The following is a 144,179-nucleotide window of genomic DNA, read 5'->3' as shown; positions in this document are numbered from 1 at the left end:
AAGCTATAAATTGGAGAAATATGTGCCAGAGCTCAATCATCCTGGCGAGAAGTGGCTTTTGGCAAATTGAAACTTATTTGCTATATGGCTTCTGAAAAAAGGCTAATACAAATAATCTCAAGAAAACATTAAACATAAGGACAGGTTTCCTTGAAATTTTGCCTCAGATCACAAACAAGACTCAGAAGGCCTTTTTGGATACCAAAGCTGTGTTATGCTGCTGAGGTCAGCAGTGACAATGACTTCATGATTGAGTTCAGCAAGTGCATTGCATGTGGAGGCACAAAGAAGGAGCTGCAGGAACATGCTGAGGAATAATAGTGGATGAAAAGTGCGGCATGAAGAAGAAGATAAAAACACAGAAGAGATGTTGTAGGATGACAAACCAGGAAGATTAATTTATTACTTACAGAAAGAAGAATACTGAATTGCAGAATATGAACCCCAACTAACAGAGAGAAGTGGTTACGGGTTAAAATGAAAGGACACAATGACTTACACAGAAATATTTAGCAGTATCTGTGAAACCAAGGATTACATTTTGAAATGCTGTGTATAAAAGGGCAGGATCTGAATGTAACTCAGGGTTAACAAAGGTATCTTTACAATTAGGTATGTGAATATAGGCAGGTAACAAACAAGTGAGAAGCGAAGAACAAAAAGCAAGTAATAAGGTAACATTGTGGAGGACAGCAGATGGAAGGAGAATGCAACAACTACTTCAAGTTTTATTTTATTCAAATTCTCCTGCCTTAGAAAATGCATGAGTAAATCACAAAATGTTCTGCTAGAGTTAAAAATCAGAGAACAACACAAGACAACCTTTTTTTAGGTACCAGTTTTTTTTGGAAAATGGATCCTATAAGTGTCATCAAAACAAGACCAGAGGACAAGTATAAAAATAGTAACATGACAGAAATAATGTGACCTAACATGACACCATTCTATTCACTATTGTTATAAACTTTGTTGAAGAATAGAGAGCCTGGGAGAGAACTGAGGATTGCTGAGAAACCACACCAGATTCAGTCACAGCATATAAGCGGCCAACAATAAGGGAACAAGGCAGAAAATACGTAGCAAACAATAATGCAAATGGAAATGAACCACTTTGTCAGTGGTTAGTTGGCAGTGAAAACTGAATTAAGAGGGAGCCTGACATAGAAATTACTTAAGGAACATTCAAGAATTCAATCACGGGAAAAGAAGCAAATGTACCATTCAAATTTATCAGAAGAAATGTACAAATGTGAACAACGAGATTCACTTTAATCTGACAGGCACTAGCATAAAGGAGCTGCAAGACTGTAAAAACTGAGATGCAGACATTATCCTTGTTTGTGGAAACGTAGCTCCCAAAATAAATTCTCTGTAAGAAGTTCAAGACAACTAAGTGGCCTCTGCCGTTATCAATTGTTACATTAATTTGCGTACACATTGTACAACAACAATCCTAAGCTAACTCTTAAGTTTGCTACAATATTATTTTTATCTGGCACCACTTTCTGCAAGGTCAAGAAGTCAGAGAAAACTAAATGCAGGGAAACATTATTGCCATATGTTATCTAATAGCTCTGTTTGGTGTGGTTGTTTCAACAGCAACAGGAATTTGTGCCAGGTAAAATCCTTAAAGATTAAAAATTAGAAAAGTTGTCAGTACCTTATCTTTTTCATATCACCCACCCAGAAATTCAGCTTCTTCATGGCCTTTTCAAAACGTGCCATTCCCTTTCAAATACAGATTTGGATACATAAGCTAAGCTTGTGCAGAACGCCATGTTAGGAAGACAGTATTCTCACAGCAATGATTTTGTTGCACCAAATCAGTTTTTTTTTAAAAAGCAAAGTGATGTATTCTACGTAGTGCCAAACCCTCCCATTTGAGCTGAAGTTTAATCGCTGATCAAAGATCATTAATCTCTGGGAGAAGAACACCTGTATAAAGGGCAGCAGGGTCTACGTTCAACACCCAAATCATTAGTGACCTTTAGAAAGGGAATAAAATTGTTCATTTCGAAGGTACCTACAGCAACCATCTAGTCCAACTGCCTGACCACTTCAGGCCTTCAGATTTAATGACCAAATAATTATTTGTATTCTTTTTATTGGGGTGAATTCACCTGAGTTAACTATGGAGCTCTAAGCAAGAAGTGAGGACTGACACCAGTTATTTTGAGTTAGTAAAATCTAACTTATTTCCAACTGGGCTGAACTGCAGAATTGGAGAAAATATGATCATTTATCATAAAACAGCCCAATTTTCTGAATTCCAGTTCCATTATATTATGTTTTAAGGCCCATTAGTGTATTACCGCATTATATTTTTTTTAATCATTATTGTGACTGTAAGGAAGAAATATTAGTATCAAAACTGATATATTTGTCTGTCTTCCCAAGGATTCCCTTTTCTGTTAATTAAACATTTGTGGTGAGAACAGACTCTGTTACGGTGATAATGCTTTGTAGTTCTGCTTGTACACATTTCCTGCTCCCTCTCTGATAAAGTAGTTGTTTTGTTACTTTTTTTTTCTTTTGAATTTCTCCCATGTATTACCTATGCCATCCCCGTTCCTGAAAATTCTGCATACAGAAGGTCACGCGGCTAAAGCCGCTATACAAGGAAGATAAGCTAGTTAGTCCTAAAACAGTTTTCTGGATGCTCTGGTGGCTTCTCCTAATTCTATATACTCGTTTCTGCTCTTCCAGAACATTTTTAAATTCATCAACAGGGGAAAAATAATATTAACATTAACAACAATCTGTTTAGAGTTCACCTGCAGTGAGCACATGGTCACTAAGCTATATGTGCGCGTACTCTGCTTCTACTCTGCTGATCTTATACATACACCACATGTTAAGAATGCAAGTATGCCAATTTGCTTTTTCTCTGGTAAACCACCAGAAATTTTGTTTAAGCTGCCTTGGAAGGATAGAAGACTGAACCAACCTAATCTGGATGTGACCCTGATTTTCTTTCTGGACTTTAGTTTAAATAGCTGAATAGTAAACAAAAGCTTAGATATTTTAGGTAGATTTAGGTGCATGACTCACTAATATTCATAGAATTCAGTCAACTAAATCCACAAATGGAAGCTGAAAAATATTAGTATTAAACAAAGCTGAATGTTATATATGCAGAAGAATATAACCCAATCACATTTCTTCCCCCCCTGCCCCTCACTTCTCATAAGGCTACAGTGTTTCAGCCTCAGAGCTGCAATTCAGATCTGGGGACCAATAACTAGTAGGGTCTGTTATTTCAAATACTTTGTTCTAATATTCTCCAACAATTATAGTATGCAAATATTTTTCTTAACTACACTTGCTTTATACAGCTATCAGAAAGGTTTGCCATGTTTGACTTCATTAAGTGATACAGGATGTCTGCAGGCATTTAACAAAGTCAGTTAATGCAATAACTAGCATATGCTAATAACAGCAAAGCAGACTCAACCTAACACCACAGCAGAAAAGAATTAAATAGTTCAAGGCAACATATATCAAAGCATAAAGCATTTTGTCTGCCTGCCAGAGATTCCTCTCACTCTCTTGAACCCCAAAATGAAACATATATATTCTCAATAGCCTTTAGACTTCTGTACTACTTATTTACTAGTTTGTTTTGCTAAATATCTTCTGTCAACATAGACAGCAACCTGGGATTTTGAGAAAGGTCCATCATATTGAGTAGGTTTATGTTTAATTTCCTCTCTTGCTTATAACCTTTATCAGGCAAACTGATTATTTCCATGGCATTCAGCATCGTGCAAGGGATGCCAGCTTTTCATCTCTGATATCTCTTGCTGTGCCAATGACACCTGCATTTATTTTACATCTCCTTTCACAGGAATTCAAAGGATAATACAGTCAGCCTAATTTATGCCTCAGTTCTCAAGACACAGGGTAAGAATATAACAAACATAACTTAGACTCAAGTGAAAACAAAGCAGGATAGATGTACCTCCTACATTTCATCAATCCTTATGCAATGCAGGTTTTTAAGTAGAAACCTTCTTGCTGAAAAAGAGAATGTATCTTTTTGTAATCATGAGTATTGTGCACAAAAAGATGTCTGTAACCCTTTTAAGGCACCTGGTACCATCCTTGCCATGTTTTCATAATCAACGTTACAAAGACACCAGAACTCTGCAACAGATTACTGCAAAATTATCCACAAAATCATACCACATCTAATCAACAGTAACTGAGAAAGAGTCCCTGTAGATTCTCATCATCTGTGCCTTTGAACGCTTCTATTGTGCTTCAGACCATCCAACAATGGATTCCTTTTCAGTATGATTTTGCTTACTTTCATCTTGTTTTGAACTGTGGCATCGGCCCCTGAGGTTATACACCCCCTTACGGACAGCACTGTACTATCCAGAAAAGATGTCTAAAAAAATCTTCAGCAGAAGCTTTAAGTGTACACAGCATAAGCACAGTTGTTGGAAAAGGATGTAGAACAAGCCATGGAAGCTGAATACATTTTATTATTTTTTTTAACCTGAGAAAAAATTAACTGTGGGCTAGAATTAGTAGCAAATTCTGATCTGTCTTGAACTAATGCCAAATCAGAAAGTCTTGATTTTACCAGGCATATTTTTCCTTACACCAAATAATGAGTCTCATCTTTCATTACATACAAAGGATTATTCCTTTGTAAAGCCTAAAGATATTAAAGAACTCCTAAAGAAATTTCTAAAAATGTAAGGCAAACGATAAAGCCAAAGCTGACACATTATATTAAAAGATAAAGTTTTAAAGTTTTTATTTGTCAGCAAATCACTCATTATTCTTTTGAGACTGGCTAAACAGGTTAAATATAAAAAAATGTATTTAACAAGTCCAAGCCCTTTTCTTTGTTAAACGCAAAATATGACACAGTAGGAGTTTAAAACAAACTTGTTTTTTATTCAGACTCCAAGCAAGTTTTGTTCTTTCTTATCCCGTTTGTGCTAGTGAATTTCTGCTTCTACTGAGAAATAATTCACCAATAAAAATGGCAAACATCAGAAGTGCAAAGCAATAACAACATAATAGGGAAAGGCCTTAATACCCTCACCTGTGTCTAGAAGGCAAGATGGTTTACAAGCTTCTGATCAGGGATTTTGAACAAAGAGCTGAGAAACAGATGGTAAGTAACTGAAGAGCTACCCCACTGCTCTCTTCCCTGCTGTAGAAACAAGCTTGTGCACAGTAAGACAACAAACTTGTTCAGGGGAAAAATCCCCCCCAAAAGCAAACAGAAAAACAAATAAAGGGGAAAAGCACAACGTATTTTGTCACCGCATTGAATTTATACTCCTGCGATGCCTGTCTGCTTCTGAACCACAGTTCTTACAGCAGATCCTGTATTAATTTCTCTTCTGACCATAAGCAAAGGTACTACAAACTTGCTCATGCAAGACTTAGACTGATCTGAAAAACACCACTCACAGGCAGACAAGTGTCCCCGCTTTCTGGATGTGCATCTGTTCAAACTTAAATTGCCAATAAGTGCCAAGTCCAGAATTTTCCATGCTCTTTACAGTTTTGGCGTTTGAGTTTCAGTCCTGGTATATGAATATTTTGTTTTATAAACAAAACCTTTTCAAGAATTACTTAATACTTTCTCTCACAGCTGACCAACATATGGTTTTCCAGGAAAATAATTTACCAATAAAAGTGAATGCAATAGTCATATACACAAACATTGAAGCAGTCTTATCTTCCCCAACTCCATCTGCCAAAAAAGCAGAAGTCTTAACCTTTTTGAAAAGTGAAAGGATGAAGTGAACCGTACTGATTCCAGATAACAAACACATTACTTCAGAATGTGCCTTTTCTTCCTTGCTTGCCTTTGCAGCCCCACTAAGCTGATCAATTTACATCAGTTCTGCAGAGAACACCGAATATAGGACTAGGGTTTCCATACGAGAAGCATTTTTCCTCGTGTATCAATACATCTTTTAACAGCAGAAGTCAGTGCTATGACAATTTGACAGTATCTCATTCCCTAGGAAGCTTTTATATTTATCTCCAACAAGGTATATGCACCCAAATTTGATAAAAACTGCACCTAACAAAACCTGGAAAATGACCTTAAGTTTTACCTACAGATCAGTACCTTTAAATTTCATGTATTGCATAGTCCAGCAAATTATTCTACTTGTTGAGGCAGAATCCATTGCTATACCACTGACCAAGAGTGTACCTTCACACTAAATTTAATCCAATCTAATTGCAGGCTACCTTCTAATGGGCAGCTGTAATCCCCCCTGCACGTCAGAGAGATCAGTGGCCTGACTTAATGAACGTGTGCCCACATGAGCTCACGACCAGGCAGGCGGGTGGCTAAGGGAAATAACTAGTTAAGTGATTAGGCTGTTGGTGGCATGGCCCTTTCTGGCAGGAACCAGAACAGAAGACAACAGATTTTTAACAGATTTTTGCCTTTTCATAGTTAAAGGCAAGGTAGATTGTTTTTTGGGTTGGTTTTTTTTTTTTCTGTGGTGCATGCATCTAATGTTTGAATTACCTAAAGCCCAAAGACATCTCACATCTCAATATTGTGATGCACAGAGACACATTTATAAAGTTGTCTTTGGAAATAACCAGTAAGGTTATATATTGCATGACTTTGAGGAATACTCAGTGGTGGTGTGGAGAACATTGTTTTTGGTTTTGTTTTAATCTGAACTGAGAAAATATTTATCTAGACTTTTCTGATCTACAAAATAAGCTTGTGTCCACTGCTGAATGCCATTTCACAGAAAGAAAATGGTTTTACTTGATACTGAACAGTACTTCTAGCTTTTCCTATAGTAAAGTCAGCTTCCTAAACTACTAGGATTTCTCTGTCATAAGATAATACTGTGCAATCAGTTACATCTACACTGCATAAACTAGTGCTTTCCTCTGTCACTGAAATATATGTTAACCTGCTAGCCAGGTCCTCCAGCCAGAGAGCTGGAAAGGAATGCTGGATCCTCACAGAGAGGATGAGAAAACGTGAGCAGCTAAGCGGAAAACCTGAAATACACATACCTCGTGCATTTATTTTCTCACTTCTGTTAAGGAACAGCCATGTCATGTAGGGGAAGAAACTGAGACACTGTGAGAGCCTGGCAAGGCAACTGAAGTATGTCTGGGGTAAGCACTCACACCGATGTAATAGCAGCTTGAAACCTTAGAGAAAAGAGACACTATAAAATCTCCTTTGGGCAGTAGGGCTGCGTGTAGTGCTGTTTGCTGCATACTGCTGCTAAAGTGCAGAAATCACTTCAGAACAGGAATGGCTGCTGAAATGACAGGAGTTCACACCACAGTCAGCCTCAGCTTACACGAGGTCTCACTGCTTGGCAAAAGAAGTGATACAGCCTCAGAGCTTGGAGGTGCAAATTTTAAATGAAATGTTACTGGAGAAAGCAGCAAGCATACAGTCGCTTCGCAGTCTCTCAAAATGAAGTCAGAGAAGAAGACTTGACATTATCTTTGTATTTAGGAAAGCATAGTTTGTTTTCCTGTATTATCCCATTCATCTTCTATTCTTTTTTCCTTTAAATAAACCATTGTCAGTAACTGTCATTCTTTGACCACTTAGTTTAAATTAGTTTTCCCACCTTCCAGGGCAGCAGACAAAGTCCAGTGTTTATTAGTAACCTCTAGAAATTGCACTCGCTCTTTGCTGAAGGGTTCCCACATAAATCTGTACTTTATGTAGAAAGGAAGGGCAGAGAAATCTTTTTGAGGCAGTTTAATTATTCTAACAAAATCGGTTTGCATGAATAACACTATTTCGCCTCAATTTAATTAAATATTTGGTATGACAAATCCCCATGGAAAAGGTTTGCCATACAAATGCTTATTATGCTGCACTTTAAACATTTAAATTCTCTCTATGCAAAAGTGGATTTCCCCCCCCCCCCCCCCCCCCTCGGAATATCAAAACTGAACATATATTACAACACACATTACTGTAAGTCGGACATTTACTGAAATGTGATGAAAGCCACACATGATAGAATAACATTTCTAGCAGGAGTTCTCTGGATGAAAGCATCAAATCTTTGTCTGCTCGCTCCAACTCAGGGAGTCCACACAGTTTACAGAGATTCAGCAATTCAACTAGCCTTCGGTTTGAAGAGAAATATTCAACATGGATTGTAAAACTAGCCTAAGCAGCCAGTTGTGGCTGAGTAGTCATCCAGGTCCTACATTGCACAGCACTCAATATCCAGGAAATATTTCAGACAAACTGAAGCCACATCCTCTAGTTCAAGCAAAAAAATCAGTTCATGGTAAAATCCACTATTTCCTATTCTTTTCCTGCAAGGGACAGACAAGTGGTTTAAGTTTAGAAGACAGGCGGATCCCAGAATGATCTAGGAGCAACCTCTTGGTTCTGTTTAAATGACATGGAATGACATGGACTGCTGTAGCCGGGCACCCACACAGTGAGCCCAGTTTAAGAAAAACACTAGAATACAAAGGCAGGCGGGGGGGCATCTCTCCAAAGCTAAAAAGCCTACTTGCTCAGGAAACTCAGAAAACAATGAAAACATTTTTTTCATTGCTTATTATTCTTTCAAAATAAAGCAGAAGCTTCAACTTCCAAAGAAACACCTACGGTTGAAGTGTTTTGTCTGCTTTGCTGCATACAGTTAAATCCAGACAGAGAGACACTGCATTCCTCAGATGTAGTTCCACTAAAATTAAATGTGGTTTCACTACAACTAACTCCAGGACTTCCCCAAGATCCTCATGCTTGATCCTGGAGGCTAGCACACCTGTTTCCTGATGGAGAAATATAATTAAAGGCACATTTTATAGATAAACAAATAAATATTACACAGGCATGAACCCTAGGTGCTTTCCCCAATCTTTAAAATCTCTCTCTTGCCTTGGACATGTTACAGGCAGATTTTCAGTGCACGCATCCCATTATCAAAAAACAGTGCATATTCTTGAACAATCATAAACTAGAAGTCTATTTTAGAGTGCGCAGTTTCTTAAAAAAGTGCTAATTCATTTTCAAAAAATAATCCAAATACTTCAGTATTTACCTTTGGAGCACGAAAACTGGGGGAAGGTTTACACAAAATGACGCATTTATGAAGACCCAAAGCAATGCTTTCGGAAACACTGATACACTTATCCAGCCAGCACAGATTCATGGGGCTGCTCCTCAGTTGACATCACAGCACTGCGTGAATTCGTACTAACTCTGGCTCTGTCCATGAACGACTGACCCTGAATTATTACATTTACTGTATTATTCAATTTTGAACTTATTTCCAGAAGAGGTAAATACATAATTCACAGCCCATTTAAAAACAATACAAAGCAATAAGACAATTTTTGATAGTAATCAACTTTCACTACACTACTTTTGCCTTATCTTACATGTAGCTTTTACTGCTTCTACTTCCTAGACACCTTCTAAGTTTTATATAAAATTCTCCAAGCTATATGCTTTTTAATAAAAAAGATTCTTTGTGTAGTCTTATAAAACTTGAATTATTGCAAGTTTCAATAACCACTTTGCTCAACAGAGATACAGGGAATAGATTCCTGTGCCATTTCATGGTATCAGAAGTTGAATTTTAGCAGAATTTCCATATTCATTTAGAGACTGATGGTGAAGATAAGGCTTCACCAGATCACAAATTCAATTAACTAGTAATGATTAATTCTCAGGGTAAGGGAGCCAAAAGCTTAGTTTGTAATACTCTGATATACATTAGAAATAATTATTGCAACACTTTATTATACCTCAGTCTAAGAAATGCTACATTGTTCTTAATATTGCTGTTCTGTTCATTTTAATTAAATAGTATGCACCTGCTGATAAATATAGAAAATGCCTATTCATTACGCAAAACAAGTAATCTAAATCATGCCTAATATAGCTCTAGACTGTAACGCTGTTTCTTAAACCATGAAGGGGCACTGACCGATACTTTTATTGTACTTTTAATTTGAAACACGCATTTGAAATTGACCAACATTAGTACCAGTTATGAAATTATGTGAAACGTTATCTAAAAATTGTAAGCTAAATTTCCATACCAACATAAAGAGTTCCATAACTGCATGAATCTGAGGGCAAAAGGTTTGTATCCATATAGCCACTCTTACCTTCTGAAATACAAATTATTAAATTTAATCCCAGGATCTAATTATATTTGAATCACCTGAACGGAGGATTGTAGATATACACACTGTTGCCTGGTAAACAGACAGCATGCACTAAGGGTCTGAGAATTTGTTCTGACAAAGTAATTCCTCTCATTCCCTGCACACACCACACCCCCCCCCCCCCCAATGTTTTAAATATGGACTTTTGCAAGGTGCTAGAGCAGGGATCCTCAAATTTTTTAACCAGGGGGCTGAAACGCAGATGCAGTGGCAGGCAGTCATCTGCGGCTGCTTGGTTTCCCCCCCAACCCCCAGCAGGGGGACGGGAACGGTCTGTAAATACCAGGGGCCAGATTGAGGACCCCGGGGGGGCCGTATCCAGCCCACGGGCCATAGTTTGAGGACCCCTGTGCTAGAGACTGTGGTATCCTGCCACCTCATAGTCCTCCATTCAGGATTTTCTTCCTACTAAGAGAGGATCACAATAAGGGAGACTTGTCTTCGACCTGCAAAATTAAGATGATAACACTTCTCTCACTATTTACTTGTCTACAGTATATAGCTAGATGAGAGAACTCTAGCAGCCAGGCTCTTTCCTGCCATAACTTCCCAGAGTGCCAGCCAAGCCAGTAAGACCGTTAGACCCACACAATGCTGCTTCCAGCCCTGCCTCTTGCACCCTTTGCTAACACACTTCATGATAGTCTTTGCAATATACCTTGCTCTTCGCTATACTATTTTGTGCCAGTGTAACTCCTACCAGCTACTCATCTTGCCACAAAGCTGCAATAGCTACATCATCATGCCTCTTAATTGATCTTAGAGGGCAAGATTTTGCGTGTGTCTCTGTAAAGCCCAGGAGAAGGAAGGCACAGCCTGATCCCTTTTTACACCTCATGTTGATCTCACTGTTGTTACATGGTGCCATACGTGTAGAAATAAAAGTAAATGAACATTTTTCTTTCCTCCTTATTTGCTTGAGATACAGCCACTGTCTTTTCATAGGTAAACCATCAAGAGAAATATATTGTTGCCATAACAACCATTTTAAATAATACTGAGGTAAAAATGTCCTTCACAAATTTTTTCAAGCGACAAGCTAATTTAAAAAAGTTCACAAAGAGCACATGAAAAATGAAATAAGATATCCTGGAATATAAACGTAAAACTACAGAAGTGTTACTATAGTAACCTATGTTGTAAAGTACTATTCATGCAGTATGTTCCTGAATAGATAAATCATCCTCATTAACAGCAAGGTACATCTTCGCAGTAAGTTGGTAGAGTAAATAACGTTACAGACTCTCTAGAGGTACTTATGTCATTACATCTGTTTGTGTCTGGAAGAACATTTTAAATGAACAAAATATAGCAGGGTCCTGAATATACCCAAAGACCAGCAGCTGTGTTTATCAACACAAAGATTTGTATTAACTTGGTGATTAAGTAATAAAACCTCTAGAAACTCAGGAACATGGCTCTCGATACCTGTAACAGATTGAGCTGAATCTAGGTGAGCATCATACATTTTATGAAATGTCTTTTGTTCCCCCAAAATTATTTAATGCAATAATTAATTCCTTAATTTCAATTGCTAACTTCAATTATTTATCAGTCCAATATTTACATTTTATCTTTCATTCTTTGACCAAATTTTGTTTCAGGACTTCCTTGCATGGAATGGCAACAGCAGAACCAACTGTTTTTGCTGTCTTTATTTTCCCTAGACAAGAACAATTAATTTTCAAATCAAAATATCACTGATATTCAAAATCTCTGCTTTAGAAAAATCACAAAGGACTTCTTACAACAGGCGATTCGGTATGATACAGGTTTCTGTATTATCCTCATACACTAAATATTAAACCAGTGTGTGCTCCGGGTATTCTTGTAAGGCAACAACTGCTTGACAGCAGGCTCACATTCCTTTTACACAGATCCACAAGCAGCTTTCAAGAATGCCCCTCAGCCATTCATCCTCAAACGTTAGCAATAGCTCCTGCATCCACAATATTTCTGTAACGTCACATAAAATAAAAACCTGAGTGTATTAAAAGGTTCCTTGGTCTAACTAATATTATTAATTTTAGACAAGTTAAACCAGGAAAACATGTTCACTTTAAATCTGACTTCATTTTGCATGCTAAGATATCAACATAAATTAAATAATATTCCTATGATTTGAAGAATGTACAAAAACCTGTTCTAAATTCTGTTTCAAACAGATTTCAAGTTAACATTAGTAACCACAGACAGAGGCAGTGTAAGTGAGACAATGAATTGAATCTACCTATGGAAACTGAAGGCAATACTGTAGCAATTTATGACATACCATCTGATTCCCACATCACTCCCTGCACATCTCTCTGGGACCATGCACCATGGCTTAAACAGGTTCATCACACACTTACTAAACCACAGTTTGAGTCCATGCCTTCAGGCTATAGCAAATTCAAATTACTACAACTAAGATTATCTTATTACTTTCTATGGTCAGATGTATTAATGGTTTAGCATGAGGGCAAGTTTTTTTCTATGAAAATAAAACAGTTTATGATATTATTTAATCCACAAAAAGCATGGATATGGGGTTGTTGTATCATGTTTCCCCATTTCACAAAAATAAGACCAGTACAAAATACAAGGAAATAAATTTGAGAGCTGACCATATGTAACATATATACTACTAATGGAAAAATAAGCAATTCTAGATTAGCCCAGAGCAACAGCACAATTCCAGAATTGGAACACTGAAGTGACTGAACACTGAAATGATAATCCAAGTAGACAATAGGAAGTAAAAGCAGTAACAGAAATACAGAAATTAATGTATTCAAATAATACAGAGAAATTTATTACACAGCTGACAGTATTAAGTCTCAGTATCTGTTACTGTTGAAGTTCTCTGATATCTCTAAAGAATATTATTGACTTGCCTTCAAAAAATTTGTTATTGCCTAAAATATCAATGCTAATAAGAAAATGCATCTAAGCATTATCCCTTTGATAAGCCAATATTGTCATCTAATTAAATACTACTGTCATTGTGGACAGTCTATGTATTTATTATACAGTTAGCTGGATTTCTATGTATTGAATGCATATGCGAGGTTATATAGGCATCTTGAGGCAGAATAACGAACACTTGCATTTATTTCAACAGCTGCTATGTTTTGGATATTTTACTTCAACACGGCTCAAGTATATCCTTGGACCCAAAGGACTGAGTGAGAAATTAAAACTTAGTGTTTATTAATGATAAATAGTACAAAAAAGCTGGTTCTTACAAACCCTGTCTATGTTCTGCTTTAAAGGACAGTCAACAAATTATTCCTTTAATAAAAATGTCAGTGTGTACATGGAACAGATAGGAAAATCAGAACAATTAGATCTTCTTGATGTCTGCCTCTGCTGGTGCTGCAGCGATAACTGTGCAAGCGTTTGTGGAACTGCTTGTGGCACCACTGATGTTCCTGATACACAAACAGGAAATAAACAGATGATGTCCCACCGATCACTGTCCGGCAACATGAAACCACAAGATGGCAACTTTGATAAGTTTAACAATAAAAAAAAAATAAAAAGGAAAAAGCTTCAAAGCCACCACAGGGAAGAAAGAAATTAGGACAAAAGAGGAGGGGGAAAAATCTTTTTTTGCCAACTAAATACACCAAATTTGCCTTATATTCAAATGATACACAACCTCCTCTACAAAACATAAATAAAACTCTCAAAAGGATATATCACATAGATAAACCAACTGCTTTTAATACACAAAGACACAACCAAAATAAATAGTGAGGAGACACGTTAAAAACAAAGGAGTAGAATGGATAAAAATTGTACTACTCTAATATATTAACTGTGTGCTAAAGTCATAAAATATCCTTCCTACAACAGTATTTTCTTTCTTTATAAAATTATTCATACCACCTTCAAAAACTGATAGATTTTTAAAAATCAATTTTATTTCCATAGAAATCGAAAAGAAGCCTAGGGCACTATAATACAGGGCCTATGAAATGTACATAATCCACCCACTCTTTTCTGATTTACCTTAACTTTATTTGTCCATGAAGCTTTTGAGAAGATACCTCTGTATTTTTCAGATTCAAGAAACAATTTGATTAAACTTCAGAAGAGAAAAGCTATCCTATTAGGGCTTTCAATTTATGTTTTATCCACCACAGGTGTATGCTAAGTAACTTCGTTTTGTAAATACACTGCTGAGATTTAGCATGCAACAATTCATAAACATGAGCAGCTAGGTGAGAAAAAGATTTATCCCAAGGTCAGCAGGCAAGGTCTTAGGGTCAGCAGACAAAAGGAAGAGGTAAGGAGAAGATGAAATGTGAAACAGCGTAAATTAAAAAGCAAAGCAAAAGTCACATCACACATCCAAGAGTGTTTCTGTACCAGCTCAATCTTCTCAAACACTCAAAAGAAGCCTTTAATTGAAAATGACTGGAACAATGATGAAAGTTTAAAAGCTCATTAGAAATCTTGGTTTATACTTTCCAGAGTGCCAGAACAGGACTACAGTCTTCTGGACCACAGCGTGGTATCTCAGTGAAGCGAGTCAGTGCAAGGTTCCCCTGGATTTCCTCACGCGGCTCTGCGCAGCAGGTGGGCTCACCATGCACATCTCCCGCTGCGACTCCTGCGCTTCTGGGCTCCCAGGTCACTCTGGTCCCACAGCTTCCACAGAAAGTCGTGGATAAACACATAGCCTAATAATGTCTAATATTCAGTCAGTGACATGGGATTCTTCAACCCATTCAGCTCTACTTAAGAATACATTACACAACCCAATATCATAATTCTTTACCCTGAAACCATCTGTCCATTGGCGTTTTATACTGTCTGCATATCTCATACTGCTTACAGCTTAGATCTGATTGCAACTGGGATGCAATCTGTAAGTGTAAATTTCTGAGTTACCAATAAAAATGATAGTTCATAGAGATGGAATACGTTTGTGTCCCGAGAAGGGTGCCTGAACAGGGTCCTCAATGTTAAAGGATTTCCTTTGACACACTAAGGACAGGAAGGTCAAATAAAATTAAACTTGACTATCAGAATTACACCATTTTCAAACCTGTTACAGGTTTCCTTGTTTCTTTTTTGATGATTTTATAAAAATAATTAAAAATTAGTTTATTGGATTGTACTGCTACTTTCATTAAATACCCTTAAAACTTTTGAAACTTTTCCATTGAAGACAGAAGAAGCAGGTATAAACTAATGAAGAGAAGTGCAACACCTGCTAAGGTCACCCCCCTTAAAGATCACCCTGTTTTCACAAACTGTGGTTTGCTGCTTTTACAACTCAGTGCCTAGAATTACTGCAAGAAAGGAAGCAGGAAGAGAATTTTTCCACTGAATGGCAAACAGTTTCTCCTGTGTACACAATATTCATATAGCAACAGATGAAAGAAAAACTTACTCTCATTACTAGAAACTACTCAGGAGACTCATGGAAAGAAATGGTACCTGAAGTCATTCCAGTTTATTCTTTTCAACTGATCAGGATTTAAAAGTTGATAATCCTTTGGGAGTGGTGAGTGCAGATTTTGTACCGAGGCTATTTCCATTGACTGTGAAGAGATTCGTACCACATGCAGAACTGTATTTGACTTAATTTTATTACAATTTGAAGTGTGTTTCAGTCATACGTAAAGGCCCAAACTCACTGGATAGTGTACTGTACTGACTACCATGCAAGCATAAAGTGAAAAAGCTTTCCTGCCTTAGGTTGCTTTCCTAATAGGCCAGGCTGTACAAATTTGTAAATATAAATGACGACCAAACAAGCAAAGCAGCTCGCCCAAGGTCACAAAGGCCTTTTTAAAATTGTTCCCACAGGACACCAGTATAATGTTACCCTTCTGCATGTGAAAATATTTGCTATCTTAGTACTTTTTACGTGAAAAATATTAATTGGAAAACAACGCTTCTAGTTCTGTACTGGCCTCAGATGAATCCCAGTATTCTTTGATAACAACGATAATAGCTACCCAAGGAGTGGAGGAAAATGGCACGCAGTCCAGGGCCCTTTTCTCTTTCCATGTGTAAACCTCAATTAGCAGCTGCTGCCTGGTTCTTTTTACTGGCATCTTTAATGCTTTAAAGTATTATTGCTTGGTGCTGTAATATTATTTCTGCTTAAGTTCCTACTGTGAGCAGGAAATAGTTTCTATGTCTACACTTTTCTGCTGCCTACATCTAATAAATGTTTACAGAGTCTTGCTACAGGAAAAGCTAACAAGAAATTCAGTCAATGAAGTTGCCTGGAGTTATGATAGAAAGATTTCTCTGACAGTGGTTTTATTTTGAAAATAACTGTATTTGATGAAGGAACACTAATATATCTACTGGACTGGGTTCAAATTCAGTCTTTCACTGAACTCTTTCCCATGATTTCTTTGTGGTTAGTTCATGCCTGTTTTGTGGACCCACATTACATGACAGTAATCTGTAGAAACCTATAGAAACATATAGATTTGCTGCATGTTTAGTTACTAAGATTTCAGAAGATTTAGGTTCCGCAACAGGACGCTGTAAGTAAAACTGTCAAAGTAGCAACAACCGTTTTCCCTACACTAATAAGAAAAATGTGCTATTTGAAAGTCTATTATTTCCACCAGCTGAAAGGTCATTGCACTCATCCAACAGATTTCAAATCAAATTTACCACTGATAATTCCTTTATAACACTCCCATATGCTGTAACATTCCAAGGTAAATGTAAAATGTGATAAATTACTCTTTAACAATCATCCTTGGAAATATTCTAGAAGAATTATCTTTTCAAGAAAAAGCATGCAGTGAGTGAACAGTCTATTTGTCATTGTAAACATTTTGTGGATGGTTACAACTTAATATTAAAATAAAGTAATTCCATGTGGACCACAGGTATTTCCTTGACACCTACGTGATTGCATCTTCAATAACCAAAAGTCAGTACACACTGGTTTTAAGGTAATGATGTTATAAATAAGACTGTGCAGGATAAGAGTGAATTCCTATGAAATCTTACTATCTGTTTTGGAACCATAGAAGAAGCTACATTCTTCCTTGCAATTTTCAGATGACCTTCAGAATATCAATTACATAATTGCAATTAATTAAGACTTATTCTTGTAATTTAATCTCAATAGCAGAAGGTGCGTATTGATGAATTGAAGTACTGAGATAAAACATGACAGTTAACTTCAATGACTATTAATGGCTGGTTGAAAACATTTCCACTTAAACATTTTTCTAAATATCTTAACAGAAAATGCTACTTTCAACAGCATGTTTTTTTTCTGATAAATGAGTTGCTTTGTGAAAGAAATGCACCATTTCATTAAAAAATAATAATTTCCCTAAAATATAATTACAAAACCGCTGTTATAATACTACATGTGATTCCTCTCTAAGCAGAAGCTCCAGTGAAACATGATTTACATCCCGTGGTTTATCCCAGCAGTTAGAGATTCCTGTGCTGCTCTGCACAAAAAAAAAAAAAAAAAAAAAAAAAAGAAGATATACATTGTACATGTGTGCTTCCAACAAAGGAGCCCTAGAAGCCACACAGCTATGGGGGCAATGCTGTGTCTGAATTATAACCATTTCCATTAGGCACAGTGACATTTTCTAATCTTATTACTGAATTTTGACTAAAATCACTTTATGTCTTTGCAGAAAATAAGTGTAAATGGAGGGGTAGAGAGGAACAGCATACTTGAACCAGCTAAAGCATATAAGCAGGTCTACGTTAAAGGTGATGTGTAGGGATTAGAGAGCTAGAGATGTGCATAATTTGAGCTGTGATTACAAGAAAATACACAAATTATAGGAAAGACTTTGATAAACTTTCTAAAACAAGGACTGTGTTTTGTAGCTTACACAGTACCAGTTACTCTCATCAGTGAAATCATACAATAATCAGTGATGTAGAATGCATTTCAAAGTGGCGGTAGGAATACAGATGGAAAAAGATCCTTTCTCAGCTGACATCACACGTTGACTAAATTTCAGCCTAAGGAGAGATAATTATCAGTCATTCTTTAACTGTAAGAAGTTCTTCAGATGTTGCTGTCTCTACCTATGAGACAACTGTTGCATGGCAAATGCTTCAAAAGCTAAATTCCTTTAATTGGCCAGATCTCAATAACACCAATATTTATACAGTGTTTACTAGAGCCTTTCATAAAAAACATGTCTAAGTAGTTTTCTTCAAAATTTCATATTGGAATTCCTAAGTATCTTATGTCAAAAATATGCAATGAGTTTGTCTAACTTTGCTGCAGTTTGTTCAAGACCAGGCTTAAAATCCTTTTATTTGCATTCACTGTAGAATAATCTGCATTTAACAGATCGATAAATCAAAAAATCTTATGGAGTATTACAGTACCATAAAAAAATAATCCATGTAAACAAATCTTTCATAAAAAGAAACACCTAATTTTACCACAGAACACAATATTCATAGCTGCTGCTTCTCGCCTATTACCTACCCAAATGAAACCTTCCAGTATTATCTAATGGTGCAAAATTATTCAGAAACAAAACAGATTTTTGACAGCATTCTCCAAACATTTATTTAAAACAGACAAGGGAAAGCATTTAAAGCTTTCAGCAGGAAAACTATAACAGAATGAACTTCATTTTATACCCTGATACTTAGAGAACATATCAATACAATTCCTCCTTTAATGAAATAAAATGCCAAAGTGTTTGTCAGAAGATACTGTTTCTGTTCTGTGAGCTGCATATAAGTAAGCAGGATCAGTATGAAAACATTTAGCCCTAAAAACCTCTTTTTCCACACCAGGTAAATTTACTTTACTCCACAATGGACTTGATCTCTGTCCCCGTTCCCACCAAACAGCCTCCAATGTTTGTCCTGCCCCTGTTGCAAGAACAGGAGCAAATCTTTTGACTTCTCAATCCTTTTTATTGGAAAAAGGAACTAATCTTCTTTCTAGTTAGGAGCTCAAGCATAATAATTGTTTCCCCTGTTTTTTCCAGAAAATACAAATTGTAAACCACAGAACCTAAAATCTACTTATACTTTGCATAAGAATTTTGCCTGCAACCCAAAACGGGCTGCAAAATCAAAGAGGATTTTGCAGGCTCAGAAGTGAAACAAAAAAAATTTTTATTGAACATTTTGTGCATCTGTGTATCTGTAGCCTTATTTATTCTTCTTTTGCATTAGTCTTGCAAATGCTTTCTAATGGGCTATAAGATGAAATTTGTTAATGCATAGAGATGAGTTTAGTTAGAGATTAGAACAGTGGCAGATACCTAAAACACCCAAATGGAGTACAAAATGCACATACTTAAAAAGTATTTAATGAAGGAATGTGTCGAAACGAGGACTAACTGAATGTGACAAAAGGGTGAAAGAAAAGGCTGTATCTACACCGCAACAGCTACCCGGAATGGTGGGTATTTCAATTCACTGCTCTGCCTGCTCAGTCCCTCCTCCCCTAATTACCATCACTGGGCATTTTCTCTGTATGCTAACGTACCAATTAATACTTCGTCTATCATTCTTTCTCCAGTAACATTCAAATACAGTGTAATGCTCTATCGTGCTTCCTAATGCATCAGTACATGTGGTTGTTACTCCAAATACTGGGAAAAGAAGTCATATGTTGTTTGGCTGTGTAGGCAGTCCTCTGCGTACCTGCACCACCAAGATCTTCTTTCTATAGCCTACTCATTTGTTGAAGTTAGTTATATTATAAAAACGAACAGCATAGCTTACGGTAGTATATTCTTAAAGTAACAGCAAGCCAAGCTAAATAAAATCTATCTCTTAACACATCCATATATATGGATTTTCTTTGCTTTGTCTTTTTAAACTAGTAAAACATGTTGGTGTTATTAAGAAAATGAATACTATGCCACTAATAACGCCCATTTTCATATTCTTAACTTTTAAACCTAATACAACATACTTTATCTACTGACCATTGCATTTTTGAAAGAAGAGATCTGCTCAAGTAGAATATTAAAAAAAATCCACTGCTAGCTTTCTAGCATTTGCCACCATTTCAGTTAATTTCTCCAAGACGTCTTTTAGTATTCACAAATGTCAAATGACCTTTCTAACCATTTCTTTCTGTGCAGTTGTCTTTTAACAACAGATAACTTAAAAATGGCAGAACAGATGCTTCTCTTTCCTTTTCTACAATATGATAAGCAAATATTTTCCAATTATAGAATGCTGGGCTGGATATTTCACTGCTTTAAAAAAAAAGTAGCAGTAAAAACATAATAAATAAAGAGCTCATTCTAGTATAAAACTTCCTTGAACAATTTATACTTGTTTGAAGAATAGCTACTTGACTATCACTATTAACAGCTGTTTTGAACTAATGATTTGCAGAATGCAGACAGGTTATTTAGCAACTGGGAAAAATGTAAAGTTGAAAAGGCAACATTACCAGAATCTAGTACAGCAACCACATGCATAGTTTGCTGCATCTAACAATAAGAGTAACCGTACTCTATGAAACCCTTATTAAAATCAGCAAAGACTCAATGCAAACCAACAGCTCAGTTTAGGCATGAACAAATAATGTAAGAGCTAAACGTATAATTTACGACAAAAATACCTTCACTGCAAGTAATTACCTTCTTTATGACACTGATTATTGCTTCTGATAAACATCTCTTATGCCACTTGCTTTCAGTACATATGCCAGAATAAACAGCGTTAGGCAGATAGTTTAGCTACTTTTATTACTGAAATCTCACTCTTGACCATGTATTTATTTTCTTTTAAATATATTACAGACACAAATGAAGAAAAGCAATGGTCTACCCTGGGTAAAAGTGTGTCTCAGCCATACTCACTGAGGCTTCTACAGAAAATAGGTGTAATTTTACTGAGGTAAATGGAGCTGAACCAATTTTCAGCTTCACTGAAGTTTATGGAGCTGAAGAAAGAATGTATCCCTTGTTTTGTAAAAGGATAGAAAAATTTAGTATAAAGGCTTAACGCTAAACTTAACTACACCAGCATCTCAGAGATGTAGTAGAATCATTTATTTCCTGAGTTTTCTGTGAAGTGCTGGCAGTGTAAGACTAAGTACAGAGTTATTTTTACTTAGAAATGCTGCTGCTTGATTGTTCCCTTTAGTTGATTTGTTTTAGAAGAGCTAGACTACAGATTTAAACTAGTCACAAGAATTCTTTCATATTTCTAGAAAAGCTATTAGTACTACAAGTTGAAAAAAGCATCCTTGTGGAACATGAACAGGTTCCTAAGTAACTGATTGACTTTCAAAGAAAATTAATTACCTTGTTGCCTTGCTTTCTTGCAATAGTTATCAGCTCAATACTTGTTTTCGTGACTACTGTAAACCATACTTCTCTTAGTCATAGGCAAAGCGTATGTTTAGTGACAGAGAAAGGCAAAGCATGTGTGTTACACAGTTAATTCAAATTATTCACCAAACAAATAATGAAACTTGCAGGTATTGTCAGAGATCTCATTTCTTTGCTGGAGTAGTAGACCAGTTAAAATCTTGCTCATACTGGAATGATTATGAAAATAAAACTCATGTGAAATATAAAAATGGAATTGGCTTCTTTTACTCTGAATAATACTTTATATCTATTCAGAAGTCTTTGATCAAACTAAGCCCTCCCGTAGTTTATTCTTGGTTTCTTTTTTTTCCACTCTCGTTGTCTTTTTCTGTCCCACTTACTGCAATCAGAATTCTAAATTCCGAGAAAAAAAATTAAAAAAAATTCAAAATAATCCAGTCATCAACAGAAAACGGGACCGGGTATGTCACATGCACCTCGAACTTTCACTGTTAGACACTGCATCTTCATCCAGACACAAAATACTCACTTCCAGGAGCTATTTAAGTCAGAACTGAATCTGAACGTGCATGCCTAGAGTAGACTTAACTACACTTTTGGATGTACTGTCTATGAAAAATTCAAAATTTGGATATGAACTTTCACAAGATCTGCAGGTGGTTTTGACCACTGTCAGTATACCTGGATTAAATCTTCTACTGTTTATCAGATTTTTTAAAAAATAGAGTAGTATTTATTCATACATGAGCCAGTCTGGATTTCTTTACCTTCCTGTTACTTCCTCCACAAGCAGAAAATATTAAGAAGTCTTTAAGAATAAGTCCTTTTGGTCTGCTTTCTAAATACTTACATATATAAGCAGTCCCACTGAACACAGTGATGGCACAGTTCCCTAAAGATGCAAGTGTGCAAGCTGAACACTTTTTTTTTTTTTTTTTTTCTGCCGAGTGTTGCATTTTCTGAGGTCCTCTTCAGGTGGGAAGAGGAAGCTTCAGGCCCTCAACCTTTCTCAGCTCCTTTTAAAACTAGAGGCATTAAGGGAGAGATTATGAACGTTTCCAACAGCTCCCTAGAGGGAACATGCTAAAGATTAGTGGTATCTTCTTTTGCACTCAGTTATAGAATTTAGCTAGGAGAGATTTTGAAGGAGCTGTTTAAGCTTTTAATACCAAAGTTTTAGGGGGCAATTCTGGGAAGTAAAGATACAGCTGCAAGTCTGTGCTACTCCTACTTAATTTTAATTTAGAAATAGATAGTTAATAGAATAGTAAATTCCTTAACAAAGGAATGAAATAGTGTTTTTTGATAGAATTCTCTTCACTTAAAATTCTTACACACATAACAAGAGCCCCTGTCTGAATAATACAGTTTCAGGATAATATATTTAACTAAATTTAGAAAAGGACAGACAATTTCCCTTCCCTTATAAACACAAAATTTAAAGGTCAACCTAGTAGTTATTCAAACTGTTTCAACTGAGGCATATTATACTGATTACAAACTGTAATAATTTTTTTACAAATTTGTAATTCTAATTAGCATTGGCTTTTTGTCAAGTACAGTAATTAGGGAAGTTGTCAATGTCAATCCTATTATTCTTCTTGATAATGAAATTATTTAAACATCAACCAAACATGAATGTTCTATTTTTACTTGGAGAAGAGTACATTAACGGGGAGAGTGTAATTACTGCTAAAACCCCCATAGTGGTTAATAAATGGATCTCATCAACCAAAATTGTCTACCTAAACACCTGAATACAGATGTTCATGATTAACAGTTTAGAGAGATACATATGGCCATCATAAGGTAATCTACAAGTTTGTAATTAGTCCTTAAAGTACAGATGAGCTAGAAATGGCATAGAAATCCTTGAAGCAAATCCTCCAAGAATTCTAAGGCTACTGATGACTTTCAGTGAGACCACATATTGCGTCAAAATGCCTGGCAAAGGACCATAGCTGAAGGACAAACTATACAAGATTTAGGATTATGCTGTATGCCTTGTTACTTTAAGGCTAACTGAAAACAGAAGACAGACATCACCATATTCCACATGAGGTATTCTGAGATGGCGTCAGCTTTGCTCTTTCAGGGTGAGGAATACAGTTATTTCCAATTCTGCTGGAAGAGCAAGGACCTTCCCAGGTGCAGAAGGCAAACAGCATGAAACCTGATGCTTTTCTTTCCTCCTCTGGCATCTGGTGATTTGCTGAATACCATATCTGCCACTGAAATACCATGTAAAGCAGTTTAATGGAGTCTATCACATCTGTGTTATAAATGGAGACGGTACGTATGTGCAAGCATACCATTTTCAGTTGTGTATGATTTTTAATGGAAAAGAGAAAACACGAACCACCACATGAAAATTCTGGCTTTTTCTGCTTGGGAATTTAGCTAACCTGAAGCTCTGTTATGGAAACGCAGATCGAAAAAATGTCATACATATCTGGGGCTTGGATCCTTTGCTAAATACCATTTTCAAGTATATTTGGCTCTGGATAAATGAGATACAGAGGTCTAATTTAGTCTTGATGTGTGTACTGAATATACTACTTCAGTTACCATCCCACATTATTTTCAGCATATTCAAAACCTTACAAACAATCTTTGCTCTTTTAATATGTTCTAAAGTACATTTAAGGATCTTAACATACAAATCAAATCTCTTCAGAGTAAAATAAAAGCACAATAAAGCAGGTCTAACATCAGCAAAAATAAACACATATTTAAAGGTGGAAAATTAACTATTTCGCTTGCAAAATTCAGCTAGTGTCCAGCATTCCAAAACAAAAAAACCCTGCAGCCTGAATTCATTCAACCCATGCACATCACAGTTACAACTTCCCACTTTTGTTTGCAAAATATACAAAAAGGAACGAGACAAACTTTTGAATAACAAGAAATGATGACTTACTCTTCTCAGTCTGCTACTATAACCATATATACTCATGAATTAACTCATCATCATTTAGAAATATAAACATTCAGTAGATGGGCTGTATTTACTAATTCTTAGAATAGATAAAAGAGAAAGACAGGTTTGTGAACCACTCAAAAATCCATGAACAGTAGTTTTAATTTAGCTTTTTTAGTCACACACTTCTCATACAAAATGACTTCAACAAAGAATGAAAATGCCAAAAATTTAAACAATTTAAACTAATAAAAAAACCTTATGTCCACTTGGTTTGGATGTTAAAATACCATACTGTACCTGTAGGAATGACTATTAATAAACACATTAAGATACTTGCCCTTAGATAGCATGTTCTAATGACAGGCACAAAGTGAGAAATCTGTTGTTGGGTGAATATACACTTTCATATTTTTCTGGTGGTTTTTCTGCATAACAACATAAAAGCATTCTATGCAGGGCATTCTTTTTCAGATTTCTACAAATATTCAGAGGCAATTAGCATAAATATATACAATTTAGGCATCCCATCTTATCAATACACTATCAGAAATCTCTCAACATCCTGATAAACGCAATTTATTCTTTCTCCTGTTCTCTTAGACTGATATGCACTAGCAGGAAGCTTTAGAAACTTAGTAAAGACAGACAGGCCATGATACAAAAGGCTCAGTATGTTCTAGAATGAAAGACTCCAACTTTTAGTATATTTGATGAGTAGGAGAATGACTTGGTATGTCTCTGAATGGAGGAAGTGTTATAACAGAAAACCTCCAACCTATTTTTTGACGAACACTTATTCCCACAATCCCCAGCCACATGTTGGGTAACAGGTCGGAACTCTTCCCACCACTAGAGTGAAGGATTCCTTTGCATACACCACTGAGCAACACCAATAAATTACCACATCTACCAAAGCGTCCCTGTCACACCTAGGTGTTAAAACAGTGATCCAAAGGTCACTGCCACCTACAGGATATCCCAATAAACTCAGTATGAGATTCCAAGTTAGAAAAGCAGCAATGCCTCTTCCATTTTTATGTACACTGTATTCTGAGAAACATAACAATGACCATTTCATCTAGATACATTTCTGATGACAGTGTAATCCCGGGGATGACAATTCTGTGTTCAGGAAAGATCACCTTTAGTACTGTAGTGAAGATAAAGTAAAATTAGGGGAAAAGCTGACCACCTGAAGCACGGCCACAACTCTTCCTAGCTCTCCTACGTAACGAAGAAAGGAAACATCAAACTTATGCCCTTGTACACTCTTAGGACACTAAGTATTTTGCCAGTAACTGCTCACTGGGGAAAGCTGCCACTGGAGGAAACAGGCTTTAGTTTATCTTTCAGCTAAATAGATAACATCAAAAGGTGCACTTCTGCTAAACTCCAGAATGTTGCGTGAAGAGAGACAGCATACAGTTTTGTTTCAAAGTTGCAAGTATTTTAAGCTCAGGATGTTCAACTACTTCCAAACACGGACAAAATATGTAGAAATGAAAACTAAAAGTTCGGTTTTCCAAACTAAATGAAGAAACTAGTTAATAAACAAAGAATCACCGCCTGTCCACATACAGTGTATAGATTTTAGTTGCCTGGACTAAAATGGCAATGCAACAAAAAGATGCCATTCTTTTGTGTATTACTGAAGCTGATGGAATTAATATCTGAAAATCTTCCTTTGAAATCATGTTAATAAAGGATTACTGTAGCATCAGTTTTGCATGATATTTTATTTATGAGCTTATAAGCTACAGTAATAATATTCTTCATCAGATAAGGCATATCTGTTGTTTAAAGGAAAGTATGACCGTAAAAACATATGTCAATTGTTAAATCGGCAACCCATCCCTGAAACCAAACCCATCATCAGTGTGTCAACTAGTCAATAGTCTAATGATGTTAGGAATAAAATGTTTCTAGCACTAATATTAATATCTCCATTTCACTAGCTCATTTAGAGGAAAAAAGCCTTATTATTTTTTCATTGCTTGAGTAAGCTCCTCACATCTGAGAATTTATTACTTTAATTAAAAAAAAAAAAGGGTTCTGTGTTATTTAAGGACTATGGGAAAACAGTTTCCTTACAAAGGTGCCAAGATCCTTTCATATTTCTGGGTGTATCAAAAACAATTTAAGAATTCTTGATTGTGGACATTTGAAAAAACACACAGATTATCAGACTCATTTTCCAGTTTCTTGCAATTCAACTGCTGTCACTGGCCTGATTTCAGAAAGTCCCCCATACAAGGAGTCCGATTTAACAGGTTATCTCGAAAGTAAAAGGTGGTAATGGTTCAACAGACTAAGAGTGCTTATAGTGCCTCCTTTTTAGATACCAATTAGGCATGCTGTCACCATACTTTCAGGCAAAAAAACAGCAGCAAAAGCAGTATTTTTGGTAAGGTGTATCCAATATAGTGAAAAAGGAGTAGGAATAAACCCTGAACTTACTAAAAAAAAAAATAATCAAATTGCTACCCACACTAAATGTACTATTAAAGACAAAAGAGGGGGGAAACAGCAAGAGAACTATAGCTGTCAAGCAATAAACAAATCGGCTCCAAACACAGCCACCACTATTTCAGAGGTCTAGACACGATCGTATCGGTGGTTATATTACACAGTCCCATTAATCCATGAATTAGTTTTGGATTGATAAGACCGGCAGGTAGAGTTTCAAGAGCAGTGACAGATAGGATCCACCAAAATTTTAGTTAAAAGCCACTGAAAATAAGACCAATGTAAGTGAAACATCAATATTTTAAGAGGAGAAAATAGAAATAAACCTGAAACCTCAAAAACTACATGAAAAATGCAGCAAGCTTTACCTTACTGCTAGCTGGAAACAGAATTTATAAGTAAGAAGCACAGCCAGTTCCATGCAATTAAGCTGTTGATGATACTGCCATACATCAAAGCAGTAATTTTTTTTCCCCTCCTTTCACCATGAGGAAAGACATGAAAATCTTTTAACTTTGTGCCCATAAGTTCCATCTGTTTTCCAGGCCATATCATATACTATTCAAAACGTCTAATGGTCTCAGCTTAAAAGAGAATAAATACCACCCTGGAAATACTGACAGTGACATACTCTAGAAGTAATTAAACATCAACATAGTTTACCAAATCTTCCATTGAACTTCCTCCATTGCTGGGTTCCTTAGAGAATTAACTCCATCTAACAGTTATATCACAGTATTTCACAGACTGGCATCTTCCCATGCAGAGAACATTATTTCAAGTTGTTTTACTACCAAAAATTAGCAAGAGTTTTTTCATTCATTTGCATGTGTCTGGGACTTTTTGTGTGACTGATGTCACACTGGAGAGTTTTATTTTTGAAGAGACATTACTGTCTATAATACTGCCCAAAATATCATTATCAGCGATTTATGTTCATTCTTGAACATGACAGTGAACACACATACTCTGGCATAACCAAAGACAAGCTTGGGGTGAAAAAAGAACAGATTAAAACAATTCAGTAACTCAATTTTTTACTAACTTTCTTGCCACTTGAAGACAAAGTATTGTCACAACAGGTCCAAAGAGTTGAACAACTAGTCTTTTTGTAAAATAATATGCAACCACACTTCTTTCTCAAACAAAAGCTAAATTTAAGAACAGATTTTGAAGCTTAACATTCTGTAACATCAGTTCAGCTAAGCGTTCATGAACTGCTCAAACAATTATAATGAAGTTCAACAGTTTAAATGGTCTCTCTGTAGTAAACTATATTACATTCAAACTTTTAACATAAAAATAGATAAAAGCTGATATACAGCTGATTAACTTTTCCTAAGTTACCGAAATCCATTAAGATTTCAAAAAACCAAGATGTATGTGCCCCAGCTTAATTATCTAAGGGAGTGAGTCATTTGGAAAAACATTTCCCTGATAAGTAAGCGACTGGCAGAATTTTAAAAGTGCCACTGCATATCCAACGTATACCACTACTGATAATACTAGTATGTGTGATAGCTGGCATATTCTAGAGATATATTAATACAAGACAAGGATTATTTTCTGTCTTTATATCATAATTTATTAACATGTGTATATCCATGGAGTGTATGTGTGTATATCAAAACTACTACCACGTGGTGATTTTAGTATAAGGTCTACTATCAACACCTTATCAATTTAAAAACGAAGAAAAACACCGAACAACATGATTAATATTAGAGTACTTGCTCAAGTACTCGAAAGCATGCTTGTAGTCAGTTTTTTCCATCTTGAACACTCCCAAAGAATCAATAATAGGTAAGATAGCCTTATTTTAATAAGCTGTAAGATCCCAAAAATTCTTATCTATTTTCAAATTTTGAAAAAAATACATACATTCTAGAAATAACATGAATACATTTAGAACATGTACAGAATTTCATATATTCATACTGACTTTTGAGAATTGTGATTTCAATCACATTTTCTTATGTGTAGTGGTTTTGGCTGGGATAGAGTTGTTTTTCTTCATAGCAGCTCCCATGATGCTGTATTTTGGATTTGTGACCGAAACAGCACTGGTACCACAGGGATGTTTTGGCTGTCACTGAGCAGTGCTGACACACAATCAAGGCCTTTTTTGCTTCTCACACCACACACCAGTGAGCAGGCTGGGGGTGTCCAAGGAGCTTGAAACGAACATGGCTGGGACAGAGGACCCCAGCTGACCAGAGGGATATCCCATACCATATGGCATCACGGGATGCAATAAAAACTGGAGGAAGAAGAAGGGGGGGGGGGGGGGGGGCATCTGGAGTTAAGGTATTTGTCTTCCCCAGTAACCATTACACACGAGAAAGCTCTGTTTTCCTGGAAATAGCTAAACATCTGCCTGTTGACAGGAAGTACTGAATGGATTATTTATTTCGCTTTGCTTGTATGCACAGCTTTTATTTTACCCATTAAACTGTTTTTATCTCAGCCTGTGAGTTTTCTCAGTCTTAGCTTTCCAATTCTCCTCCTCACCCCACTGAGGGGGAACGAGGAAGCAGCTGCAAGGGGCTTGGCCACTTACCAGAGTTAACCCACAGCAGTATGTTAAAGAGCATCTTTCAGAATGGCTGAAAACATTTGTGTTATTAAGTAGGAGGTAAATAAAGGAACCATCAATATAACTTATTTTTCACAAAGAAAAGGAAGGTCTTCCTATAAAAAAAGCCATCTCTTTGGTTTTCACGGCAATATTGTTGCCAACAAAATTAATCTTTATGAAAGCCTGCTGGATGTCATGGTTTTGCTGACATAATTTAGAAACTGTTTAACAACATTCTCTATTGCTTGTGAGTTAATAACCTAGGAGTTGTTTTCATTAATGACAGAATAAATTTTCATAAGATATTTGGACTTCTCACTTTTGATTTATACAAATGTTCAGATCTTGCTTTTGTATAAGACCTTTCTGTTCTATACTTTCACAAAAATTTGGCATGCTGATAACTTTGATATATTTTACAGAGGTAAAAAAATCCAAACCAATTCAGTTTCCTTCTGTTAGGTTTGTACTAAACGGAGCATTACCTACTACTACTTATTCCTTATGAAAAGCACCAGAAATAAAATCTTTGGTGATTACTATTTATCCAGATTCGTATTACAAGACAGTCTTAGATGCTATTAATTGGTTTACAAGAAAAATTGGTAAAAAATAATTCAAAAGAAAAGAAAGTTGTAAAATGAAGAAGAAAAATGGCTTTTTGGGAGAAACAAGAACACCAGTGACTAGACACTCAGAATTTTAACTCAGGAATAAGTAATACTATATACACGCCTTGGCTTTATAAACAGGTTGCAAACTAAATTGTAAATGTGTCCTCTGCTGTTACCATAAACTATTTTCACCTTCAATTTCAGCTTACTGGGATAATCAGTGCCAAAAAGCAGTATTTAGACTTTCCCAGTTCTGGCAGCTAAAATACTAGCTTAGCATCCCATGGCTCTCTCTGTGTTGCCACAGTGAAAAAACAACTCCTCCAAGACAAGTTTAGCCTCACGTCCTCTGGAGGGTGGTACTCCTCTGTCCCTTCACTGCCTATCTGAAGTAGCCTGTGAGACTAGAATCCTGATCCAGGTACCAGTTAGATGTTTTAAATATAGACAACATGAGCTGCTTTCTTGCACTCCCCAAAAGCGCTCACATTACCTCCTATGAGAGAACATGGACAAGAAATGAGGACTTCATCTTTACTACCTTCTTTAAATTACCACTCCCAAGAATAAGATAAAAAGGCACAGCAAGTGCCTAGTGAAAGGAAACAGCTGGAAATCGTTTTCGGTTAGCATAGTTCAGAGAGCGGCTTGTGCTTGGAATTACTATTTTCTTTCTATAGGTAAATCCTTTGTGTGCTTTGTACATATGCTTCAAAGACCATCAAGGTTTCCTACTTTCTTTACAACTAATAAACATTTAACCATTTAAGAACCCTAATTTTCCCAAACACTATAAAAGAATCTCTTTGCGATACAGATATGACTATATTCAACTTGTTTACAACCTTCTCCTCTGTTACACAACTTCTCTTTCACTTGCTTTACTCTATGCTTTGGTACATTGCAATCACTATAAAAAACTTGTCGCAAATCAGTAACTCTGAAAAGTAGTCAATGATTCAAAAAATTTCGCAGGAACTGCCCTACTTCACAAGACTCGGCACATTTTTATTTCAAGAACTTGTAATGGAACCCTTGCAAAAATCTATCTTGCTAAGCAAATGCACAGCCTTCTTTACTCCAAGTTACACTTCAAATGATGCATCTTGCACAGTAGTTGTCCCTCATTCATCCATCACATGATTTTACCCTTGTAACTAGAATATTTCCAATAGCTGCCTATATTTTAAACTTTGTTTGAATGACCTTTCTCAGATATTTTACATCTACCAGTCCTACAGAACTGTGAGCCTACTAGCTGCTTAAGTGCGGCATGCTGGTAAAGCACAGTAATCCTGTGCTGCGCACTGCAATTTTCAGTTAGTGCCTGTGGGAGACGTTACATAAAATACAACTACACTTGTGTTTGTCTATACACTAGACAACATTATTTCAAATCAGCGGAGAGATTTGTGGAAGAAAAGAACCTTCCTTCATCTTTTGTGAACCCTCAGCAGTTTTTATTATTTACTCTAAAAGCTGATGATCTCTTATGGCTTCTGAACTTTCACCAGCTTATGTTATAGAGGAAAAACTGTGAATGCCAAGCTGGTGGGTAAACAATTCTAGCTCATTCAGAATACATGTGTCCCTGCTGAACAAACAGATGTAGATCCAGGAAAGTATTTTAGCTTGATCTGCAAGTCTATGTGGCCTTCACAAGGGATTTCAGAGTAACAGAATATTCTTTTACAAACAGATCAAAGCCTTATATCTCCAAGTGAATTTGAGGGTATTTCCCATTTGTTACCCTTTTAAAAGGTTAGCAAGTTTTAGCTGAAAATGACCCGAGTCCTCAGGCAGCGATTAAAGTAATGGTTAGTAGATGGAGAAGTATTATGTTACAGCTACCATAGATCAGAGACAGTCACCATGGCCACAAGAAAGACTTTTGCCTAAGGCAAAGGCCCATGCCTTCAACACAGAATTAATTTTGGAGTGATGGTCCTTGAAGGAATGGATAACTGAAATAGAAAGTTACCTATGGCTGGGGGGCACTTCAGCATTTCATACTTTTATTTTGTGTTGAGAAGCTGTAATCACAGTCAAAGAATGAATAACAAGGGAAGAATTATCTTCTGTTGTTGAAATCCAGTTTGGGTAGGCAAAACTTTTTATAGGTGTCAACATCATGCAGTATCAGACTTAATAGAACTTTTAAAATCAAAGTTTTGATCCAAAATTCCAACACTCTGAAAGTGAAAAAGCACTTTAAAGTAATTGTTCTTGCAAATGACACCAGGGAATTTTAAAAAAATGTGTTCTCTCTGTGTTCCCTTCAAACACACAGTATTAATCCAGCATTTAGGAAGCCATAAAAAGAACTGAAATGCATCAAATAAAAGTATTCTGCAGGGTGTTTTTACCGTCAGCATTTAACATTCATCATCTGAAGTCTGAAACTTGATTGTGGTTGTTGGATTTGGGGGTTTGTTTTGGGTTTTATGTTTTGGTTTTTTTCTTTGTTTTGTTTTAAATACTGCTGCTACTTTAGAGCCCCAGTAATGGATATGAGTCTCAAACAGCTTTAAGAAATACAGAAAGTTTTGTGTGAATGGTAAGGCTTTTTTGTTTTTATTCACCTTCCATACTGACAGGTATAGCCAGTGTCTCTGAAATGACTACAGTTAAAGCTACCGTTTTGCTCAGCGGAGTGGATAGGCTCCCTAATTTTCTTCAAAATTACAGTGATCAGCTGTTAAATAAGGAAAATCATTATAAAAGTGACTAGAGTTTTGATAAGTAATCTAGGTATCACATAGAAAAATTAAAACCATTACATCATTCTGACCTCTTTTAAGGAGAAAAGGAAGTCTGACTGTGTTCTTGGTGTCTAGATGCTGCACAAACGTATCCACAGCCTTTGCTATTCTATTCGCCTATGATCTCTATCTGTTGCTAAATATCTCTTCCCTCTGAAGTGTTTCTAGTGCTATTTAGAGATAAGATAAACAGCAAATTAAATGTAGTCTAACCTTTAGCGTGAAAAAAAATCTTGCACTATTATGACAAAGCCATTGCTCCAAAAGTAAGCTTTTCTCAACAAGCGATACACAGCTCAACTATACTACACACTAACCTCTGATCTTTGTTGTACTAAGAAATGACCAAATTCCCATAGCCTTCACATCAGAGCAACTATCTCTTTACAGTTGAGGAATACAGTAATTTTAAATCTTCAGGTATGCAGACTTTTATCAATGATGTCATTAAAAATTAAAGAAAGTTATATGCAATGTGCATTCTAATTTGTTCTGCTCACACATTGAATTTCCAGCTGCGAAATTTCTTTTATTATGATGTAAAATTGTCAAATACTCAGAATATGAAATATTAGAAACTAACCCCATGTAATGAATTATAGCTGCATAAGCACTTCTAAAAAACATGGTTGCTTAATTGCCTTTGCAAACATGATCATCATTACTTAATTATTGTTGTGCAAAGATATTGCAGCAGATCACAAATAAAATAATGGTTGCTGGTTTAAGCAGAGAAGTTTGTGTGGGTTTTTTTTTTTTTTTTCATCACTGCTATCAGGATAAAGATGAGAAAATCTGTTAAGGTGTCAGGGATTCAAACTTCCAGCTAACCCAGATGTCACTCATCTTTCCTGAACTGCACTGAGACAAAAACCAATATACAAGCTAACACAACCTTTAGAAAGAAAAGAAGTCTGCATTCCACTAATATGAGTTTGGGCTTTGATTTTCCAAAAGATAAACAGTCATATAAGTTTAAACCACATGAGTACTGAAATAATTCATATGTTTACATTTAACCAATTTGTAACATGGGAAAGCAAGAGTATAGTGCAATTTTAGTGAGTGGAATGACCCAATATGCTAACAACTTTTTAAATTATCAAGTAACTGTGGAAGAAAAATATTCAATTCCTATCTAGTTTTCTAAACTTCTTTTGCCAGATACATTAAGTACAAAAAAGTAGATTTACTAAAAAAGCCCATTAAACAGTATTTTCCCCCTAAGAATGCCCATCCTTATGAGCAAGAGGCTGTCTTCCAATATAATACTATATCTAATGATAATAGCAAAAGAAATTGATTATCAGTATTAAAAGTCAGACCTGACAACCCTGCCAGTTTTTAGACTGCTAGCTTAGTTATCAAATAGATGTCTTTTTTAGAACTGTGACATAAAATGTCTTCCTTTAAAAGAAATTCCTGCTGATTAATTTCTGCATGCAAATGCATTTATGTGATAAATATGGCTGCTCAGTAATCTTTAGTGCTAGTTTTATTAAGGACATTAATTTATGAGAAGCTAGAAACAAAGTTTTAATAAGTACTGTTTGAGTCCTCACTTCCATTAAGCTAAGGCTGTCATAATTGCATTTATTGTATGTTTACATCACTTTTATTAACACCACATGCAATAAACAGTTTACTGATACTTTGTGCCTTGCTTTATAAAAAAACCCAACCATTAGATTTGTGCCTAGAAACACGTTCACTATATTAACAAAAACTGTTCTAATGCAATTGGAAGTTATAGCTCAAGTGTTTAGGTGCAAATAAAGGCACCTCACAATAAAAGTGAAGGAAGGATCCACAGCACAAAGAGAATCAAACTAAAGTTTTTCAAATGCGGACCGTAATTATTCAAGCACAAAATTCAAGATTTTGAATATCCAGTTTCAAAAACTATCATCATCAACACTATTACAGCTACCAAAGTGCCTGTTGAAAAGCATAAGAAAAAACATACAGCTTCAGAGCTTCCGTAACATTAAAGGACGCAAACAGTATTTTACTGTTTCTAAACTTTCTACTCTACCACCTTCTCGACCAATCCTCTTTTGGTACTAGACCCACATAAAGGCAGCTTTAGCTTGTCTAGGAAAGATCACCAATACTAAAAAAACAGGGGATTTTGGTACTATTATGATGCAATATTCTTTTAATTTTCAATTAATAACTTAATCTGATGGGTATAAAACAAATTGGAAATTATTTTCATTTAAACTATTTGCTTCATCATCATAGTGATGAATTTCCCCATTTTTACTCAAAATTTGGATCAAGCTCTGATCAAGGACACAGCAGAAGTTGACCTTGATTCTGATAGTGCCTGTGATTCTGCTTTATGTGGCTGCAATTTATTTTAACTTGAAAAATAAACTGGAACATTTCACTTTTCTGTCTTCATATAACATAAAGGTTTGTTAAAATGTAGAATTATGTGAGATACTAAGTCTTGCATACAAGTATCAAACCCAAGAAATGTTACTGTCTACACTTGAAACTTCAGGTTTTCTATTTGATGGATATAAACTTCAAAATTTTAAGTACCATCACTCACTATTTTATTCAAGACAACTGAATTGCAATTTTTTTCCTTCATGCAAAATCAGTTCACATGGAATATTTCAATATTTCAAATCACTTTATTCTTATTAATGAACAAGAACATTCCATAAATGTAATTACCATGGGGAATGCATTTAATAAATTGTGTAAATTAGCTTGGTAATATTAATAAAACTTCAGATAAGTTTGAGAAGACATCTCCTGAATACATTAAAAAATGTCATTTTCTAAAAAAATGTCTTGTTTTCTTGGTATATATATGTATGTGTATGCACATATATGTATATTATCAATGGTGAAGGAGTGGGGTTCTACAGCCAATTCTGATAGAATGCAAGCTACATTAGCCAAGCTCTCTATGTACAGCCTCACACAGAAGTACTCAAGAGAAGAATTTCCTTGCTCTTTCCCTCTGGGAGAAATGCACTCAGGCCAGGCATACAGGATAGGAGGAAAAACAGAACAGGTGAAGGCAACGGAAGAACAAGTCCACTCCCAAGTTCTGGCATCAGTGCCTGGAAGCGTGAAAACCACAGTTTTGAAGATGACCACTGTGCCTAGATTGTGTCTGAAAGTGGATTGCATTGGATTTGGTCAATAAAACTTAAAGGTAAGGCTTTTGTGAAATCATGCCTAGTATGTCAAGCATTGCCTGATCTGAAACTTTGATACTATTTTCTTTATAGGGGTCCTTTACACTTCTATTTCTACTTAAATGAAATCCACCCAGACTTGAAAAGAAGGCAAATCAGTTTTTGCTAGGTGACAAGTATTGCAACAAGTTTCAAAATCAAAGAGAAAACTTTTATCACTTACCTTTCTCTCTCTGAAAGTTACAAATATGCTGAGTAGCAGCACATGAAAGAAAAAAAAATAAAATATGATAATATATTGTATTTCTTTCATGATATGGCAGAAGTATGCAGCTTGGATAAATCAAACCTCAACATAATTAAAAATCAAATTTAACATTATAATGATGATGAATAGAAAACAATGAAGAGTTCATAAATAGGAAGTATTAAACACAGTAATTAGTACATCAGAGACTGCAAGGCAGCTGTGTATCTTAAAACTATACATCTGCACCCCTCTTCAGTGAGAAAACACTCAAATTAACACAAACTTATACATGTTCAAAACCAGCTTCTGTTTCTTTAATTGTTCATGAAATACTTGAACTTAAAAGTCTGAGCAAATTAGAAATAATCTTCCATTACCAAGTCAACCACTTTTGTCTGGGTTGGTGGCCTGCTCTCAGAAGCTAGTTTTAATGTACCTGTTTAGACTACTACTTTATACAAGCCCTCATATATCTTTAATTGCCTTCAACCTTGTTGATGTCAGATAAAGTCTTCCCAAAGTCACACAGCAGTTCTGGTTTATTTGGCTTATTCTTATGAAGCTTTTCCAAACCAGTTCAGTGATGAGGTTCGGGTTAAGGTTTTATTAGTCACAAAACACTTCAGGGTAAAGGGCAGCATGCTCAAAAATAATAATCAAGAGCTTTGGTAAATACTCTCAGGTTACTTAATTATTGTTATATGCATATCATTATTTTAGACTTTAAAGTGCAGAAAAGAATGAATATCAAGTTTGTTAATTCAAGTAATTAACCTGCATCTATTCTGTCACTTGCAGAATATCAAGAGCGGAAGTAAGACCTTGTAGAATATTAAAGCACTTAAATATATATTAGAAGCCAAGACCAGCAGATTTTTTCATAAAGACAAGATGTGAGTCAGAAATAATAACAAAACACGTAACCTGAACAAATACAGAAGACCACAGAAAGAAGCTGAACCAGAAAAAAAATAAAAATCTGAAGTATATGTTTCATCAAGTAAAACAAAAATCAGCTGAAGTTCGGGAACTTCTTTTCCTTCTACAATTGTTATAAAACCACACACACACGTGTCTCACAATGCACACATAAGCATAATGCACGTGCACACACACACACACACACTCAGAGTGCCTATGGAATTGCTTCTGGAAAGCCAGTAGCTCAGCATTTAGGGGTGTAGCTTGACCCAGGCTGAAGTCTAAAGCTTTCTGAGTTCAAGTAAGCTCTGCCAGACTGTGCAACAGCAGCATTTTCTTACTACAATCAAGAACATTAAAAACCAAGCACTCAAAAGTCACCTTACAGAAATACATGGTACAAGGAATGGAAGGATTCAATACCGAATATATTAGAACATAAGGAGGGATCCCAAATTAGCCTGGATCAGGTCTGTTTAAAATTGAGTATTTAAATTAAGTCTTTAATATGATCATATCTCCAGGTTATATATTTAATGCTCTTTTTCTGGGATGCTACTTGCAACTATTTCAAGACTAGCACACACAAAGAGCCGAACATCTTGCTGAACAACAAAGTGATAAAGCACAAACTGTAAGTTTCCAAACTTTTCTTGCTGATTTAAAACTTTCTGACCGTCCCTTTGGAGGCAGGAATAATATCTGGGTAAATTGATTTAAGTCTTCTAAAAGCCTTCTGCAGTAAAACTTTGAGGTGAATTCAAATACATGCGTATTTTGGAACTACTGGGGTTTTCACAGATATACCAGCTTTATCCAAAAAGCAGGAGAAATAATGAAAACCCTGACAAATAAAATACATGACTAAATTGGATTAACATTATGTAGTACAGTAAGAAGTTATGTTAGTGAAAAGAGCAAGTATTTCCTTGATAATGCACTAATGCCTTATTTCAAGGGCACTTGCACTCAGATTACCATTTTAAAAGCTGTCAAGCATATTTAGGTATAAAATTGTTACCAAAAAGGAACTGTATAACTATGTTCACTATTAACACTAACAAAATCAACCTTTCTTAAGAATATTAGAGAAGGTGCTTATTCTACTGATGGCTAACATGCTGACAAGTATCAAGAGAAAATAAGTGCTTGTTCAATAAAAATCCTCCCCCCCCACTTCAATGTCTGCAAAATGTAAATGTGGTTTGGAGAGCAGAAGGAGCCTGCCTGCCTTTCTGCCACCAAAATAACAGCACAATTTAATTACTGAAAATAAGTCCCTTATCATAATTAAAACCATTCAAATAGTCCACTCTGGAAATACAAACTGCATTCTGACTGTAAAAGCAGTTGTCCAGGTGCCAAACACTGGCCATATCTGCAACACCACATTGTTCATTTATGAAATCTGAGCATTATCCAGTTTTGTTGTTTTTTTTTTTTTTTTTGTTGGGGTTATTTTGTGGGGTTTTGTGTTTGTGGATGGATTTTTTCTCTCTCTTTTTTTTTTTTTAAAGCTATAGCTGTTACCACTGAGACATGAAAGTGCAGTCTACTTAAAAATTCCATTGCTTTACCTACCAGACTGACAGACAACGGAGCACATGCAAACCTGAATCACAGAAGTAAATATGAAGGTAAAACAGCATCACAAAGGGAACACCTGATAGCTTGGGCCACCACAGCAAGACTTAATCTGTCTTTAAATGTTTTCGTTAGAACACGTTCCCTTTTTGTTTAACTCAGCAGCTTGCTTGGGCAGATGTGCTTGTTCAAACCCAAGAAGACAAAGTTCTGTTTTCTAACCTAACCCTGCATGGAGCAGCTGGGCAGCCATAAGGCACATGAGCCTCAACTGGTGCCAATTAATTGCTGTGTATGTTCAAGATAACACAACACATTTAGCTATTGGTTCATCAGTAATTAATTTCCTCTTGAAGTTTCAGCTACCAACAAAAAGAAAACCTTCACAACCCTAAAAGGCCTCATTACTGTAAGTCAAAATATTTTGGTTTTGTAAGAATTAAATATATGAAGGATATGACATATTATTAAACAATATTCCCTTCAACATAAACACTGAACTCCTTTACTGAGTACTAACATGAAAGTTATTAATTTTCTTTTTTGTCTGGGATAGTAAAAAGCAGGAGCGTGAGAGCTGGCATTCATAACAGTTGCCTGCCAGCTCCTAAGGTTCTCTGGTCTGAACTGCCACAGGAAGACACTTCACTGGCCACAGAGAAGAGTTACAGTCCTAAACTCCCGGTCTTCAAACTCACCTTTGTTAGTTGCAATTTGAGTTAAGATGGACAAGTATTGCAGTACACCCACATCGATTAGTTGTCAACGGCTCACCTCTCACAGTGTCTGTTGTGGGTCACGGGTTCTCCCACTTGTCTCAGCTACGTTGGGCACAAGTTGTTGTAGTCAGAGTCCAGCTCAGCCTCACACAGGGCACCAATTGTTGCAGCACAAACAAACCAGTCGGCTGCAAAAAAGGCTTTTACCACCGATCAGATTCTACTGCCCATACTGTTTCTCCTTCCTCCAGAAGCCAAACCACACTACTGCTCCCCAGTCCAACCACCCATCCCACACTCCTCAGTGCTATTTAACTACTTAGCAGGAACGAGCTACAGCTGGACATCATCCATGTCAATCAACCCACAGCCTTCGAAGCAAGGCCACAGCTGCATGTTATCAATGGTAATCAACCCACTGCCTTCATTCCTCTACATTTGTTAGGTACCTAAAACTGATCATAAAAGGCCCAGAATGTTAAATACTCAGTGTCATCATATTAACATTAATGTGTAAGTCTTCAACTAGAACATGCATACGATTAGAGTTCCCAGTCTTGGAAAAATGAAAAGGATCATCCCTGCTGAATCTGAGGTCATCTTATCTTGAAGGATCTGAGGTAATGTAAACGCCCTATGAGAAACACATGGCAGGACAGGAAATTAAACTGACTTTCACATAGGTTACACCCTAGGCATTGGACCAACTTCACTGTGGAAAAAAGTAATTATGAATGAAAATTAACAGCATTAGAAGTCTCCTTGTAATTAGCACTGAGGGGAAAAAAAAAGCAAAGAAGCCACCCCTGTCACCCCCCAGAAGGCTCTCCTAATTTATGAAGATCACTTGAAAATAATACTGAGGATTCTGGGTGTTTGTCCCTCACAGAGTGCTCACAGAATCATGCACGCCATCTACCTACTTCTGTTCTTTAAAGATAATATAATTAAAACATGTATTGACTGCCTGTCTGCCATGGTTGATTCATTTCTAATTAACGCTACTGCAACAGTGAAGCACCAAAAAAAAAAAAAAAAAAAAAGTTTGGGCATTCAGACTTTAGTAAAGTCATACCTTTTAAGAAATCAAGAGTGGTCTTTAAAAGGCTAAAGGCTGAGCAGGAATAAGTTACATAGTGGAGAAGTTACTGCATTTCTGTTTAAAAAAAGCAACAGGCTGGTTCAAAAGAGAGCAAGGCCAGGACCTTAGCATGGATGGTAAGTTTTCCTCCTACAGCTACTTCCTACATTTAAAGGAGTTATTCCTCTGAAAGATTATATTACTATAATAACCCCTATTAATCTGCTGCTTATGGACATTCACACAATTACCCAAGCTACACATAGAACGTTTGTTGTGTTTGAAATGGTGCTGTTTCTATTAAAAACACAAAAGGAAATCCTCAACATGAATTTTGTCAGTTGAAATCACTTTCTCCTGCAGTTTTCAGGCAGAATGTCTTGTTTAGGTGATCCTGAGAATCAGAACCATGTTGAAAGCCTTGGCAGAATACTGTTTTCCATATAATTTTCTTTTTAAGTCTTAGAAAATGTCCAATATTGAAGTGATCACATGAAAAGCTGTCATTTGAGTTTACCAGAATTATAAATTGCCATTCTGCTTGCCATTGCAATGTGGTAAGCATAAATCCACACTTGTTTAGACAAAAGCTAAGGATAGCAGATAAGTTAAGGATGAGTTAGTCTTTAGTAATTCGGTCTGGTGTAAATAAGCACAAAAAGAATTGGTTACTTCAAGTTAAGTGAAAACTATCTCAACATATTCAATGCTGATACCTTTGACTACACCTACTACAAAACCAACAGCCTTTTGCAAGATGTTATGCCATTTACTTATGCTAGTATTACAGTCTCTTCCTCGGAATAGCAATAAACACTGTACAAAAACCTTCACCAGGGGAAGTTCCGTCACCACGCTGCTCTGCCATGCCTGTATCCTCTCCAGGGAAGCAAGACAAGCTGCTTGCAGCCCCGCAGACAGCATATGTGCAGATGGCTGCTCCCTGACCTTGCTTCCCACTGCCTGGAGAGCTCAGCTGGCAATACTTAATTTCGCACAAGCATTTAAATCAGTATCTCCACAAATACAACGAAGCAACTCTCAGAAGTCCCTGCTCACTGCAGTTCCCTCCTAGCATAGTGACAGCGATACTCAAACAAATTTCAGTGTCAGTCCTCCATGAACAGTGCTAGTCAAGCTTTACAGTTCTTTAACAAGCTGCTTGCATTTTCAGGACTTATTATTGTGTTAACAAGCAGTATACATTCTCAAACACAACACTTTATTCAGAATCCTGAGTATTAGAAAAGTCTATACAGTGCTTAAATAACTTATGTACTACTATGACAGAGTTAGGATCTAGACACAGACTTTGAAATATACCTGCAGATGAAGGCTGTGGTAAAAGTTTCATAAATACCCAGACACATTTTTTATTTATTGGAGGGGGAGCTGGAAATTTTCTAATGTATTTTAATAGGTCTCATGCTTATTTCTAAATGCCTAAAAATACTGTATGAAACAGAATCATAGACCTAGTTCTACCATACTCAGTAAAAAGCACTTGGATAAAGCACACTATCAATTTTGGTGTGCTCTGAAGGCTTAAGCTCAGTGTTATAGTGCCTGGAAGAAAAAAAATAAAAAGGTGGGTGGGAAGGGGGCAGGGAAGAGTAATCTCTAAAAACACAAGTATTTCAATTCTGCCTGACAGAACAGAAACATTAGTATATGCATTTTCCTCCTAAAGCACTACTTTTATTTGTTCTCTCTGCAATTGAAACATATTCACTTGAAAGGTAATGTCCAGGAGACAGTTAAAAGTAAAGAAAAAAAAGAAGAAAGGCACAATTAAGATGGCAGGTTATAAATCAGAACCTCTTTTTTTGTGAAAATTCATGTGACAAATTCTGGAAGTTCAGAAGGAAATTAAGTCAGAATTAAGTTCTCGTTACCAAAAACATTACTCCAAAATTTGTCTCAAAACAGACAATTCCAAATGGTCCATTTAAGAAGAGAGAGAAAAATACCAGAACATTAATTAGTTTTGACACATTCTGCTGAGAATTATAAAGTTTGGAATCCCCTAAAATCCAGTTCAAAAGGTCCCTAGATTCTCACCAGAAAAGTCAATGCAACTAGCCCAATTTGCAAAACATGAATAAAATTACTTTTCTTTGATGGTAGAAGAAAACATTGTTTTAGAAAATTCACAAGTACTTTTAGACCAAATCAAGGTGTCTGTTGGAATATTAATGCTCCCTTCAATCTTTGTGACCATTACCATCTTCTAACATAAAAAAAACCCTGAAATTATGTCAGAACTTTTCAATTTTGCTAATAATGCAAGCAGAAGCCTAGTAAGACCAGAAAATATGCCAAATACAAATTTAAAATTCTCATCTTCAGATCAAAGTAGATATTTCTTGGAGAGAAATCTTTTTCCATAATTGAACCCTCTCTTCAGAACAATGACATTGTTCTCAGGACAAGAATATGAGACGCTTCAGGACTGTGCAGCAAATTCACTTGCTGACATTGCCTGTATTGCCCTTTCATATATGTTATCATACTTAGAAAAAAAAAAAAAAAAAAAGAAAAAAGACTGACTATACACCCTGGAACTAAAAACATTACACTTTTGAAAAGAAAACTGAGTATTATACAATACACAAGTTGGAATTAACAACAGATATGTGTTGTATAACCTGTATATACACTTTATCGGGTAGCTTCCTCTTCAAGAATCTATTCCAAAAAGTCTTAATAGTACTATTTGACAATTAGGATGTCATCTCCATAGAGAAGTTGAGAACTGATCACTTGTGAGGATATTTCAAGTTGGTTGCATTGTTTTTTACATGAATAATCTGCTGCTGGAAAGCAAATATCTAAATTACCTTATGTTATGTTCCAGATATGTATTCATTAAAGCACACAGTAGAAGATCAGTATAAGCTTTCTGTCTTCCTTCACTTTCTGCTGCATATACACTCATCGGAAGGTAGTGCAGTTCCTGGTCCCTCCTAAATGACTCTTCCCACAATCTTCTGTAGACTTCAAAGCCCCCTTCCCTTCATATTTGTAGCCTTCCTGAAGACTGCAGCCTAACAGGCAATATATTTTAATGGGCCTTCAGAGATACCATGGCATTGCTAAAATAACACAGCTCAACAGGCAGGGCTAATCTCTGTGAGCTGCACAATATGGCTTCACAGTGGATGAAGATTTTTCTTCAATGAAAGAACTGTAAAGTTAACAGAGACAAGAAAAATGTCATTAGGAGATGGATTTCTTTATACAGGTACTTGATTTCACAGCAGTTGGTCGCAGAGGTGCTGAGTAAAACTACATTTGAAATAATATAATCCCTAAAGATCCATACTGAACTGCTAGGCAGAATGTCTTGAAAGAATGGAAATCGCAGCCCTGTTAAATTTGTTTCTCATACACAGAGAGAGCATTCTTGGAGCTTAAATCTTTATTATCTTGACAGGATGCGTGACAAAGGGAGGCATTCGTTAAACCAGTGACATATTGTAAGACTGCAGCTCAAATTTATGCTTTGGTCTAACCACCAGTTAGGTGGTTAGGACTGGAGCTACGCTCTCCTCATTTTGTTATCTAAGACTTTCATACTGGTTCTTGCAACTTATTATTGGACTCTGTCTTTCCAGTATCTCAGTCTAAGTACAATACAATCTTGTTCATTGGAGTAATGACAACACTTCCAAGAAATGGCTCCCAAGGCCACTGTGAGATAGAGGAGACAAGATACAGGCATTGCTAGGAAAATGAGATATTGTTTCAGTAAAACTGAAGTTACTTCAAAACAAGTTTCTTGGCAGAATCCTAAGTCAACACCATTTTATGGAACTAATTTGATTCCATTTCAGAAGTGGGGGTTTCTGCTGTCATATAACCTCCTTGGAGTTCAGGGGGCTGAATATTGGTACGATTTCAGAACAGATATGCTGGAAAGATATTGCAATACAGACCCAGAGAAGCTGTAGAGTCTCTTAAAAGCTGTTACACAGACTTTGGACTATAAAATAGCACAAGCTCAGCCAGTGCAGAAAAAACAATGCTCTGCTTTTATCTAATAGGATAGCATCTTTTGAGAAAGCATAAGACTGGATCACAGAAGCTTCTGTTTCCACTTCTATCTCTGGCTCTCCATAAAGTTTGAAAAGTTAATTTAACCTCTGTGGTATCCTTTCAGGGGGGAAAAAAAAAAAAAAAAAAAAGTAAAGCATTTTAGCATGAGCAGACTGAAAACATTACTATTAAATCTAGATATTCTTAATTTTGAAAAGAAGAGATCTGTAGACGATGTTTGAAGAGGTTCTGGAGACAGGGGAGCCTTTCAATTGTGCTGCTGTATCTATTTATTTTTTTCCAACATACACACCTGTAAAAAATATTGATGCATCTTGAACTAGCTATTTCCTGTCTCAGTTTCATACTGGTTGAAAATTCTCTGCAGAAATATAAACAAAAATAATCTGAGCTCATGAATCAGTTTTCTTTCTGTTAGATTCCTATTTATCTCTTTAAAAGGAATCTAGATTATCCTGAACACTTCAGAAAAAGTCTCAGGCTGATGAAAACCGTAACTGCAGTCAATGAAAAAGTAAGAGTTCATAGCCACTGAGATAAGATTTTATGATACTATTGGTATTTTCTGGACAATCTATTTAAAGGCTAGGGCAGGAGGCCAACTGTTTCTTATTTTGGGATTTATCCCTCTATCTGTAACTCATTAATGTAATAAATTATCCTATAAATATACAATACAGAAAAAAAAGTGAAAAGAAGAGGGTACCTCAAATTGCAAATCATATGAGCACTGGGGGGAGTGGGGGTGGAGGGGGGCAGAGGGAAGACACTCTTGTATTTGTAATATGGCACTATTCCATAAGGACTCAGTGCTTCAATCCTAGCGATTCTGCAGAGAAGCTCATTTAACTTGAATGTTAAGGGACTGTATTTTTGACGAAATCTCAAGTTTTTGAAGACTGCACAATATTTGGCAAAAAAAATAAAAAAGGAGATTACGTGGAGAAATCTGCGTAAATCTGCATAGGTCACCAGAAAGTTAAAATAGGAACAGTTAAAAGTGAACTCACAGTCCTCCTCTACCAACTGTGAAATAAATATTTCTGGTAAAATGTTATCAGAAAAAGTGTCAAAGAATTATGGCTCACTTTTAGTTAAAGGTTTTTACAGGCTTGTCAAAAAACCTCTGATTTCCTACATTAGTGTTTGCTTACTTTACAAAATAAAAGCAATATTCAAGGCCTCATGGCTTTCAGATGTTTTTATAACAAAGAAATCATGAAGTTTAGAAACCTGTATTCAGGTAACCAAAACTATCAATATTTGTAAACAAATGGAACCTGAGCATTCTGTATGAAGCCCATAGAAGTCAACTCAAGTCTACTCCTGCGTGCCTGGTGAGATAATTCCAGTGCTTAGCCTTTTGTATTATAATACGGTTATTTTTAAAATAGTTTTTCAACTGGTTGTACCACTATGGATTGGAACTACCATAACTGAGAATTGTTATGTATATATATGTCCTAAACAACAATTTAGCACCTTGCAGAGGGATTCAGGGCTCTTCTAATGCCTAACAGCAGCACACAAAGCAGAAGCAAGAAGTTTTCAGTCGTTCTGACCCATTATCTGAGCATCACTTCATAACTGCGTTAGTCTGTAAAAAATGGAAATGATCCTTTAATTAAATGGAAATAAAGATGAGATCCTATAGGAAACTTTAGCTTCCTCTATAAGTTAGTCAATCCTAGCTGGTCTTTCAGAAACTACACCGCTAACCAACACTATTTAGAGCGTTAAATAAGTCTATGCTAACAGAAACCTCTCTGCAAATGCACTCTGACTGCCCTGACAGGGTTTCACAGAGGGGTAGGTGGGGTAAGAACAGCTTTGCCAACTTTAACCACTTCAGTGATTTCCTTTCCTGGCAGCTTTCCACCCATGTATTTTATCCACCAGGGAAATCTGCTCAGAAGCATCAACAAACTGGCATTCCTGATAACCGCACTCAGTCTGAAAAACTTATTTTTATTTTTTTTTTTTATGAGAGTGATTACAATCAATAATGAGTCTGCCTTGGAAGTGCACTTACGTAGCAGTGGTAGAATCTCCACTGCCACCCACACTGCCTTGCAGGATCCTAACTTAAAAAAATAACATACTCTTCGCAAGGTGTGCATGACATTTCTAAATGACATACACTGAGAATTTTCTTTTTTCAGATTAACATTTGTTAGTTCCTCCTCACTCACCCCTTCCTCCATAGAGTGAGAAATCATCAAGGAGACATATGACGAACCACACAAGAAGCAACTGCCAAAATGTTTCAGTGTGGATCTAACTGACAGTTGAGAAAGTGGAAAATCCTTTATACATTTGTCATGTAGAAAAACTAGTGCATGCAGATTAGAGTGCCTCAGTTTCTTTGCAGAGGAAGCTCTCTTCAACCGCCTTTTCTTTTTCCAAATTAGATGCTGCTTTTTTCACTAGCACAAACCCCTCAATTCAAGCAAGATTTTAAAAGGATTTACTTTAACAGCTAAATATAAGCATACTACGCTCACCTGGTATTTCAAAATTATGCACATTTTTATGGAAGTATGAATACTTCCTTTTCACTCTGAACCATATGACTGCTTCTACTTTGTAGCACAGGGAGCATGAACCACAGGTGTACAAATGCAATCTGACCAAAATCTGATCTGGTTTAACAATCTGTTTCTGAACTGTCAATTACATTGCACAATGCTGTTAAATTAGCAATACCAACAAGTGATCTGTTAAGGGATAAACCCACAATTTCCCTTTCAAATCTCATTCTGTTTGTTCATTCTGACCAAATGCTGCCCAGCCTGAAGCAGTGATGAGGCTGGCCATGAAGAGACAGGCACAGAGACAGCATCTACCTTATAAGAGCAAGTAGGACAAGTAAAAAAATGCAAAAAGTCTATAGATGAAGATGATTGAAATGTTTTTTTCTGCATCACAACATAAGCTAATATCAAAACAGAGAAAGAAAAATACCCTTTGCAGTACATGCATGCAAAGTTGCTTCCCGCAGGAGATTTTTGTTTTGCTGGTTTGCCCCTTATATACAACCATCTACAAAAAGGAAGACAATTTCAAGGAGCAGCAGGGGCAGGCTGTTTTGTGAGGGAAAGTGAGGTAGGGGCCCAAAGTCACAGCAATGCAGGCAGGGCTGTGCCCTCAGCGGCACAGGTGCAGTCCCGCAGGGCCCAAGCAAGGCATACAGGGCAGGTCCAGTGGTGGTTACCAGGTCCCGCCAACTGTCCAGACTGTCAGGCACATCTGCAGAGGTGGGGCAGGTCTGGGTCAGAACTAGCAACAGAATCAGGGAGGTACAAGACTGGGCACAGACATACCTGCAGCATAGCTCAGGCAGAGACCAAGAGCAAGAACCAGAGCTTAAAAGCAACCTCTGGCAACAAAGGGGACAGGTCTCTGCTGAGGATCCTCAAGGCTGCAGACCTGTGCCCTATCAAAGGTGGCCTCAATCCCTAGAAGCATAATTCTCAAGCAAGTCTTTTCACTGTTTTGTTTCTTCTCTTTCTCTTTTGCCATCAAATCACACCTTCTCTCATGCAAGGACCCCTTAACTACCTGTCTGCAGGACTCAATTACAACAGTCAGGTGCTGTGATACCATTCCTCTCCCTGCTGCACATCTGGAGCCAGGAAGGGTTCACATTCAAGAGCATAACTGAAATAAAAAAAATGCAATTCCACCATATGTTCAGAAAAGTCCTTATGAATTTAATTACTCCAAAATTAACTTCATGCATCTGAAAGATTTTAATCTCCAGAGAACAAAGATCATGACCAGTTTTAAATAAGGTTTCCTAATTATCAAGGTACAAAGACAAGGTCAGGTCTGTTGTGTACACAGCTTTTCTTCTGAAGGACAGCACAATAAATAAAAAGAAACACAAATAAAAATATTCTTCTTCTGCCCTGAAAATGAACCAAAAGAAATTCCATCTACAAGATAAATTTTCTGGAAAACAGCTGGAAAGAAACTCAGAAAATTGAAATAAAACTCATCTGTAACTACAATACTACTAAAAAAATGTTCTAACATCACTTAAATTTAAATGTAGCAAAATTCCCAAGATTCAGTTCACACAAAGAGCAAATGAAAAGTGTTCTCAACAGAATCACTAAAGCGTTTGAGGAAAGGATGTCGCAAAGAATGAACACTGCCTATCTCTGAGTGTTCAACTTTTAGTATTTTTCCATCTATTCTGAAAGCCAACAATCACTCAGGAGAATGACATATTGACAAAATATACAAACCCATACACCTAGATATTTGACTGTGTGACGGAAGAGAAAAACGATTAAGAAAATTCTCAAGAGGACAAGATCACAGATGTAAAGAAGTAATCCTGATAGCTTCAGGTGAAGTAGTTTTAGCACTTAAAATATCCTTTTAGGACTAGAAGCACAGATTTTAAAGCTAATTAGACACAGATAAAACTTTGTGATGATCAAGTAAGAATGTCATGTGGTTGATACATCATAATGCATTCATACATTATTAGAGAAAAGTTATTAAAAAGACCTTAATTTCAGTTTGTTCTAAAGTTGCTATCAGCTGTTTTGATACAGATCACTAAAGATGCCTATTCAATGTGAAACACAGAAAATACTGTTTCTAAATTATTTCTTACCCTAGGTATTCTTATACCATTTCAGTCTAAAAAGACAGAAGGCGATACTGGCCTTGATTGTGCATTTCAAAGACATCATTTACTGAATTTGAAACAAATAGTGCTTAGGGAATCTCAGCTATCATTGTGTGTGGGTCAGCACTGTCACAGATCCACAAGTTTTAAATTATCCCCAAGTCTTCTTTACAACGTTTAAAAGTACATTGTTTGTGAATAAAACCGGAACACTGGAAAAATAATTGGTTACTTTTATCATAGGTTGTCACAAAAAGTATGTTATCATTATTGCTGTTACCTTTCCTAAGGCAAGATACTCATTCCTGCTTTAGTATGTCATGGAATTATCTAAGAAACCATAAAAGACTTACATACATGTAAAAGTGCTGTTCAGGATAGGAAGTGTGGAAGATGACATTAGCTAGCTTCTTAGAATCATAGAATTGTTTAGGTTGGAAAGCACCTTAAGATCACTAAGTCCAGCAATCAACACTGCCAAGTTCACCCTCTAGCTAATTAGCACAGGTGGAATACCAGGCTAAGGCCAAGTATGGGAGCCCTGGGAAAAAGTAAACACAACTGCAAAATGCCACATTGGCTGCGGTACACAGAACAGTCCTGTGGCATGACTGTAACAGAACTGTGATTTCTATTCAGTGATTTGCTTTCCATTAAGCAGAAGACACAAAAGCATTCCTCTCAGGTTTTCACCTCTTGATTCATTTTTGAAACACAAGACCAATATTGTCAGATAATGAGGGACCACAAATGGGCTTAGAAGAACTAACCTTGGGGTGCATATATGAAAAATCATATGGTACTTCCAAAATGTCACCAAGGATCCACTTTAATCTTATTGCTCCACCATGCAACACAGCGTGTCATGCAGCAGGTACTGTGTGCACAGGCACTTGAGCCTTCTGTGCTATCTCATTCTCACCAAAACAATTTTCTCCCTAATTACAACGATGAAGATTAGGAATTCCGAGTGTGAGAGAAGCAGCATTAGCCTAAAGGAAGATTTTAAAGACAGATTATTTTTCTTCTTGAGGCTAGCAAATGTCTAGAAATGTTTTGTTGCTGTCTGGTTAGACAATATAATCAAATGCTGTTTGCTCAACAAGCAACAAAACATCACAGGCAAAAGATTCCTATTTTGCCTGAAAAGAAAGCTGAGTTTTTCACTAGAAAAATGTTTTCAATGTCATTTTTTTCATCTCTTTTAGAGAACAGATAAGCCTGTCACTTTTTGAAGATCAGATATACAATTTCAGTCTCAGTAAAAAGTGTAAAAATTATCACCATAACTAGTAATTTTTGGAAGGGCTCCTGGGTTCAGCTTTGGGATGGGGGAGACACAGCCTCCTCTAGGATGTCATAGGTGGCACCCACACTGCTTCCAGCTAGAGTCCTCAGCTGCTCTGTAACATTCAGACACCCAGCCACAAGTGGGCAACTCAGTCATGTGAAAAGCAGGAGTTTGTAAACTAGACAAATGACTTTGAAGACTCTAGGACTTACCCTGATTCTTTCTATAACTTGATAAAGTTTCATGGATTGTGATCTTATAACGTCCTGTTTCCAGAGCCAGGCAATAAAACTTAGCCACTACATAACATAATCCAGGATTTTCAGGTACTGAGCAGCTGCATTTTTTTATTAGTGTCAATAATGTTGGTTGTAAATGTTTCCAGCCTAATCCAAATTTTGTCAACTCATATGATAAAAATACCTAATGCAATTTTTGCTGCTAGAAAATCAACCACTGAAATGGTATAGTTAAACAATAGTTTTCTGTGAAAAAGGAAAGTTTTACCAACAGGGCAAGGCCTGAAACTTCCAGGCATCCATAGCACTTTTCTACTAGCTTCTACAGGGGTGAAACAAGGCCACCAACAGATGGTACTTGGTAGTCAGTCCCATGTACTTCAGTTCTATGAGCTGGATAAATAAGGCTTTTTTGATGGGATTGTTTTTATAAACCAGGATTATACAAAGGCTTTTGTCCACTAGTCCTAGCACAAGGAACAGTTACAAGAATCACACTGACCATGCATAAATGAAGCAGAAAAACAACCAAAACATCTAAACAACAGTGCAGGGAGGGCTGTAGAGGTGGGCTATGTGTGCGCCTACATATGCTAGTTTAAGAGTTGGAAGTAGCGGCTCCCATTGCTTTAGGCTGCTCTTGGAACCAGTCAGTTGGTAGTAAGTACACAGGAATTCTGCTGAGTTTCAAGCTCTTCTGACAAAGATGTGCAGTGTTAGGTAGTGGCAGGACTCCATCTGGAAAGATATGGATATTCTTAGACCTGTTCAGTGATTCCACAGATGATGTATTAGCCACTTAAGAGAAAGCCAACAGAACTGTTACCACTTTCAAATGAATTGCAGTTCTCCAAGAAGGTATGAGTAGGCACTGCATCAGGGATAAACAGTGAAAGAATTGATTTCTAGTGTGGTTATCTTCAAGAACTAGATCTGCTAAATATAAGGAGGAAAAAAAAAAAAAAAAAAAAAAGGCTGCAGTAACTTTCACTAACAGCCTATTGCACTGTTAGACCAGAAAGGGAAATACTTCCAGATGTGGAAAACATGTAGACTAACGAGAGCAGCTTTAATCTGGTTAGAATATAACTCAATGGTATCTGTATCCTCAAAGAGGAGGAGAAATGGGGAACAGTGCTATGGAAATACTTGCTGAAGTATAAACCCAGAAGATGTGGAAGTTATCAGTGTGGAAATTATCCAGTTGATCAAGTATGAGGCTGTGGCTGGCTGGAAAGATAAGAGGCTGCAGAAGCAGAGAGGCAGCGTACAACAATGCAAATATCTCTGCTCCAGGTAGATATTAAGAGCTGTGTTTTAGAGTGAGGGTACCATCCCTCTGCGGTGTAGCTGATAGGGGACAGTCAGGACTAAGCTCATGTGCATGATTCATATTCCATCTGAGCCCCAGAAAGATGGGAAACAATTTAATGAACCTGAAAGAGATTAGTGCTTATTTTTGAGTACTATTCACAGAAGGTAGTCACCATCATTTGGGTCACCTTTGGAAAGCTTAGTAGATGTCATTTACCTGCTTATGTCTAATTTTATGGGTATGTCTTATTTTGAAAAAGCTAAGAATTCAAGGAGGAGAAAAATTATATATATATATATATATATATTTTGTAACCCTGCACAGACTTCAGGACTGTAGAGAGAGCTACATCAATCCCTACTTTTGTTTACTTTTGATACAGGTTTTGCACATGTCGTTATGGTTAAAGGCTAACACCGTAGCCTGAAGACCCATTTGTGAAACACTGCCTGTTTTCCCTGTACCTAGATCATAAGTCTGCCTTAGGGTAGGAATTGGAATAGTAATATATGCTTGCTTAATTTAGCTGTATCAAAAGAGTAAAACTGAACTAACAGTACCTGGTCTGCAACTACTTGAAGGAAGCAGATTGCCAGTGGAGGTAATGTATCAGAAGTTTCTGATTTGCCATCAAGCAAAAGAATCCAAAATTACATTTCAAGCTGTTAAAAAAGCCCAAACTTCTCCATCCACAGTCTTGTTCTGTTGTGAACAATAATGAAAGCAGCCTGTTTTTATAAACAGTATGATTATATCAGCATTACTCTGATAATTTCTGACTAATTTTTTCACATACACAATGAGTTTTCCCGATCTAAAAGCAAAAGAAAATTCAGGTTACATGGCCTTGTTACTCCACAGGCTTTCACATTAACTGTGTGACTAACTGCAACAGTCTTTTTATTAAAAAAAAAAAAAGCCAAAAAAAATAAAAATCTATTTCCCTCAATATTTTCTATCTTCTACTTCTATGTCCCTACTGACTGTACAACTTTCTTTTGTATTTTACTTTGATTTTTCACCTGTACTCTGAAACATTCTGATGTACAGCATATTTACACATAATTTTTAAAATGTTGTGACAGTTTGATATTTTTTGGTGGATGGAAATTCACTTATCTTTTATGAGAGAACAAATTTAGTGTCCTGAGAAACAGACATAAGTAATTCAAATCCACGAAAAACATTCTGTAGGTGTCATTCGAGAGCCCTTCCATCTACCTATTTCAAATCAAAATCTCTATTCTATCTAAACATCCCTATTCAGACCTAGGTCCAGGAGTTATTAACGTGAAGCTAGTAGAGCCATCTGTGAACCAATCCAAATTTCAACCCAGAACAGGTCGCAGTACCTCAGGGAAGTGTTAACAGAGCAGAGAGTCATTCAGACATCAGGCTTGACTTCATTTCAACTTGACAGCAGCAGAAAGTCACCCTGCCATCAAATACATATCCTTGAATCTATGCAAAAGCAACACTTTTTATTATCCTTCCAGTTCTCTGGTCATATATGTACACATCACACAAATTACTATCACAGATGGCATACTTATTATCACTTTGGATAGAGGCCATAGAGGTCCTGAATAAACATGATTCCCTATTAGTCACAGTTAAAGGGCAGTAATGAGTTATGTAGTAAATTCAGTTGTAGCAGAAAGTGATAGCCACATGTATCTCAAAGTGGTTGAAAACATGGTATACGGGTATATGCTTTTTCCCTCAATGCCAAAGTTCATCAAATTCTGTTTTAATAACCAATTTCCTTTTTTCCAAGCTCAAGTTTTTACTACATTTACTACAAAGAAAAAACTTTCTTCTTTCCTCTTCTTGTAATGTTTTGCACTGCTTATAGGAGCAGCTGTCAGAACACACACATCGTGTCTGTCCCCTGGGCAAAATAAAGACTAATCTTACAAGTATAGACAGGCTGGAGGGGTCACTTGTGCTGGAGGGAGTCATAGCTGGCTTTTCAACTGCAAGACTTCATTTCTACCATGATGACAAGCTTTTATAAACCTGAGCTTTATATCTTGCCCTCTCTACTTTCTGTGGTTCATACAGTCATTTGTCATAAGCTAACCTAAAAATCATGTTGTATGTGGACTCAGTCAGCAAAGAAACAAAATGGCATACTTAGTGCAGGAAAAAGAGTTTATACATTGTTAAAAGTTTAAAAACTTGATTTTTCTTTTGCAGAAAGTTTGTGCATTTGCTGAAGCCACTTCACTTGTACAGCTAACTATTCAGATATAATGTGGCCTTGGATGACACAAATGAAAAAGGCACAAAATTAATTTAGCCATATTGTAGCTATAGTCCTTCAGAACTAATTCACTCTGCTGGCTATTAATAGAATGGATGCACAAGTACATATTTCAGTGTTGATTTCCATAAGACCTTGATGAAAGTTACGCACTTTTCAGGTGGCTAAAAATCCTGTCTTTCCCTTCCAGCAATTAGTAAAACTGATTTTAACACCTACTGAAGATCTACTGAAATTAACTAGAAGACTTTGATCAGCTTTGGATCAGATGAAGCATATGAGAGAGAAAGATACATGAAAGCTCCCACCCCTTTAAACATAAGAAAAACTGAAAACAGAAGATGACATGAAAACCTCATTTCTCTTTGAAGTCAGTCTGATTCATCAACCCTGGTGGGCAGAAACTCTTATAAAATTTTCATTTCCTATGCTTTTAAATTTTTTCCCTTACATGCAAAAGCCCATTTGCCCTATACAAAACAGAAGGTAATGAAACCAAGATTTCATCTATCAGATCTTGAATTGTTCAGCTAATTACGCATGTTTACTAAGTACAGAATTCTGCCACTACATAGGTAAAGAAAATTACATACTTTTAAAAAAATAGAGTACTGGAGCAATTATATCGAAACCTTACAGTATTTTAAAATAACTCTAAAAATATTAATTACTTTTTGAAGTGCCTCTCAAATAGAAAAAGTAATCTGTGAAGATGACTGATTTATGCAATAGTCAGAAGTTACAGCGTAACTGAGAATATCCTTTTCCAGTCCATCTGTTGGCCTTGTGTTCATCTGCCTGACTAGGTCTCCATGTGAAGCTACTCCATAAAGCTAAAATCTGTGACACATGGAGATCATTTACCATAAAAAAACACAGTCTCCAAGATCATGTGTCAACCTGCATATGGGAACCACCCTTAGTACCAAGAAAGTAGTACAATTTTACCCTTCTGTTCATAATAACCATTGCTTTTGGAATGACATTTTCTTCCAAGCTATTTTTGCAAACAGACATCAGGGAATAAGTGGTGCATAACAGAGAGAACTGTAATTTTCAGTGTCATGGCCATATTCATCTCCATTGATAAGGGAATTCCCATGGCACTGCTCTCACAAACACTCTGACTATCCACTTAGTATATGATAACCAGTTTAAATCGGGATGTTTCAGTTTAACGTAGCTACCCATATCACTAGCCATGTAGCATGGATTTCCAGACAAGATGGTTTACCCCTCACTTTTGTGACTGCAATGAAAACCTAGTCTTAAGCCACCAAAAAACAAGGTTCAATTCACTGTTTCAGTTTCTTTGCTTCCCAGAATTAAATGAATTTCTTTAGCTCGTGTAAGCCCATGCCTGAGAAAGCCAGCCTTTCTTTCTGCAAAAAAGAACAGGTGTGACTATAAAATTTAAAGTGAAGTTTTAAAAAATGAAACTAGGATAAATGTTAAGCGTTACTGCACCATAATTATTATAGTTCTTCACTGTGAACACAATTGGTAAAAAATTAAATCATATCTGTTTTGCAAGGAGCTTACCGGATTAAATCTTATCAACACATTTCTTCACAAATACTAAGTTCCTTGTCTCTTTCACTGCTGCAGCTGCGTTTCCACATATCTGATACCGTCTTAATCTTCATTAAGGAGGAATGAAAGGATCTTAAGATGTCATTACGGTACACACATGTTTTGTTCTGAAAACCAGCCAGTTTGTACCATTAAAATGTGGTATTGGGCCAATGCTGTAACTACATTCATGTAAAGATAAACATAGAAATAGCATGGCACTGAATATACCTGCAAGTCAACGTGCCCTGAGAATCAGCTCATATGGGTGCTTGCAGGAATGCTGTTTTATCATTTCCCATCACAATATCACGGCTAATTATCACAATATCACAATCACAGCTATCACAATAACAGGAATTTTATGGCAAAAAAGGAATGACTAAATCAATCATGCATGAAACAATTGACCAGAGTCGACTACTTTTTTCCTCATATGCTACATCATTATATCTTTGTAAATAATATATCCATTGCTTTAGTCTTTATAAATAGCACCATATAATACAAAGAAATCTTTTGCTGGGGACTAAAACTATTATTTGGGATTATCTGACCTCTTTCCACCACACTCATGCCACATACATTGGTTACTAGCTTTCCACAGTTAAGCTGATCACATATGAATCACTTTTGCTTTTGGAAAGCACTGTTCAGCATTTACTTCAACACCCACAATATGACACAGTTAAAACATGTCTCCTTTAAAAAAAAATTACTACTTTTCAAGCACATGCACCTGTATATCACATAATTCCAATGAAAGCAAATCATAACTTATTTCTTTAGTTCAATGAAAAGGTTTACCATATATACTATTTTCCTGCCCATGGTATTCCTTGCACAGAATGCAGCAATGGCTCCAGCCTTCGCACCACGTCAGGAACAGCTAGCTCTTCTTCCACAGATGTGCCAGGCTGCTGCAGTCACACAGTCCTTGAAGAAAGTAAGCCAAGAGTGAGATCACGACAGGACCTGGCCTCAACCCATAACTGAGTCAACTGACGCTGATAGGAAGCATCTCTGGAGTGTTTAGTTTTGTCAATAGACTTATGCACAATATGCCATACAAAAATTCAGTGCATGTTTCATAGATTGATGAATGTTGATGAAAATGGAATTTAAATGTTATTTTTGTAAAAAAACACTAATTATTAACCAGAAAATTGAGACTCAGTGAAATGCATTACCACCCCACAACCATACAGAAAGTGAATGGCAAAGGAGTAACTACATTCAAATATATTAATTCTCAGTCACATGCTTCACTGAAATAAGTAGATTTGAACTCAGACAAAATAAATGACCATCTGAGCTGACCATGTCAATCAACCACAGGTTTTCACACAACTACCATGGCAGCTTGTCATGATTCTTACAGGGAATCAGCAGAATTTCCTATACAAAATGAAGATGTGAACTGAAGCATCAAAGTTCCAATTTCTCTGCAAGCCCTTGCGAACCATGAGGTAGATGTAGCTGCATTTAGCTGCATTCACACAGAAAGTAAAGACTTCAGCAGTTTATCAAAGTAGTCAGACACAAAAAGAATTTGGCTGATTTTGTAGTGAGTTGGATGTCATCCACGCCACTGAACGCCACTGAAATTGAAAAATTACAGAAGACCAATAACAGCAGTGGAAAGTTAAAGGTGCGATAATTACAACTGATGGCTAGAACATATTTTTTGGTCAGAATATTGAGACTTCTACAACTGCTGGTATCAAAGTAATAGGAAAGAATAAAAACCTAGAAGTTTAATTTGTTGTGTAACATGGGTTCTTCAAGAAAGAGGACATTTTTTTCATAATTTCCTATCTTCACAGAAACAGCTACAGTTAGGAAGAGGCTTTACTTTGTATTGACCCTCATATTTTTGTTAATTTTATGCTTCCTAACATTTAGCTGCAAATAATAAAATTGTAGAGAGTAATTCAACCTTGCTGACCCAAAGGCCAACACACAGCTGCAGCTGCTTCAGAAGAAGGTGTGAAAGGGTGCCACTGTAGCTAAAGGTGGAAAAAACCCCAATTTATCAAAGTCAAAAGATTCAATCTAGAACTCCTAGACAACTGCTGAAGTGCCTCAACAATGAAGGAATTAAAATATATATGTGTATATATTTATATTAGGTAGAAGTCCACAGGATTCAGCCTTCCAGGGCTTTAGTTCTCAGTGACACAGTAAAGGGCTTTCGCTCATGACCACCAAAGCCTCCCTCATCCTTTTCTGGCAACCAAGGTTTGGAAGGCCTGATATTAGTACATGTATTCATCTGTATGTCCCTTCTCCTGTCCTGTATCTGGCAGTTTGAGAATGAACATTTTTATCATGAGTCTCTGTGTTTTTATCTAGCTAGCTATCCATATACATACCGAAATGCAGGTAACACTAACTAGTTGGTTTAGAGCTAACTGAAATGATAACACCTGGATGCAAACAGATAATCCACAGCTAACTCCTGTGGCTGACGTTACTATTTAAAAACACATTAGGGAGGCAGCCTTTCCTTTCCAAGGGCTCCGTGTTTCTGCTAGTCAGTGGGATCTTACATCAGTGGAGGTAACACCCCACTGACTTCATGAGGTTTTGATACAACTCTTCTGATTTCAGTGATCCCACCTGCATCACTTAGGCTAATAATTCACAGTTATCTTACAAATGAATTGTAATTGGTAAATTACAATTTAAAAATACAGAAAATACTAATACTTTTAAAATACTTTATTTAAATTTAAATCTTTTAAAAATACAGAAAAAAATCTAACAGGTAAGTATTCTCCCCACCAAATGTATTTTAATATGTGTACTTACTATATCAATGGAACAAACAGAGAATTACTATGAATAAAATAAAGATCTAACCTGCTGTTCTTTACTGTAGTGCTTGCTTTTGAAGATGATAAACTACACCCCCTCACACATTTTTCATTGATTATATAGATTAATTATTTTAATTCAATCTTGCTGCATTATATGTGTGTATTAGGGAAAGAAATTATATGTAAAGTAGACGGCAATAAATGAGGGAGGAAAGGCACATAATTTTCAGTGTGTACACAGATACTAACCAGATTAATTTACTTAATTTTATCAAAGTAATATCTCTGGAAATTAAAACTTTAATGAAAGCAATAACTGAAGCATAAGCAAAACAATATTAAAAACCCAATATAATTTTTCATTATATTAAAGGTTTAAAACTGTTTTCCTTTTTTAATTCTACAGTGTACTTAAAGGAAGTTACTAGTTTTTAATATGATTATTCAGTTGTACAAACTTGGAGACCAATCTACACATATAATGTCGCTGGGGAGTAATGCAAGCAACAAACCGTAAAAACTCAAAAATGATCAGTATGGAATATGCAAGAGTATTTTAATAACTGGAATGAGGCTTTTTGTTATTAATGATATGCATCAAAAGCAATGCTGCCGATTCCCACAATAAGAACATTAAGATTCATTTCGTAACTACTAGGAAGTCTCTTTGCAATTTTTCAAATTAAAAACTCTTCATTTTTATAATGAACAGTATGACTTATCAATGATTGCAGTTTTTCAGAGGCTAATACCTAGACATTCAAGATTCATTTTTGACACAGAAGTAGCACTGTAATAAATTGGTTATAAAAGAAGAAACAGGACCACACATTACAATTAACCTTTTTATTTCCCTTTACTTTGATATGAGTTTATAATTTTAATTTGTAAAAACATTAGGCTGAATCCCAAAACGTAATGAGTTATAACATTTTGCAAGGTAAATGGAGGTTTTGTCTTTTATTTTGCAGCAAATCTACTCTTCTGATATTCTCTTGTCATTCCACAATAGTTGTTTAGAGATTTCCCAGTCCCCCTTTAAAGAAAAATCCAAACCTTACATTTCTGAAAAATAACACTTAATTACTATTTTTTTTCCAGTGTGAAATCAGCAGTAACTTAACAGGTCTGATGCATCAATTTACTTTCATGTAAAGTTCTCATTTACTTTTTTTGCCTTGGAAAAACAAAATGTACCTGAATTCTGTACATGGGGGAAGCCTCATTTTCTGCGGAACATTATATAAAATTGTTTTATTTTTATTAATATTTTACCATTTGGGGAAAATTACAATGTGTGTTTAAAAAAGTGGAAAAAATGCAGTTCCATCATTTCAAATTACAGGTTATAAAGAAAAAAAGGCTAAAACCAGTATCATAAACTCATGTAAATTAAAAAATTACCAAGATATACCTTGTGTCCACAAATCGGCAGTAGAATATGGCAGTCATCAGACAACAAAGCATAATTCAGTGGGAATTACAGCTGCTTGATAGTAAAATAAACATTATCTGCTAATGATAGTTTCACACAGGATGAATCAACCTCTGCCATAAATGTACAAAACTTTAGAAGAATCATTATGAACAGAAAATATGAAATGAGAGCTCACAGGGGAGAAAGACAAAGAAAAACAAGCCTTTAAATTTCTCACAGGAGCTGAAATATCTCTACCATTTCTCTTTCCAACTCATTCCACTGATTTATCTGACTTAAGGGACTTGCTTCACATCATATAGATCAATGAGAGATGCATGGTTCTTACTAATCAAATAATTTTGATTCTCTCAAACATAGGTGTCTGCAAAACAAGTTATACATATGCACCTTGTGACATCAAAAGGAGATACTGTTTTTGGTAAATTATTTGCCCAGCTTTGCTCTCTATAGATACTGACTGCTAAGACAAGGATGCTCCAATCTTACTGAACGTGTAACTGGTCTATTAGCATTTATATAATTGCTGATTGCCTTTGATTTCTGAGGAGGTTGTGAAGGGATGACAGTTTAATAGTACAAGGTAGTTTTTATATGACCAATATAGCAGTCTTGTAGTCTAGCTAGTAAGCTAACTCTGTCCTACAGAGTACTGTGCTATTGCAACAGCCAATCGAAGTTAACTCTATATTCCTTATATAAGAAATCTAGACAATTTGCTTCCCTCAGTATCATTTTATTAAAAAAAATATACTATTCAGAGCTAAGTATCGCCTATTGTTCAAGGCTTATTGGCAATTAACACTTCAACACCTGTTGTATAAGCTTCTCCATAAGTCTTTGTGAGTCTATAAAACTAACTGGACATTTGTTCAGCCAAATGAGTTTAATTTTTTGGCTGTAAAAGTGAAACCATTAAGGACTAATGCAAAATTATGCAAAATACATTCTAATCATCACTGCTCATTGTAAAGAACTTACCCTAAGCCATTCAGAATACATAATACTACTAATAAAATTGTTAAATTCAGTCTATCTAACAGGTTTTGTTGATAATATGATCTACCACACAAAAAGTGTTGTTAAATGATGAGTTTAATGCAAAAAGCATCAACTTTCATTCCCCCAAACCATTCATTATATAATCTCACTTACTGATTATGTCCTAAAGAATTTCACTTGTGTTTTAAGGGCAATTACATTACCTTATCTCTCCTCATCAATATTCCAGTGCTAAATGGCTAGGACAAAGGGCAAATAATTATTCACTTAACAATCAGATTATTATGCAGGAAAATGAAGATTTATTTACATTCTCATGTAAATTCAGTAGGAACTGGTTTTGTTTAATTAATTTGATGGCTTCTATTATCCCTATTTTGGATCAAAGTAAGATATTTTCAAACTATTCAAAAGGAAATCCCAACTGCTTTTTCAAAAGGTGGTGGCTAATTTAAAGAGTGGTGATAATTTAAACAAAAGTATTAAATTAACCAAAGCAACAGTAACAAATTTTGCCTTGTGGCAGGTTTAAGAGAGTGGTGGTTTATCATGTTTTCAAATGGAATCCATTTTACTTTCAGCTAGGACATACAATCAGATTGGTTGTCCACCTACAGGTGGCCAAGAACAGCCAAATGACAGTTTTAAGAGGTCATTTGGCATTATAAAAAACGTACAAAGGAAACTGTACTTCTGAAAGCACTCTGTAAGTAGAATTCTTCACTGTTCGTTATGTGTTACATAAATGCAGGAAGAGGAAAAAAACCCAGCAGCAGAGGAAGAATAAGGCATGAAATAAAAGACTGGCCTCCAATAGTGTAGAAACATCATTAAGCGTTTATGAAATTATTTTCTGGTATGTTTACAAATCCTACTAAAAAAAAATCAAGTTTTTAAGTTTAAAACATGAATACAACTAAGGATACATTTCTATCATCTTCATTCTCCTCAATCTATTTAAGACACTGAAATATGCAGCAGGCAGTTCAGAACAATTACTTCTGTTTATTTCTGAGAATTTAAGTATTTCTAGTTTTCAACTATTTTGATTATGTTAAGGTACCTTTATGCAGCAGTCAATATTATAAAAGGGATCAATGGAATCAGAAAAATTGGCCAGAGACAAATATGTGTTCTCTGGGAATAGTCTGAATTCAGTGAAGCATGGATTTATGCATTTGCTGAAAAAATTACAGTGAAATGTGTTTGTTACCAACACTGTGTGAATCATTCCCTTGAAGTCTGCCTTTCTCTAATTTCATGCATTAAGAAATAGTCTAGTAATTTTATGCAAAGAAAAAAATGAAGAGTTTTCACTTACTCAGTCTCTCCAAAGTCTACTTTTTCTCCTCCTAGAGATTTTTCATCTTGGGAAGAAAGCTGACTAACATCACAATACTCCCATCGTATTTCCATTGCCATACTTTTCTACTACAATTCTGTATGCTCACAGCAATTCCAGACAGTCCAGGATTATAGAAATATTCAAAATGCACAGCTGAGCATTTCTTGCACCATCTTACAATATTAAATACTGCATAAAAAGTTTAATACTTTTGATCAAATAAGTATTTAGGTATTTTTGCTGCAAATATTTAGTGATCTACTGAAGTTGCAAGCAGAACAAGCTTATCATTAATTCCAGAAAGACTTAATGTTTATTCTATGGATCCCCTTTACAGAGGATGACAATTACTTACAGAAGGTACAGAACTAAAACACACAAAGTCTAGTAGATACCAGAGCTCATTTACAATTCTTGGACTGGGGCAGAGTTCCCTCTGAAGGGGAGAAGCTATTTGTGAAAAATCTTGGTGTTACAGAAATCAACTAAAACTCTGGATTAATAAAATTCCCTTTGACTTCTGTCAGCTTTGGGCTAAGATTTAAATGGGATTTATATTAATAAAAGAGAGAGAAACCTCCTAAACAGGAAATTACCTTGATTAAAACTAAATTGATTTTTTTAATAATCCCCTGTATACTTTATTCTTTAGACATTTTCAGAGAGCCTTTCTCAATTAATGAAACTGTCTGGGAATCAGCATATTGAACCACCAACTTCTCCACTAAAGGAGGTCTTGACAGAGTAGCAGAATTTGCCATAGCTCATTCATGTTTATTGTGGTCATGTCATTAATCTAGTTAAACATTATATTCTAATTATAGCTGCACTAAGTAGAGTACAAAACAGTGGCCTGATTTTGCTAGATGTGCTTATTTGACTTGGATGTTATTATTTGAATACTATCAAGGTTCCATGAAATAAACAGTAAGATCTATAAAACAACTGCACTTACTTAGCAAAGACCTGCATGGGCTCAAAATACAGATCTACTTACAGGAGGGTGTTGAAGTCCATTAAATATTACTAATAAGTTTGAACAGTTGATATTGAAATGGTAATATTAGTGTGCTGTCTTCCTAAAACTTGTTTCTCACTTCGAATACAATTGCATCTTTCACATCTTTGAAGCAAATCACCACCACAATTCTTCTAATAAACTTCCAAACTTACTAATTTCATTAGTACCATGGGAAGTTGTCTCTCAGCTGCTCATAACACTTCAAAACTCAGGCCTCAAGCATCAAGCTTGGTGGATTTTTGGTTTGTTTTATGAAGTTCTTTCAGTATCTTTTCTGCTACAAGGTAAAAGCTTAATACCCTAGAATATTATTGAACACAGTCACCACTGCACATTATTTGATTTTCATTTAACTGGCAATTTTGTATTACATTTTTCTTTTAAACTAATGTGTTCTTCTTGGTACCAACTGGGAAAACCATCTCCATGCATGACTCCCTAAGATTTTTGTATCTGTTTAAATGCTGGTGTCAGTATTGGACATAGTACTTAGTCTTGAGTCCAAGTCATAATTTTAAATGGCTGCAACTGATTTAGGTATTCATGCATATATCCACATATCCTGAAAATACTAATCCATATATATTCTGCTAGGAAGTTCAGTGAGATGCAGAAATGGCAAATAAATACACCTCATGACAGCATTTCTCTGTTCTCACATGCACTGCACGTGCCCTAGCTAGATGAGCATGTACAAGACCTTAAGGTTTTTCACAAGAAACTTAATCATGTGTTCCTTGAGGGGTGGGGGGGGAAGTAGAAATAGTCACACTTACTTGCTGGTTACATAAAAGTACCTTCATGTTTAAGTTCTGGAGTTTTGCAGAACAGAATCTGTATGCAGGGAAATCATTAGAACAGAAGAGGGGGGCACAGTCTGCTAGTACAGAAATAGCTTTAGTAAAGCTGCATATATTTATGTTGGTATTGTGGTTTCTGTGGAGATCTTTCAAGTTTGCTCAGTCAAGATATATTCCTTCTTTCCCACCTGATTCTAAGATTATTGTGATTTTTAAGCCCTACGAGTTACAGGCATTTAAAGTCTATCTAATGGTAATTTAAAAGGTTGTTGAGTGGCAGTTAAGATTTAATCAACACCAACAACTGAGAACCTCAGGTTACAAGGTTTATATGCACCCAAAGGAATCCTGTGCTGTCATCACTGGGAACTTCAAAAACACACCAGTGTATCTGTGTGGTACTCTGCAACCTCATGTTGACAATGCAGAGACAGCAGTGATACCATTTACTAGTGTAAATGAATCTGCAAATGCAAATTACAAGTCACAACCTTTCAGCAGCAAAATGTAACTGTTGTTTCACTGCAAAAGGTTTATGTTGCTGATTTGCACAGTGATGTAGCTAGGTTAACTTTGCTGTACAGATCTGGTAAAAAAAACTTTAAATATAAAAAAGGAACAACCAGGTGTGAAATCCATGTCCGTTTCCTTTAAATAAAAAAAACTACAACATTTGTATTCTCAAACAAATGCAGAATTGAGGAAGTAGGTGATTATTAGTTTTGTAAGAACTCACTTTTCTTTTGTTAACCTCTGTAAAAGCTACAGAATATTGCATTGTAAAATATGCCTTGAAAATATAGTGGGTGTAAGCTTCATAACTCAAAAAATAATAATTATATATGAAAGCTTTACGCTCACTGCATCTATCACCAAATGAACTACTTAAGAAGAGGAAAATTTGAGTGAAAGTAACAGTTCCAAGGCTTTCAGATGTCACTGGCCAAAGCATTCACAAAACAAATACCTACATTTGACACTAGTTTCTACAGCTGTTCCTAACAAATCTTTCATTGTGATGTAAAGTTCATGGAAAATACAATAAATCTTTTTACTGTATCACAACATCAACAACTTCTCTGAAGACAGAGGAGCTACTCAGAATAAGGGGCTTGTTGGTTGAAGAAGGAAGTAATTTGATGGAGATTCAGCCCTCAGCTGCCTCAAGGGGATAATTGAATAGAGTCAGTTTTCAGTTTCGGTCTAATCTAAAGGCATCAGCCTTTCAAAAACGTATCACAGCAATCACTTCGCCTGAACAGTATAAATTCACTCTGTGCAAAATGAACATGCATGGTGAACATAGTCTTCCATACTAATGGAAAGAGATAAAGGGAAAAGTGAAAGGGAGTAAAATTGCGAGGACAAAACCACTTTCTGTATACCCACATATTCCCTCCTTCAGTTATCTTCGTGTAAAGGCTATTTTCCCCTTGATCTTGTCCATCTTCTGATACCTCTGATACTTCTGATCTTCTGATACTGGCTGAGGAATCACACACTTTTTATGAACACTTTCATCCCTCAGGACATTCGTAAAACATCTTCTGGATATAATTTTTGGGATAGCAAGCAGGTAGTGGTTATGAATATATGGAATAGCCTCCTGGCGCAAGAACTGGCTCTTTAGTGTTAGGAAAACAACTAACAATGCTTATGTAGTTTAATACTAACCCATAATGAACACTGATTTACCTCACAGACTCCTCAGCAAATATATATTTTATGGAAAAACATTTTAAATCAGGCGGCTTGCTTTTTGTTAACACACATAATTAAGATACAGAGCCAATAACTATATTAGTTCCATGTCTAGTAACTATTTTGTCCCTGTGATATTACTCCTGATTCAACACATATTTGAGCTTGGCTTACTTGGTAGATATTTCTATAACATAATTTTCCTCATTATTTTCTTTCTGACACATTCTACGGTTGTTCTTTATGAAAATACTGTAGACAATGATTAGGAGAAAATTCACTTCAACAGGCAAGTCAGGCAGGAGCAAAAATGCCACACAAAATAAGAGTTTGTAAATACACTGAAAATTCAAAGGCTGTAATAACTGAATAGCCTAAGTTACAATATACCTAATGAAAAACATGATAGCATCTTTAAAAATAATCTTTGTCAGTCCTACTAGTTAAATGTTTACACAGGGATTTTCAATAGAGAGCAATGTTTTGGAAATCGCTCAGGATGATAAGAAAGGTGGAAGAGCTTTCTAGGAACCATATAGGTAATCATCCTTCCTGTAACTGTTCCTCCACAGCCCTCTTCCTGACCTTCCTGAGTTCAGCTGCCAATGTACCAAGAGTCCTAGCCCCAGCTCTGAGACACTGCAGCCTGTGCTCCTAAGAAAATTGCTGAGTTGTGAAAGACACACGTCTTAAACTGATACAATTTTATTTGATGCTTCATTTCCAAATGGTATATCCTCACCTTAACACACCACAAGAGTGTGATTCTTGAATTGTGGGAACAGTGCAACCACCACCATAATAAAAGGCAGCCACCACAGAAAAAGAGAAAAAAAAATGGAGGCACTTTTGTAAAAAAACACAGTAAAATAAACACTAAAAGCAAATCAAGGAGAGAGAAATCACTGGAAAAAGTGCATGTGAATGGGATACTGAGGCTCAAGATTTATAGTATGATAACTTATACATATCTATACAGTGAACACAAATAATTCAAAATACAGAGAAAACACCTTAAAAATAAGAGAACTGACAAATCTTGGTCAGTTTTGGAATAAAACAGTGATTTTTGTGTCTTAAATGAAATGTGCTTTCTACAAATGAATGTACCATCCCATAACTTGAAAAGCAGTTACAGTTGACACTGTGCTGAAAACAATTATTTCTCAAACCAAAGTTACATCCCCTTTTTTCATGTTTTGCTGTATTCTAACAATTAAGATTTTTGTATTAATCATCTGCATATTTTATTCAGCTGTGACTCAATAACGGAACGTTCTGTCTCATGAACGTATTTGACTCATCACATGAAGTACAATATGTTTACTTAAGAGTAGCTGTGTTTTGGGACAAGCTGCTTGACACAGGATGATGGCACCTAACCAGAAAAGGCACAAAAAAAGCTTCAAGCATTCTGTACCAAGAAATTTTAGGAAGATAAGAGTTTGCAATAATCTATATGAAACCTCACTTTTTTTTTAATCCTTGTACAAATCAATTATTTTCTAAAAATAATTTCATCATGAGCTAGAGTGCTTACAATATGCATGCCTACAAAGTCCACATTGACCAATGCAGATAAACAGAGAACTGCCAGATTTAATTTCAGTTTTGAATTCTTTAAGATTAACCAACATGCTTGTCTCAGGACTAGCGTCTTGACTCACTAGAAAAAACTGAAGACCTTCCTTTGTTCCAAAAGACCTGATTAGGATCATCTCCTTATATCTATTAACATATGTTTTGTGTCAGCCAGGGTAATGAAAACAGGTTCCACCATTTCTTGAGTAAGTTATGCTGCTCTATCAGTTAACAAGTCTAGTTACACAGCACTGGGATGTGCTGCTGGGTTGAGGAACAGCATAATTTGATTTTGTTTTACTTATGGAAGAGTTGTTTCACCACAAAAGACTCAAAATAACATCTTCAGCAAGATCTCTACAGAGATGCCTATAGAGAAGGTGTTTCTTAATAACCACTGTTTACTGCTTGGCTGATTTTCATGTACTTCCCTCCGACCCTGGCTTTCTTTGACGTTGTTGTGGTTAGATCCAGGAATAGCAATACTTATTACTCTGGATATAGCATCCTAGAATTCTGTGGAATAAAATAAATCACTTGGGATTTTTTACATATTCAAAACATCACACCTCATAAGGTAATCCCATCCCAGGAGTGTATATCTCGAATTCCACCTGACATTGAACAGTGGGCTGAATCCTCCATTTATAGTTGCTGTCACTGCAATCCATCACTCAGCTTAGTACAGTCTACACTGTATCATGTTATTCTTTGCACAGGTAACCAGTGCTTACAATCATCACGTCTATATTGGTTTCCCCTAGTCTTACCCCGCAAACCTGTCTGCATTAATCTCTATTCCACTCTCATTTATACTACTTCCTATTTATGAGTGAACATCTGGTCCTGAGCTAAATTTTTCAACCAAATGCAGAGATTGTCAGTGGTCTGTAAAACAGCTTTAAATTTTTTCATACTTGGTCAAAGACTGAAAGTGGAATACATTTATAAACTGCTCAATTACAGACTTTAGAAGCATTTATTTATAACCTGATCTTAAGTCTTAGATATCACTTTAGAAGGTTTATGTGTCTGTCCTCATCTGCCAAACCGTCTCAGTTCCAAATTCTCAGACAACTTACAGTGACCGGTCCTTTCCCACACAGCTAGGCTAAGTAAAACAGCTGGCAAGGATCACCACACTCTGCATAAATGCAACTTTCTAAACAGATGGATACATGTATTATAAGCCTTTATTTCAAAAGAACACTTTGAGAAAACTCAGAGAAATATATTGTGTTCATTCTGTGATAGGTCATGCATACAATCCTGCTAAAAATGATGGGAGTAGTTGTAAATTATGAGAAGCTACAGTCTAGGATCTCATAACTGGGTGGCCTAGATATTAGTAAGGATATACATACTAATGATGATGAAGCAGTTGTCCACGGAAAAGCTGATTTAGAGAATATTCAGTTTTATCTTTCAGACAGCTCACATGGGAACCTACACAGTATTTATTTCTTTTCGTTGTGCTAGAGTCAAATTAGGATACTGTTTAAAGATAAGGAGCAGTATCATCCCACTTGTGTGACCTACTTATTCTGTTTAATAATTTCCAATCTTTAGCAAGAATGGTTTAGAGACAGGGTAAAATTCAACTCACAGTAACATAAAATTTCAGTAATTCCATTTATACAAAAAAAGACTTATTCCGGTTTTACACCAAAACAACTGAAATCAAAACTGTGACCTACAGAAATGTTTTCTTAAATTTCTCCCTTATTCAAATATGAGAATAATATCAAGGACAAAGCATTGACTTCTCTGCCTTAAGTAGCATTCTAGCTGAAAATTTGTATGTGGGTTGTATTAAAGGATTAATCCTAGTTTATATCAATATTACTTAACTGCAATTTGATCATCCTTGCCTGTGACAGTTTTGGAAACAGAACCCAGAGTTCTGACACACAATTCCTATAAATCTGTTATCATGACACACTGTGTTTTACCTTAATGTTGTGGTCTGGAACATTTCTTGTGTCCCACACCAGCCACCCAAATAGCAATCATTTTACTTTGCTGTTTCAGAGATTTATTCTTTAAGACATATCAGAAATAACAGTTCCAATTTATTATGCATGAATTACTTAAATTATCCTTAAGCAGAAGTTCATGCCAATAAAAATGAGAAGCAACTAAACCCTAGCATTCTTTTTCCTGAATTTCTTGTTCATAATCACTGTCATATTTGCTATGATTTCTGGTAAGGTCACTTCACGTTAAAAGCTATTACAGCACCATATGGCAATGAAAGCTCAGGTATAATTTTAAAATAAGCAGGCTCACTAGACTTGAAGTAGAAGACTTGCAATAAAGTTATTTTCGATCTTAGAAGCAGTGTGCTAACTTGTTCCTCTTCTGAAACAGTTACTAGAGATTCACATTATCGCAAAGTATAGTTTGTGATAGTGAGAAATAACTACTCAGAATACCATCAGCATTTACTTAGAATACTCTACTGAGTTGATCTCCTGGCATGCATTTTACAACCTAAGGTTGACTCCTGTTAAGGACAACAAGATAATACAGCCAAGACAAAAGAACCTGTACTCTCATTTAGAACACGCTTAATCAATAGAACCAAAGCAACCTCCAAAATGAGATACTAAAGATACTTAGTTAGTTTTAGAGTTTGTCACTTTTTCCATCATCTCTCAAACCATGAACGCATTGCATGGATACAGAAAATCAGATATTTGAAATACAAAATGCTAAGACATCCTTTAGCTTCGCAAACTGACTCACAGCTTGACCAATGCACCACAAATGAATGTAACTAAGAATATGTATTGCTCCACTTGCCATCCCCTTAATACAAAGATTGTGAACTTCAATCAGTATTGAGAAATTCATTGCATTTTAAATACTAGGAGGAAACTTTCTGTGCCCTCACATGAACACAGCAACATGTAATAACTATTTGTTATGATTCTTATTTGCATAAATTCATTAAAACAACAGAGAAATAAAATAAACCTTCTCTAGATCACCTTTTAAAGACCTTGGTCCAAGCATGGACTAGTAATATTTTCAGTGAAAATTCCATTTGTCAGCTATCACTGTAGCAATGCAAGTTAAGAAACCATGTAGATGAGCAACAGGATAAAAGATTAATTCACTTTTCTCATTAAAAGTATATGTTTATGAAAATTCTACCAAATCCAGGTGCTTGAGGAACAGCTATTACAGAGTCAAATATCTTCCTTTGAGATCATGATATTACTTTGAAGTCCTTTGCCACACTAATGAACGAAGGCAAAATACAGTAGAATGAATAAATGTAAAAGTATTACATGGTGCTTCTAAGGAATGTCTGGTCAAATAAAAGCAGGTGATTGTATATCCCATAGGTAAAGGTAATGAAGGGAGTATTCTCTCCACAGGTTGATGAAATCGGCCAAGATTTTCATACGTTATCTTGGACAGCATTTAAGAGCTAAATCATTCTCTGATACACATTGTGAAAAGCTGCATCAAGAATGGATTTTAATTTTCCTTTATGAAAACAAAAACATCAGTAAGTATATTCCTTGATATATTTCACTATCAGTTCTTGAGGACTGAAATATCTGAGATTTCAGAAAAATTTATAGAAGATCTACCCAGAAAATTATAAGCAAGTCAGCCTGATTTCAGTCCCTAGGAACACATTTCTGGGCACACAACTGGTACAGTGATTGGGAACAACCAGAATGGATTTGTAAAGTGTTAAGTCATGCTTGACCAATCTGATTGCCATTTATGATGAAATAATTGAATTTGTGTAGATGGAGAGAGTAGTAAATGCCACTTATCCTAGAGTTTAGCAATTCCTGTGTTTAAGTTAGGACGTTTGGTTTACCTGTGTGGACAGCCAAATGGGTGAAAAGCTGGCTGGATGATGAGGTTCAGAGAGTAGTGATTAGTGGCTCATACTCCACCTGGATGCTGATAACAAGTGCAGTACTGCAGGGGTCCATACGCAGATCTTTCCTGCTTAATACCTTTACCTCTTACAACATAAGCTGGAGAAGGACTTAAGGCTATGAGATGGCACACTCCCGAAGTCTGCAGATGACACCTATGGAATAAAATAAATAAGAGAATTTGGTTAAATATTTTCAGAAAATTTGTAAATCACAGTTCATCCTGTCATTCCTGTCTGTATCACCAAGAATAAACCTCAGGTTTATGGAAGAATCACAATTCCAATATGTGTCCTTTGATCACTTTTCTTACCAAGTGTTTTCCTAAAAATCAATCTCTTTTGTTGTTCCTGCTATATATTTCACTTTCTGAATTCCAGCTAAGAAATTAGGCAGTATTTCAATCAGGATTCTTTAAAAAAAAGACTCCAACTGCTGAATAGATTACTGAAAAAGACAAAGATAATTAAACTACCTACCGAGCCTGAAATTCTGTTATTGTGATCTCTTTTCATTGGTTTAACAATTTTTTTTCAGTTGAAAGCTAAATTGAGTCAGGATGAATTTTACATGTTGGTCATAATCGACTTGAACTTATAAAGTAAAAGAAGAATTAGAGAATATCAGCACCACTTGTCTGTAGTTTAAAAATAGAGAACAAAATAGTACTGAACAAGGTTATTGCTCTAGCCAGACATAGAAGCCAGAAACAAGACAAGGGAATAAATGAACAACAGATTTTTATACAGAGCTATTCTTCACATTAAAAATGTGAGTCTTCATAAAGACTTGGCGTAAGACTTTGTTAGAGAATATGCCATCTCCTCATATATACTGCAAAAAACCAAGGACAAATGTATGAGAAAACTCTCATAACTGAGCATCAACAATGAAATCAAAATCTGCATTCCACAGACTCAGTTGAAGAAAAGCTTTTATTTGGACAGACTAAAGAGATTGAGTCAAGTAATTAATAAATGACAACCACAACATCAGGTTCCTCTGAATCTAATACATTTTATATATTAGCTGTTGACAACTACCTGGTGCCTAATCAAGATGTGAAATGATAACATTTTATACCCTCGTAGTTTGGTTGTACACAAACATAATAGTTCACAAACAGCAAGTGCAAATATATGCACAACAATGTTCTAACACTTCGATGATTATCTGATGAGCCAGAACCTCTTTTAGCCTATTTGGCCATATTGTAACACACTTACAGGATTAACTGAAGCCTGCATTCTGCCAAAAATCATGGACATAAAAGGAAATAAGCTACCTGTAGCAAAGTTCTGGTTATCAAGCCTGTACCTTGTAATTCTGCCAGTTTCATGGGCGCAGTAGCAATATGCTGTTGCTTTCTCAGAGCAGGCAATTCTCCAAACAACAGCTTTCCTACATCCAGTTACTGTGTTGAAATCATTTGGTGTTGCTTAAAACCGGGGTCTAAATGTCTGCTTCAAGAAACACATATGCTAAGAGGACATCTATAGGCATGAATGGCATTATTGATAGAGGATGTTCAGGAATACAGATTTGGTCTATCTTTTCTAATGTCTTTTCCTTCAAGCTGAGTGAGTTTGTACAAAAATTAACTTTTATGAAAAACATTAGGATCCATATGTGTATGCACACAAATAAGCCTCATTCTTCCCTTTTATCAAGTACTGTTCAAAATTGACAGAAAAGCATCTCTCAGGATGATGCCAAAGAAGTATATCCAAAATAAGTAACTGGTTATATTGGATGGACATCTTAAAATGTAAGATTTGAGCACAAGAAACAAATTCATCCATGTAGAAGCTCATCATCCTTACATAGTGCTGAAGATGACTGTGGCAACAGAAAAACAACTTAAAATGACTGCTGCCAATTTAGATTTTTCTTAGCTCCTAGTCAAATCACTTGTGTTAAAAGCCTTTCAGTGGGTTGAGTCAAGTTTCCTATTTTAGTTTTTAGACAAGTTTGATTTAAACCATAAATAAATGTACACCCTGCAAGATGGATTCTGACTAAGACACAACTTGTGACTCAGGATCTACCCTGGGATTTGTGGTCCCTCGTCCAATCACAGGAGAGATGCTCATGAAGTGGCTAATCTTCATTAAAGCACGTGACACATTAGTGCTTGGTGTGAAACATTAATGCTTCTTGGTGTAGACAGTGGACAGTAACAGTGGATACATGCACTAGTCACAAAATCAAGGGCTGTTTGGTTTGCACAGAGAAGTCCAATGTTCACCCCCCCGGATGGCTGCACATGTAACAGAGGGAAAAATCTGCCTTCCTTTACATTACCAGATGGTATGTTACCAAATGGAGTACATTACTAGGTCAAACATACAAGCAGACATACTTTATCATGTGGTTACATCACGTGACAATCTACAGAGCTCAGTATACAGTTCAATAAGCAGATATACAAGCCTTTCCAGAAAAAAAATTGTGCACAACTTTCATTTAAGAAACTGTCTAGTAATATAAAAGTATTTTAAGTTTTGCTCAACACATCACATTGAATTCTCAAAGCAGTTCACAGTGAAAGAAAACAAACATACCAGTATTTACAGTGATGTCGATGAAAGTGTAGACATACATTGATTCAATACTTTTGCTAAAACAACAGTTGTAGGTAGTTTGACCTAAGCAGAAGCAAACTTAAAACAAGAAAAAAAAAATCATCATTTTTTTATAAACACATTTGACAGTATTTGAGGAACACTGGAAATTTTTTCTAGTACAGTTTCTGAAGGTCAAACAATACATTTCCTTTCTGTAGGAAATACCTAGAGAAGCTCCTCTTACTGCAGTTTCTTCAGAGGAGACTGTGTTAGGGAACAATGTTGCAGGCTGTGCCTACTGCACTTCAAGAAATACATACATCCTCTTACATAAAAATTCTGGCCAATATTTTACATTATTAAGTACCCAAAGGAAATTATGATCAAATCAAAAGGAAGAGGAACTACACTTACACATACATCCAGGCAGCAGCAATAATTTTTGCTGAGATATCACTAAAGAAAGCTGAGATGAAATAAGTTTAATACTTCTATAGCAACTTTAGTATAACTCTAACTAAATTACAAATTTAATTTTATTAAATGATTCAGCATTCTGCTACTTTACATCAAGATAGCCATTATCCTAGCTATTACTAAGCTGGATCAGATGATTTGTGTTTCATTTATCTTTCTACCAACTTATTTAAAGGAGTTCTTTTCATACACTATAAAATAGTTTTACTGAATAAAATATTGCGAGGTGGCAAAAAAATTCTCACTCTCAGGCCTAGAAATTAGGAAAGGACATTTAAATGGCTGTGCATACCAACAATCTTACTAAAAAAAAAGAAAGTAGAAAAAAAGAAATACCCATTAAAAAACACAGAAGACTCTTACTAAAGAATAAAACAGTCATGGAATATTACCAAATCTTTGAGCAGTTATATTTTTTTTTCTAAACAGACTCCTGATAACTGTATGTATATACTCATGTTGTCACCTGAACAAAACAGCATGTGTTAAAGTATTTAAAGCTACATGTTTTATTAAAAGATAAAAACTCCATAGTTTATAATTCTGTTACTTCCCATATTACAGGAACATTTATGATTGGGAGTCACTAAGATTTTTGCTTCAGCTAAAATTGGTCTGAAGTGATAAATACAAGTTTCATTCGAGTTCTTCTCCCATGTTCTTTTAGTTCATACACAGAAGCAACTTGTGTACATTACAAACGCAAGCACAGACTAACTCATGACCAAGGTATGCCAAAAAATGGGTGGAGAGAGAGAAGTGAGGAGGGGCTTGTCCTCAGAAACAAGTGTTCCTGTAATCAAAACCTTTCTCATGCTCCAAAGACATAACACATGTGGACTGTCAAAAGCTGCAAATACATTTGAGATTCAAGGTATAAAACATTCCTTCGATAAATTTTCTTTTATAAAGAATTACACTTTGCACAATATTTGTAATCAAGATGACTTTCAAAGTTACATAGTATGTAAAGCAAGTTGCTAGTGCCTTAAAGACCACTGGTAAGATAAACTACAACTAAGAATGCACCTTATTGCCAAGTACACATCACTATGTTTGAAATTTTTGCTGTTCTTAAATTCTGATAAAGAAAAACTCTCTACTTCATTCTGCTAAGAAACAAAGGCTAGCATCATAGGAGAAATAATTTGGAAGTATCATGAGCCAAGGAATACTCCTTACATGGAGGCATTAGATCAGAATATGCAGAGCCATATCATCCAGCAACAGAAGTAGGAAGCATAAAGGGCAGACTATAACCTGCCAATCTCCAGAAGTGTCAGATTTGGGTTGCCAACTACCACATTTCAGAAAACAGTTCTCTGACAAGTGGTTAGCAGAGACACAGCCCACATCCCAAAGGTTCTAGGCATCAATGCCACTTCAGTCAATTGGAACCTAGTGTTAATCACAATTATCACTTCTTAATTATTAAAGGAGTGAGATGACTATTAAAGAGGAAGAAGCCTACTGTAGACCCATGTATCCCTTGATATTCATTAATTAATATACTCAGCTTGTGGAAAACTATGCAAGTTTGTTGGAGTAAAAAATCTATACTGATTCATACCAATAAATATCTAGCTTATGTTCTCTCCTTGACTTTTTTAGCTGCTGCTCCCGATTGCATTTCAGACAGTAATAAAGCAACAGAGCAATCCTGTCAGGTGATAGATAATTCATTCCGGTATCTTTAAATACCTGACTTCAGCAAGTATGCTAGCCAAATCTGGAACCCTGCTGTCTCAAACATTCACTGTTAGAGACAGATATAATTATTCACACCTAATAAATATTAACTGGTTGAATCACATTTAATTTACATTTACATTCTCCACTCAAGAACAAGAAAAGCTATGGTCTTGTATTTATTAGGAAGGTTTGTAATACCTGACAACCACCTAGGCTACAATATATCCTTCTCAGACTTTGGGATACCCACAATGTACCAGCTGCATATAGGGTACACACCGGCCGTTTGCAACCCAGTGAAGCCTTTTTAACATGTGTGGCACCATGACCAACCAGCACCTCCTAAATTCAAACCTACAGGCAATACCAACTGCTATAGCCCTCCAGTGCTAGCATGTTGACAGGCTCAAAATCCCAAGAGCTAAGAAAGAACAAAGGAGAAACAAGGAGACTCCAAAAAGCTCCAGGTAGGGGAGAGTGACTCCCACTAAGCTATTGTTTTGGGCACCAATTTCCCCTTTAGGACCATCCTTCTTTTGCTGAAGTTTGTCACTGGCCTCAGGTCAGCCAAAAAAACTCAGTTCAATCAGAATATGTCCAGTTTTCTACATTTTGCATTGCCAAGCTTGAGCTTGCAATGTTCAATGATTCTGTATGCACACCAAGTGCACTGAGATACTGGATGACCAGCAGTAAGCTGTCAATTGCTAGATAATAAAAGCCTTCGTGACAGGCACTGGACTCTTGAGAAGAAACACAATTACTTTGAAGTGATGTTGATGGCAATTCAGAAAAAGACAGTCATTTCTCTATGGAGCCTGAACACATTGAGCTCCTATAGATTTATATAGACTTTGTACAGATGGTGACTGTAATCCTTTTTAACATCAGCATTACTGAAATATGTGAGGACATGCATCAGATCACAAGTCAGGAATCTCTAAAACATTCAGAGGCATGTCATAGCCAACAGTATCAGGGCTACCAAGGGAACACATTCACTTCAGTGTCTTTTGGAAGGGTCACAAAGTTATTCTAATCCATTGCACTGCAGGCCTTCCAGATTGCCATGTTTACAGTTTCAGCCAGACTATCAAAAGCACGGGATCTACGTGTTTTGGCAATGTGGTTTACTTCACTCAGCATGTACCCCCTTCTACCCACCAACACTAAGAACCCGAGCTGTTGATCTTTATCACAGGTAATGAAAAAGGTGGCAGGACCATTATGGTCTGCATAGGAAGAGCGAGGAGCTCTTTTGATTGTAGTGATGCTGACTTACAGCATGAGCCTTTTGTACCCATTATCTCTGTGAAGATAAAAGGCATAAGAATATATATAGGGAGATGCAAGATGATTCAGTACTGTCCTTCCCACACTTGAGAGCACCCAAGGGTCAAAAACTGAAAAAGTACTCTAAACAAGCCAAGGTACCCTTACCTGTACCTACTATCTTGTGGCACCCTGGAGGCCAATGGTTCATACTACCTGTCTTTCAAAATGTTCTCCAGGTGACAAAACAGTGTTCCAGCTTGTAAGCCCCAAGAATCAGATGGTAGGAGAAGGTAAGGAAATCTGCTTTTATGACTACCAATGAAGGCATGCTAGCAGAGCCATGACAGAAATTCAACTTAGGAAAATTTCTGTTTTAGTATTCATTTTTTCCTATGTGCTCCCAAGCAGACCACAATGAGTTACAAGCATGTAGCTCTTAAGGCAAGCAATGGCTTTTTTGCCGTAGTATAACATGATGTAAATGACAAACTGGTTTAGATTAAACTATTTGTGCTACAATGCTGCCATCCATACTACCAGCATATGAGTGGTGAATAACTATCACCATAATTTATGGAAGACTGTATATTCCTATTTGTGGCTGTGGCAAAACTTTTAATTCCAATAACAGAAGCATTATCATTGAAATTCTCAAGCTTTATTCTTTGACACAGGTAAATCCTAGAAATAAATTACAAAGCAGATGCAGGCATTACGTATCACATGAACATAAAAATGATCTTGTCTACTCAGCTACAGAAGTCCAGAAGAAAAACCCGATTCTATAGGACCAACAACTGAAGTTTGGGGATTGAAAAATTTCTCTGAATGTGTCTAGCAAACCATAACCCAGTTATCATATTTCAAACAAAAACTTTGATAAAATTCCCTTATTTTGATAAAATCTCTGTAGAGACCTACTAATATAATTTTTAAGACAAACACACACAATATTAATCTTCTTGATCTTGTATGAGCTATAAGAGCATTTGTTATTCTACATGATATGTAGAAAAAGTCAGTTCCCAGTGGGGAAACTGTTCCAAGCTCATTCATCCTTGCCCATGTAATAAAAATAAACCCGGCAATTAGTGCACATACTTTACAGACACTACACCTGTGTGCAGACAGACCATCTAAAGAGGTCACATAAATAATTTACTTACTTGAATACTGGTCAGGGAAAGTTTGTTACAAGTGAACAATAGTTGAAAAATGTTATCTACCATCTTTAAATTATGAAAGAGATTCTGCATTTGAAGTAAGACTCTAAACGCAGATTTGCCTCAGTAGTTATCCCTCAGGTTCTTGGAAAGACCAAGTACAAACCAACCTGTCAAATGCACTGACCCCTGAAAATAGTTCATTCCAACAAGAGCTGAAAATAAGTGGTGCACAACCTTTTTTAATCTAGAGGCTCCGTAACAGTATGCTCTTCACAAACTATTTACACATTTTCATTTTCCATTACCTCCTCTCTTTCACATTTTAAACAACTTCATAAAATTTTAAACAGAAATAATATACCTAGTTTGGTCTTCTCTTTTGCTAAGATTCAATCTTTAATTGATTCTTGTGTCTGACAGAGTATACAGAATCATATGGTTATTTCAGCTACCTAAAATTAATAAGCCAACATCAGAATTGAAGGAGACAGTAAAAAAGGTCTAGTGTTTTGAATTCAGGATTTTGAAGTTTACTTGTGGGAAGAAAATGTAACCAATGGGTTTGTACCAATTTTTCTATTACCAGTGGGTTCCCAAATGATTTATTTGTGCAAGTCTCTACCAAATTTAAACAGATATGTCCCTATTCATATTAATGGAGGATTTACCTAAATAAACTTTCAATGCAAGCCACTCCATATCATTCAAATGAATGTAAAAAACCCCTTTAAATCTTCACCCTATACTTGGAATTGTGGCATCTCAATGACACTGACCAAATTGTCTTCAGAAGCTACCACATTCAGCACTTTGCAGAGGCATGTGACACTGGAAATGCTGTTGAAATAACACTGAATTATTTAGTACTCATTGTACCTTAAGAGAGATAAGTAGGAGCAGTCAGCATCCTGCTGGTCTGTCACTGAAGGCTACATAGTTTTTTGCATACCGGATTTTCTCTGGCTTTACCAAAGGCAAGATTGTATCTAAATACAAGAACACAAGGCAAACTGCACCCTGCATTGTATCGCACTTGCATGGCCTTAGTGTCAGGCATCTGTTGTTAGCTTTCTGAATATTTTTATCAGGACTGCTGCTTTCTTATACATTCAAAGTATTGAAGTGCAATTGAATATAAAAAATAAAATCAAGGAACCAAACAAATAATGGAATGACAACTATAGTTGTTGCTCACTGAAAAGTTACAAATGACAATATTAAAGTTGAAAAGCACAGTTATCGTAAAAAGATTTGTGAAATACTAAGAAATACAAAAACTACACACACACCCCTTTTTAGATGAGCTATTTGACACACGTTTCTAAATCTCAAATAGGTTTTTAACCTATTTTAGTTTTTTAATAGTCTAATTGACTCAAGATATTGAAAACACAATTTTTCTGAATCCAGTACTATAAATTATAACACAGAGCTGTGGGCAATTTTTAAAAAAATAAAATAAAAAATTCTGGAATATAATTTCTAACATCACAGAATCTCTAAGATGAAGCAATACATTTTTACAGTAACATACAAATTTATAAATATTTAAGCTGCCGTAATTATTACCATCTGCCATCTGTCACTTTTCAATATACATTTTTCCTCAAGTGACAGCAGCATTCCTTCTGAGAGGCACAGTTCAGAATTTTGAACAGTCATGTCATTTTACAGAGGAAAAAATACTGCACAAGAAAAAGCAGAATCCTATTACAATTTTTGCCTCTATTAATACTGCATGAAAATTCTACTAACTTCGTCTATGTCAGTTTAACAACTGCCCAAGTTATTTCCACACCTCTTTAATATTTACGTAAGTTAAAAGTGCAAATAAAATTAATTCAGAATTTATTTTATGTTTAAGTATTGCAACTTCAATACTGCTTGTGTGGTATCAATAGTACAATTTAGGCTTCAATTGCAAAAGCATTACTTATATTAAGTATATTAATCTCACTAATAACTTTGCCTCTTTTTTCAACCAGGCAATCTCACAAGTTTGATAATGATTTCTTCTACTAAATTTTTCTTTCACTGACCCCATATTTTTTCTGTATTTAGCTGTATTTCTTTTAACTATGGTCTCTGGTTAAAAGAAGGCATTATTTATTTTGTGTTTCAGCTCCATCATTAAAGTGAAAACAAGGATATATTTTGTATTTGGTATATATTTCATTGATACCTATAAATGAAGACTACCCTGTAATTAAGTATAATTCAGAATGGGGCTAATCCAGAAAGTTTTTGGGTTTCTTTTATATTCTCTGCATGTCCCCATTTTCTATAGAAGTCAGAGGAAATAATTTCAGCAATATTTAGGACTGCATTTCATGTTTATTATCAAGAAACCAAACAGAGCCTTACTACCCAGGCTGCCAGCTTAAATCAACACAATCAGTAATACTAGAGTGTTTTTTTTTTTAATTCATATTGATGAACAGTGGAATAAAGAGACCAAAAGTGTCTCAAAAATGCAAAAGCTTTTACAAGCAGATTAGATAAGCTACACCAAGAGGCCATAGGACACCACAGATTAATGCAAGAGAGGAAGTCTGAATCTGTGAATGCTACAGGTTGTGCTTACACAGATAAAATGTCTAGCGGTACTTTTGCTGGTGCAATTAATTCCCTATAACACTGTCATCTGTTCTTTTTATTCAGAGTAGGGGGGTTTCCAGATATTGGAGATGGAAGGATCTTTCTTTCCCCCCTATTGTTCATGCAGTTAGACAAGAAAAATAAAGGATCACAAAGAAATATAACTGGTGCAGCAAAGTGAGGAACAGAAGGGGGGATCATAATTCATTTTGGTGAATTAGTTACTTAAAACACAGATGGTTCATGACCTACATACTAAAAACTGCCTGCAAGGCACCTTTCCTTTGCTATTACTACTCTCATGCAGAAGCTGCATGTCCTGTTTTCACCTTAGCAAGGAACTCTACCTTGTCTTCCGAGACCCAGAAATCTCTTTCCCTGAATGGGAAAGATGGACTCTGCTGCCTTTTTCTCCCATTTCCATTTCTGGTTTAGTGGACAACCTTTCTTCCACATGCTCTCTCTCACTAAGGCTTATATCCATCAGTGTCTAAATGTAAATTTACTGGGAGAAAGAAAGAAAGAAAGGAAGAGGGTAACACATGCTGCATTGACCAGCCTTGGGCATTCCTCCGGCCACATAGGTGGCCTCCTGATCCTTCTGATGGAAACTACTTCCAGGGCAGCAGAAGTCTTTGCCAAAATGCTTTGAAGAGTTGAAGAAAGAAGAAACCCTCTTCCCACCCCCCTGGTTTCCAGCAGATTAAAGCATTGGGGTTTTGTTAGTATAAAACAACTAAGAAATAAAGAGATTATCTCAAATTTACTTTGATTTTTGCAATGTTAAACCAGGTTCTCAGAGGAAGGTAGCAAGGAATGTAGAAAAACACTTCAACATTCCTACAGATTAAGAAACTAATTAATACATGGTTAGCTAAAAGAATATTTTTCTCCAATTAATAACCTGAAGTGCACATTTGACAACATGAAGCCCTCAAAACTTGCTGATTTTACAGATCTTCTGTCTAAACCACACCACACTTTATTAATTTGAGAAGTACTGAGAAAGTAGCATGTGAAACAGCCAGCTACATGCAACTTTGATGTCTTCTCTTTCTCCACTCGAATATTGTAGTCTGCTGAAGTGAAAATCATTTCTCCTCTGGCAGAGCTGCAGGTTTTTTCTGCTAGAAAACATACAGCTGAAGAGCTTTCTTGGGTTTTTCTCTTTTGTGTTTTCTTTTTCCCTGGGCTTTAAAACCGATGAAGGAGGAAACTCTGTAGGCTTTCCCTTTACAGAAGATAGAATCCTGCAGGCATTTGATTAAGGTGATACCTGTCCTCCTGCACGTAAGTGAGATTGCCGAACAAACTAGATGGCTATGTCACTGAACACAATCTAGTAGTCCACATGAATATATTTTTTCTGTTGACAACTTTTTTAATACCAGAAATAGATTCCTCTTTCATTGCCTACACACTGCCTGTCTAGTTCATATCATATTGCAGGATTTAGAAACCAGCTCTGAGGTCTTGCCCAGCAAAACCGACTATTTAAGAACAGCAGGAATAAAACATTAATCTAAGCTATGAGGAGCTACAGTCAATGCCTGTTAGAAAAAAATAAAGATTCCTACTGGTTTTCATAGAATTTTCCTCAACTCCAACCCTCAGAACTAGAAACATACAAACCTGGAGGGAGCTTGGGTTATTTTTGTGGGAAGAGGAGAACAGCATAATCTTTAAGAGTTCAATCTTAAGGTAAAAAAAAAAAAAAAAAAAAAAAAAAAAAAGAGTTCAATCAAGAGTAAAAATCTTCATACTTTATGTAAGCATTTTGGGCTTTATGGAACAGTAATTATCATTCTTTAAATACACAAAACAATATAGTTTAATTTCATCTTTACTATAAATCCAAAATTATTTGCAGTAAATTTTATTCCTTTAAAAAAAATTTTAAGAAATGAATGCCTGAATTCATTTTGGGTTTCAGACTCAGCCACATTTTGGAGGCAAAGGGTTAAACTGCTGGAGCAACAGCTTCTGAGTTAGAAGCAGTAAACAGCAGGAGGCTGTGGGTATGTGTTGTCCAGAGATCAGGACCAACTTAACCTAAGGCACGTTAATTTATATAGTCTCAGTGGGTCACTTCAGTTACCGCCAAGAGGCACAGGACAAATTTTACAGAAATAATGTACTTCCCAGAAGTAGTAATACTTCTGATTTAGTTCATAGTATATTTTTAATGAGATATATATCTTTAATATTAAATATTATTATTATTAGCAATTCTAACCCTCAGTGCTTTATGGCCAGGAACTATCATTACTGATAGAAAAGAATACTGAGAAAATGGGCCCACAGTCAAGCCAATCAAACAGGGACAGTAAGTTTACAGCCAGCTCTGACCTTTTGGTGTTGGGAGAAAACATTTACCTTTACTTTCAAAAGAAAAAGAAGTCTCCCATGAATTGAGCAACAGAAACTATTTACAATACTACCATGGACAGCAACCTCAGCTATAAAGGTTTCAAATCTGAAAGATAAATTGATGGCAACTAGTAAGTAACTATCTACCACACAGCCTCATCTTCATCAAGCAGAATTTTGAAGAGTACTGATATGGACTTTTCTCAATCTGCAGAAACAGCAGTAATGGAAATCCTTTTTTTCATACTTACTTTTATTGCCAGATACTCTAATTACCAGAAAGTTGCCTTAATACCATATACTTGGCATTACCCTCAGCAGAGCAAGGAAACACGATCTCTTTTCTGAAACCAAATTTCGATTGCTAAGTTAATTGAGAAGTTCCAGTGACTTTCTGAGATGTTTTACTGAAAATTGCAGCAGCCATATTAAGGCAGAAATATTCATACTTTGTTTCAACAATGAAAGCATTCAACTATCCAGACAGAAACTGGCTCCAGCATCTACTTAGCAGACAAGTGACATGTCCAGTAATTCCAGTTGAGTGCACTGGACAGAATGTGTTTCTTACATCAAAGAATATGTTTTTATGTATCTTGACTCAGACAGTCATCACACAGCACTTCAGCATGAAGGATGAGAAAAACAGAACAAGAACACTCAGAGAGGGAAAACAACAAAATCGAAAAGGCACCACTTAAAAGCAGTAGTGATCCCATAGTAAGTGCTCATGAAAACCAGTGAGGTAATAAAACATTGTGGAAGGAAGAAAAAGGATGATCTTTAATTGAAGTAAGGTAAGCTTTGACAGAGAGCAACTCTAAAGATGTTCCAAAAGATAAGAGAGGACAAGTTTGTTAGTGTTTAAGTAGACACTCACAGGGACAGAACTGCACAATGGAACTGGGGAGTGGCCATGACTGGAGAAGTAGATATGAAGGGGAAGGAAAGGCACGTCTCTCTTTGACAGACTTTTTTTCTTGAAATTTCTTTGGGGAAAAAAAGGAACTGGCCTGGTTAGTAAAAAACTAAAGCAGAATGATGTATCAATGCACTGTCCACTGTCACACTGGAGAGCTGGAGTGCGCACCATTCAGAGGTCTGAGGAGTCCATGGGTCCTCAGTGAGCTGCTTTGCTGAACTGATTTTATCTTACTATTTTGTTGTTGGGGAAATAGCAGTTGATTTGGAGTGCCTGTCCTACCACAGGTGAGATGAAGAATGGTTGTGTATGCACAGTTTTGGCCTAGAAATACTCTGCAGCATTACTGTGCTGTAAACACAATCATTTTAGATCCAGAGACTCATTGACAGAATTACCTCATGTCATAGAAGCACCTTGGGAATTCCTCCACTAGGCATAAGCAGAAGCAGTACAAAATGTTAGCCTGCTATGAAAAGGGCAGGGAAGGAGAAAAGCTGAAATAAAGAGTGAGCAAAAGGAAAGGGAAGAACAACCTGTGTACGGGAAGAAGACAGAAGAGAAGAACAGAATGTAATTGACGAACAGAAAATAACAGACTTTGTAGCTGGCAACTACTGTGTCGAGATGCTGCTAAACAGTTATGGCAAAATTCTTCCCCACATGTTTCCTGAAGGTTTCTTCTGTACATTCCAAAAAAACCAACTAACCGAAAAAAAAAAGATTTCATGAAAACAGCTTCTGGACTGGGAAGACCCAAAATATGTCCTCATCTGACCTCCTGTATAATATGGATGCAGAACTCTGCAATAATCATAGAACTGCTAAGGTCGGAAAAGACCTTTAAGATCATCAACTCCAATTGTTAAAATAGCACTGCCAACTCGACCGCTAAACCACGTCCCCAAGTGCCACATCTACACGTCTTTTAAAAAACCTCCAGAGATGGTGACTCAACCACTCCCCTGGGCAGCCTGGCCCAGTGCTTGACCACGCTTTTCAGTGACGAAATTTTTCCTAATATTTAATCTAAACCTCCACTGGAACAACTTGAGACCATTTCTTCTCGTCTTATAGCTTATTACTTGGGAGAAGAGGCCAACACACACCTCACTGCAACCTCCTTCCAGGTCGTTGTAGGGAGCAATAAGGTCCCCCCTGAGACTCCCTTTCTCCAGGCTAAACACACCCCCAGTTCCCTCAGCCGCTCCTCATCAGACTTGTGCTCCAGACCCTTCCCCAGCCCTGCTGCTTGTCTCTGGACACGCTCCAACACCTCTACATCCCTCTTGAAGTGAGTGGCCCAGAACCAAACACAGTGCTCAAGGTGCAGCCTCGCCAGTGCCAAGTATGAGGGGACAATCACCTCCGTAATCCTGCTGGCCACCCTGTTTTGGATACAAGCCAGGATGCTGTTGGCCTTCTTGGCCACCTGGGCACACTGCTGGCTCATATTCAGCTGGCTGTTGACTAACAGCCCCAGGTCCCTTTCCACCCAGCAGCTTTCCATCCACTCTTCCTTAAGCCTGTAACATTGCATGAGGATCTTGAGACCCATGTGCAGGATCAATAATGTTGACTTCTTCAGGGAAAGCTGTTCTACCAAAACCAAAATGTTTTGTGTAGGCTCCAGTTAAAGCCCAAGCAGAGGTCTTTGGAAACCTGGTTTGATTTTTGCAGTATCACTTCACAGGCTACTGTGCGTTCTGGGCTTCCAAAGTTTGTGACAAGGGGCTGCCCTAGCAGCAGGAGGATACTGTCCTCAGAGTTTAATACAAGGCCTATACAGAGCAAGAAAATCACCGTAAGGCCTTTTCTATTGACTACACTTCAGCCCATGCCCAGTTCCTAATCATGGAATGGACCCAAGAAAAGGATTTTGACCGACAGCTCTACCCTTTCCAAACCATTGCCTTTTCCTGTGATCTGCTAGGTAAAAACTGGAGAGATAACAGACCAAGATGATGCAACATGCTGTGCAATGGATGTTAGGTTTAGTTGCACTTGAGTCCATACCAAAGCAGTACCTCCAAGAACAAGGGAAAAAAAAATCAGAGGTTTCTGTTTTAAACAAATTCATTTCCTCTAAGAGGGTGCTTTTGATGTACTGAGGTTCACCTTCTCAACGTTCCTTCCTCCCATAGCTGAGTGGCTTGGGGATAGAGCTGCAGCTGCCTTTTTTTCACTTTAAACACCTAACAGGTAATTGTTCAGGGCGCAGTTACACGCAATATTAAAACAAAAGAATACAAATCAAACCTGTCATTCTTTGCAGGTATGTCAAGGAAATCTGAATATGTTAGCAATGCTTCAAAAGTCTTTCTAAAAATTTGAGCAGGTAGCAGACTCTTGCTTCACAAGAGTGTTTTTAACTCAGGTTCTCTCCCATGTCACAGGCAATTCTGAAAGTCCCTTGGACACCTCCCTTGGCTGCTATTGTTACTTCAAATTGAAAACAATTGACCATTTTGTCAATTTGTTATTGAAAAGGACATTCGTAGTTATTTATCCAAGCATATCAACTATACATGTGTGGCTTTTAAAAGATGATTATGGTTTCCCAGAGAGAAAACTTAGAGATATCACAGCCCTTTTCACAGAAGAGAACAAGGAGGAGGAGGGCTGCTTTGGAACAAACATTGCCTCTAGAGCTTATATAAACAAATATACTTGAATCTTTTCATTTGTTGGGGTACAAGTATTTTCAAAATGTTGTACTTCTCAGAAACCTTGACAGAACAAAATGCTGCAGGAGCTGTATACATATCAGAAAAACAACAACAACAATATTGTTGCCTGGCACAGGAGATGCCTTAATCATTCTGCTATTCATATTTCCGTGTTGTTTCATAGTCAACTAATCCCAAATGATAGTTTTTGATCCAGCCAAGTTTATGACACAAAGTAACAAGGGTGTGTTCTTGAAGTACTGTCAATTACATTTTAAGACATCTGATTATATTAAATTGGTTCATTAAAAAAGCAAAAAAGGTCAAGAAGAGCAAAACAACTAGATGTCACTGAAACAAGCTCTTCAACTGGATGGCACCAAGTCTAAGAAAAATTTCTCTTACATTCTTCCCCAATAAAAGACATTAATTATATCTGTAATACATTAAGAGTCAAAACCCACTGAATACTGAGCATGCAAGGATACCAATTTGTAAAAATCCACATTATGGGTAAACTCGTTCCTGTGGAAGAAAGACTTGTTGTTTTTTGTTTTTTTTTTTTAATATATTCCTGGAAAGTTCATCTCACTTTCTGGTAAACTGTAGATCCAGTTTAGAAAAAGGACACATTTGTCATGAAATATGTTCATGACAATTTGGCATTTCCTGAAAAATTAGCTAGTTACATCTCTGAAAGATGTTAATGGCTTTAACTATGCTATTTACACAACAGTTCTGTAAAAAGTGTGAGGTGTGCATAACACTATGAACCAATTTAAGAACTGTAAGCAAAACTGTCTTGTACTCAGCATCCTTTATCTTGTAGATTATTACTGGCCAAATACTATTAGTGTCAATGCAAGTTTGCTTTAGCTTTAGGACAAGCATATCAGGAGTGCATAACAAGCATTATAAATCAACACTCAGCTATTCCTCTTTCTTCCCTATACTTCAAATACTGAGTTTTTCCTGCATGTTCCTAGAGTCAAGATTTTTCTGTAGAACTGGAGATATGCACATATCAGGAGTCAGACTGAAATCATTTATCATTCTGTACTCACCAGAATTTTCTATCAAAAGACCGCTGTCTTCAAAACAGTTCACATTTGCAAGATTTCCAGCACCCACCCCCACCCCCCAGCCACAGAACTCAGACTGTTTTCAACAGCTTATTATGTTATCACAACCACAGTAGTGTAATTTTCTAGAACTACATTACAACATTTTATTTTATTAAGGGTTTCCTTAATACATTTAAAAGTTACCTTGGGCATTTGATTTCTCATATATGAATATTATAAATTTAATAAATTTTAAGAGTGAAACGTTGGAATGAAACACTTTGAGCAACACTATATTTGAAGTTTAAAAAGTCAAACGTGTCATAAGCAGCTGCAGATGGACTTACAGGAATGCATAACCTCTATTTGAATAGGAAATGTAGAATTATACACAGTAGTCAAAATGCTGATGTTCACACCTTACTTATAGAATGGTACTTCTCAAAAGTCAAATTTTCCACAAACCTTTATTTCATTACATAATATCCCATGCATGAAAAAAATGCACATAGGGATATGAAAACATTTTTTAAAACCCCAGTACTTCTGTCCTTACGGAAATTCTAACACTTCAAAGTTGATTTCAGGAAAATAGGAAGTTGACATATTGAAGTTTATTACAGCATAAAAATTTCTAGAAGTGATATTATGAAGTAAAAGTTCAGTTTAACACAAGACCTAATTTTAAAGGTAGATTTAAGGAAAGTAATTTGTATGTGAATAGTTTAAAAATAATCACAAAATGGATAGGTTTCTGAAAGACATTTTGACAAAACTATTCTTACAGAAAGGAAACTCCTGATTTTTTTTATCTGAAGGATTTGTGTAAATTATGTAGGGGACTTCTTTTTGTTTTTAAAAAGCCCACTATTTTTTTTTTTTTTTGAGCAGTCAATTTTTAATTTTTGCTACACTATCTTGACAAGAAAGTACTCACTAAAACATTACTCTTAGACAGTTCCTACAATGAAACTTTTTATTTACATAAAATGTCAATATTTGTTATATTATACCTTCTGTACAATATTCCATTCCTTTTATAATCTCTGGTAAAATGTACTCCTCCTTCTGTCTATACTTAGTATAACTTATTCCAAAACAGATAAATACCAAACCTGAAAAATTTGGCTCCTGCTCTTCTGAGGTGTAGCTAGCAAATGACTACATTATTTACCATAACAGCAGTAGGCAGATGGAGCGAGACAAGGAAAGAACTAGCTAGTACAAAGCAAAAATACATTCAAAACAAGCATAGGGAACTTTAATATAAAATTATGCATAAAGGTGTTTTTTTCCTCCTGTACTTTCCTTATAATCTAGGGTTGATGTTCTTTTTCTGAGGGGTACAAATTTTTCAAAATCAGCATCTTGAGCAGCATAAAGGGATGTAATGTTCTTTCACATTTTATTTCTTATTTCATGAACAATAATTGCTCATTAACAATAACACAGAAATGAACACTGGGACTCTTGTGAAGTCAGAAAACTGGACTGCAAATACATGTTTGTCAGAGCAGAAGGCTGATATAGAGATACCTCAAGGACTATTTTTTTCACCTAAATCACAAATCAGTAGCACATTTATAAAATATGACCAAATCTCTCTGCAGGGAATAACTTCTACAATACCCCTTTACGTCAGTAGGAGATGCAAAACCTCACAGGAGTTGGCTGTAAGTGCTTTCACTGACAACCAGTGAAATTTTTATTTTCTCATTATTTTTCAAGGTATAATCGGTTGCACTAGATAAGTTACATCGCCTGCTGAAAGCATTCTGCAGATAAATGTATGAAGAGTTGACAGCAAGTATAGCATTGTCACAAAAATACCTCCTGCTACTCTTGCTGTCTTACAGTCACATATCAGGGGACGTTCTAGTGCTAATCACTTATTTTAACAGACATTTCCACCAATTAAAACTTTTTAGAGGACATCTGTGAAATTATTCCATCTCTGGTTGACAAAGTAATATAAATGATATCTACAGTGAGAGTCAAAAGAAGTAATACACTGCAGGTCTCAATCTCATATAAAAATAGCATATGAGGTTAGAAGAGGGACAGACATATATCAAAATAAGCAAGCACCTAAATTAATAGAACAATGCAAAGAGAATAACTGAAAGCAGTATATTTATGATTCAATAAACAAGCAAAATCTGCTACGTATTTAGGTGTTTAAAATCCTGACATCACCAATCAGCAAGAACACTGATCATTTTGAATCCATTAAGTACACTTAGTTACTTAAGCTAAAAAAACCATGCAACTACTGTCTACATGGCATTTTAAGGAACAACCCAAGCAGCTACTATGAAATGAAACAAAAGGGTTCACTGTTGTGCTTCTGTATACTTGTTGCAAAGCCACACTTTTTTCATGTTATTTGCTAACAATCAAACCCTTTGCCTAACTAGAAAACACTTACTGAAAATGCTGACTAATGCTATGAATCCTTTATGCAACCAGATATTTTTTATTTACATTGCTACCTAGAACTCTGGCCTGTAAGGGGGAAAAACATCCAATAATTGCTCCATAGACACAAGGTGGCACTTGTATTAGCTGGTATAGTGCTAGTGAAAATGTTTCTGGCTACAATTTCTGATAACTAACTACCATGCAAGCAAGAGAGAAAAGGACATCTCCAAAAAAAAACGAACAACATACTTTTTGTACTAGAGGAAACTTTTAATGACCAACAAAAAAGTTGTAACAATTTTATCTACTGACTTTAGACGGTGTGGACTTTCTGATGACTGCTGAAATGAGACAAATATAGGAAGGTACAACAGTGTAGTACAGGAAGAACAAAAATGCTCTGCTGTGAGCTACATCCCGAAGTGTTTACTCTCCTGCATATTTATTTGCTAAATAAAAAGCAGTTACATACTGATGCATTGAAGAAAAAAAATGCAACACAGCTGAACTTCAGGCCCTATTCATTAAAGTGGTTTTTTGGCTGGTGCCTTTTAGCTTTACCTTCCTTGTTTACTACTAATTTCAAAATCAAAATAATTGCATAACCTCAGTCAGCTGCATTGTAATGACTTCAGTATCCAATTTTTGTGGGAAGAAACTCTCAGGACTCAATTCCTTCAATAATTATTACTGTAAAAATCCTGTAATCTTCAAAATAATTATTTTTCATTCATATAATAATATATTATTTATTACACTACAAAATCAACCATCTTTAAAAAAGCAAAACAAAACACCACAAAACACCTCCAGATGAGGTTGAGTCTCATAAAAGCAACACTTGATAGCAATTTGACAGATCACTACACTCACATAGTGCCCAGCTAAAGGTTATGGGCACATAGTGCCCAGCTGGGTTCCCATAGTTGCAGAAGTCTTTTGGTGCAGAGTAAATTAGGTTGTCATGACCTGAATATGTAATTCCCTTCAATATATAAAAAAAACAACTTTAAAAGAACTTACAAAAATTAGGAAAAATATAATCATAGAAAGAGCTCATATTTCTCCCTATAAAAGTTATATAAAACATACTTAAATCTTCCATGCATGTAATTCTGGCTGCTCTTTCTGTTACTGTTATCATGGATGAAGGCTGAAGTCTCATTAGTTATTTCTGTCAAATTTAACTTGGGGGACCATGTTGCTCTCTATGCACTATAAAGTCCTGTTCATTGAATAGTACTGAAAATCACATGGAAATAAGCCCTCTCACCTTTTCCATTTTTTAATTCAGTGGGTACTGGGAATGCATTGTTCCCATGCATTGGACCATTAGTTTTTGAGATTGTTTCTTTGTACAGTTACAAGAACAACACAGAATAGAAATGCAAGTATGAAAGCCCTTTTTTCATTCCACATTAGAGGGTTCCTTTTTAAGACCTTGTCTGATAGTCATGAATTTCAGCCTACCTTGTTGCAGGGAGGTCTAACTTCTATTTTGGATGTTTGTTTCCCTACTCCTGGGAACAGATCTAAGGTTGGGGGGCGGGAAAGAAGGAAGTATGAAAGAATATAAAGCAAGCACTTTATGCCTCTCTACTCTTCTGAAAAAAGGCTGACCGACAAAACAGTTTGGATACTTGTAATGAACATAAAAACTGAATAGAGAGGACTGATATATATGTAGTTTAATGCTAAAAAGCCTATAGTTTTCCACAGAATGGCAACCTTGACAGTAATAATGCATGAACTAGCTATTTGTTCTTTATTGTAGAACCAATGTTATTGATTCTAACATCAACTGTGTGGCAGAATGGGAATTCTGTCTCCTGTATAGACCAGTTCACTTTTGGCTTCTTCAGTAAATGATCCTCACACTGCAATATCTACTACTACAGTAGCCAGTTGACTTTCTAAGGAAAGCCTTTAGCCTGTAAAGAATGGCCTTTGTCAGCTATTTGAGAACAGCAGACTATAGATTAAAACACTTTTAATAAAATAAGCAGTAGCCTTTTCATTTGAATGCAAGTATATTTTTTGTTCCCATTGGCCAGGGAAGCACTGGGGAGGAATTTTTTGGAGCGATCTTAAAGCTAAGTAAATCTACAGTAATTTCTATAAAATTCTATTGAAAACTGTATATCATATAGAAAATATGGTTCAAAGTCTATTTAAAAAAAATATGAAATTTCTTCCAAAGTAACAGTGCTTGCACATGACATCCACAGGAAGAATCTAATAGACCTTTTACAGTGAAGACATAATTCCCATTATTTTTTTATGGTACCAGGTGATGCAGAAGTCACTTGATAAAGCTAAGGCTTCTACAACCAGGGATTAACTGAGGAAAGGTGTCTCTTTTCATACCTTCCTAGTAAAGGACAGGTTCTGACCACTTTATAAAAGGAGTAGTAGATTATTCCATGACTGAATACTGGTCTCAGTGGGAGTTTCACTCTAAGCATTCCACTAGCTAAATAAAACCATAGACAAAACATGAAGAATGTCCTGATGTCCAGGTTTTCCCAGGAACCTGATCTCAGCCAAAACTGAGCCTGCATGACAGACTATTCAACATAAAATAATTCTGGGATGAATCTATGGAGGAAATTTTTATCTTAAACACATTATTATTTAGTAATCTAACATAAACCTTAATTCAAGAGTGTAAGAATATGGAAGGCAACACTAACTATTTTTCCAATACTTACGTAAGAGCTAAACAAACAAGGAACATATGGCTTTCCTCTAAAAGAGAAATATTCCTGCTATGGCAATAAACAGAAATACGCAAGGCATGATAAATTTTCCTTAAGAATCAAGGAAAGAAAATAGCTCCTTGTAGCCATTGGGTGGGCTTCTAAAAGTGAAAAAGCTGAAGAAAATTATTGAGAAGGTTTAGAACCAGGGGCAACACAGATCTTAGGATTCTGACTTCTCATAAATGTCTCTACTTTTGATAAGCAAGTCATATTGTGTAAACATTTTATCTGTATTATAGAATCTGTCAGTGTTTTTCAGGAAGGAAAACTCTACAGAGTCTTGCTTTTTCATTTGGGAAAAAAAAAAAAGCAGACATGGATGACATGGATTATTCTGTGAAATATATATTTGATTACTTTCTGTATTAGTATAAAGTCTTGTTATCTTCAGTTGTCACTCTAGACCAAGGAAAACAAATGATAGAAACAATGGAGTTTAGGTTCTGCGTTGCCTTCTCCAAATAATTCTGCACTGCAACTACTGACTGATCATTTGAAGTGTCTATAAACCCACTATATTTAGTGCCAAATTACTGAAAGAACACTAGGTATCGGGTTGGGGAAGAGACCATCTTTGCTGCCTATGGTCCTATGGCAGCGGAACTTCACTGTGTACCTACATGGTACAGCTTAAGGACAAATTTTATACCAAGCCTTGTCAAACTTGCTGGTGAATATCTATTAGCCACACTGGTACTTAAAAATCCAGAGTGAATTTAATAAAATTAAATTTTCCTACCTTAAAGTAGCAGAAAAATACTTACCTTAAAATAAAGCTGATTTACATGGCTTTGCTGAATTTTTTCTGGTCATGTACCATGGAAATTGACTGCCGAATCTGATCTGCACAGGATTAAGTTAATGTTTTATAACTAGGAATGAATATCTATCTGTACAGCAAATGGTGATAATACAGTTGGACTCTTTCCTAATTCATTTGATGTTTCCGAAGGACACGGATTTTTTGTAGTTTTATATGCAATTTCTTCCTAAAGTACAAGCCTTTAAAGTGGTACCATTAGTCTATGAAATGCAAATCCAAACAATCTCACAGCTCCTACACAGATGAGCTGTGTTCTTTATCCAGAAACCACTTCTTGATTGGTTTGTAGAAAAATGGGTCTGCCTGGGCGCCTTGGTAGACAAATGCTACCGACATGACAGGACTGATGGCCACTGCTCTGCTCAAGGCTTTCCAAGGCAAGTCACATCAGGATGGGCAATAAAAGGGAGCTTAAACCTCACCAAGTAAACAGGAAAATAGGTGGTAAATTTTTGCAGATAAAGTCTTAGTCCTCTCTTCAAAATGCATAGTACAAGAATCTCTACATCACTTGAAAAGATAGGCTAAATAATTCATATAACTAAAAACAGTCTTTAAAATCCTAAAACTTTAGCGTGTCTATCTCTGTTCTGCGTCCATACCGCAGTTTCAGTCATGACCAAATGTAACCTACCAAAGTGATATAAAGGGACCTCATATGTGAGATTGGTACTTCAATTTCTTGAGAGAAACAAACATTGAAACTCCATGCACCACATATCTGCTTCTCAGTGATCACTTCAGCTTCTAACATTATATTGAGATGAACAAATGGTGATTTCCAGTGCACCAGCAGCCTCCCAGTCATTTCAGCACAGTGTTGAAAACATTTTCTCAGCCTCCTGCAGCCAGATAAAAACTGTCAGGAAAGTGGCTGCAAGGCCTCACTCACCTGTGGGAGAGCTGGGCTGTGCAAAGCCACTGCGCCATGTCAGAGGCGGGCCCTGAGGGAGGCGGCGCCATGTCTGAGACGGCCCTGAGGGAGGCGGCGCCATGTCAGAGGCGGGCCCTGAGGGAGGCAGGCCAGCTGCAGCCAGAGGTGCTCACGCAGAGCCACAGAGAGAAGCTGGGCGTAGGGCCTACAGCCTTCTTTTCCGCTTCCCCTTCCTTTACTCCAAAAATAATACTTACTTTGCTTAACCGTTTAGCTTTATTTCTTTGTTGATTTGCCTCCTATTTGGCTCTAAGCAATAATAATAATAATAATAAAATAAAATAATAACCTGGTGAGCTTTTGTACACCCTTTTCTTTCCCTTCTCCCCTGCCTGTCTCAGGTGATTAATGCTAATCTCCAAGGGAGTCATCCAACAAGATCTGCCGCTGTAGCCATGATACCATTTGGTAAATTGTACAATAAAACTCTATGCATCCACACCTGAATCCACAAAAGGCTACTCTAAAAATTCAGAGGGGTCATTTCTTACACTCCCAGTGAAGAGGACAGCCAAAGAGTGCACCACAAATGCTGTGTCTTCTACAGCATCCATGCCTTTTGAAAGAAAAAAGAAAAAAAAAAAAATCTTATGGCCAAATCTTATGGCCTCTTCTGTTCAAATCCTAAAATACCCATTTTGCCTTTTGTGGTTTCTCAACTTTAAATACAAAAAACCTAGGATGTAGACACTGTTAGCAGCATGTAAGGCAAAATGTTTCAAGTTCTGCTAGCAGTAAAAATATATTCAGTATTCTCAGATCTGCTAGATGAGCTGTGCTGTTGTACCCCAAATGCTTCATCTCCATAAACCAGGCTTAAATGAAAACAATGGGAAGCTTATGTAGGAAATATTAAGTCACGCTTGTATTAAGGGATTTTTTTTCTTATTGTTACAGCTTATGTGTTGTTTGCATAACTAGAATTGGGTTGTATATTTATGATCTGAATGATGAACAGAATCTGATTTTTAAATTGAATTGCAGGGTTCAGAAACTCCAGCTGGCACATAATGCTTTAAAGTTTTATCTTGATTGCTTTAGTCACTATTGTTAACCTAAGAAGGTAATTTCAGAATAAAAGCAGCTAAGAGTCTTAAGTAGTAGCAAGGAATGATAACTGAAGTACAGGAATAATGAAAATATATGAAGGCAAAACAATAAACTTTAATGAAAATTTACTATAATACACTAACATAAGTCTAAATATGAAAACAGATTAAAGTGATGATGATTTCATGGAACTCTTTTCTTCCTAATGAGCAATAATTTTTGTTGTTCTACCATAAAAGTCATTCTGGTTCAGCTCTAGAATTCCTTCCTACTAGTAGTTCATCTCTAACCTTTTGTTAAATCTACTGCGTAAGAAAATCCCTTCCCTTGTTTCCATAGTCCCAGATCACATAGTCTTGGTTAGTTTGAAAATTCATTTTGTCCTTGTCAAAACAAAGAAGTAATTGTTCTCTGTATAGGTTTAATTTCAGCATGTTCTTTAATTTCTTCACTGTGTTCATCGGATCACCTTAAAAGCTTATAATAAACTAATAAATACAAAAGTCCCCCCAGATCCCTTAGAAATAGGTCATTTTTAACTATTGGCCATTTAAATATTTTAAATTAAGGTTTGAAAGCCTGACTTTTACTGAAGAGATGGTGACAGCATCTGCATTTGAGCTGTAACAACACACCAGTTTTCACAGTCTGAATCAGCATATTTTGGGATTTTTTTTGCTCAAGTCAAAAGCAAGTCATTAGGAAATTTAAGGTAAGCAAGACTATTTGACTCATGTTAACCAAATGTGACATCATTTATTCAGTCTGTTCCAGAAAATATGTTCATCTTTGCCTAGGATCTGGATTTGGATAAGAAGCTGGTTTTGGTTGGCCCAAGTCATGTATCTTTTCAATTGTCGACAGGAGATTGGAATTCATATGGTATGAACATTTCTCTCATTTTGAAATATATGTAAACTTCAAGGCAGAACACCTTTTATAATCCCTGAATAGAACGGCAATAAATTTAGATCAGTCTTACGCAGAAAAGTCACATTTATCTTGGTCATGGTTTCCAATACATCAGAAACCTCTGCCTAAAAGATTGTTCTCTGTGTGTCTCAAAGTAGCTGTACTCTGAATGTTCTCATAACAGCTTTTCCTTTACTAATGATGATTTAATATGAAGTAGAGTCATGTTTTCATTAGTTCACTTGTAGGGGCTAGCAGTCCAAATGAATTTATTTTCACTTTTCAATTATAATTAGTAAGCACAATTAAACATACATTTACATTTATTCATTCCATGACAGAAAATAACTTGTTTTAAGAAAAATTCTAAACATGTTTAGAATGTGTGGGATTTTTTGTGACAAATAGCTCCTGTAATGAACAAATTTAGTCTTTCTGATGTTTTTTCTTAATCCAACCCCCTTTTTTTCAGTTTACTGAACACTGGAATTGCAAAACATCAGACTTGTTACTTTATGAAGGCATAAGACTGAATAATGATGATCATTGCTGGTTGTGTATATTTGTGTGTGTGTACATGCCGTATGTGCGAAAGAAATAAATCTATAGGGAAGGGTCAAAATAAGGTTTTCATGCCCAGCCTCCTTTTTTCAACATGACTCTTTTATAGGTATATCATAAAAGCATTGGTCTGTAGTCTCAAAGGTGAGAATACTAACCGAGAAGGATCAAAACAGGGTAAAAATTATTAAACTTCATACTACCAAACTGGGCTAATAGGTTTATCAAAGTAATATCTGTACTCACCTAAAGCAAGAACTACCCATCTCAAGAAGGATAAACACCTGGTAAAGAACCAGGGAAAGATGAAATGAATAGTCAAAGGCATGCATGGAACAGTTTCCTTAAGAGAGACAGCTCAAGTGAATATGACTTTTAGTCCTGGAAAATCATCGAGAGAAAAAACTATGTATAGCAGTCTGTCAAACCCAGACAAAACAGCCATTCACTGTTTCTTCCAATGTTCCAAAGAGAACAGAGGCATTAAAGGAAAGTGGCAGAGGGCAGGTTCAAGATACATAAATGGGCATTCTCTATCTAAGACAGTTTAAAAAATGTTTTGGAACAACTTCCAGCAGGATCTTTCAGATACCCGAAAGTTTACATGAACAAACTGATGATATATATATAGATCCATACGAGGTTATTTAATGCCATAGCATCACTCCTAATGCCCTAGCATCCCTCTTAATTTGGCAAGTGCCTGACCTAGAGATCACTGGGTGCTGGAACAGTATTCTTGCAGAGTGTTCACCTGATGCTGGCCCATTCTTGTGTTCTTCATAGTGTACCAACTCTTGGTATTGCCAGAGACAGGATACTGAACTAGAGGCACCTATGGTCTCTACCATTACAGCTTTATTATTACATTACTACATTTTCTGTTTCTAGGACTCTTAGGATGAGCTGCCTGGTTCCATTATCACCCTATCATCTCCTTGCACCGTCCTATCATCTCCTTGATGAAACAACCTTAACTTTACTCACTCTCTACTCCAAAATTAAATTCTCCAAAGTCCTATAGGTATCAGTACATATTTTGCTTCTTGGCTTAAGCAAACAAATTAAGCTCAAAGAGGTCTTAGCTTACCTGAGAATGACCTGCAATGACAAAAACCCTTTTATAGCTAACAGATCTATCATATAAAGCAAGTTTTCCAACTTTCAAAATACTCTTGAGTCAAGAATAATTACTAGATGCTTCTGAAAGCTCACCCTTACAGATGAACTGTCCCCATCTCTTACAGACAGGACTCTTTTTGAACCTTTTTTTTTTCCCCCACGAAAAACCACTTGCCAAGGAAATGTTGCTGTATGAGACAGTCCATGGAGATTTTGCTGTCTCCACTACCAAGGAAATTATTTACACATTTTCCTGGTATTAAAAGGAGCATTACTCTCCCCTCATTATTTGGGAATGCAATAACCATCCGATTCCAACCTATATGATACTATCTAGCAGAAAGAGTAAATATCCATCCTATCACAACACTGTTCAAAATAAAGTCATATCCAAGTGTACCTTCATGGTACAGGTCTTGCTATACTTCATGTAGACTTATTATACAGATATACAACGTAATGATGTGCACATAACTTCATTCATTTAAGATTTCTGTATTTCAAAATTTTGGACTACTTTTTTCATTTCCCCTTTCTATTTAATTATTATCATACCCTTTCAATTATGCTACAGTATTTTAATAAATAGAGCTGTAGGCTACACTTATATGCAGCCATATTCTAATATGAAAAACAATAATATATTAAAATTTAGGCAACATAACTAATCCCACTGAATTCATTATTAAAAAAACAATACAAATAATATTTTTTTATATCTATATAAAGCAGGGTCTAGAACAGTAGGACAGCTATTAAAGTATTAAGCTGTAGTCACTGTGCACCGATTTACTAGCAAAGGTCAAAGCATTTAAGACATCTTGACACAACAATTTTAAATGGTAAATATGACTTCGCAGACACTTTCTGGAAGTTTTTCCCATGGCAAAGGAGGACAGTGGGAGAGAAAGTATGAAAGGACCAGAGGAGCTGATTATTCTGTATGAAAATGCAACAGAAAGGTTGTTTCATTAGGGTTCAAAATTGAAAAAGTAAAACAATAGGAATCTCAAACAACAGTGGTCACAATTCCCCTCCCAAATTACCACATAACAAAATGTAATACTGTACCTATACTGCTGCTGGGTTTGTATTATTCTTTAACAGTCCGACCTCCAGCAGAGAATTCTCTCAAAGAAAAATGTACTTTAACAATCAGAAAGCAAGAAAAACTCAGTATTTCCTTTAGAAATTACCTGGAAAAGTCAGGGATGACTTACCTGAGGACTCAGGTCACTATAAGAGTGAGTATTCCTTAACTTAGGATGGCTAAGAGCAAAGTTACTGTAAAAGCAGTGTAAAAAAATAGCCAAAAGTTTCTCAGTGGACTCTGCAGTATTGTATCAATACAGAAATAAATAGAACTTTAGAGACATAAGGAGGTCTTTAGGTATCTTTATTTGTATTCATCAGGTTAAATTCATTACAACAATGTAATGCTGGCTACAAACCTGACCCTCCATACACTTTAATAAGCTAGGAGAAAGTTGAGAAAGGTCAGGTGCCCTTCTGTTCACCAACTCTGAGGCTGATATAAAACTGAGATTGACATGCCTTGCACAGTATAATTTTAAGTTCAAAAGCATTTTGCTTCTTTTCTGTCCGAGGACAATCCCATTATTTCTTTCCCTGCTATTTCCATCTTCGTTATTTAAAAACTATTGCAGATTATACCTATGTCAGTTTTTACCTGTATCAGATTCTAAACTGTGTGTGGAAAGGCCATTTCTTCTTCTTACCTCACCTAGAACAATGCTAAACTGTTCTGGGACAGACTTAGGTGTTAGCGTAACTATAATGGCTAACAACTATTCCAAACAGGCTGGGAAACAAGGAAGTCCTACTTAAATTCTGGGCCAAATCCTGCGGATTTTTCTTCTCAGTGGGATATTTACCAGTGTCACATATTAAACTTTGGCTGCAAATCCCAGATTTATTTGGGGATTTTAAACTAAGGAACTAACATTATTTCTTACTGTAATTAACAAATTAGTTACATGCAATTTAAAAGATAATGTGCTTCCCTGTCACACTTCATTTGTTATTCATGAGACAGCGTAATCTTTCTTACTTAGCTTTTAAGTTTCTTAACTTAGACGCTTTACGCCAATCAAGACGTTAAAGCTCATATATGAGAAAACGTAAGTAAAGAAATACACAGCAACAACACAGATCTCAAACCATTCTTAGCAGACAAAAGCACGGGGCATACATACTCTTTTCCCTAACCCTACAGTGGAAGACTGGAAATAAGCACATTTGAATGCTGTACTTGGTCCTGTCCCAGCATCTATCACTTTGTGATAATTTCTCAAAACTTTATTTTTTCCATCTCAAAGAATTGGAAGCATGTTTATGTTCTTTTTGGTAGCCCTCTGATGATAATTGCACTGACATGTGCAAGCAGCACAAATACATCAACATTTAAATAAATACATGGTCTTGAAACAGGAGTAGCTTTGATTCTGGCTACTGGTGTTAAACCAACAGGCTTTTTCATACCAATAAGGGAGAAAACACCCTAAAATCTAGGTATGTATAAAAAAAGTACTTTATCTTCAGTTGCTCCTGAAAATCTGGGAACTGCTAGCCTATCCAACCTGAGAGAAGTGAGGCATACTCTGAGACAAATTAAGAATGATTTCCCAGTTTTTAAAAAAAGCCTGATTAAGAGAGTGGTAATTACCTTTTTTTTCAGAGCAGAATCAAGCTGGCCTCAGGAAAGCTTCGGTAAGGACAGGAAGTGACAGTAATGATGAATTGAAGAGACTGCCTAAAGTTCATTTCTGGTGCCACTGTTCTTTTCATTTCCTCACATCAGGAAAACTGTAGAATGATTCTGGAAAAGTTGAATAGGCACCAAAACAAAAAAAAATTCTTTCTCACTGTTACAGCTTTAAAAAGAATGGATCAAAAATTCTAAAAAAAAATTTAAAAATATGACATATTAGTTTACAATAATTATTACAAAAATATATAGATACAGATAGCCTTAAAGAAATAATATCAAATAAAGGGTGACTGTAAATAAGGAGCCAGCTTTTTCAAAAATCAAAACACTTCATCTGCATCACTAGGAAGTTAGTTTCCTAAGTTAACATCAGGAGTATTTTTTAGAATTTCAGCCTTGTAGATCTTTGTTACTGAAAAGGAAACCATTTATTTACATTAAAAGGAGATTAATCTGGTTTAGACTCTTGGCAGGAATAGTGGGAATGGATTGCTTTTAGAAGATCTGAGAGCCTGAATCAAGGCTATCCATAAGACCTTGGCTCCCACCTTTACTTAGTTTCAACTTCACAACATGAAACTACTAGAATTTATGAATAGCATTGTAAAGTTGTTCTCCTGCACTGTGTGAGATTTTCATTCATGCTTTCCCTTGGTTTTTTTTTCCCTATACAAAATATTCTCTTAACAAAATACTCAGTGGTGATCAACATTAGACCTTGAAGAAGCTCCACACAAAGAGGATTATGAAAGCCAACACTGCATTTCTCCTACAGTTATTTTTAGCCTTGTCGTACCTTGCAGATGAGCTTGTTTTGGAATGTCAGTTCCTGAGTTTCAAGAAAAGTTGTCACAGGGAACTGTGTAAGAGAACTTTAGAGCATCTCATGCTGCCAGAATGTTTCAAGTAAGCCTACAGCCTCCATATAACAAATGAAAGACTATAAATTGATCACTGCTGGATTAAGAAAAACGGTCCACAAAACTATAGTCTGACGACAGAATATATGGGGAAAGCATCATAATAGTCCCTTACTTTTTGTACTCTTCCCTTTACAACTCCTTTTTGGCTACAGCCAGGTGTGGGATGTTGGACAAGATGAAGCTGGCTTACTATGGGTGCTCTTTTCATTTTTACATTCTTTCCCACATCTCCTGTTGCAATGAATGCACTTTTTTTGGGTATTTCTAAATGCCTACTGTGACCAATAGCACAGCATAAGCTTAGTTAACCTTTATACAAGCAAATCAAATACAGGTTTGTTGTGACTCCACATACACACACACTTCTGGCTAGAATTAGATAACCTTTTGTTACTACATCTTATGAAAGGCTTACTACCTGCTGACTGTCTTCTTCCCTCTTTATTATGCTGTGTAAGTAATTACAGTGACTTATATTAGCTATCATTATTTACAGGAAATAGAACAAAACACCATAGTCAAACATTAATGGAGAAGGTAAGTAAGACCGATCAAGCTCAATAGACTTAAAATCAAAGAAAAGATCAGCTGTGAAAAACAATATTAAGCTCACAAGACTAGTCTTAGTGAGTATTTCTATACATTGCTTCCTCCTGTTCTAGCTAATGAAAAAAAATGCTGCTCTTTCAGACTAATCCATACTCTGCAAAATAAAATAAACTTTTATTAGTGTTGTAGAGATATGGACCTTTAAATAACCTGGCTGACAAAGCTCAGAAATTAATTTTCTGTAAATATGACAAAAATAAAAAAGAATGGAATCATTTAGGTCGGAAAAGACCTTTAAGATCATCAGCTCCAATTGTTAAAATAGCACTGCCAACTCGACCGCTAAACCACGTCCCCAAGTGCCACATCTACACGTCTTTTAAAAAACCTCCAGAGATGGTGACTCAACCACTCCCCTGGGCAGCCTGGCCCAGTGCTTGACCACGCTTTTCAGTGACGAAATTTTTCCTAGTATTTAATCTAAACCTCCACAGGAACAACTTGAGACCATTTCTTCTCGTCTTATAGCTTATTACTTGGGAGAAGAGGCCAACGCACACCTCACTGCAACCTCCTTCCAGGTCGTTGTAGGGAGCAATAAGGTCCCCCCTGAGACTCCCTTTCTCCAGGCTAAACACACCCCCAGTTCCCTCAGCCGCTCCTCATCAGACTTGTGCTCCAGACCCTTCCCCAGCCCTGCTGCTTGTCTCTGGACACGCTCCAACACTTCTACATCCCTCTTGAAGTGAGTGGCCCAGAACCAAACACAGTGCTCGAGGTGCGGCCTCGCCAGTGCCAAGTATGAGGGGACAATCACCTCCGTAATCCTGCTGGCCACCCTGTTTTGGATACAAGCCAGGATGCTGTTGGCCATCTTGGCCACCTGGGCACACTGCGGGCTCATATTCAGCCGGCTGTTGACTAACAGCCCCAGGTCCCTTTCCACCCAGCAGCTTTCCATCCACTCTGTCCCAGCCTGCAGTGCTGTGTGGGGCTGTTGTGACCCATGTGCGGGACCCAGCACCGAGTCTTGTTCAGCCTCATAGAGTTCACCTCAGCCCATCAGTTATGTCTGTCCCCAGACCCCTCTTCAGAGCCTTCCTGCCCTCCAGCAGATCAGCACTCCCCGACAACTTAGTGTCATCTGCAGATTTACTGAGGGTGTAAGTATGTATTGTACATCTAGCCAGCAGGATGTAACTCCATCCACCACCACTCTTTGAGCCCAGCCACCCAGCCAGCTTTTAACCCACCGCAGAGCACATCCATCCAAGCCATAAGTAGCCCGTTTCCGCAGGAGAATGCTGTGGGAGACAGTGTCAAAGGCTTTACTAAAGTCTAGGTAGTCAACATCCACAGCCTTTCCCTCATCCACTAAGTGGGTCATCTTGTCATAGGCATGCAAGTGGAGCATGCTTCTTAGATCTGGAGTATCCACAGATCATTCAGAGTTGCAGCTGTCTGAGCATGAAATTCATACTCATGTGATCACTACCACCTATAGTTCCATACTTTTGTCATAATTTCGCTTACTTTCTTATTCCACCAAATGCTAATACTAGAAGTAAATTCAGTTTCATTGATAATATTGTTTTACACTGGAAACATACCTAAAGTAGATGTTCAGTTCTATTAAAACTCTTAAGTGCATACTGCAGATTAATTTGACATTAGTCATGTATCTTGGTGCATAAAACTAAGCACATATGTTACCTAACATAACAGACATTTCTGGATAAATGGAAAAAGGAAACAAGCTGTAATGAAAGGTCGACTCCTGAGCCGGAAGGATTGTTGTTAAACAGATTATTCAGGGACCCAATTTTGTTAAATATTTACGCTAATAATACCTCAAAGAGAAGGGTGCTAATAAGAATCGTTTTGATAAAGTATTACCAATATAGAGGATCAGAGAATCAAGAGGCATTGAATAACTTGATTTAGTGAACAGAAAATGGAAGAAAATACCATTAATCTAGAGTGCAATATCATGCATTTCAGGACTGATAAAATTTCTGCAAAAAGCCAATGCTCATCTGCAGCAAATCACTGATATTACTCTGTATATGTGACTATGAATCATCAGTGTAAGTCTGCTTTGGAAAAGGATATTGAATTTATCAGATAAAATATTTCTATAAAAGGTAAGGAAGATCAATACTGTTGTATAAGTCACAGGTGAGATATCGTCCAAACATCACATCTTGATGTCAGAAATATTATTTGGGTCTCCTGTGCTCAAAAATATGGCTTCAAGTTGGAATACATAGAGAAAAGCAGTTGCTGTAAGCATAGGACTGCATTATCTACTTCACAAATTATAACAAAATAGTATGGTTTGTAGAGCCAAGCAAAACTAAGACTGATGTCATGATAATAAATTATTTCCCATAGAAGAAGTGAGAGAGAAGGGTAAACATGAAGAAGAAAGAACAGCTAGAAAAAGTAAATGCCAGTGTCCACATTACTACAAAATTATAAGAAATGAGCCACTGAAATACTGAGACTGAACATTAAAGGAGTATCTAATTACTAGAGGTATAAAATTCTGAAACAGCTTCCTAATGTTGTTAATTAAAAACTAAATAAGAGCTTTTTAAATTTCTGAATAGGTTTATATAAACAATTGACAGAAACAGCATCAGCATCCTTCTTCAAAGACAAGCTTTACAATTAGGAAAACTGAGAATGACCTTTTTTTAAAAAAAAAAAATATTCGGATTGGTTTCAACCAAGCACATACAATGTGGGCCTGCATTCAATTTCACATAGTGCTATTAATTAACACAAACATGCAGCAAGGTACAACACAATACAATTCCCTCAAATTTCCACTAGTCAGAATTAGTCAGTAATTTATTCATTATGCTTTTTCCCCTAACCATATTTCTAAAAACACAAGCTGTTAGTTTTACAGAGAGTCCTTGAAATCTGCAATTGTAAAATGGGTTTGAACATAATAGCTATATGGTATATTTCTCCTCACAGAGGCAGCAAATATTTTAGAATTGTATTTCCAGTTGATATAGTTGCATTTACTGATGTAAGCTATTATCCAACAGAGTCATAGCAAGACATTTTGGCTCTTCTATCCCGAATGCTGCTTTCCAGCTCTGTATGCTTTTTCCCAGCCTCCCTCATGGATCAATTGCCCTATTCTAGAAGCTGATGCTTCTGTTGCCTTCCCTTTACATTTCCCCCCCTTCTTTTACTGTTTTGTTGCAGGCTCCCCCCCGCACCAGCCCTGGCATTTCTTCAATTATTCCTGCCAATAAACTCAGATACTGCATATTTCAAGAAAACAGCCACATAAGAAGCAGCAAATGCAAATTAACCACATTTGTTTAAAAACATGAACAAATAGTCTCCAACAGTAAAAGGTCTGTGATATTTGTCCTCATTACTACAGTCAGTCACGTAAATCATTGGGAAGCATACTCTTGACTAGGCAATCAGGGCAGAATGCATGGTAAACAAAAACACCTACTGAGAACTGAGAAGCAGATGTTCTAGTAAAAGAGAGATAAAATGTAGCTGAAATGCTTATCTGGAAGCTCTGCCTAGAATCTGATAGATTTTTTTTTTTTTAAAAAAGCAATGTTACTTCTTGCTGAAGTTTGCTGTGTTATACTGCATGAAGAATTCTATTTTCTATTTTACGCTTTCTTCAACAAAAGTATAAAAAGATATAACACTAACCTCTGTGCCAGTTCATTAGTCTCTCCTAAGTAGTGATGAAATAATATTGTTTTCATTGCAGCAAGAAAGGAGGAAGACTGGCAGTTAACCCTGGACTAACACTTTTATGTAATTTAAGTCTTCCTTTTACAGAAGTGAGGACTCCCAAGAAACTTCCAATGATAGGTCATAAAATATGTTATGGGTTGGCTTTTATTCAGGACGAAGCACAATACACTACTAAATATTTAGAATTGCAGTTCATTATTGTTGAACATTCTCAGGAGTTTTTAGAAGCATAGATGCTTCCATAAATAGTATTTACTTTATTTCACTGGTCATTACTATATTAGCATAAAATACCTTCATTCTTGAATAGACAGATTATGACTAATTGTAACATAAAAGAACAAAGAAAAAGGAGAACTCATCTACTCACTTGGGCTTCTGCTTGAGGACTCAGTGAATTAGTCTAGGACCAACTGAAGGAAATCCAACAAAACAAGTCTGATAGGGATATGTAGCAAAATCTGAGGTAAAGTATATGAAAATAGGGTGCATAAAGAACATTATTGTCATATATACAAGTTTCCAAGAGTTTGTGGAAACTTTTCCTAAACCACAGGCTGTGTTTTTCGCATTGTGCTTGATATTTCCTGATACGTTTTCTTTGAATTAATCAATTGCTTTGAATGTATTTGTATTTTTGTCACACAAAGCGTCCTATGATAATGACTTCCAGTGCTGAAGGTACATTTTATGTACTTTTTTTTTTCTTTTACATCTATTCTCTGAGAGTTTCACCTCAAATCCCTCAATTCCTTTTCTTTCTAGAAACTGAGCATTTACTAATTTTTCTTTTTTCTAATGCCATGTCACTCAGCTTTCTCTTCCTCACTTTCCTAAGCTGAAAAGTCTACTCTGTTCAACCTTTTCCTACATGAAAGGCCATCTTAGTCTTCTGATTCTTCTTTCTTGTCATGTACTTTTTCTGTTTCTGCTGTATTCTCTTAAAAACTATGCAGCTAGGATAGCACAGAATAGCAAGTATGCATGCGTCATACCATAAAAATGTTTTTTGCTTCACTTTCCATTCCTTTCCCAATAATTCTAATATTCCAACTGCCTTTTCATTACCACTAGGGACTGAAATGATATTTTCTATCAAATATCTTTTTCTGAGTGTTAATAATCAATTTAGAACCCATTGTTGTGTCAGTAGTTAAAAGGACAGTGCAACTATACTATGGGTTGGGTTTTTTTCCATGTGTAGGACTTGGCATTTATTAACTCTGACAGTGATTTTCACCCGTCATATTATTGGCTCAGTTTCTCCGTGCTCAAGTTCACTTTGCAGCTTTTTGTAGCCATATCGGTTTTGACTTTCTTATATAGGCAAATTGTCTTACTGCTCTACTCACCCAGATAATTTATAACCAGCATAGACTTAATTACAGATCCCCACTGGTATTCTCCCTCGACTGTAAAACACTGACAATTTCTTTCCTTTCTCACTCCTAACAAATTAATTTACAAGGTGGTTTTCCCTCCTATTTCATGGCAGTTTATTGTCCTTAAGAAAATTTGGTAAAGACCTTATAAAAAGCACTTTGTAAACCCAGATTCATTGAGGTCATTGTTAACCATGTGTTTCTTTCCTTTCTTTTAAAAAAGTTGTTTGTTTGTTGTGGTTTTGGTTGGTTGGTTTTTTTGGTTTTTTTTTTTTTTTTTTTTTTTTTAAATAGCTCACATTTATAAGTTCTAAAGAAGTTTTAGTTTTTTCTGTTTTGTAAGAATTTATGTCCCTGTATCGACTAATGCTATTTTTTATCATACAAATGTACTTGGTATGAAAGTCAAACACAGTAATTTATAGTTTCCATACTTTCATTATAGGTCTTAAGATCTTGGCATTGAAATTTCCACATTCCATCCCTCTGTTATTCAGGCCAAACTTAACTGGGAGGTTGGGCACACTGTTCTATCCACCCATTATGCTGCACAGATGCTTGATATTTAAGGGCTTAGCTCCCACTGAAGTTTTAGTCATCTGTAAATCAGAAATCTACAGTAACACATGCCACTTTTGCTACACCTTTCTGTGTCCAACCTTTTCCTGATTTTTAATAAACTGAAAAGCCACCTTGACATAAATGGAAATTTAATCAATTAACTTTTCTAAAATTTTGTAATATTTTATGTTTTCTATTTGATTACACCATAGTTCAAAATCTTTGACATTTCAAAGGATTCGCAGATGCATTGTATATGCAGTATATAGTAATCCATTTAAAAACATTTTTTAAACTGCTTTAAAACATTTACAGACTATAAAATAAACATATGTTCTAAGGAACAACATAACCCAAGACCCAGATAGCTTTACTGAAAAGGGTCTATTTGTGCAAAGATGATTTCACAGCATTTATGAAGAATTCAAAGCCTCCAAAACTAAATTATATCCAGAGCCACTACTGTGGTTACACCTTTAAAAAAAGGAGGTCTTTCTACTCTTCTTTTCAAAGCATGAACGTGAGGAAAAGAATTAAACTGAACCCAGGGCCTACTTCATTGCAGCAATCTAGTACCTTTTTTTAGTTTTCCAGATATAGAAATGATAATAAATTACTCCCAGCTGTAAACCTGCATGTAATGTCTGAGAGCTCCTAGAGGACCCTTAAACCTCTGCTTTTTCTTGCTATGGGAAAATGAATTGGCAAATTGCTGAAAAAGAGAAAATATAATAGGAACCTTCTGGTAAATAATTTTGGCTCCTTTAATTGTTTCTATTTCTATTTTTTACTTCTCCCTTCTGATAAATTGAGCTGAAGAAAGAACATAGCACAAACTGTATGGAAATGTGGAAATTTAAGAGGGAATGTGTTTTAACTATGTTTATATACTTTGAGAAAACCTGTAACATTCATCATCAGAAAATGAGGGAACTATTATGTTGATCTTTCCCATTAGCCTAATATGACTACAGTCTCAATGAATGTCTTAATCAGAGATCTTTATGAAATAGAATCTTTCATGTATTAGGAGGCAGCCTTTAGTTCATAAGACAATTATGCTGAGCTTATTTTTACCATGGCCTACAAAGAAGGTAATCCCTCTTATTAACGGTTCAAATATCAAATGCAGTAGACAGGTTTAATGGAATTTTTTTTTAATCTTTTCACTGTCACCACAAGTGCCACCTGACATTAATCCCTTGGCACTAGTAATAAGATTAAATGAGAAATTTTACCTTTGCCATTGTATGATAGACTAAAGCACAGGAAGAAACCTCATCAATGGTTTAAAAAAGATTTAGTGTCATTTGTATGGCAATGTAGCAGATGTCCTCTGTGGGAAAACAGCTATGAATAGTAAACAAAAAAATAATTAATTTTTCTGTCTAGTGTTATATTATAGAAAAATATTCTATCAATCATGTAATCTAGGAAGGATAATTTAAGAGCCGGAAACACCAAGCAAATATGAAAGTGAGACTTAAGTGGATGACAAATAAGCGGTATAAACAAAAATAACAAAAGCTTTGAAAGAATGCTGGAAAAGTACTTATAAAAAAAATAAATCTGTATTAAAGCCAGAAAATGTAGGGATAAAGTGAGAACTACAAAATTCTAGATGAGTCATATCCTGTAAAAACAGGTAAAACAACTAGAAAAAGCATCTTCCATTTCATATAGAAATTGAGAACAGAGAAAGAAGCAGATTGCTGTTAAGAAAAGAGTGTGGATGGACTGGAGATGAAAGGTAATCTAGGTTTGACCAGAAGCCAAATAATATGGATCGCAATTTACAATAGAGAGGTTAAGTATAAGACAAAAAGAAAAAAAAAAAAGTAAAAGTTAACAAAATACAGATAAAATGGCAACTATAGTACAAGAATTTTGCGTACTTTGTCACACACTATGTGAGAATGGTATCAAATTCTTTTTAACGAATCTGTAATGTCAACAGTGATGCCTTATTGGTGAAAACCAACAAACATAGCATTTTAAGAATGGGTGAAGTAATTGATCTTTAAGTCAAATAGATCCTCAATAACAAGTAAAAAGAAAAAAAAAAGAAAAAAGAAGGGTAATTAGTCATAGAACTGAACGGATAATGAAATAAACTGAAAATCATTTAGCAAAGAGAGATACTATATTAGTTTGGCTGAATACACTTATGCCCAGCCCGGCAGTCAAGACAAATGAATTGTTGTAGATCAAGCCTACTTTGGCTTTGCAAATCAGCATAAATCATATAGTGGAGAAGACCTAATTAAGGAATCGCCTAAAGGGGACATGGCAAGGGGACTGACTGGAGGGACATTCCCAATTTAATTACTCAGTAATAATTTACTATTTTCTTTTTTCAATTATGAAAGTAACAAAAAAAAGTGCTTCTAAGATTTGTTGATGTCTCAGACTAGGGAGGGATTAATGAAGAGAAGGATCACAGTATCACAGACAATTTGGATGACTTCAAGGAAAGTAATGTTAAAAATGGAAGTAAATCAAAGTGCAAGGGCATAGCCTTGAGGACTAATAACCAGAATACCTGCAGTAAGTTTACAGCTTGAGTAGGATTTGCTGAGGAAAAGAAAGACAAAGCCATATTAGCTACAAGATGAAAGTCCCAAAATAATGGGTCCATTAAAAAAAAAGTGCTATCCTGATCATGTTAGTCTTTCAGGCAAAGAATACAGAGTTGAATAAATAAAAATACTTTTTTTAAAATGCAAGTGAGACCTCATCTGAGCTACCACACATCTTTTTGATCATTGTACTCAAATATTATGAATTCAGATGAACATGATCAGAGGAATAGATACAAACAGAGACAGAGGGTTTTGCTTATTTAGGTTAGCAAAGTAAACACAGAGAAGGAAAAGCTGCTTATCATGTAGGTAAATGTTAGGTGAAAAAGCTATATAAAACAAGGGACAACTCTGGTTCACTGGAGACAAGCACTTATGAGATTTGGATCCTAAACTAAGGCCTAAAAGCAATTTCCGTCATTTCTGCCAGAAGTCAGAATACAAAAGGCATGCAATATTTGCCCCTAACTGTCAAGCATTTACAGTTCAGCACCAGAAAAGATTTCCAGATTATTGAATGTGAGCTAGGTGATTTAGGAAAACTGGTTTCACATGTGTGTATCACTTTTGAGAAAACAGTCCCAAATTTTATTTCAATTAATCTCAAGTTATTTCCAAAATTTTATCCTAGTGGTACTTAAGGTCCAACAGTCTATGTTTTGGGTAAAATATGAGAGCAAAACCTCCTCATTTTAAACATGACCTTTTACCTGTTCCATGTTACTTGTGTTCTGCTCAGTTAACAGATTCTTTCAGAAACAGTATTTTCTCTTAATTTTGAGACAGGAGCAGGTGCTTCAGGTGACGCCATTTTTGTACAGCAGGCAGCAGGCAGCCCAGAGGCTGTGGAAGGCTCATTTTAATTACTTGGCACCTCAATCCAATTAAAACATACCATAAAGTCTAGCTGTCAGAATGAAAATTTCGTGCAACTTTTTTAAACCACTAACCATAGCAAATACACGACACAAACCTTTCCAAACATTTAAGATGTTTTACTTACAGTTGAGATTATCTGAGAATTTTATTAAATATTTTAATACTTTTCAAGTATTTCTTAAGAAATTCAGGTCATCATTCACTGCTAAGGTTAAAGCATCCTATAATATTTTTCCATATTGTACGAAGTTATGTGTCTAACAATTTTCCCTATGAGCTTAGGGATAGCAGCCATTTTCCTTAGACCGTAGCAGAGGGGAAGCAAATGGGCTTCTCCTGAAAAGATTCAGCTTTTGATTTACAGTGTTATTTCTTGACTGTTATTAATCTGAACTAAAGTCTAGTTGGGGTGAGAAGTCTGTTCTTCCTATATTTGTGTATAGGACACAATGACTTGTTACCTTCCCCAAGCTGAGTGCAGTGACCTGCATTTTCTTTGCATGACAATGTTATAAAAGAAAGCAAGGAATGGAACTTTTAATGTTGTTTTGGATCTTTTCGGTATCCCTAGTCATTCCAAGAAAAGAAAATTTCTTGTAAAGCTAGGAAAGAAATAAGAAAAGAAAATATGTCAAACTAATTTTCAAAGCTCTAAGTTCTTGTTTACCCATGGATTCTGCTTACATCTGAAACAACTTCACAAATTGATTTAAATCTCAGCATTTACCCTTTCACCAAGTACAACGTAGGCCGCCTCTATTTAGGCTCCATGGATATTTTCACAGCTGCCCACTCATTTATGAAATATGCACTCTATGCAATAGATTATGAGTTCACAAATGTATTCTAAAAATCTGGCACAATGGAACATCAAGCACAAACGTTGCTGTCGGACATTGTTACTATGTGCAGACACAGAAATGTTAAAAGATGAAAACATTTTTTAAAAATGCTTTAAAATACATTGTTTTACGGTCACATTCTTAGCAATAAGACTAAAACACCCAAAACTAGACACAGCTGGTTGTATTCTTTGTACTAGTCAGAAGGTTATATCTTCAAAGTTTGCCTTCAGGATTTCAATCAGTTCCTATAATTTTCTTATTTTTCCTTCAAAATCTCCTGAAAAATCTCTTTAGAGTCAAGTACTGTCAGAATGGCTATTCTCCTGGTTTAAACAATCTCTAAACTACAGTCACAGAGCATACTTGTTATATAGCAGAGTTACTGATTTTTATTTTGTTGTTGTTACCTAAAGCTGAATTCTAATGTAAGGAAACACATAGTGAGTTACCTAATATATAACTCCTAAATGTATTAAAATGATTAAAATATTTCCCAATTCCATTATTATTACTATGAATAAACTGGCCATTGAAATATAGATTAATCTAATAGGGAAAAAATTAATCAAATAAGAGAGATGCAAAAGAATCCTCTAGAATTTTTGAACATGTCTAAAAGTCAACAATCCAAAAGCAATGCATTAGAAGCAATAAAGGAAGCAAAAAATTACCTGTGCAGATTATATCATTAAAAGTTGGTGCTGGGCAGCTGGTTGGTAGAAATGACAGGTGCGCTCACTATTGCCCAAAGTTCGCAGCCCAGGGAAAAATAATGTATTTGCATTAGATTCACACATAAAGACTCTAGAAGTGAATTAGGTAATGAAATTACTTCTGCTGTCTGAAACAGCCTATGGAATATCTAGTATTTGGAAACAAAATGTGAACTTCCAGAGGAAAAAGACATTTGTTTGAAGCTTAGAAACAGGGTTTACAGATTTCTTCTGATCCAAAAAAGACTTTAGATGTTGAGCCCAACAGAAATACTGATGGGAAGAAGCTTTGGTTTAATTTCAGTCCTTCATGAAGTTACAAACTACTAAGGACACTAAGTATATGAAACTAGAATTCTAATTGTCATGTCAAAAACCGAGTTAGTCCGAAAACTTGTAATACAAAAGCTACACAGAACACCTGGAGATATAGACCAAAGTTTTAAAATTCCAGAAATTGTACATTGTAGTGACTAAGAACAAATTGTATACAAGTTTTCTTATATGCTTTGCTTGAGGTATCATACAAAATGTGCAGAATGTGTTAAAAGCATGCACTCTTTCAAAACAGAGAATACGAAACAAGGTTTGCATAGTTTTTCCTTTGCTTCTAATCTTAATTTCATTAGTAATGGCACTTAATCACTTATTTAGACCATCAGCTGATTCTATTTGTCTTGAGAAAAGCTACAAGACTTCTGTGGTTGGGCACCATGCTGATTTTCAGGCAAGATCATCATCATATTAGTATGACTGTTAGGAAAATACACAAATCCTTTATACTATTACACCCCTCAAAAAAATGAAAACAGAGCTGATTTACTTTGCAAAAAATTTAAATTTAGCTGGGAAATGAAAACAATTTGCTCCAACAGCATAGAACTTTAAAAACAGTAACTGCTGCATAAATGAAATGAGAAATATATAGATTGCACAACTTGTACTAAATCAAGTGTCTAGCAAACATGCACAAATATGCTTCTGAATTTCTGTTGAGAGGGTTTTCTCAAGGCAGTATTCTCTAGCAAAAGGACTTAAACCTATGCCCTACTTCACATCAACGTCTTTGACATAGAAGGGTAATTTCTGCACTGTGATTTCAAGGTGATTTCATATTTTATGGTAGAAGTTCTCCCAAAGTCAGAATTTCATCAGCATAGAAAACTAATATGTAAATTGTCTACTAATATTCAAAAGCCTCCAGACAATGCTTTCACCTGTCATTTTGTGATGAGCTTAATTTGGGTGTATTTTTTATTAGGGAAGCAAATACTAGCTTGACAGGAGTGCTATTTCACCGGCTGTAAACAGAACACACCAAATTTGGAGAGAGCTCAGTGCAAGATTACCTTCATGATGGATAAAACATGTTTTCTTTGAGGTCTGTTTACTTTTTCCCTCTAGCAGTTAGTTCTCTGTAGTTAACAGACCTTAAGAGTTCTGAAATTCTGTTGCTGCATCAACCACTTCAACAGCATTTATTCCTTAAATCCAAGTAAAACTTCACTTCTTACCTCAAACCTTACCTAAGCTATATTCAACAATATTTACTGCTTTCGTTTTACATTTTCCTACAAAATAACCAATCAGTTACATTCCTCTCACACCTATCTGTTGTCTGATGAATTTAATCAATAGTGTTGCAAGATGTGCAAAGTACTTGAGAAAACACTAAACAAAAATACAAACACTTCTGTTCATCTCAATAGCCTATACTTTTGGTGGTGGTGTTGAAAACATAAAATATAAGCTAGCAGCATAAAGCCACTACGTGCTTAGAACTCTCTACTTTCCTGACATCCTTTTACTTTTCTTGGTAAAGTTTATAATTCCATACAAGATAGATATTTCTTATCCTTGTCATTATTTCTATATGACAATTTTCCTCCAGTACTCTTTGCTTCATCTGAGTAACCAGCCAAACTCACTTAAATCAGCCACTGGCACTGAGATGTTCCATTTTAAACAAACTCTTTGTTTGAAGTCCTTCACTCAACATTTCAGTCCCTATGGGAAATTTCAGATTCCTGTCATTTTGGATTAGTTTCTTCCAATGATTACATGACAGATGATAGGTCATGGCTGGATCTATCATAAAACTTTCCTGTGTTTCCACAAGTCCCCCAAGTTCCTTACAACTCTGCTGTAGTAGAGCAAGCAATGAATTCCCACAGCAACTGTGACTCAGTCTTGCTTGAATTCATGCAAATTTTACAAGGATTTGGTTTTTAAATAAAAGCTATTCTTCTAGAAGTTTACACTGCATTCTAACTAATGATATAGGCCACTATTTTCCATATGAGAAATGTGACAAGTGTATCATTATTTTCCCTTCAATAAATGCATGTCTGTCTACACAAAGCATACATGAAAGTCTTTCCAGTAACATGTTCACCATATACAATATTTCTGCATTTGCTTTTTCAACAGCCCACTGTATTCTTTCAATAGAAAACATTTCTCACAAAACTTATTTTAAAGTCCTTACTCTGGCTTTCATATAATCACTTTTGGTATTAGGAATGATGTAGAGATCGGTGTATTAAGTTTGTGTGTGGGGTTTTTCCCCCTCAAATTGCAGGGGGTATTTCTGGAAATATATGCATGTTTATGTTTTAAAGAATACTTGCTTTTTATGTTTTCTGTCTGTGTCTGAAATGTGCTAGTCTGCCCTGCCTTGGTCAAAGCAATTGGCTTACTATTGGGCACAGCCAGGTGTCGGGGCACAGGATGAGAGAGATAACAGAGTGGGCAGCGCAGTGGTCTTGCCAGCCAGTGCCCATACTACCACACTCAAGCAAGGTGAGTGGGGCAGCCCCACTGGGCTGTCTGGAGGAGCTCTCCCTCCTGCCACCAGCTGCATAGCCTTGGTCCTGGGCCCAGGCAGCCAGATCCCTCAAACAGGGAAATGTGCTTGAGGAGCCCTTGACACAAAGAGAAAAATATGACCTTTAGCAACGTACTTACCTCTCTAGTACTCATGAAGATCTGTTGCCAATCTGTTGTTCTTGGGTTGTTGACATATCACAGGGAACTAGGGCTTACTGTGTTCTTTCCTTTGGTCCCAATATCCTTGGGCTGGAATTCAAGCTGTCAGGAGTATTTGTCAACTCAGAGCAAAAGCAGAAAAATTAGTTACTTGAAGTAAAAAGTAAACCTGATATTTCAACCCCATTGTAGATAACAAATGATCATGCTAGTCAAGGGTAGAACCTCTCATGCTTCATTTGTATTATTTATCACCTTTCAATAAGGCATTGTGAAACAAGCTAAGCACAATAGTAATATCACAGCTATTTATGGCCAATGTCCATGAAAAACATTACACTTCCAGGTTTAAAAGTATCCCTAATCACAGACTCGCAAACATGTGCCAAAACCTCTCTGACTCTAAAAAGCTGGTATCAGTAGGAGGCAATTAACTTCAGGCTGCTAAAACAGAGTACATGTTTGTATCTACTAACTCTCATACACACATATATCAAGATAGTTCTTGCTATTAAGTAAAACCAAACCAAAGACAGCTTACGATAATGCTGTAAGACCTCACAATTCCTCTTTAATTTTCATCTGCTTAGATTTTGCTCTAGAAACAATGATTTCATGTGTTACAACTTGAATGTAAAATTTACAGATATTAGAAATGCAACTTTTACGCTAGTCTTCGATTTATTTTTTTTTAATTATCTCAGCTTGCTGTCCAAATTAAATGCTGTCATTGGTCCTCATATCTGAAGATATTCAGAATTATTGCTAATAACATGTTTATACTTGGTATTCTTCCACATTAAGCCTGCCAGTTGGAATATAACACCAGCCTGGTATTTGGTTTGCAGTTAGCATAATGTCTCTTAGTCCAACATGAAATATCAAAAGATAATATGAATCCTGCCACTGGTCTTCTGTGTGTCCTTATTACAATTCTTGTTGGAAAGATATGGAATGTCCTTATTTTAAGATCAGCATTCTTGAATCTGTCATTAATTCAAGCATGTCATTACTACAGGTTTAACCTTTAGCTCTACGATCAATAACCTCACACTTCAGTACAAACTAATTTTTTTTTAATACTAAGTGCAGTTGCAAATCTCCAGTCTGCATTTTCACCATTCCTTGCACAAAAATGAAAAATAAAATCTGTAAGAGCACGTTACAGCTATAGTTGTTGTATTTTCAGTTTGGATGTTATGAACTTTCAGCAGCCACTATATAGATATCATGCTAGGAGAGTACGTTCCAGGAGTCAGACAGAGTCTAGGACTGGCTGTACAGAACCATAGGCCTCTCTCATATCTGATATATTCCTACATATATCACTGTCTCATTCATTGAAGTCAAATTTATTAAGTGCTCTCCAACTTGAAAGTCTCAGTATTTGGATGTTAGAGAAACACATTGCAATTGCGAAAACTTTGGGGTTTTCAAGAGATAAGCATAACTGTAATTGTGCTTCTGTCAAAGTGTCTGAAATTGAGTAAGTGATAACATGGTCCTGTATATGTCTACGTATCAGTTGTCTCATGCAAAACAATTCCTCTGCTTTTTGTAGACAGGTATAGATTAAAAGATTTACAGTGCTATTATATCTGCTTTTATACGTTGGTTAAGATTACTGTTCAGTATTGCAGCATATCCAGTGTTTACATGAGCTCATTACTTTCAGAAAAATTCTCCTCCGTGGGTGGGTATTTCCATGCCTGGTCTCAACTCAAAGGTTAACTTGTTTGGAAAGCTGCTGTGAAATGCTGCTTAGTTATTTCTCAGAAGACTTTTGATGGGCTTCAGGAAAAAAGAATAAAAATAAAAGTTTACAAACAATTTGAACAACATCTCTGCGTGCTCAGAAGCATCTCCTAAAATTTTAGCAGTTTTTAATGAATCCCCCAATATTTAGGACATCGCAATGATGTGTTCCAGCCTGTCTTGGCAAACCCATGGGCCAAAATGCAAGTGCAAAAAAAAACCCCAAAAAAGATAGATATGCTTTAACAAAATGAAAAAAAAAAAATCAGTCTTTCAAAAATGTAGATTAAAGACCAAACGATGCAAAGTAACATTCATTACTGAGGCTTGGATAAAATTCTCAGCTGGTGTCTTCAGTTTTAGGTAGCTGAAAATCTGGCCTGTAGTCCTTACTGCTGGGAGTAGTTACATTGATTTTTACTATTTCACAGAAATCAGTTGGACTACTTCCAGCACTAAGTGCTGCTCTTAGCTGTAAGCGCTTACAGGCTCAGTCCTTAAGAGTCTATGTTTCTATGTTATTTTTGTGCCATTGTTCTTACCAATATCTTCAGCCTTGAAAAGTATGTCTCCAGGTAAGCAACAAAAGCAGAAATGTATAAAATTGACACTGATGCTGCACCATCCGTCTGAATGGATTGTCATTCCCCTGAAAGACTATTAATCTTAATGTGATGTCAACTTCATACCCATGCATAATCACAGAAATTATTTCAATTGAGCAACCATGACCAATGCTGTCCCAGGGTACTAGACTACATTACGAAAATGAGTGGTGGTTTAAAACTCATTTGTCTATGCTGATCGTAGCCTGGAAGAAGTTACATCACATCTTTTTTTCACGCAAGTACTGTCAAGAAATTAAGGCAGGGCTTTCAAAACCTGAGAAGTGTCTGTCTTCTGGACATGGAAATGAAACTGTAGCACACAGAAGGAATAAAACTTTAGCCCTGACAAAAGGCTTCATCATATTCAGATATTTCAAGACTGCCTCATTGCCTATTAAAGCCCATCACTGCTATTTCTACCTACAATATCCACCTTAAAGTTACCATGGGTATGCCAGTTTGTGCTACAGTCACACATTCATTTTGAATATATGCACATCCTGTGATCGTGAGGTCATGGGATAGCTCAGGTTGGGAGGAACCTCAGAAGGCTGCTAGTCCCTGCTCTTGCAAAGTGGGGTCAGACCATGTTGCTTAGGGCTTCATCCACATGGGTTTGGAAAACCTCCAAGAATAGAAGCTGTGCAACCTCTCTTGACAACTTATTCAAATGCTTGACTTTCCTCATGGAGCAAGTTTTTCCTTACATCCAGCCTGAACCTCTTTTCTTTCAAACAATGCCCGTTGTATTTGAACCTCCTACCATAGTCCACTGTACAGTACCAGGCTTCATCTTTTTTATAACCTCCTGATAGTTATTGCAGGGCTGCTATGTGTCCCAGATACCAAAGGCACAGCAAACATGAGGTTTTAATGTTAAAAGACATGTCTAAAATTTTCTCCTCTTTTTCATCTCCATCATCTTAATTAAGGGGATCAAGACTTGTAGCACTGAAGGCCTAATCTTGGGATCCACAAAGTAATACAAGATAGCATGCTGGATAACAAGTTGTTGCAATATTATAATTCAGACTGTCTGCATAAATATAAACTATAGAGACAGAGAAAGTGGACCAAGAGAGCTGCCTCCATAAAGAGGCATTTGTGTAAAACACGCATTTCTTTAAGTGTGTTGTCTTGTGAACTCAAGCTGCTTTCAAGTCTCTAAACCCTGAAGACAAAAATTCTTCACTGAGTTTTTTGTTGCTCATCATGAAATCCACCACTTTCCAGGAAGGAGGGAGCCATGCCAAATTCTATACATGAATTAATGCTTTAGAGAATAGGAGCACACCTACATGGCTTAATTTGGTGCTACATTTAAGATACTTGACATAGCTTCATGTTATCTGGTACATCAGCGTGGCACAGCGTAGTGTTATGTACGCTGTAACTGTACAGTTACTAGATCAGGTCTCAGGAAGAGCATTCCTACAGTTTGGGCTAGTTTAGAGATCTCTGCACCATGTGTTACGAAGACATACTTTGTCCTCTGAAGCTCTTATATTAGCTGTAGTTTCTGAATAAATGAGAAGAAAACTGAATACTAATGGATTCTTCATATAAAAGGTAGATGCAACCAGCAGTGCATTTCTAAAAACACTGTGTCTAGAGGAGCTGAAAAATGCAGACTCAAAATATTTTAGTTAAACTGCACCAACCAGAACCATTTAGCTAGTTTATGTAACATTACAGCAAGCTAGTGAACAAATGACTGACTAGTGGCTGTAGCAAACAAGACAGACTTCAGGTCAGTGACCATTTTCATTGATGTCTTTGCCAATGTATCAACAATTACTCTTTTGTAATCATAAAAAAGGGAGAGAGGAGGAATTGCTCTGTGATTAGCTAACCTGGCCACATCTTAGGAAGTGTGCCTTAATTTCCCATATTTTGTCACTAGCTAAGTACAACTGCAAGATGGTCATTTAATCTTTTATCCCAACCTTTAACTGATTTGTTTCTGACTGTTCAGTTTTGAGATCTTCCCGTCACTCAGGATCTTACAAGTTGGTTTAAGTAGTGAAGTAACTCAAGGTTTGCTAAAGCATAAAATTGTAACAAGCATCTTAGAGCTCTGGAATGAAGTAGTACAGCAACTTATAGCTAGAGAATGGGAAAATGCATTCCTTCTTTCCCTTACTTAGATTTAAGGATCAGATACTTCATTTTGGAAAACCTAACTTTCCCTGCTACAAAGAAATCAATGGGAGTTTTACACAAATGCATAGACAGAAAGTCTAGCAGGTGAATCAAAATAAGAACCTTCCTTGTGACTCAGTCAGAAAGAGCTGTGATAAACTTGTCTAGTGTGGGTCATTTCTTGTAATTCTTACATCCACACACTGTCAAAATAGATTGAAAGCTCTGGTTTAGGCAGGGGAACAAGAAAAAGATAAATGAGAGAACTGTGCAGATGAATTGTAGCAGCACAGAACACAGGCAGAGATGGCATACACATGGAAAGATATATTCAAAGAAACTGCCAGAGTTATGCAGCTAAACAAGTTCCAATGGATACAAGCAAAATGTTTTACTGTGTGACTTATGTCATACTTTTTCCATTTATAGTCAAAATAAGCTTACTGCTATTCCGAGCCCACAGGCAAGAGTAAATCGAGCTGTCTTCCAGCCTTAAATCAACAACTTGCACACTACAGTAGGATTTGCATTATTTCTACCATTCCAAGCTAAAGCAGCCATTCCATGCCTTTTTATCTGTTCTCATACAACCATACCTGCTTCATCAAGAGCTACTCATAGTTTACATTTTCTCCCCTAAGTAATACTTTTCAACAGCAAAAAACTTATTTCATGGAATATCCTTGAATTTAGATTAGCCTTACAACCCATCGGACATCTACCTAATCCAGTGGTTTAAAAGTAAAATAAATCTTCTTCATTATTAAAAATCAAAGGAAAAAAACCCCACCAATAATAGCTGACAGTATACATATATATATGGAATAATATATTTGCATGTATGTGTAGATACATATATTATTTAAGTATGTTTACACAAAAGACCAGAAAATGATGACTAACAGATATGTATTGCAATAAATACAAAAACATTAGAAGATAAAAGTATATTCTGGTTTAAATAACGTCTTGTGATATGATGGAATGCTCTCTTTTTGTGGAAAAGAACAGCTTCTCTCCATTCTTGCCATACATTAAGTTGCAAAAATAGTTTTTTTTCTTACTAACAACTATGAGGGTATAAGGCTGTTGGTTAGTTAATCAGCTACAAAAGACATATTAGTGCCTATGAGAACATATAAATATGACTGACTGCCTTAAAATTTTAGCTATTAAAACTGGCAGGGAAAACAGAGCAGAAGGAGCTAACAGCTAACAAGCTTCTCCTTCAAGGATTATGTGTCCAAGCAGTGAGTTTTCTGCATCTACTTTTATGGTTATGATTGACAGACAGTACACTCCACCTCTTTTCTATCTCCATATTACAAGGATTTTCACATTTGTTAGAATTATGCTAAGAACTGGTATTATACAAGTATCCAGGGTGACTTGCTTTAATTCTCCTTCAGAGCTAGATCAATGGCCTAACTGTTTGTTCCATTCTAATTAAAAAACCATTTCTGATTGTGTCCTGAAGTGATAACATTTAGCAGCTCAGACCTACAAAATTTTACAAATTGCAATTATAATCTCATGGAATACTACTACTGTAAGCCTTCTATACAATAAATATTTGCTTGTTCTGATGAAGTTTCACTGTTTTCTAACTGTGGTTTTCATTGCAATTAACATACACTAAATAGTTGTAAAAAGAAAACCAAATGGCATTATGAAGGTAAAGTTGGACAAAATGAAATAAAAATGTTACCACCTGCTTTACAGGGATTAAGGTTTTGCATTATTTCTAGTGAAATCTGAAATCTTCAGAGATCATGTAAAAACTGATTGTCAGGATAATTAGGACTAAGTGACTTCAAATGGAGATCAAACAGCCATAAATCTAAGTTAGCTCTACAGATCAAAGGTTCAAACAAATTCTAGTTAGTTCCAACATGTGGCTTATTTTTCAAAATGAAAAGAAATATTGCGGTACACTAAATGTTATAAGCTAACCAGATGGCCACTTGATAGATGTCTATATTAGAAGAACCGCACTGCACCCTTTCATATGATAAAAACAGAATGTGTGTTTCATTTGGATGACAATCAATTTTAACTCATTTTTACCAGACAATACAGGCAACTAATGATTACTCAATTAACCTCAGAGCACCATGGTAACCAGTGAATCTCTAAGAAACATAATGACATAAATGCATTCTGAACCAACCAAATAACATGGATCACACAAACTGCATTAAAAATAAAATGAAAGCAAGAACAACAAATTCCCAAAGCTTTCTATCTTCCGAGCTTCTTTTAACAATAATTAACAAAGAAATTGGAAGCACAGAGTGTGCAATGTTGTTCTAGTGTCTATCTAGTAACAAATAATGCAATGGTTTGAAAAAACCTTAACTTTTTCCAGTGTATGAAATGTATGTAATGAAGATTTAAGATGCATCTAGGTATATGTAAACTATGAAAGTAAAGTAAAAACCAATTACATTAGCAAAATTTCTGCTGAAGAGATTGACAGTAGGTGTAGAACCCACCAAACCACAAAAGAAACTAACCTCAGTGCCAACAAAACTTTAGACAAACAGTAGAGATAACCTAAGAGAACTGAAGACTCTCCACTAAGGACATGTGGTTCTGTGAGCTGGTGGTTAACATGGAAAGCAGTAACAACAAAAGCTTTAATTTTTTCCATCACTTAGCAAAATGTGCTAAGCAAGAGTAGAAAAAATTATCATCTGGTATCACTGAACGCATCATAAAGAAAACATATTTTAACTCCATATACTGGGAATGTTCCTTCCATTAACATAATAGCAATGTTATGAAACACCAGAACTAAGGATGTACAATAACAGCATATCACTAAGTGGTTCATAACATAAACAGTTTTATGCTCCTTGAAAATTTCCATTCTTTATTGTTTCTTGTCTACTATATCCACAGAACAAACTTTGAAAAAAAAATCATTGGGTAGCATATAATACAGTTTGTTCTATTATAAGAATACATTATATTATTTTCTATTTTGACTTGCCATCCTTTGTTATTTAGCGTTATTTTTTATATTCTAACAGAAAGCACAAAATAATGGAATATTTTTTTTTATTGAATCATTAACTACTTCTCAATATCTTACCCATCAGGCTTTCATGCAATATTCCATTTCTACAATGAACTTTTAAATTGATTATTATACTGAGAAAGAGTTGCTTAACCGGGATTACTTTTGCCAGTGCTTCCTCTGCTCTTACTTTTCAAAAAATTCTCTAATTGCAAGCCAGACACATGGCAAAGGGATACTAAATTTCAAATTATTTGCAGAGAATTTCCCACTAGAACACTGAATGTAAAGCAGCCAAAAGCATGGCCAAGACATTTACCAACTGCAGTACAAAATGTGTTCTTGTTTTGTAATTTCTGGGTTATATGAGGCAGTACAAAATTCATACATGTCTATTTTAATGGTACAATTAAAACCAATATAGCTAGAATAATATATAGCAGCCATAGAAAATCCTTTTTGAGTGTTTTAAATTAATTTCCTAAGGATGATATAAGTATTTATTTTGATGTAGAATGCAGCTGGGACAATTTGGAAAGAAGCAATCTGGGGAGATAATTCAAGTGAGAGGACGGAGGAAGCAAACAAATTTGCTTTGTGGAGTTAAGGATCCACAAGAAAGTTCCATGGACTTGAAAGGATAGCTGTAATTTTTTCATTATATGGAGCAAGGTCTAAAGATACAGTTGGAGTTAGAACCCTTACATAAATTCACATTCAAATAGGGTGAAATCACAGAGAGGGGAACATGTTCTCAAAAGATGTCAGTATTTCTGGGCCTGAACATCTTCACATACAGTGATTATGAAGAGATCATGAAAAGTGAAAAAATCTACATGTATGTAACAAAGTTTGTTCCCCTATTCATTCCTATCACCATTAGGACTTTGAAACTTAAACAACAAAATTTAAGAGAACAACTCTGTTATTTTTCCTCATAATAAAAACTTAAATTTCATCCCTTGTCAAATATTTGTTGATTCAAATCTGATTTGTGCTCATCGCTCTTTAAAGGGCATGCTCTTCTTCCTCATTCTCTTCCAGAATTTCAACATGACAGCTTTCCAGCACGGATCTATCTACCAGCTACATTGCACTACTTCAGTAACTGTATTCTTCAAATGTATCTCATAAAAAGACAATACACATTAAAATGTTCTCACCTCACAGCTCTAAAAGTTTTCACAATGACATTCTTGAGAGCAATGTTGTCTAGTGAGTTAGGAAAACTAAAAAGTTCACACAAAATTACATACATTTTGAAGCCTTCCAGACAGAGCAGACATCTCTGCATTTTGTACCTTCTGTTTTGGCAGTTAGCCAATATCCACCCAGCTCCCTTGGAAAAAATATTTAAAACGTTCTTTTAAATAACTGAATATTTAATAATAAACTTTAAAAGCTTTTCACTTCAAGCTTCAAGAGAAGGTTCTCTCTGAGTTATAGAGCAGCATTCAATAAAGACAAGTATCTCTTCTAGCATTTGCAAACATTGGTAACAGGGATACAATTCTCTATTTAGGCTCCTCCAGTATCACTGCAGGATTTCTGTCTAGATCCCAAAGAAGAGTTATTAAATATTCCTATTTTCTTCAGTTCTGGCAATCAATCTGAAATCATCTGTTGACTGTACAATACCATGTGACTTATCTGTACCATACAAAATGAAAGAGTTGTAAAAATGCAGTCATGCTCAGAAAGGTTGTATATTACTCTCATCTCTTGTTCTATGAGAGGTCCAGCTAGTCCTTCCAGCTCTCTTCTCCCAACTCAATAGCACCTCCCATTAGAAGACTGCAGCAGTGAAGTAGGAGATTTGATGCACTTAGCATACAGTCAAACCGTTGGTTCCTGCACCCACAACTGGGAATTCATAAGCAAAGATCTGAAAATGTGCAAGTTCATATTTGCACGTGTGTGGACACACAAAAGGGGTAGTGAGATGTACTGCAACAGCTGGGAAGTCTCCTAGTAAGCTACGTGTAGTCTTTGCCTCAATTAAATACCTCTTTAAGCAGCTTTTAAACATTCCAGACTGGCAGTATCTCACTGGACATGATGTTGCTGATCCAGTGCTCAGAAAGTACCTTTTTTTTTTTTCTGTAGTACTTCATGCATTTTGTAATTTGCTCCAAATCATGAAGACAAAGAGCATTTTTAAAATGTCACTTCACTGTAGGAAATTACAGCAACAGCTGCAAGGAGTGATAAGTGGATGGAATTCAAGAGGACTTTTTTTCCTTACTATTTGCCATATACCGAGCTCCTACCTCCTACTCTGTAGTGCTTTTATTTGAAGATGGCTTGTTCAAGAATTTGAAGCCTTTTTTTTTATTTTTCAACCATACAGTTGCACCTTTTTAAAGTAGAGGAATTTACAGGTTTTCTACTAACACATTTAAATTATAAACTATCTATCTTTAAAATCTTGGGCAAAAAGTGGTAAAAACTTACCTTACCCCTATCAAATATAAAACCATTTGACTCATTTAGCCTATCTCCCATTCTAACTACTTCAGAGACTATATTGAAGAAGTCACTATGCAAAATTATCTCTCTATTCCCTAACCTTATGCCCTGTAAATACATATTTGAGACTAACTTTGAATTTCACGCTAGCTTGATAAAAAAAAAATAAAATGATTGTGGGGTCAGAATCTCAGCCATTATGAGTCTGTATCCATACTACAACTATTGAGCAAGTAGGAAAGGCAGCCTATGCCATAATTCAATCCCCTCCAGCCTAGACAGCCAAACACCATATAGATACTTTGCATAATTAAAAAAAGTCCCTGAAGCCTGCTCTAAATTACCATAGGAAGGCAGAGAAACTGCTGTATCGGGTAAAGCTTGCCATTGGCTCAACTCCAGTTTGCTTTACCTGACTCTGCAGTGTTACACAAACAGACAAAGGTGTTAAACTGGATACGTAGGATCTGGCCACTATAAACTATAGTCCATCTTTGTAATACCCATGCTTTTGGGACAGCGAGCAGTACACTAAACCTTCAGCTTTGTGCTGCATCCAGGAGGTATTTGAACACTGAAAATCATACACTGCAAAGCACACCTGATTTAGTCCTTTTGCATCACTTATTTAAGATAGAGATCAACTGGAAAAATGCCTCCCACTAAAGTCCACAAGCTAAGCACCAACTCTGCTGGAACAAGACTACATTGCTGAGGTAAAACTCCAATGCTGCTTGCAGCTCCCCCGAGTTAGGCTCATCAAAACAAAAAAAAGCTGCTTTTTTCTAGGGCACAAATTAAACAAAGCAGCTCACCCAAGTGTAATTTAATCCATGCACCTTACTTTATGCTACAAAATGAGAGCACAGAGGATTAATTTACTTCTTTATTCAGTGCAGAAAGCAGTTACTGAAAACTATAATTTTACTCAGGTCATCCTACTGCATTAATTCCCACAGTGTTGTCTTAAAACATTTGACACAGCAGTTCCTTGAATGACGAAAAGGAATGTAATAAAACCTGACTTCACTGAAAATGAAGGCAAAAGTCCTTATTCTTCTGTGAGACTCCCTAAAGAGAAAGCAGAATGAACTTTCTTTGTACATTAGGTATTTGTTAATCAAGAGAACATCACTACTCAAAATTCAGAATTGCTGGTAAGATGCTGATAGGTTATTGGTTTTCAGTTCAACAAAGTGATTGAAAATGCGACACACGGTATCATCATAAATTTACCAGTGCAACAACTTCTTGAATAACAGTATTTTTCCAGAACTCTTTGGGTTTGGGAAAAAAATAAAGGAGGGACGAGGAATTCATTTTTAGTAGGAGCCACTGTTGACATTGGAATACTATTAATGGCAATGGGCACTTGGATCCGTGCAGCTATATTCACAGTTTGCATGAAGGCTTAAACATGTCTTGAGGCAAAAAGAAACAGTAGTATTTTAGAATTTTAGTAGGACTCACTGGACAGCACTCCTTGCTACCAGCTGATGCACACAGGTGAAAGTAATTCTGCTAAAACATTGTCACTGATTCATAGGAGGCAGTCAAGAGTTCAAATAAGTGGGCAACAAGTGCAGCAAGCCAACCAAGAGAACAATAACGTACTTTTGAATAGACTTGAATGTATGTTTTGAATCAGTTAAAAAAGCCTGATGGGCTGTGACAATCTGAAATTAAATACTCCTTTTCCAGTTTGACAATCAACAAAATTAAGTTCTGAAAACAACAAAACTGAAAGTTTGTTCTTTTTACCTAAGCCGGGGTTTTTTTTATTCAATTTGCCACTCCATGTATGTCTTTTTTCCCTAGGTTTACTGCACTGTTAAGCTGAGGGTCCCAATTTTTTCTTGGCTGTCAACATATGTAAGAGGAGCCTTTTTTTCGGATCTTCCTATCCCTTGCTAGTTTCAGCTCAAGATAAGCTTTGACTTTTGCAAATCCATCTCTGTACACTCAGGAAATGTCTCCATATTCCTCCCAAGAATCCCATCCCTGCTTCCTTCTCCTGTGCACTTCCTTCTTGCATTTGAGCTGAATCAGGGGTGCCCTGCTCATCCATGCTGTCTCTCTGCCGCACTTGATCGACCTTCTGCACATTGCAATGGACAGTTCTTGTGCTCCAAGGATGCTGTTCTTGAAGATTACTGAGCTCTTGTGGACCCCCTTAAGCCCTCTGGTCCTATTCCACATGAGATCCTGCTAAGAGCATCCCCAAATAACACAAAAGTGTGCTCTCCTGAAGTCCAGCATTGCAATTCAGTCATTTGTCTTGCTCTCCCATTGCCTGACTAGTATCCTGTCATAGATAGGTTTCTTAAATGTGCATTCATAGTAGAGAGCCCTGGCTAATGTAAGCTGTTAGATTACAGAAAGAAAGAAATAGGGAAGAAAAAACATACTCATTTTTCAATTGCTTTTTCCGCTCTGAGAATCTCAGACATAATTCAATCTAAACCTGTGATTTATGGGTTTTACATCTCTCATATTTCTTACCAGTACTACAAAACCTTACAAAGTAATAGAAAATGCTTAGGGAGAAAAGTCTTCAAAATCAATTCAAGTCTTGGATGCTACAGAAGAGTTAAATTTTTCCAATAAGTGTATTAAAAAGATGCATCTATCAGTGAGTAAACAGTAATCCTGCTTTGTACTACTAATGAGATTCCTGGTTGAAGAGCAGGTTTCTTATGGAAGTTGCTACTTTTTGTTTAACACCTTAGTGTGTGGGTTTAATAATATTAGGGATTTATGTTATAAATAACATACAAATAATCTAAAACCCTCAATTACTAGTGCAGAAAAAAAGGAATGTTTTTAATATGTTTAACTATCCATAACTAAAGAGGGTGATATCCACTTCACAGTAGCAGTGGCTCTAGTTTTAAGACAAGACTCCATAAAACATGCATTGACATGTGCATAGAAGGCAGATCAGACTGCATTATAAATGCCACCCAAGAGGAACTATATCTTAAAATTTCATTTCTAACCTAAAAAAAAAACCAAAACAACTTAACGCACATCATCCTGGGATTAGATTGCTACAAGGCAAACAAAAGCTTTTTATGCAGTTACTCAGAAATAAAACGGTAGTTGCAATTAAAGCACCAAATGCCTCAGTAATTGATCCCAAAAATGCAAGGTAAATTATATATTAATCCTAAATTTACTCTACATTTATAAAAACAGGATATTTGTTCACTTCATATGTCACAAACCCCCTCCTTTGAACAAATGAAAACTTACTATTTATTTGACTTAGTCCTTCTAAAGAAGGTTGAAGATTAACAGTCATTACGCTTTACTAGTTTATGAATAAAACTTAAACCAAGTTGCCAAAACCCAAAGTTAATTGATCCAGAAATGAAAACCTGGACTCAAGAGGTTAGAAAGAAGAGTTGTAAGGCAAAATGGGGAACCTGCAGAGTTCAGAGACAGAACAACATGCCAGGTTCACATCTGGTTCCTTAGCTGGTTAGTTTGCTTTTTAAAACAAACCTTACTGCTACTTCTGTCTCCTCAGAGCTATGCTGCCCATGTTTGACTCATCAAGTAGAACTGCTGTCTTCCATATGTTTTGAATAAGAGCAGTGGAAGCTACTACACCTGCATCATGTCTGGGATATCAAGCAATATAACCAGAGATCCAGATTTTGAATTTATGAAAAATCTAATGGCACAAACACTCACAACAGAGCTGTTGTACCTCTAAATATGAAACTATATATGCACATATAAAGAAAATCAAATGAGATAAATTTGGGGAGAGAGATGGGGAAAGGTTGGTCCCATTTTTAAACACTATGGAGTTTCATATTTTGTGATAAAATACAAGCCATTAAAAAATTCTTTACATGATTTCCTGAATAGGAAATTTATTTTTGCAATAGGTTTGCTGTTGCTTAAGTGTGATTCATTCCGAAAATTTGGTAAATATTGTCCCAAATATGGAATGATTATACACAGATAAAGAGATTATTTGTAGCAGTGTCAACCTAAACGTAGCTGTTATGAAAATGCAACACTTTAACATCAAAATAAATAAATAGCTACTTTTTTCTTTTTCTCTCCTTAAAGGGCTTTAAGCATTTTCAGCCTCAAAAAGACAAAGCAAGGAAAAGGTGATCTTCTTGCTTTTGCAGCTAGGCAGACAAACCTTTTGGGATATTATTACATGAACAAGTCAAGAGGAGGTCATCTAGATTATGGATTCACTGTCTTTAAGCTATTCTACAGTATGTACCCTTAGGGATGCTTTTATGCTGTGGCAAAGATGCAATAGCTTACACTTTTCTGCAAGTAGGGGGATTTGCATTTAACAAAAGCAAATTCACAGTGAAAAGCTAATTCAAAATTATATACTTCAACAAAGAAATAACTTTTTCCCCCTCAGCTATTACATTTCATTAACATTACTTCACAATTGTTGCTTTAGGTTAAGCCTATCAACCACATCTTTATCAATTATTCAAAATATTTTTTAGCACACACAGAACCCTAAGAGGTAGACACTAAAAATTAATCTTTGTGGCAGCAACCTTTTCTCCATTTAAAAGAAATCTTACAATGCTTGTCATTGAAATCATCACAAGACTGATTTATTTGGTTTTGGGTATTTTTGTTTGAGTGAGTGCCACAGGATTCACCAAAAATCCATTGCTTACAAAACAGCTCTCCTTTACATGAATGGAATTGTAAGGATCAGTAAACACTTTTACTAACCTTAGAGGAAAATTAGCATTATACTAGAAATATTGGGCCCAGGATGCCAAGACAGCAAAAGAGATTTTATGTTTACTGACACCATGTTTAGATGATGGTAAGAAACCTAGAAATGTCAATGAATCATAAAAGCTAGTTATAAGATAAGCTACTGAGTCCTGAATTTTTCTGTTTGCAGTAACATTTGCTTATAAAGAAATGATTTGGAAAGTCCGGGGATATTCTCATCTTCTGAACTCCAGAAATGTCCTTTTCTCATCCACCAAGAGACATCTGTGACAAAATCTAAAAATAAGATACTTTAGATAAGATGACTTGGGTAATAAAATAACAACAATCTTATTTTCATCAGGTTCACTTACTCAACTCATATTGCCACAGTTGAAAGACTCACTTATTTTAACATAACTAATGGAGTTGGCTATCTATATTTTGTAATGCAAAATAGTTTGAGCTGAAACCTAGTCTGGCATGGCACAGATCAAGAACTAGATTTCCTACCAGACATTAGCAAGTCACTTTTTTTCTGCCTAGCATCTACTACTGCTAGGGGGAATGTATGGAGAATAATCTTTTACTTCTAGCAAACATGTAATTTTATGTTCCTCAAAAAAAATAATAATTAAATGTCTATTCCTATTCAGTCTCTTTCAGGCTTCGCATAGAGTGTCAGCCACCTTGTGGGTGGCTGAGAAAGAAACATTTATGCCTCCTTGCTGCAATTAATTAATAGTATCAATGTTTAAAAAGAGAGTTTCCCATTTCACAACAACCAGTAATTGAATACCAAACAGGCAGACGAGTACTGCCATAGATATTTGAGCCTGACAGATGAGCAGAGCCTGACTTGGTGAGTTAGCAGTTGCGGCAGGAACCGCCGCTCAGGCCCAGGTCGCTGGGGACATTCCTCCCATTGCTGTGGGGCTGGCTCTCCCCTGCCCTCACCACAACACCGCCTTGCCCCAATCTGAACAGAACAATCCACCCAAAAAATAATGGACCTATGTGGGCTCCAGCTATCAACGATGAAAATGTTTCATATTGTTACCTGGCCAACAAATCACCTAAGAATCTCCCTTTCTTCCCATACAAGTGTTTTAGAAATATATTGCCCTGAAGTTCTTCATTTCTATTTTATCTGAAGCAAAGGAGGCAGGTTTTCTTAGAAAATAAATAAGAGCTCTGCCTTAGTGCAACCCTCTGGGCCATGTCCCTCAGGAGCAGTAGCCCGCGGCGCTGCCGGGCAAGGGGCTCTCACCGGTGGGTGCAGCCTGGGGACCCCCAGCCCAGCACTGCAGCGAGGCCCCGGCACAGCAGGCTCCGGCCGCGGCCATGCAGCTGCGGGCAAAAGCACGGCCGTGAGTCGGCACCCAGGCTGAGCCGTGCCATACGCAGCATGGAAGAAGATGAGAAGTGGCAGACAGAGTGGCAGGAGCAGGGAGCTCTCACGCCTGAGCTGGGGTGGAGCTGGGCCTCGGCGGCAGGTGGACAGCTGAGGGCAACGAGGCCTGTCCGTGCCCTTGGGGCTGGCGGCTTTCCACAGCCCGGGAGCAGCATTACAGTGCCAAAGCAATGGGTTGCATTTACCCTACTGCTGAATATTAATACTTTTAAAATTATCTATTTGGGAGTAAAAAAAAAAAAAAAAAAACCACCAAAAAAACCCCCAGAAAGAATTAGTCCATGATGGAAAAACCACTGAATGACAGGTATCTGTTCTCCATCAAGAGAAGTGAAACTTGTTAATTTGTCTTATTTTAATCAGGATCAAGTACATATGACAAACTGTTTCAAATCATTGCTACTCAGGGGGTTGATGACAGCCTCCCAGATACATCTTTAGTTCATTAGTAAGCTTCCAAAAAAAGTAAAATAGATCCTCTTTCATTTGCTTAAAAGAATAAGTTCCTCTATCAAGATACACATATATGCAGAACTGGCCCCTTCATCCCTTCCTTTGATCCTTTCTCCCCAGAGATGAGAACTCAATTTGGCCATTCAAGCAAGGCAATTACCTTGCAAAAAGCAGAATATATCTCCTGGCCCTACCCATGTCTGAAGCTGCAGTACATAAAATCAAAGATGTGTAAACAGTGTTTAAAATACTTTCATGATACCAAAAAATAAAAATCAAGATACTTTCCAAGCAATGCAGATAAGGTCGGGCAACTTCCTGACCTTCCTGTGAAAGAAGCCTAAGCAGCCTCCTAGACATAGTGGCCTGTTTTTATTAAAATTCTTTTTCTTTCTTACCACCACTTCCCTTGATCTTCATTTTTCATGCCTGTTCTGAAGTCTCAGCCTAACTTGACTAAATTCACAATCATTGTCTTTTATTTTCTTGTATAATTCAACATGTGCCAAGCCGCAATGCATGAGGGTTTCTGCTTATCTCCTCACAGTACCTGGCTTTTGGAGTCAAGGCTGCAAGGAGAGAGGTAGGCTGCTTTGTGCCTCAGTTGCTGTTTGTGAAGCTAAGTAGTGCTGCTGTATATAATTCATATGGAATTAAGAAAACAAACCATATGGACAGAGTATTTTCCACAAAATATTTCCTTTCACTTACTGTATTTGTGCTCAGAATTAGAATCCAGCAGACATGCAGACAGCCTTTCTTTGGTTATTATATTACCTGTCTCAGAATATGTTTTCTTCTACTAATACTGCCTATAACTTCTCACTTCCCTGACACATTTTTTTGTTGTGAATTTACAAAAGTGATGACTATGGGATGGAGGCCAGTCTGGTTCTAAAATGAGGAATGTTTCTTTTGAAATTACTGCAAGTTGTAAATTGGGTGATAAAGTACCTCAGAGAAACAAGAATCTTCTGGTCAAAGCAGAGTTGTGTTCAAAAGAAGTTGGTTCAATTTCTCCATGCATTTAGGGTTTTTTCCCTGGGCATTTTAGGTTACTCTTTCTGTCACTGTTCCTATTACAGAAGAGTAATACTTCCTTTCTCCTGTCTTTAGGATTTTCTTTTTTATTTGGTAAGCTCTTTAAGGCAAGGACTGTTCATACAATGTCTGGTACAAAAGGCTCCTGATTTAACTTCTGGCTTCTGAGGTACTATTGTAATACAAATGATGATGCTAATCATATTGGGTGAGTCTCCAGAAACAGAGCATTTCAGAAGTCTGGTATAAATCAAAGGAGGGGGAAAAAACAACCTTGTAAGCATGGCGTCTTAAATAAAAAGCTATTCACTTTATATTCTTCTCTAGATGCCCCCTTTAGTTGGTAATGACTGGCAAACTAATGGACCTCTTGCAAAGGAAATCTTTGCATCACTCAATTCTTTGTAAATCTTTGGTCAGATTAAAAGATTTTTTGCCTTCTTTTCCCTTTTTCCTTAAAACATTATAAATCTTTATTTTCTATTTTGCTCTCTCACTGCTTTAGATGTTTAGATGGTTATATCACAACAACAGATAAATTAAAATTACTTGTGTGAGGTTACAGATATACACAAGAACAAAAGGACTGATGACTGGAAAGAGAGAAGTACCTTAAATTATTCAGAGAGATCCTTTTTCTTTCCTTGGGTTTTTGAAAGCAATTGGAAAAAGTGATGAAAGAATATGAACACTGCATGAGCAATCTGACAGCGCCAGACCCAGTATTAATGCCGTGTGCATTTTCTTCTTTTGATCGTTTACTTGAAAACTTGCTCTGTTCTTTTAAAATAGTTTACCTCTTTCTGTTTAAATACAGAACTTAAAGATTGTCCTCTAATTCCACTTCAGAAATTCTTGAATCAGTATCTACATAGTACATACCCAAGAGAATCATAACGTTTTCCAAACTTTTTTTTTAACCTTGCTAGTATTGTAGAGGAGAATCCAGTATCTTCAAAGTACTGAAAAACCCAAGAGTAAAACCAGACTTTTTCAGTTCCTCCCTTCCACTACTTGAATTAAAAAGCAGTGACAATATTTTTTTCCTTAGATGTATATCAAAGCAATACAGCAATCAAAAAGATACAACCCAAAAAAACCCCAAAACGTTTATGCCCTTAAAGATGTCATGTCAGCCAGAGTCCTTTATTTTTTGAAGAAAAAAAATTATAGATAAAGGTGGGGGTGTGAATGTGCTTACTCAGGTAGAGTTAGATCACACATTATGTAAATGATCTGTATGAGTGTAAGTAATGAGCTCTGTTTCTTGATATATGCTCACTTACCCAAGCAGAACGTTGTGCTTACTCCACTTCTTTTCTGTTGGAAGCTGGAAAGCAACGTCACCATATTTTTTTGCCACAAACTGTAAATCTTTTAAGAAAGTTCATTGTGATCACATTTACTTCTCTCCTTTTTATTAGCCAAGCCTTCAGAAGACAGTGGAAACGTTGGGGCAGTATCAGTTGCCAAAACCAATCTGCAGAAATGGAGAAAGCCTTTCTTGTACTGACTGGCAACTGGGCACACTCCAGGGATAACAAGAACAACATGTGAAGCTGGCAGAAACGAGCAAATTAGCAAACAAATGCACTTTATTGGATATTTTCCAAAGATTAAAACTTGCTAAGCACTTAATTCTCCCTGATTTTGTGAATCAGCTGTTCATAAGCTGTTCTAAACTACTTCAGATAGAATGGGGGAGAGAAAGATACCTGTTTAAAGAAGCAGGATTAAAGAATATTGTTCCTGCCAGCCATAAATGCCATCATTTGCTACATTAAAAAATAAATAAATAAATAAATAGATAGATAGATAAAGAAAGAAAGAAAGAAAGAGACAGATCTTAACTGTTACCGCTAGATCGCAGCTGTGAGTACAGGGCAAACGATGAAAACTGGAGGAACAAATATATAGCTGAGCGTATAAAATGAGAAATAATATATATGAAAGCATTAAAATCTTACTTACTTTTACCGAGCCACACACGCTCAAAGAAAACTGTGTGATTTTTATTCCAGGTGTTTCTCCTTGGAGGTTTAAGGTTTCAGCTGTATTCCCAATGCCACAGCTCAACAATGGGGGACAGCAAGGAAGTTTTCTATGTCCTTCCTTACATGATTTTGATAATATTGAGAGCTGAAGGAGTTCAATTTTCTTTTTAACTCAGTTTAAAATCAGCACACAAATTGATAAAGAGTGTAACAATATTGCCTTGGCTATCAATTAATTTAGTTTTGTAACAGTTTGATGAATTCTTTTGGTGAAATTGTTTCCTTGTTTTTTTCAGGGTGTTCTATTAATACTGTTGGATTTGACTTCCTTTTTATGCTCTTTAATTTGTTGGCATGAAAGGTTATAAGTCAGACTGACAGCTTTTGACAACCATTTTCTACCTAATTTACACAAATAGAATTATCCACTTAAGTTGCAAATAGGTGTAAAGTTAGTCCTTCAGTGACTTGTGATTCCTCCAAAGGTATGCCTTAATGTTCATTTTTCAGCCCTTTAAGAGTTTTGAACTCTGCTGCTACTTCTGCTTTGCAGTTTACTCTCTGCAATAACTATAAATGTGCTGTGAACCAGATCAGTGGAGTGACCCTAGCCTAGGAAAAAACTGGCAGCAATGAAGAGTAGGTTAGAATCCCTAAAGGGATTTCCCTCTATCACCGGGGTGTACATATAAAGTTCACGAAGTGTAAGCATAATGCAAAAGATATCCCCTGTCCATCATAGGCAGCCTCAGGACTGCATGTTATAAAGAATAATATATGCAATGAAACAGCGTCCATAAATAAATTGCTGGCCTCTGTCTTTTCCTTGTCACACAAGGACCATACAGTTGTCTATTTTTCCCATTATCAGTCCCCAGTAGTCATCACTAACAGAAACCTTCTCTTCAACTTATTTAATGTGACTTTGGATCCAGTGCATGGTGGAAACAAAGGAAAGAATTATCTGTGCTTCCATGGTTTTGGATAAGACCCTCTCAGCTGGAAAATAAGATATATCACATAATATAGGAAGTACCAGAAGCTTATCCTGCAGCAAGATTCTGCCTGCATTTGTTGAACTGGTTTCTTTTTGACTCTGGTTTAACTCTGATGCTAATATTTTGTTCCTTCTGGCAAAAATGTGAACCAAATCCCAGTACAATGAATGAATGAAAACACTGTTGGCTAAAATAACTATGGTTTTGTAGAATTTCTCATTGATAAATCAGTGTAATTATCTTTACTTTTCAGGGCAAAAAGAGAGGCACAGTGAAGAGATGTGATTTATCCCAAAGGCTGACAGCACAGGCAAAAAATTCCAGAGTCTAAGCTCAGGGTTTGAAGGATTATTTCCTCAGTTTGGGACAATCTGTCAATCAGGTGAGATAATCTTCTGTTTTACACACTGTGTTTTCTAGCATAGATTTCGTTCATGTTTTATAACTGAAATTATTGCAGTATAAATGATCAGAAGACTAGTGTCTTTTTCCCTGATACACGTTTTCCTGAAAGATTCTGCCAGAAGGTCAATTTTCTGCAAAGCATGTCAAATACTACCACATTAAGAAGCTGGGAAGACAAAGCTATTCTGGAGCCCAGGCTACGATTATTCAGTCCAAAACTGTCAGGGTACAAATGAATCTTTCTATTCACAGCTTTTTCCACTTGTTGGCTTGTTTTTGCTTCACAAAGTGTACTTTTTATCAGTAAAAGAGTTAATAAAGGGGTAGTTGTTCATTTTACTACCACATACAGGATACATACATATCTTTCTGCAACATAATTTCTAGGCAGATTGCTGACACCTAATACATAACTCAACTTTTTTGGATAGAGTACATGTATACTGAAACATCTCACAGTGTATACATTTCTCAAGATCTATAATTTAATTAAGACGGTGGCTCTCTGTACAATTATTTAATCATAAAGCAATTTAACTGACTAGTGTAGTTAAGCTTGCTCATCCCAGCAACCAGGAGTTCCCATCACTGTGCCTCACTTCACAAAAACTAGCCTGTTTTCACAAAGCATCATTTCATTTTGATGTATATCTCACTGTGATAGCTCCAATTTCTGTCCTTTAAGAGATTTGCTTTATTTTGGGAACTGCATATCCTTTTCTATTTAACATTTCCTTATAGCATGTATTATTATCCCTTGTGCAATAACTCAAAATTGTGCTTGATTTACCTCTCTCTTGGCTTTTTAAATGATTGCCTGGTGCATACATGTCAGATTCAGGGCGTTGAAGAGGGTCAAAGCAATGACAGCCTTTAGGGCTCTGCCAGTGAATGCAAAATTGTCTACTCGTCATTACCAGAAGCTCATCCAGAAAATGCAGCCATAGCATAATGGAAGCAGCGCTAGAATAAGCTTCAGACCTCCCTTTCATCACTCATAGCTTTCCGAATTTTACAGTTAAGGCCTGATTTTCTCGGCAGAAAGCATCCTCTCCCCACCCTGACTTTCAGAGAAATTGCTATATGAGAACATAGCTTCTGTAATTTCTCCTCCTCCCTGCACAAGAAAGGCCTGTTACTGGACAGCCTGAAGGCATGATGGTCAGCAGCACTGGCTGGGGAAGCAGAATGTTACTAGGGTGAAGCAAAGGAGTATATGGAAACCAGACTCCAAAACAGGCTCACTTTTTTAGGGGTATCCTGACAGCAGCATCTTTTAGGGTCCCTTACCAGTGTAGAAGAAAATTCTTATAATTCTGTTCACTGTAGCAGCTTACCTAAGTTCACTTAGGCTGCTGAAACAGAAAGTCTGCAGGTATTAAATCTGAAGGTGTGTTGTTCCTTGTAATACTTTTGACTTTTGTTTCCTTTGTTATGAAAACAAGCAACACACTGTTCTCAACTATGTTCATGCCTGCCACAAAATAAATCATTCTGTTATCGATCTTTTACTTTCCAGTGCTGGAAGTGCCCAAAAGAGGTATGCTACAGCAACACAGATAAATTACTTTAACAGGACCTTAACTTCATGTCTTTAAATTGAGTTTGTGTTTACATTCTTTCAAATGTAATCTGTTGGAAAAAATGAAGTTGAAAATGAATACATGTGAGATTACACATGTAATGCTCTCTCTGATTTCTGTATCACTTTCATCTGCTTTGGGCCACATTCTAAAACCTTATTTGCATTAAGCAGTACCTTACTCATGAAGGTAGGCAAGATACTGCCCAGCTTGAATGAGTGTTTCAGAATCTGGCCATTTATAAACAATATTTTCCTTTGGCTATGAGCACCACAAAAATAACTAGACTCTGACAACAGAAATGAGTTCTTATCGTCTAATGCATAATTACCAGCTACAGAAATGTTGCCATGCAACTTTCATTCTACAGTGCAGCAGAGAAATCCCATTAGCTTCAGATGCTGGTCCTGGTGACAGTGACCTATAGCACTGAAAGGCTAATGGAATTGCACAGGTGTCACCACAGACATAATCTCTAATAAGTGAAGTTGTGCAAGTGTAGCTGAGAGCATAATTTAGCCCGCAGAGTATTTGTTTGTGGTGAGCATGTGCATGATGGAAAGAAGCCAGTATGACTGGTAGGCTTTAAGCTGAGTATGAAGTGGTGGCAGTTGGGGAAAAAACAGTTTTCAAGAGCAGCTTGCTGACATAAGGTGTGGAAATGCATGAGACTCAGTGATCCACATCTTTCTGTATCAATATGTCCTGCCCTTTTGTGCCTCTTTTCATGTTTAGACTATATTTTAAACAATTGAAAACGAGACTTAAAGACCCAAACATGGAAATTTCACCAAACCCATAAGAAGATTATTTAAACTATGAATTAATCAAGAGTTTTCTTAATTTGTTCATACTTTTAACACAGTGCTACTTCCATAATGGTATATATAAACTTTCACAATGTTTTTGGATACTTGTTGAAAAAGGAGGCATTTCTTCTTTCTGCCTATCTTTGAACATATATTAATATATTTATTAAAGTACATGCATATTTTGAGCTTAACTTTTAAAGAAGTTTTTGTTCTGTTCACTAGTTCAGATTCTGTTCTACCGTCAGTTAATAACTCTGACTTCAATATGGTGAAACGCTATTATAATTATTTTATCACTGATGAAGATTGTAATGGTTGGATAAGAGCACTCAGCTTTTAGATCTTGAACATATCAGTGTAAGCATGTAAAGAATTTTATTCCATTAAGAGAACTAAATGGCTGAGATTTGCCTATTTATGTACTGAGACAAAATCTTTGTGATGCTGAAGAAAACTGACATAGGACATGGTCTGCTCCTAAGCCTCAAAAAGTAGAAGTTAGAAAGCAAGTATCATATCAATCTTCCCATGTTCATACTGGTTTTAACAAACTCCAGCCCTGCTTTCATTTCCAACTCTACTAGGTAGTCAAAAGCTCCAAGTGTGCAGACCTCAGAGACACTTAACTACAAAACAAAACCTCCATGGTTTCCTCATTCACAGCATCATCAACTTTATCAAGAGAGCAACATACACAGATGCCACACAGTCCCTTCCACGCACAGGTCATCCTGCTGCAAAGCTGTGGAAATCCTGGCAGGCTTTACGCAAACCTGCCGCACTTTCTGCTTTTCTGCCTTTCCTTCTAGCCCAGCTTTAACTGTTGGATTTGCACTGCAGCATATTGGTCATCAAATTAAAAATCAGCAGATTCCTTTATGGCATATTTTCCTTTGCAGATAATTGTTTTGCACATACACCCACTATTGTATAATTGATATTACAGGAAACAGCATGTATGTGAAACATGAAGGAGAAATCCCAGAGATTTTCTTTTGAAAGGAATAGGGCAACCCCTCCTCCCTCCAATAAACTAGCAAAACAGTCACCAAAGTAAGTGGTTTTTTAAGCTCTTCATCTCTCTGTATCAATTAATTTGCATTAAATCCTATTAATATTTCACTTAGTGTTCAAAATTTCAATTTTTGTGGTTGGGAGGGGGGGCTGCCACTTCAATGAAGATTTTTTTCAAAATGAAGGTTCAAAGCTGCTGCATACACTGAGCAATTTAATGCAGGCACTGCACTGTAGCAAGTTGAAAAGAAATCTCATTAGGAGAGGATTCAAGGACAAAAAAAGCACCATCGTTGTTAGTGCTAATTAGCAGCTTTTTCTGCTGTTTCAAAAGAAGTTCCAAAACCTGAATGAGTAGATGGATTATTTCACCCCAGCGGTATTCCTCTCAGTCAGGGGTAAGACACCTGAGTGTGGTGCTAGTTCTTGTTCAGATCCAACAGATAAACAGCCTACCAATTTCTTAATCCAGCAATAGTCAGAAATTCAGGCCTGCAACTCTATAACAACAATATCAGGAAACACAAGAAATGTAATTTCCATTAGAACTGATGGAGCTCTTCTCTTTCAAAATTAACTGAACAACAATCCAAATGTGCCCAAAGCTGTCAGTCAGAACTTTAAATCCTGACATGTATTTTAAAAATAGTCTGTGTGATATTCTGAGGTAGTAATCCATGTTAATCACACTATTTATGATTAACATGACAGACACAAAGAGAACATACATCTTCTAGCCATGAGAACACTGAAAGAATATTGCTGCACACTGGATTCAGAAGGCTCAAGGAATGAAGGGACCAGTGAATCAGTGCAAAGGAAAGTCTCATATAAGAAAAGAAAAAAAGAAAGAAAGAATTCTGAAGCAGGCTGTGACTTAAAACCACCATCAGCTCTTCCTGTGATTCACTTCAGCTTGGATTACAGAAGGGCATAGGCAAGTAATCAAATTCACAGCATATACAAAAACACCCACAAAAAATCAGAAAACACATCATCCATCCAACTTGTCAGGGTACATAAATCACCTGTGCCTTGACAGTACAATAAGAGTGTATTTACCACATCTGTTTACATCAATTTATGTTTTCTTTAACCATGCACAAGAAAACCTATAATAATCCACAACTCCTGATTTCTAAATAATATAGTAACAATAACCATTTTCTCAATCTTTCTCAGGCTCATCTGCCTAGGCTCAGAACCTTATAAAAGCATGCCCAAGTGCATCCAGGTGATCATTCTACACAGAATCTGTAGACTTCCAAGTACAAAGCAGTCCTATACCACATGAAAATATCTGCAGTTTTTGGAGAGATAAAACCCATGTCAGTGCATCATATTTGATCATGGATAAGTGTTTGTTTAAAGGAAATTATATAATTAATACTCTTGTGGTGCACATCATTTTTTCTCTAGTCAAAGGATGTAGAAACTGTAAAATCTCTAAGTTTTAAAGTCCTTTAGATGTCCTTCCTGTGAATGCCCATGATTTCAGAAAATATAAGTCCTTTTCAGCTTGACCATAACTCCGATTTTCTTAGGTTATATTTTTTCAATCAGGTTTTGCCAGCTTCAGAGCGCCTGAAAGGAGCTCTTGCCTTAAAGTTACCTAATGGGAAATGAGAAGATAGAAGAGCTGTTTATAGCTGATGTATTTTGTTGCCAAAGCCTTGAAAGGAATCTTGTGCTATACGGGGGAAAAAAAATCATCCAAATTAGACAGCCTACATTGTTCAATGAAAATCTTTGATAATGCATCTAAATGCTCCAGTATTTTCTCGGCTATCTTCCACCTTGACGTTAACACACTTGTCGAAGTCCTTTTAAGAGCAGCCACTCTAATTTTACTGGAATTTAATTATTGTTGATGTTTATTTAAAAGAAAACAAAATCTAGCAACAAGAAGTAAAGGAATGTTCTAACTTTCATTGAAGCTGACAAAGACACTTCCACTAGGCTAGAATGAAAGCAGAGTGGACGATGAGATCCCCATGGGGGCTGGAGGTTAGAAACTCCTTTGGCTGCATACAATTCTCATTTTTTAAATGCTCTAGGCTGGTTTTAATGGGCTGTATCTCCATCAAGTTCTCCAACTTCTTTCTTTTTCATGTGTTTCACAAAATGCACACATTTATAGGTATATGTGGTTCTGAAATAATGAATTAATGTAACTATGTAGCTCATTACTGTTTTTTGATCCTTCTAGTAACTGGTATAGAGTGCTAGTGCAGGAGACGGGGTAGGTGTTGTAAACATTTGAATGATACAAGACAGGAGTGCATTGGTTTTAACAGAGATAATCACTAGGGGCAATAAAATGCCAGTTTTGATTAGGAGTTTGAAAGCCAAATAAGAGCCTGGTGAGGCAAGCTGAATATTTCTGCCACTCATACTGCAGCACAGCACTTGTGCATGGTGAGAGGAAACTAGGGAGGATTATCATGATCTTTTCTTAATGAACAGGACTACAAGCTTTTAGTGACTGGGTGGTAAACAAAGCAAAGAGCTGGAAAAAAGAGAAATGACATACCGTTTATGAAAGCTTGCTTTGTTTAGCTTTGATTGTTAAATCCGTAAGGTATTTTCCCGTCACTGACGGTTGATATCAATTGTGCATCCCAAAGCTGGGAACCATATTTATCATGCAACCTCATTCAAATTGCTCAGGCTGAACTAGTCTCATTTTTAGCTACTAAAAAAGTAAAAGCATAAAACTTAACACAAATGGTCAATGTAGTATATGAAAATACAGTATAAAGTTACACCATTGGTTATGAAATGGTTTGGTTATGACAAAAATTTTAATACTCCAGACATCTAAAGATCTAGAGAACTTGATCCCTAATTCTGCCTGTGTCATTTGACTAGTTACATTACCTTGATGTGTCACATAGTCTCTGTACATTGTAACTATTCAAACTTGAATAAGAAAATCAAAATGGTATC

The sequence above is a fragment of the Falco cherrug genome, chromosome 12, assembly GCF_023634085.1.
Source record: "Falco cherrug isolate bFalChe1 chromosome 12, bFalChe1.pri, whole genome shotgun sequence".
Lineage (NCBI taxonomy): Eukaryota > Metazoa > Chordata > Aves > Falconiformes > Falconidae > Falco > Falco cherrug.
The sequence above is the reverse complement of the archived record's forward strand: the minus strand, read 5'-3'. Positions refer to the sequence as shown.